The sequence below is a fragment of the Argopecten irradians genome, chromosome 4 (genome assembly GCF_041381155.1).
Source record: "Argopecten irradians isolate NY chromosome 4, Ai_NY, whole genome shotgun sequence".
Lineage (NCBI taxonomy): Eukaryota > Metazoa > Mollusca > Bivalvia > Pectinida > Pectinidae > Argopecten > Argopecten irradians.
This window is the reverse complement of record NC_091137.1, coordinates 8,026,560-8,135,911: the sequence shown is the minus strand read 5'-3', so window position 1 is coordinate 8,135,911 and position 109,352 is coordinate 8,026,560. Positions and strand designations below refer to the sequence as shown.

Here is a 109,352-nt window from a genome sequence, read left to right as displayed (position 1 = left end):
TTATCTGAGTAGATTCGGATGTTATTGAGTTCAGTTTATTAAGATACTTGAAGTGATGATGGGATCATTAGAAGATTCGTTATCTGAGTAGAGATTCGTTATCTGAGTTGTATTATTAAGATGGGTGATGGTCATTTTAGAAATTTCGTTATCTGAGTACTATTTTATTGAGTATTATTTATGGGATGGTCATATTAAGATGCGGGATTTCAGAAGATTCGTTTATCTGAGTAGATTCGTTATCTGATGGGGATGGCCCATGGACATTAGAAAATTCGTTATCTGAGTATTATTAAGATGGGGATGGTGTCATTAGAAGATTCGTTATCTGAGTATTATTAAGATGGTGATGGTCATTAGAAGATTCGTTATCTGAGTATTATTAAGATGGTGATGGTCATTATAATTTCTTTAAATCTTGAAAAGATTCGTTATCTGAGTATTATTAAACGATGGGGATGTCATTAGAAAGATTCGTTATCTGAGTATTATTAAGATTATTAAGATGGTCATGGTTCCATTAGAAAATTCGTTTTCTGAGTATTATTAAGATGGGGATGGTCATTTTTTATCGAAGATTCGATTATCCTCGAATATTTTTTAAGTGGTATTATGTTGGTGATTGGTCATTAGAAGATTCGGTAATCTGAGTATATATTTAAGATTGTTAGTGAGGTCAATAGAAGATTCGTGTATCTGGAGATGAATATTAAGGATGGGGATGGTCATTAGAAGATTCGTTTTCTGAGTATTATTAAAGATGGGGCATGGTCCTTCTAGAAAGATTCGTTATCAGAGTATTTATTTAAGTTGGGGGATGGTGTCATTAGAAGTTTCGTTATCTGAGTATTAATAAGAAAAAAATGGGGATGGTCATAGAGAGATTCTCGTATCTGCGTAATATTAAGATGGTGATGTCAGTAGAAGATTCGTTATCTAGTATTATTAAGATGTGGATGGTCATTAGAAATATTCGTTATCTGAGAATATTAGAGATGGGGATGTCATTAGAAGATTCGTTATCTGAGATATTTAATAAAGTAATCCCGGAGTGGCCATTAGTAAAGAGTAATCCCGGGACCGTAATGGTAGGTAAAGTAATCCGGGACCGTAATGGTAACAGAGTAGAAGATATCGTTATCAGAGTAAATTAAGATGGTAAACTAATGGTAATCCAGTAAAAATTCGTAATGTGAGTATTATTAAGATGGGGATGGTCATTAGAAGATTCATATAACTGAGTAGATTTTGTTATCTGAGTATTATAAGATCGAGTAATTGGACCGTAAAGTAACAGAGTAATCCCGTTATAATAATCGGAGATTCGTTATGGTGATTGTAATCCCGGGATTAAATGGAGGTAACAGAGTATGGACTTGGGAAAATTCGTTAACAGAGTAAGGCCTCAGTAATCCCTGGACCGTATTATGATGGTAACATTTTAGTAAATTCGGACCGTAATCTGAGTAGAACGTTATAAAATGAGTATTAAGAGGTAACATGGGACATTAGTAACAGAGTATCACTGGGAGAATTACGTTGTAACGAGCATTTATAGTCCCGGGACCGTCTGGATGGGGTAACAAAGTAAACGTTAATGTAGTATTATCGTAAGATGTATGTAGTGAGGTCATTAGAAGACCGTATTATCTGAAGAGTTATTAGTCATTATCTGAGGACTTTATTAGACGAGTTTTAGTAACCAAGTAATTAAGATGGGGATCATCATTACAAGTAGTAATTGAAGTACCAATGGTCAGGTTATCAGTGAGTATTATTAAGATGGGGATGGTCATTAGAAGATTCGTTATCTGAGTAATTTCGTTATCTGAGTATTATTAAGATGGGGATAGGGTTCATTTGGCTGTAAGATAGAAAAGGTCAGTTTTATTCATTTCGAAATTCGTAATTGAGAAATTCGTATGGAGTATTTGTATCCCGGGATGGTCGTAAAAATTCAAGAAGTTCGTTCCGTATTATCTAACAGAGTAGATTCGTTATCAGAGTTTTTTTAGTTAGATGGGAGGTCATTAGAAGTAATTACGTTATTATTATTAATTAATCTGTCACCGAAAATGACGTGATAATGGTGAAGAGATTAATGTTTCGTTATCTTAGTAGATTCGTTATCTGAGATTTATTATGAATGGGATGGTCAGTAAAGATTCGTTAATGCTGAGCTATTATTAAGAGGGGATGGTGCATTAGAAGATCGTTATCTGAGAAGATATCGTTATCTGAGTATTAATTAAGATGGGTGATGGTCATTAAGAAGATTCGTATTCTGGAGTATATTCGTATATCTGAGTATTATTAAGAAGGGGAAGGTCATTAGAAGATTCGTAATCACTGATATTTATTAAGATGGGGATGGTCATTAGAATTCGTTATCTGAAGAATTTTCGTATATCGTAGAGTAATATTAAGATGTGGTGCTGGAGTCATTCAGAAGAATCGTATATCAGAGTAGATACGTTATCTGAGTAAGTCTTAAGATGGTTGGATGGCCCATTAGAAGACTTCGTTATCTGAGTATGATTAAGATGTGGATGGTCATTAGAAATTCTGTATTATATCTGAGTAATTTCTTATCTGGGGATGGTCATTAAATGATTGGTTATGGAGGAGGTAAATAAAGATGGGGATGGTCAGTAGAAGATTCGATTTATCTGAGTAAGATTCGTGATTGAGTATTATTACGATGGGGATCAGGTCATTAGAAATTTCGTTATCTGGAGTAGATTCGTTATCCAGGAGTATTATATAAGATGGTGTAATGGACCATTAGAAGGATTCGTTATTCTGAGTAGATTCCCGTTATCTGATATTGTTAAGATGAGTGATGGTCCATTAGACAGATTCGTTATCTGAGCTCTTATTAAGATGTGAGATGGTCAATACTAGAAGATTTGGGGGTGAGCGTTATCTGAGTAATATTAATCTGATCCTATCCGAGAAGAGTATGATGTAGTCCTGACTAGGTGGTGGTAAGAGGCACCTCTTGGGGTTAACAGTTTCGGACTGACTGCTGTAACAGACAAGGGACAAGATCGCCCTGTTCTTCACCAAACTGCAAAAAACCCCGGCCGAGGTGTCTGGACAAAATAAAACAAAGTATAGTTTATAGTACCATATATATAGTTGGTTAAATAGTTGGTTTTTTGTAATTTGATAATATAGAAGTATATTGATGCCAGCATGAATATTTCCGACCCAGTAGTAGAATCAACTTCAGAGTACCAAATGACTAAATTACTTGTTTCATCTGTTGTCGCACACAAAACCTTTAGTGATATAACGTCAGTGATCATAACCTCTTGAATAATGAGGATGAGTTGTACTGCATTTGACGTATTTTGTCATACATTAAAAACCCGCCATAAGGCATCAACTTGAAAACTCCCAATATCACTTATTACATCACCTATGAAAAATAGCAAAAGCAGCTAGAAATTGCCATTGGACAATTTGACGGGCTTTTCACTAACAAGGAATTACGGTCAAGGTCAATCATATTAACAAAGCCGGTAGCTCTTTATCTAAGCATGCTACAGGTCTAATATCAGGTTTTAGGCCTTTAAGAACTTGGCAAGATATTTAAGTTTTTTTTGCCCATGTGATATAGAATGAAGGTCAAGGTCATTCATATTAAAAAGCACTTGGAAGTCCATTATATCAGCATGCTACAAGCTCAATATCTAGTCTCTAGACATTCCAGAACTTGACAAGACAAGAAGTTGATTAAATATTTAAGGTTATTTGGCCTATGTGACCCTCACTGAAAATCAAGGTCGTTCATTTCAACAGACATGGAAGCCCTGGTCAGCATGCCGCAGACCCAATATCAGGTCTCAAAACCTTCCAGAAATTCACAAGATGTCGTTTCAAGATTGAATTTTTTTTTTTGCCCCTGTGACCTTAAACGAAGATCAATGCCATTCATATTATATAAACTTGATAGTCATTTATATCTAGATCTTCACAAAAGGATGTTTCAAAATTTTACGTTTTCTCCCAATGTGACCTTTAACAAACTTGATAGTTTTTTTATCAGCAAGTTGCAGGCCTAATATTATGTATCTAGGCCTTCAGAACATCAAAAGAAGTTGTTTTTTTGCCTCACTTGACTTTATATACTATAGGTTAAGGTCGTTCATATTTATATATTTGGAAGCCAATTATGTAAGCATGCTACAAACGCAATAACAGGTCTCTGGAATTTACAGAACTTCAAAAGTAGTCGCTTCAGGGTTTTGGTTTTTTTGGCCTATGTGACCTTGAATGTAGATGAAGGTCAATCATAGTAACAAGCAACTCGGTTGCCAATTATATAAGCATTACATGCCCAACAGAAGATCTCTAGGACTTCCAAAATTGGAGAAGACATTTTTTATTGTTTTTTTTTTTTTATATAATTGCACTTTTAAACTTTGACCCTTATTTCCATCCGGAAGTTGACGTTTTACAGAAAAGCGTTACGTTAGTGTTGTCTTCTTTTTTTAATTTTACGTAACATATCCAACCCCTTAACGACATGCTGATAGATTTGACTAACATAAAAATGCTGCTGTCAAACCTTCAACTCATGTCATACACTTTGGTGACAGATTCAATAGCGTATCTCTTAGAGTTGAAAAACGGAAAAAAACAATAGGATTTTTCATCCACATATGAAAAGTCCTAAAACACACTTACCCGTGAGAGTGGAATCCGTGGTGGTAGGGATCTCAGAACGCACTGTAGTAGGTGTCATGACCGTAGTGACTGTTGTCGGATCGGTAGTAGTACCCTCTGTAGGACCAGTAGTAGTTGTTGGACCGGTAGTGGTACTCTCTGTAGGACCAGTAGTAGTTGTTGGACCGGTAGTTGTACTCTGTGTAGGACCAGTAGTAGTTGTTGGACCGGTAGTTGTACTCTCTGTAGGACCAGTAGTAGTTGTTGGACGGTAGCTGTACTCTGTGTAGGACCAGTAGTAGTTGTTGGACCGGTTGTGGTACTCTCTGTAGGACCAGTAGTAGTTGTTTGACCGGTAGTTGTACTCTGTGTAGGACCAGTAGTAGGTGTCAGACCGGTAGCTGTACTCTGTGTAGGACCAGTAGTAGTTGTTGGACCGGTTAGTTGTATTCTCTGTAGAACCAGTAGCAGTTGTTGGACCGGTAGTTGTACTCTGTGTAGGACCAGTAGTAGTTGTTGGACCGATGGTTGTACTCAGTGTAGGACCAGTAGTAGTTGTTGGACCGGTAGTGGTACTCTCTGTAGGACCAGTAGTAGTTGTTGGACTAGTAGTTGTACTCTGTGTAGGACCAGTAGTAGTTGTTGGACCGGTAGCTGTACTCAGTGTAGGACCAGTAGTAGTTGTTGGACCGGTAGTGGTACTCTCTGTAGGACCAGTAGTAGTTGTTGGACTAGTAGTTGTACTCTGTGTAGGACCAGTAGTAGTTGTTGGACCGGTAGCTGTACTCTGTGTAGGACCAGTAGTAGTTGTTGGACCGGTAGCTGTACTCTGTGTAGGACCAGTAGTAGTTGTTGGACCGGTAGTGGTACTCTCTGTAGGACCAGTAGTAGTTGTTGGACGGTAGTTGTACTCTGTGTAGGACCAGTAGTAGCTGTTGGACCCAGGTAGTTGTACTATCTGTAGGACCAGTAGTAGTTGTTGGACCGGTAGTTGTACTCTCTGTAGGACCAGTAGTAGTTTGTTGGACCGGTAGTTGTACTCTCTGTAGGACCAGTAGTAGTTATTGGACCGGTAGTGGTACTATCTGTAGGACCAGTAGTAGTTGTTATACCGGTAGTTGTAGTCTGTGTAGGACCAGTAGTGGTTGTTGGACCGGTAGTTGTACTCTGTGTAGGACCAGTAGTAGTTGTTGGACCGGTAGTTGTACTCTCTGTAGGACCAGTAGTGGTTGTTGGACCGGTAGTTGTAGTCTCATTGTAGGACCAGTAGTAGTTGTTGGACCTGTAGTTGTACTCACAGTAGGACCTGTAGTAGTTGTTGGACCGGTAGTTGTACTCTTTGTAGGACCGGTAGTAGTAGTTGTTGGACCGTAGTTGTACTCATCTGTAGGACCAGTAGTAGTTGTTTTACCGGTAGTTGTACTCTGTGTAGGACCAGTAGTAGTTGTTGGACCGGTAGTTGTACTCTCTGTAGGACCAGTAGTAGTTGTTGGACCGGTAGTTGTACTATCTGTAGGACAGTAGTAGTTGTTGGACCGGTAGTTGTACTCTGTGTAGGACCAGTAGTGTGTTGTTTGGACCGGTAGTTGTACTCTCTGTAGGACCAGTAGTAGTTGTTGGACCGGTAGTTGTACTCTGTGTAGGACCAGTAGTAGTTGTTGGACCGGTTTAGTTGTTACTCTGTGTAGGACCAGTAGTAGTTGTTGGACCGGTAGTTGTACTCTGTGTAGGACCAGTAGTAGTTGTTGGACCGGTAGTTGTACTCTGTGTAGGACCAGTAGTAGTTGTTGGACCGGTAGTTGTACTCTGTGTAGGACCAGTAGTAGTTGTTGGACCGGTAGTTGTACTCTCTGTAGGACCAGTAGTAGTTGTTGGACCGGTAGTTGTACTCTCTGTAGGACCAGTAGTAGTTGTTGGACCGGTAGTTGTACTCTGTGTAGGACCAGTAGTAGTTGTTGGACCGGTAGTTGTACTCTCTGTAGGACCAGTAGTAGTTGTTGGACCGGTAGTTGTACTCTGTGTAGGACCAGTAGTAGTTGTTGGACCGGTAGTTGTACTCTGTGTAGGACCAATAGTAGCTGTTGGACCGGTAGTTGTACTCTGTGTAGGACCAGTAGTAGTTGTTGGACCGGTAGTTGTACTCTGTGTAGGACCAGTAGTAGTTGTTGGGACCGGTAGTTGCACTCTGTGTAGGACCAGTAGTAGTAGTTGTTGGACCGGTAGTTGTACTCTCTGTAGGACCAGTAGTAGTTGTTGGACCGGTAGTTGTACTCTCTGTAGGACCAGTAGTAGTTGTTGGACCGGTTGTTGTACTCTGTGTAGGACCAGTAGTAGTTGTTGGACCGGTAGTTGTACTCTGTGTAGGACCAGTAGTAGTTGTTGGACCGGTAGTTGTACTCTCTGTAGGACCAGTAGTAGTTGTTGGACCGGTAGTTGTACTCTCTGTAGGACCAGTAGTAGTTGTTGGACCGGTAGTTGTACTCTGTGTAGGACCAGTAGTAGTTGTTGGACCGGTAGTTGTACTCTGTGTAGGACCAGTAGTAGTTGTTGGACCGGTAGTTGTACTCTGTGTAGGACCAGTAGTAGTTGTTGGACCGGTAGTTGTACTCTCTGTAGGACCAGTAGTAGTTGTTGGACCGGTAGTTGTACTCTGTGTAGGACCAGTAGTAGTTGTTGGACCGGTAGTTGTACTCTCTGTAGGACCAGTAGTAGTTGTTGGACCGGTAGTTGTTACTCTGTGTAGGACCAGTAGTAGTTGTTGGACCAGGTAGCTGTAGTACTCTCTGTAGGACCAGTAGTAGTTGTTGGACCGGTAGTTGTACTCTGTGTAGGACCAGTAGTAGTTGTTGGACCGGTAGTTGTACTCTCTGTAGGACCAGTAGTAGTTGTTGGACCGGTAGTTGTACTCTGTGTAGGACCAGTAGTAGTTGTTGTCAGGACCGGTAGTTGTACTCTGTGTAGGACCAGTTAGTAGTAGTTGTTGGACCGGTAGTTGTATTCTCTGTAGTAGGACCAGTAGTAGTTGTTGGACCGGTAGTTGTACTCTGTGTAGGACCAGTAGTAGTTGTTGGACCGGTAGTTGTACTCTGTGTAGGACCAGTAGTAGTTGTTGGACCGGTAGTTGTACTCTGTGTAGGACCAGTAGTAGTTGTTGGACCGGTAGTTGTACTCTGTGTAGGACCAGTAGTAGTTGTTGGACCGGTAGTTGTACTCTGTGTAGGACCAGTAGTAGTTGTTGGACCGGTAGTTGTACTCTGTGTAGGACCAGTAGTAGTTGTTGGACCGGTAGTTGTACTCTCTGTAGGACCAGTAGTAGTTGTTGGACCGGTAGTTGTACTCTGTGTAGGACCAGTAGTAGTTGTTGGACCGGTAGTTGTACTCTGTGTAGGACCAGTTGTAGTTGTTGGACCGGTAGTTGTACTCTGTGTAGGACCAGTAGTAGTTGTTGGACCGGTAGTTGTACTCTCTGTAGGACCAGTAGTAGCTGTTGGACCGGTAGTTGTACTCTGTGTAGGACCAGTAGTAGTTGTTGGACCGGTAGTTGTACTCTCTGTAGGACCAGTAGTAGTTGTTGGAACCGGTAGCTGTTGTACTCTGTGTAGGACCAGTAGTAGTTGTTGGACCGGTAGCTGTACTCTCTGTAGGACCAGTAGTAGTTGTTTAACCGGTAGTTTGTTACTCTGTGTAGGACCAGTAGTAGTTGTTGAACCGGTAGTTGTACTCTGTGTAGGACCTGTTGTAGTTGTTGGACCAGTAGTTGTACTCTCTGTAGGACCAGTATGTTGTTGTTGGACCGGTAGTTGTACTCTGTGTAGGACCAGTAGTAGTTGTTGGTCCGTAGTTGTACTCTCTGTAGGTCCAGTAGTAGTTGTTGGACCGGTAGTTGTACTCTCTGTAGGACCAGTAGTAGTTGTCTATGCAGGACCAGTAGTTTTTGTGGTAGTACATCTGTGTAGGACCAGTAGTAGTTGTTGGACCGGTAGTTAGTTGTACTCTGTGTAGGACCAAGTAGTAAGTTGTTGGGACCGGTAGTTGTACTCTGTGTAGGACCAGTAGTGGTTGTTGGACCGGTAGTTGTACTCTCTGTAGGACCAGTAGTAGTTGTTGGACCGGTAGTTGTACTCTGTGTAGGACCAGTAGTAGTTGTTGGACCGGTAGTTGTACTCTTGTAGGACCAGTAGTAGTTGTTGGACCAGTAGTTGTACTCTCCTGTAGGTCCAGTAGTGTAGTTGTTGGACCGGTAGTTGTACTCATGTGTAGGACCAGTAGTAGTTGTTGGACCAGTTGTACTCTTCTCTAGGACCAGTAGTAGTTGTTGGACCGGTAGTTGTACTCTCTGTAGGACCAGTAGTAGTTGTTGGACCGGTAGTTGTACTCTGTGTAGGACCAGTAGTAGTTGTTGGACCGGTAGTTGTACTCTCTGTAGGACCAGTAGTAGTTGTTGGACCGGTAGTTGTACTCTGTGTAGGACCAGTAGTAGTTGTTGGACCGGTAGTTGTACTCTGTGTAGGACCAGTAGTAGTTGTTGGACCGGTAGTTGTACTCTGTGTAGGACCAGTAGTAGTTGTTGGACCGGTAGTTGTACTCTGTGTAGGACCAGTAGTAGTTGTTGGACCGGTAGTTGTACTCTGTGTAGGACCAGTAGTAGTTGTTGGACCGGTAGTTGCACTCTGTGTAGGACCAGTTGTAGTTGTTGGACCGGTAGTTGCCACTCTGTGTAGGACCAGTTGTAGTTGTTGGACCGGTAGTTGCACTCTGTTGTAGGACCAGTTGTAGTTGTTGGACCGGTAGTGTTGTACTCTGTGTAGAACATGTAGGACCAGTAGTAGTAGGTTGTTGGACCGGTAGTTGTACTCTCTGTAGGACCAGAAGTAGTAGCTGTTGGACCGGTAGTGTACTCTGTTGAAAGGCTCTGCTGTAGTTGTTAGTGTGTTGGACCGGTTAGTTGTACTCTGTGTAGGACCAGTAGTAGTTGTTGGACCGGTAGTTGTACTCTGTGTAGGACCAGTAGTAGTTGTTGGACCGGTAGTTGTACTCTGTGTAGGACCAGTAGTAGTTGTTGGACCGGTAGTTGTACTCTGTGTAGGACCAGTAGTGGTTGTTGGACCGGTAGTTGTACTCTGTGTAGGACCAGTAGTAGTTGTTGGACCGGTAGTTGTACTCTCTGTAGGACCAGTAGTAGTTGTTGGACCGGTAGTTGTACTCTCTGTAGGACCAGTAGTAGTTGTTGGACCGGTAGTTGTACTCTCTGTAGGACCAGTAGTAGTTGTTGGACCGGTAGTTGTACTCTGTGTAGGACCAGTAGTAGTTGTTGGACCGGTAGTTGTACTCTGTGTAGGACCAGTAGTAGTTGTTGGACCGGTAGTTGTACTCTGTGTAGGACCAGTAGTAGTTGTTGGACCGGTAGTTGGTACTCTGTGTAGGACCAGTAGTAGTTGTTGGACCGGCTAAGTGAGTACTCTGTGTAGGACCAGTAGTAGTTGTTGGACCGGTAGTTGTACTCTTTGTAGGACCGGTAGTAGTTGTTTGACCGGTAGTGGTACTATCTGTAGGACCAGTAGTAGTTGTTGGACCGGTAGTTGTACTCTGTGTAGGACCAGTAGTAGTTGTTGGACCGGTAGTTGTACTCTGTGTAGGACCAGTAGTAGTTGTTGGACCGGTAGTTGTACTCTCTGTAGGACCAGTAGTAGTTGTTGTTGTTGAACCGGTAGTTAGCTGTACTCTGTGTAGGACCAGTAGTAAGTTGTTGGACCGGTAGTATGGTACAGTCAGTTAGTTGTTGTACATTTTCATAGTTGTATTTTACTTTAGTTGGTATGACATTTGTAAGATTAGTTGTTTACGGTAGTTGTACTCGTGTTGGACCAGTATGGTTGTTGAACAACCACTAGTAGTGGAATTCCTGCCAATTAGTATAAATTAACATACAAATAGGTTAGTTTGTCTGATGATGGTACATTTAGTAGGTGTTCACCGTATTGTATCTCTGTAGGACCAGTAGTGGTTGTTTGGTACATCTGTTAAAAGTTCCAATGTAACAGTCAGTAAGTAGTTTTGTTGTAGTTGTACATACTGTGTGTTACAGTAGTAGTTGTTGGACCTAGTACATAACTCTGTAGGACAGTAGTAGTTGTTATAACGTAGTAGTGTGAGGTACTGGTTGTGGGTACCGGTAGTTGTACTCTGTAAAAGAGTTTTTGGTCACATCACTTAGTCCAGTAAGTTGTATGGACCAGTGTAGTTGTTACCCCAAAATGTACTCTGGTAGGACAGTAGTAGTTTTTCTTTGTTTGACCGGTAGTACCTGTTGTTTTATGAGAAAAAGTCAGGACCAGTGTAGTTGTTGGTAACGGTAGTTGTAGTCTTTTTCTTGGACCAAAAATAGTAGTAGTGTTGGTACGGTTAGTTGTACTCTGTGTAAGGACAGTAGTTGTAGTTGTGTTTGAAGTACATGTCATTAGTGGTATCGGTAGTTTTGGAGGGTTTTTAGTTGGTACCTGTAGTAGTGGTAACAACAAAACTGTTTGTAAAAAAAAAAAAGTAAAACAAAAAAAGTAAACCGGTAGTTGTACTACTCTGAATACACCAGTAGTAGTTTTGGACCTGTAGTTGGTAAAGAATCCGGTGTTGCTGTAGTAGTTGTTGCAGATGGTTTTGTTGGTACATCTGTAGTAGTGGTAACACCGGCAGTACTGGTTGTTGTTGGTACATCTGTAGTAGTGGTAACACCGGCAGTACTGGTTGTTGTTGGTACATTCTGTAGTAGTGGTGGTAACACCGGCAGTACTGGTTGTTGTTGGTACATCTGTAGTAGTGGTAACACCGGCAGTACTGGTTGTTGTTGGTACATCTGTAGTAGTGGTAACACCGGCAGTACTGGTTGTTGTTGGAACATCTGTAGTAGTGGTAACACCGGCAGTACTGGTTGTTGTTGGTACATCTGTAGTAGTGGTAACACCGGCAGTACTGGTTGTTGTTGGTACATCTCTGTAGTAGTGGTAACCACCGGCAGTACTGGTTGTTGTTGGTACATCTGTAGTAGTGGTAACACCGGCAGTACTGGTTGTTGTTGGTACATCTGTAGTAGTGGTAACACCGGCAGTACTGGTTGTTGTTGGTACATCTGTAGTAGTGGTAACACCGGCAGTACTGGTTGTTGTTGGTACATCTGTAGTAGTGGTAACACCGGCAGTACTGGTTGTTGTTGGTACATCTGTAGTAGTGGTAACACCGGCAGTACTGGTTGTTGTTGGTACATCTGTAGTAGTGGTAACACCGGCAGTACTGGTTGTTGTTGGTACATCTGTAGTAGTGGTAACACCGGCAGTACTGGTTGTTGTTGGTACATCTGTAGTAGTGGTAACACCGGCAGTACTGGTTGTTGTTGGTACATCTGTAGTAGTGGTAACACCGGCAGTACTGGTTGTTGTTGGTACATCTGTAGTAGTGGTAACACCGGCAGTACTGGTTGTTGTTGGTACATCTGTAGTAGTGGTAACACCGGCAGTACTGGTTGTTGTTGGTACATCTGTAGTAGTGGTAACACCGGCAGTACTGGTTGTTGTTGGTACATCTGTAGTAGTGGTAACACCGGCAGTACGTGGTTGTTGTTGGTACATCTGTAGTAGTGGTAACACCGGCAGTACTGGTTGTTGTTGGTACATCTGTAGTAGTGGTAACACCGGCAGTACTGGTTGTTGTTTGGTACATCTGTAGTAGTGGTAACACCGGCAGTACTGGTTGTTTGTTGGTACATCTGTAGTAGTGGTAACACCGGCAGTACTGGTTGTTGTTGGTACATCTGTAGTAGTGGTAACACCGGCAGTACTGGTTGTTGTTGGTACATCTGTAGTAGTGGTAACACCGGCAGTACTGGTTGTTGTTGGTACATCTGTAGTAGTGGTAACACCGGCAGTACTGGTTGTTGTTGGTACATCTGTAGTAGTGGTAACACCGGCAGTACTGGTTGTTGGTACATCTGTAGTAGTGGTAACACGTAGTGTAGTGTTGTACATCGTAGTACACCGGCAGTACTGGTTGTTGTTGGTACATCTGTAGTAGTGGTAACACCGGCAGTACTGGTTGTTGTTGGTACATCTGTAGTAGTGGTAACACCGGCAGTACTGGTTGTTGTTGGTACATCTGTAGTAGTGGTAACACCGGCAGTACTGGTTGTTGTTGGTACATCTGTAGTAGTGGTAACACCGGCAGTACTGGTTGTTGTTGGTACATCTGTAGTAGTGGTAACACCGGCAGTACTGGTTGTTGTTGGTACATCTGTAGTAGTGGTAACACCGGCAGTACTGGTTGTTGTTGGTACATCTGTAGTAGTGGTAACACCGGCAGTACTGGTTGTTGTTGGTACATCTGTAGTAGTGGTAACACCGGCAGTACTTGTTGTTGTTGGTACATCTGTAGTAGTAGTGGTAACACCGGCAGTACTGGTTGTTGTTGGTACATCTGTAGTAGTGGTAACACCGGCAGTACTGGTTGTTGTTGGTACATCTGTAGTAGTAGTGGTAACACCGGCAGTACTGGTTGTTGTTGGTACATCTGTAGTAGTGGTAACACCGGCAGTACTGGTTGTTGTTGTTGGTACATCTGTAGTAGTGGTAACACCGGCAGTACTGGTTGTTGTTGGTACATCTGTAGTAGTGGTAACACCGGCAGTACTGGTTGTTGTTGTAACATCTGTAGTAGTGGTAACACCGGCAGTACTGGTTGTTGTTGGTACATCTGTAGTAGTGGTAACACACCTGGCAGTACTGGTTGTTGTTGGTACATCTGTAGTAGTGGTAACACCGGCAGTACTGGTTGTTGTTGTTGGTGTACATCTGTAGTGGTAACACCGGCAGTACTGGTTGTTGTTGGTACATCTGTAGTAGTGGTAACACCGGCAGTACTGGTTGTTGTTGGTACATCTGTAGTAGTGGTAACACACGGCAGTACTGGTTGTTGTTGGTACATCTGTAGTAGTGGTAACACCGGCAGTACTGGTTGTTGTTGGTACATCTGTAGTAGTGGTAACACCGGCAGTACTGGTTGTTGTGGTACATCTGTAGTATGTGGTAACACCGCAGTACTGGTTGTTGTTGGTACATCTGTAGTAGTGGTAACACCGGCAGTACTGGTTGTTGTTGGTACATCTGTAGTAGTGGTAACACCGGCAGTACTGGTTGTTGTTGGTACATCTGTAGTAGTGGTAACACCGGCAGTACTGGTTGTTGTTGGTACATCTGTAGTAGTGGTAACACCGGCAGTACTGGTTGTTGTTGGTACATCTGTAGTAGTGGTAACACCGGCAGTACTGGTTGTTGTTGGTAAATCTGTAGTAGTGGTAACACCGGCAGTACTGGTTGTTGTTGGTACATCTGTAGTAGTGGTAACACCGGCAGTACTGGTTGTTGTTGGTACATCTGTAGTAGTGGTAACACCGGCAGTACTGGTTGTTGTTGGTACATCTGTAGTAGTGGTAACACCGGCAGTACTGGTTGTTGTTGGTACATCTGTAGTAGTGGTTACACCGGCAGTACTGGTTGTTGTTGGTACATCTGTAGTAGTGGTAACACCGGCAGTACTGGTTGTTGTTGGTACATCTGTAGTAGTGGTAACACCGGCAGTACTGGTTGTTGTTGGTACATCTGTAGTAGTGGTAACACCGCATCTGTGTTGTTTGTACATCTGTAGTAGTGGTAACACCGCATACTGGTTGTTGTTGGTACATCTGTAGTAGTGGTAACACCGGCAGTACGTGGTTGTTGTTGGTACATCTGTAGTAGTGGTAACACCGGCAGTACTGGTTGTTGTTGGTACATCTGTAGTAGTGGTAACACCGGCAGTACTGGTTGTTGTTGGTAACATCTGTAGTAGTGGTAACACCGGCAGTACTGGTTGGTGGTTGTTGGTACATCTGTAGTAGTGGTAACACCGGCAGTACTGGTTGTTGTTGGTACATCTGTAGTAGTGGTAACACCGGCAGTACTGGTTGTTGTTGGTACATCTGTAGTAGTGGTAACACCGGCAGTACTGGTTGTTGTTGGTACATCTGTAGTAGTGGTAACACCGGCAGTACTGGTTGTTGTTGGTACATCTGTAGTAGTGGTAACACCGGCAGTACTGGTTGTTGTTGGTACATCTGTAGTAGTGGTAACACCGGCAGTATGGTTGTTGTTGGTACATCTGTAGTAGTGGTAACACCGGCAGTACTGGTTGTTGTTGGTACATCTGTAGTAGTGGTAACACCGGCAGTACTGATTGTTGTTGGTACATCTGTAGTAGTGGTAACACCGGCAGTACTGGTTGTTGTTGGTACATCTGTAGTAGTGGTAACACCGGCAGTACTGGTTGTTGTTTTTGATAAATCTGTAGTTGTGGTAACACCGGCAGTACTGGTTGTTGTTGGTACATCTGTAGTAGTGGTAACACCGGCAGTACTGGTTGTTGTTGGTACATCTGTAGTAGTGGTAACACCGGCAGTACTGGTTGTTGTTGGTACATCTGTAGTAGTGGTAACACCGGCAGTACTGGTTGTTGTTGGTACATCTGTAGTAGTGGTAACACCGGCAGTACTGGTTGTTGTTGGTACATCTGTAGTAGTGGTAACACCGGCAGTACTGGTTGTTGTTGGTACATCTGTAGTAGTGGTAACACCGGCAGTACTGGTTGTTGTTGGTACATCTGTAGTAGTGGTAACACCGGCAGTACTGGTTGTTGTTGGTACATCTGTAGTAGTGGTAACACCGGCAGTACTGGTTGTTGTTGGTACATCTGTAGTAGTGGTAACACCGGCAGTACTGGTTGTTGTTGGTACATCTGTAGTAGTGGTAACACCGGCAGTACTGGTTGTTGTTGGTACATCTGTAGTAGTGGTAACACCGGCAGTACTGGTTGTTGTTGGTACATCTGTAGTAGTGGTAACACCGGCAGTACTGGTTGTTGTTGGTACATCTGTAGTAGTGGTAACACCGGCAGTACTGGTTGTTGTTGGTACATCTGTAGTAGTGGTAACACCGGCAGTACTGGTTGTTGTTGGTACATCTGTAGTAGTGGTAACACCGGCAGTACTGGTTGTTGTTGGTACATCTGTAGTAGTGGTAACACCGGCAGTACTGGTTGTTGTTGGTACATCTGTAGTAGTGGTAACACCGGCAGTACTGGTTGTTGTTGGTACATCTGTAGTAGTGGTAACACCGGCAGTACTGGTTGTTGTTGGTACATCTGTAGTAGTGGTAACACCGGCAGTACTGGTTGTTGTTGGTACATCTGTAGTAGTGGTAACACCGGCAGTACTGGTTGTTGTTGGTACATCTGTAGTAGTGGTAACACCGGCAGTACTGGTTGTTGTTGGTACATCTGTAGTAGTGGTAACACCGGCAGTACTGGTTGTTGTTGGTACATCTGTAGTAGTGGTAACACCGGCAGTACTGGTTGTTGTTTGTACATCTGTAGTAGTGGTAACACCGGCAGTACTGGTTGTTGTTGGTACATCTGTAGTAGTGGTAACACCGGCAGTACTGGTTGTTGTTGGTACATCTGTAGTAGTGGTAACACCGGCAGTACTGGTTGTTTTTGGTACATCTGTAGTAGTGGTAACACCGGCAGTACTGGTTGTTGTTGGTACATCTGTAGTAGTGGTAACACCGGCAGTACTGGTTGTTGTTGGTACATCTGTAGTAGTGGTAACACCGGCAGTACTGGTTGTTGTTGGTACATCTGTAGTAGTGGTAACACCGGCAGTACTGGTTGTTGTTGGTACATCTGTAGTAGTGGTAACACCGGCAGTACGGTTGTTGTTGGTACATCTGTAGTAGTGGTAACACCGGCAGTACTGGTTGTTGTTGGTACATCTGTAGTATGGTAACACCGGCAGTACTGGTTGTTGTTGGTACATCTGTAGTAGTGGTAACACCGGCAGTACTGGTTGTTGTTGGTACATCTGTAGTAATGTGTAACACCGGCAGTACGTGGTTGTTGCTGGTACATCTGTAGTAGTGGTAACACCGGCAGTACTGGTTGTTGTTGGTACATCTGTAGTAGTGGTAACACCGGCAGTACTGGTTGTTGTTGGTACATCTGTAGTAGTGGTAACACCGGCAGTCGTGGTTGTTGTTGGTACATCTGTAGTAGTGGTAACACCGCAGTACTGGTTGTTGTTGGTACATCTGTAGTAGTGGTAACACCGGCAGTCGTGGTTGTTGTTGGTACATCTGTAGTAGTGGTAACACCGGCAGTCGTGGTTGTTGTTGGTACATCTGTAGTAGTGGTAACACCGGCAGTACTGGTTGTTGTTGGTACATCTGTAGTAGTGGTAACACCGGCAGAACTGGTTGTTGTCGGAACATCTGAAGTAGTGGTAACACCGGCAGTACTGGTTGTTGTTGGTACATCTGTAGTAGTGGTAACACCGGCAGTACTGTGGTTGTTGTTGGTACATCTGTAGTACTGGTTACACCTGCAGTAGTGGTTGTTGTTGGTACATTTGTAGAAGTGGTAACACCGGCAATACTTGTTGTTGTTGGTACATCTGTAGTAGTGGTAACACCGGTAGTACTGGTTGGTATTTGTACATCTGTAGTAGTGGTAACACCAGCAGTACTGGTTGGTATTTGTACATCTGTAGTAGTGGTAACACCTGCTGTACTGGTTGTTGTTGGTACATCTGTAGAAGTGGTAACACCGGCAGTAGTGGTTGTTGTTGGTACATCTGTAATAGTGGTAACACTGGCGGTCGTTATTGTTGTTTGAACATCTGTAATAGTGGTGACACCGGCAGTACTGGTTGTTGTTGGTACATCTGTAGTAGTGGTAACACCGGCAGTACTGGTTGTTGTTGGTACATCTGTAGTAGTGGTAACACCGACAGTACTGGTTGTTGTTGGTACATCTGTAGTAGTGGTAACACCTGCAGTACTGGTTGTTGTTGGTACATCTGTAGTAGTGGTAACATCGGCAGTACTGGTTGTTGTTGGTACATCGGTAGTAGTTGTAACACCGGCAGTACTGGTTGTTGTTGGTACATCTGTAGTAGTGGTACTAGTTGTACTATGTACTTCTGTAGTTGCATTTACCACTGCAGTAGGTGTTGTAGATGTCATTAACAAAGATGTTGTGACGGTTGACTGAGTTGTTAAAGCAATGAGGTTGGCTACAATTATCCATACTGTTATTGCCTTAACGGCCGTTTCCATATGTTGATGTACGTCCCTGCAACAAAAATAAACTGAATTATTGAAGTTAACAGATGAAGATGTTTTTATCTGGTACGCGTTAAATCTGAGTACATGTTTTGATTTATTAAGCTGTGACACTGAAATATTAGTCTTTGTCAATTGTAAGTAAATAATTTACAGACTATCTTCATAACGGGCTTTGACACTATTTACTAATTTTTGGGGTTTTGCTTTAATTTTTGGGATAGGACCGTTTATCAACGATAATTTATTACACAGTTCATGTCAACATAAGTAATGGAAACAATCGTAAAAGAAACAATTATCAAGTACATGAAAACTAATAAAATATTCAGCAAGAAACAATGTGGATTTCTTCAAGGAAGATCTGCCGTTTTGTAAATAATTCAAATAATCGACCAAGGATGGAAATCCATGATGAAGGAGGATGTATTGTGATTTCATGAAGCAAATGGCAACATCCTTCACGGCCGACTTGTCCATAAAATGAGCATGTACGGATTTACCGGTAAAATCACAACCTGGATTAAGGCCTTCCTTCTCCATCGCAAACAACGCGTAATAATAAATACGGACACATCATGCTGGAGAGCGGTAGGCAGTGATATTCCACAAGGATCCTCCATTGGACCAGTTCTATTTGTCTTGTCCATAAATGACCTCCCAAACATAACAAGTACAGAAACCAACACGTTCCTTTTTGCTTTGCGAATGAATCTGCAGTATTGCGAAGTTCTACAGCAAGACTTGCTGAAAGCACAATAGTAGCAAAAAAAAGTGGCTTCTGTTCTTCCTCACAAAGTAATGCTAATCAGCAAAAGCGATATTGACAACTTCACGTACAATCTAGATGATGGAAAGGAACTTCCCTATGCAGAACACGAGAAATATATTGGAGTCACCATTGACAATAATTTAACAGTTAATGTTCATAAATCTGAAAAAAGTCGACAAGGCCAACTCTATAATGGGGGTAATGAGGCGGACTATGGAATGCATGAATCTGACAACATTCACAGCCCTATATAAAGAAATAGTGAGACCACACTGAGAGTATGTTAAGCAGATCTCGAGCCCACATATCAGTAAACACATATAAGCTGTACAAAGAAGAGCTACCAAACTACTTCCTGGAATGGCGAATCGTTGTAACCTGAGAGACTGCAACGTCTGAAACTTCTGACATTGGCATATAGAAGAGCCAGATGAGATATGATAGAGCTATACAAAATAACAAATATGATCCCGTGATATCGACTTCCATAACAGCGAACCAGAAAAAACATTACCAGAGGACACAAAATATATATATATAAAGAGAACGCGCCTAAGTTTCCGAAGCATTCATCTCTTCGCCGAACCGTGGATATATGGAACAGCCTTCCATCGGAGGTTGTAACATCACCAACAGTCAGATCATTTGAACATAGACTTGACCGCCATTGGAAGCACCAACCTTTTATCTATAACCACTATGAATCCATCAAAGTCTCTCATACAGACCCGTAATTAGGATCGAACTCTTATGGAATTTATTATATAGATAATTTAAAACAGATAACGCATACAATTAACAATGTGAACACATAATTAATTTATCATATCCATGGTCTGATTTCTGTCCATCAGTGCAGCTATCTACAGAGAACTTGATAAATTATCAGAACTCGTGGAAGTAGTATTCTCAACAATTTATTGTACAAAGTGTGTATGTAATATTGCGCTATGTTACAACAAAGGAAATCCTCCAGTCCGAATAAAATCTGTGTATATGTGGTCATAATGATCACATTTTGGATATCCTCATTTTAATAGCGGATTCTCACAGAAGTTTGCAAACAAAACAATGTTACGAAATTTACATCAATGTTTTAAATCACTGTTTAGATTATTTGATAAATGAGATACATTGTTATGTACCCCGACGGTACTATTATTTTTTCTACTGATTATTTGTCTACATCAATTCAAACATCAATGTTTCTATTGATAACACTTTCTTTTAATTTCAAAAGGATATACTTAATTTTTCTTTGTTTTCATACTATATCTGGAATTCTGATTGGCCGATTTTTTTTTTTTTTTTTTTTTTTCATTTAGCATTGATGTACGGTGGCTGATTTATGCCATTTCGTCTTTTCGTCTTTTCGCCCCGAAAAAAACGAAAATTAAATATTTTAATTCTCGTCTTTTCGTCTTTTCGTCTTTTCGCCCCGAAAAGACGAAAATTAACAAATTTAAATTTGAAAAGACGAAAAGTCAAACACGAAAAGACGAAAGTGAAGCACGCTAATTAGCGCCTTTAATTTTCGTCTTTTCGCCTTCAAAAATCTCGTCTTTTCGTCACGAAAAGACGAAAATTAACAAACCTTAAATTTCGTCTTTTCGCCCCGAAAAAACGAAAATTAACAAATTTTAATTTTCGTCTTTTCGCCCCGAAAAGACGAAAATTAACAAACCTTAAATTTCGTCTTTTCGGCTTTTCGCTCCAAAAAATTACAAATTTCAGATATACTTTGTCATCTTTCATATACGACGGAGATTATAATGTAATTTCCACTGTACAATTATGATGAAGACCATGTCATGTATGTAGTCAAAATGTCTTTTCAAATAATATACAGTACATTGTACCTACTGATTTACTGTTATAATTAACTGTATTTTAACAAGTTCTTGGTACAAGTCCTTCCTTTAAACTCAAAGTCTTCACGAGTTGTCTTTCATAAAAATATTTTGTTAACAAGTTGATCCGTGGTTCAAACGCTTTCAAATATTACCCGCCGACAACTTTTTTTTTCAAGTTGTGTAGTGGAGGCAACTCCTGTAAGTACTATGTTTAGCATCTTAAGTTCATTATGTCCTAACATATACACGGCAATGTTTTGATAAGCGTAATTGTTAAATAAGGCGATTAGAACACAAAAAATAAGATATTAATGAATTTTAGAAAATGTATCAATCACGCCAAAAGATTTGCGGAATGATGAATCTGTTAGTGGCACGTGGCATATGCCACGTGTGAGAAATCTACGTAACTGCTGTAAACATACATGTTGACTTATGTTTTAAAACTTCAAATCTTAGTTATTGATGAAGATACTTGTAATACTATCAATTTAATAAATCGATTGTTATCATAAACTACTTTGATGCTTCCATATTGAACAATTAAGTCAATATTAAGATAAAAAGATTTCAAAATGACTTCCACACCCGACCGGAAGACGAAAAGACGAAAATTAAGGTTTGTTAATTTTCGTCTTTTCGGGGCGAAAAGACGAAAAGACGAAATTTAAGGTTTGTTAATTTTCGTCTTTTCGGGGCGAAAAGACGAAAAGACGAAATTTAAGGTTTGTTAATTTTCGTCTTTTCGGGGCGAAAAAACGAAAAGACGAGATTTTTGAAGGCGAAAAGACGAGAATAAAAATCGCTAATTAGCGTGTATCACTTTCGTCTTTTCGTGTTTGAGTTCGAAAAGACGAAAATTAGATTGGTTAAATTTCGTCTTTTTGGGGCGAAAAGACGAAAAGACGAAATTTAAGGTTTCTTAATTCTCGGCTTTTCGCCCGAAAAGACGAAATGGCACAAATCAGCCACCGTATTGATGTCACTATTTTTTCTTCGTTTTATCGGGCTATGAAAATCGGGGTTAACAAACAGTTTTTCAAAAGCAGTTTAGATTACATATTAATGTAAGAGTTATCTCCCCTGACCCGTCAGACGATTGACTTGTATACAGCCTTGACATTGAATACATAACCAGAAAAATACGATTTCATAAAGCGTAGAGCATTTACAGACCCTGGTATTTTTTCTTTTTAAAAACAGAAGCAGAAGGATTAATATGTTTCTTCAGTTTCAAAAGTTACTGACTTTCAACCAATAGAGTCATTGAAAAGTTTAAACTTCTTATTTTACGTCCCGAAAAAAATCCGTACCACTATGTCCTATATGGAATGAAGTACTGATTTCGCATGTACTTCAAGCAAAACAATTCATCTAAAATGTATGTTTATGTTAATTATACACATATATACACGATTAAGCATCAATAGTTTTTCAGATGTTTGGTATCGTTTATGCTCTGTCGGGGGTAGAGCATCTTGGAATAAGCGCGTTGTTGCTGAAGTATTTTCAGTGTCAAAGCTGAGATATTCTATAAAAATCAGTATCCGATATAATCTATTTAACTACATTGTACCTGTAAATCCAAAATGTCTGGGTACCAGTTCTACACGATGGATGCCAGATCAAGTTTCTGAATGCCCATCTATCGTCGGTGACCCACGGTTGATTGCACTACACTACGCTACACTTAATACGTGTAACGTAGTGTAGTGCACTCAACCGTGGGTCACCGACGATGACCCTCATCCAGCTGAGTAAATCTACAATTATAATTTTATTTCTTATTTATAAACAAATACGATATATCTTGTCAAAAGAGCCTGATTGCGATAGCCACAAACAAAAACAAGAGGCTCGTGGGCCTTAACGGTCACCTGATATTTGATACAAATTAGTTATGTCATTTACAAGCCAACTTATATCTTTTGTCCACAAGGTCCAATAATAATCATTAGTGCAAAGGGCAATAACTCCGTAAATTACCGTCAAATCAAGCTGATTTTCAAACGACTCCATACGACGACAAGTTAATGCTTAAATAGGCCAGTTTTATCAAATAACCCATCTATGAAATCGGTAGAGATTGTCACACTCATTGAACATTAATAGGAGATACTGCGTTAATCAACTCGGATTGTTTTGAGCACAGGGATCTGATAATTATTTAAAGTTTACATTATAATGAACCAAATAAAGTGTCATAAAATCATTTAAGACGTTTTAGGGGTCTCTGTAAAAAAAATGGTAAAAATTACACTCTACATAATACTACTGTAGGCTTGCTATTATTAGCGGGGACTTTAATTTCGCTACATTCGCGGGTCCATCCAAAATTGCGAAATGTAATCCCCCGCGAAACTTATCAAAATCATGGTTTCATGTATAATAGCCTGTCATAAGAATTGGACTTTCAAAGGCTAGACAAATGATTCACGAAAATAAACCCCGCGAATAAGTACACCACAGTAAATCTGACATTTTACATCCGCGAAATTTGACAACTATACAGTATATACGTATATAGTACTAGATTGTATGTAGAATATGATACCCCTAAAAGGTCTAAAACAGTCTTAGGACACTTAGGTGGGTCTATAATTATATAAACTGTTACTAATTCTCAGATCCCTGTGGTTTAGAGATACGAGACAGAAGATGTGAAATAAGCTCAGACATAATTCAGAAGTTTTCACTATATTGACGTAACGCCCAAACTATACGTTTCACCAAGATACGTTTCACATGGAGAAAATTTTTAAATAATAAAAGTTATGGATATTAGAGAAGAGACATCATGCTGATGGGAATACAACATTTCTATTTTTGCGGACTTTGGTTGTCATGGTTACACCAAGGCTTGGTGTCATACTTGATTCATGATGACGACGCAAGGACTCGTAATGTGTAGCATCATAGGACACCAGTCACACTTTGGAAGTAAATAAAAAGATGAATCAATAAACTGAAACAAGAAAAACTTCCCCTTTCACAATTCTTAGTTCAACCAAAGATTTGTTTTAATCTGTGGATGTACGATTAAAAGAATACATTTCAATAATATTCTATGCCAACATTGGAAGTCATTTTAGCAGAGCATTTTATCTCAATCTTCTGAAAGTTGAGCGTTGGAAATGATCGCAATGACGACTAAATCTTGGGTATTAGCGTTTTTGTTGGCTACCAAATGGATTCAATGTAACCTCGTGACATCACTGTATCAACAAAATTACTAAAATTACTACTTTCTCGGAGTTGCATTCATATGTCACGAAACTCGCGGTTTTCTTCAGACTAATATCAAAATGGCGGTATATCATAAAAGAAATTGTCATTAGACAATTTGAGTTGCTTTTCACTAACAACAAATTTCGGTCAAGGTCAATCACATTAACAAACATGGTACCCCTTTATCTCAACATGCTACAGAGTTAATATTAGGTCTCAGAATTTCACAAGAAGTCATTTGAAGATTTTATGATTTTTGGCCCTGTGAGTATAGGAGAAAAACCTGAAACTGTAGATTAGTCAAGATAATGGACTATGCGAGGCCTGAAGGGCCGAACATTGTTCATTATCTTGACTAATCTACAGTTTGAGGTGTTTCTTTTATTTAAAACATGGTACTCTGATGTACAGTATAAAGGTATTGACTAGGATTGAGGGCAACAGATGATTTGTTGAACCTGGAGATAAACTGTTACCCGAGGCCGTCAATAGCCAAAGTTATATTCAGGAAATTCTAAGACACCGGGAATCTGTAGTGTCAGCGGTTTGAAAAAAAAATAACAATCATATGTCCAGTATATGCATCCGGTAATGTTTTGTGAACCTAATGATAGTATAATAATAATTCTCTTTTGCTTATCTATATATTTTATTGTTTTACTGATTGATAAGAGGTCAAATAATTGATAACGTATAATAGTTTGTCGTTGGGAATATTCAAAAGCATGCTGCAGGCCTTATATTAGGCCTTTAGGCCTTCTAGAACTTCACCAGAAGTCATTTAAAGTTTTTAGGAGTTTTTTTGTCTATGGGACCTTGAATATCGGCCAAAGACAATCATATTAACAAACTTCATAGTCATTTATCTCAGCATGCTACAGGCCTAATACTAGGTCCTAGACCTTCTAGAACTTCACAAGAAATGATTTAAAGATGGTAGGAGTTTTTGCCCGTGTGACCTTGAATGAAGGTCAAGGTCATTCACAACTTGATAGCCATTTAACGTTTCCCCATATTGTAGGGCATGAGTTGAAGGCGTGACAGCAGCATTTTTATGTTGGTCAAAATTTAATATGGTCGCTATCCCAAACAGAAAGAACTTTGACAAGCCGTGAACGAGATATTGATATAAGTTTAAAACGGAAAAGAGGTAATAGCGGCCATATTGAATTTTTGACCGACATCAAAATGCTGCCGTCACGCCTTCAACTCATGCCCTATAATATGAAGAAACGTTAATTGCCATATCTCTTACCATTTCGGAGATCCTTTGTATACAACATTCTGTGCGGAAGAAGAATAAAAACAGAACAAAAACAATAGTTCTTTTTATTCATAGGTGAAAAAACCTAATAATTGTATAAGTTAAAAAACAAACTCGAAGCAAAATAGAAAAATACCAAGCCTCGGGATACACAGCATTTTGTGATCCTCGGGTTGGACATCCTTACATTTATACCCACACAACAAAGATGGTCATCCTCACCCGGATTGATAGCGGTAACTTGAATTGTATGGTCCATGGACATGGTTGATGTTTATAGTGCAAGTATAGAAGTCTTTAGTTTGACCAAATAATGATTCAGGACTCAGCAAACTCTACCTTTGTCGTATATAAGAAAGGACAACGATCCATTGAATTATTTGCAATTCCTTTATAATAACTTCCATATTGTACTGTTGACAGTTTCAATAATAGAAACTGTAAACAATTCTTTAAATCATATAAACAAGTATAATGAGCATGTCTTTCCCCTTAGTTTATGCGAAAATAATGTCGGATGATTCACTGAATAGCAGAGAAATTTTCTTGAAACTGAATCTTTGCATTATTTGGCAGAAAAATCTTGAAACTGACCCTTTGCATTATTTGACATAGAAATATTCTCGAAACTGACTTTTTTGCATTATTTTGCATACTGTGTATTTGTCCACGTTAAGGTAAGCGTGGCCTCAGACTTCAGGTAAATAACATATAATCGGTCGATGTCCTGAATGGTCTGCGGTCCTTGTAACCAGCTGGAGTTTGGCCATCATGCGCGGTTAAAGCACTTTCTCGGATACTTAGTGTAAAGTAGTGTTTCATGTCAGTGTTCGGTTTCGGTTTCACGATCTTGAAAGAGAATTGAAGTTAGCATAGCATTTTCTCTTTAAAATTGTCAATTATCTTCAGATATTATTCAGTCGATAGAATTTATTATTGTCTTGCGCACATGAATGTGGGGCCATGTTAAGTTGACATCGACATGTGTTTAGAAAGATTAATAAAATAAATGTCCAATGGATATGTAAACTCATCTTTTACGATGATAGCACGAGGGTAGCTGATAAAACACAGCTTTCATTCCGAATAGTTGTTCAAAACATACCCCGCCATAATATAAGTTAACCAGTATTTTGAAGAAAAACATGATTTTTTTCAAATTTGATATGAAGTGTAAACGTTTACATGAAATCAATAGTGGAAAAAATAAACTGATGTTTAACAAAAGGTGTTAGTGTTATTTCGGACTGAAGAAGGCCCTATAGTGGCTGTATATATTCCATAGAAATGATTTTAATTTTACTTTGAATTTATTTTGGCCTTTTATTGCGGATTATTAATATACTAGCTTTATACCGTTTTTTTCCTCATTATGAACAAAAGTTGAATATTGCTAATATTTTCCCCCAATTGTTCTGATAAGTGACCTTATACTTTGAATTCTTCACTTGCCCACTTTTTCCTCTCTATTATATCTATGACTAATTATAATGATTATCCATTTTAAAAATACTCATGAACCAATCCTGCGTGAGCATATTTGGCGTCCCGTGGCGGAAATATTGGGAGTAGTGATATGTCGACACTCCTTCCATTGAAGGCCAAACTGTTACTTTCTTCTCGCTCACCAATCCCTAAAATCTGTATAAGGTCACTGACGACCGTGTTATTATAAAAGTCATTGACTTGGTATTGGTCTAGAGACTGTGTATCACCCGCTTGTAAGATCCTGGTGACAGACCATGTCTTGTCTATAAATATAACCCTATTAATGATGTTCCCCGTTGAGTGTTATTACTGGCGAGAGAGATACTATTGGGGGTGGCGTAATCCCAGTGTGAATTAGCCGTCTCTAATACACTTTATATCACTAACTAGAACAGCTGGAAAACACTAAAAGACCACCTTATACGTCAAAGCAAAGATTTATATTCATAAATTTACATGACCGAATTTTGAATAATGCAATGCTATTTCTTTCCCGTGGTTCATAAATTAAATAAATCTATTGAAAATCTCTTTGTATTTAATACTTACTTTTGATGTTCGTTTTCAATATCGTATAAATGGGTGTTACTTTTGTCAAGCAATTTTATTGGCTTATACACTGTACATGTATCTATGTAATATGTCCGAAATTAATAAATGACGTCAGATAAAACGCCACTTTTGATTGGCTGCTACAGCAGCCTAGTCCCTACTACTGTATACCCCGCTGTGATCGTGAAAATGTGATACACGAAATATTAGAAATGATTGAATCATATATTGCTTTAATGACATATCGCTACAATTGAATAAAAGAAATGTTAAATATGATTGAATCATATATAGCTTTAAAGAAAGATCGCGACAATTTGATACACGAAATATTAGAAATGACTGAATTATATATAGCTTTGAAGATAGATCGCGAAAAATTAAAATCGCTAAAATTAAATTTTCTTGTTTTTAGACGAAATTGTAGATTTTTTGCGCACGTAAATATCCGGCTGTATGGTATTATATAATCTCATGACATTTGTCTCTTGAGAAAAACCAAGAAAGGACCATACGTCTTCAGTGAACGCCTTATTGTATCAACAAAATTGGTCCACTCAATTAACTATATTTACATGTTCTCTGCAACCCCCTCTGAAACACAGTTGGCGTTGTTCAGCGTATGAACTGCCATCCGTTTATTTTGACGAAATGAATATTTCCTATTTTCCAGTTGATTTTCATGCTCCCAATATAATTGCCAATTGAATGCATTCCAGTGCTTAAGTGGACTAATACAAACCCGTGACCTATACCATCACCTTAAAAATAGCTGATATAAGATTTTCATACCAAGGTTTAGGTACAGTATGGAAATTGTGTATCGCCTCAAATTATTTTCGGTATGACCTATTTAATTGTACTCCAACTTATCTTGTTCCGATTTATATCCTACAGTACAGACTCGCCAGTTGAATATTCGGTGATGTTACTTTGGCTTTGGCTGAACTTTAGCTGAACTTCGCATCGAAGGAAGCTAATAGTAGCCTGTGGAGATGCCGCTTGGTTATCTTGACTGGTTGTAGCTAGGGTTGTCCCTTAGTCTATACTTTTACTTTGAAAGTATCCAAATGTGTTTATGTTTATTCAGAAAGGCTACTAAATCTACGATGATAGTGGTATTTTTGTTTCATTACTAATCATGACATCAAAATTCTATGAGTTTATTCTAAAAATCTCCTTTAGGTGTTTTTACCCCTGAGTTAGACCCAGAGAATTAATAAGTTTGATATGTCAGAACTAATCTTACTACAAACAGAAACACGTCAAATGTGTACGTTACTGACATGGTATTTTTATTGAATTAACATCACCCATTTTAATATGATTAAGATAATCTCACGACGACCAACTATTCAATGTTTCACCTGAAAGTATCTATCCACCCAAACAGGCACCTGTGGAAGGGCGGGGCAAATATGGCCAGCTTAGCTCGTGGGCGTACTGATCAGCCGCGACTTACCTACGGCTCGATAGCTAGAACAGATGTTCATCAATTGAAATGTGTTTTGTTTGAATTTCAACTCCGTGTTGTAATAGGATGTAAGTCTGTATAAATATCCTCAAGTGGTGTAAATTGAAGATGTTTCTTTAAATGGGATGAATTGTTTGTTTTCAAAACATTCGTTGTACACTTTATTAGACAAAGTCGTGAAAACAGATTTCAGAGCCATTACAAGGAGCTCTAAATGATATTATAAATATTGTTGTATACTTAGCAATCTTATTTTAACGATTAACTGACTAATTATAACTAGCGCTATGATAATGTGGCATATTAACAAATTAAGCGCAATTTGAGCAAGTTTTGCTGGCACAAAAAAGTCAGAAATGAACTGATGAAATGATATTAATGCTAACCTATGGACATTTACAGTGTAAAAGACTTGATGTTCATTAGTCTAATGATGTACTTCGTGACGAATTAACTTTTATCCTATTTCTGGATTTCATGGCAAATTAACTGTTTATCAAATAAAATTCCATTTTGGATGTAATCTGTATGTGAAGAAACTCTGAATTCCTCTACATTTAACATATAAAGTAGATGATCGGTGAGGTACGGATTTCATGCTATAAACTCTTGCACTTTAAAATGATATTAACTATCGCAATGACGCTACAATTAATCTTAGTATCAATAAAATGTTTAAATATTCATTTTTCCATTGCCATACTGTTATTGCGTAGATTCAAGTGACACTATTTGGCGGGCTTTTCAGAACCTGCGCGATATGTGGTACGTCATCATGATAGTGCTATGTTACCATGGAAGTTTTATAACTATCACAAAGACTTTAGATTCGATAACACATTGACTGTTTATATCAAACAATAATACCACTGACAAGCAACAAAGCTACACTGTCTAAAAGAGGAACAAGTATTAAGACACAATTAATGTATAATACGATACAGTTACGAGGTGTGTTGACGAATTTTAACACACAGGGATTGAGGCTTGTTGTTCCTATACAAACAAGATTCGCACTAATGACACTTAGATCGGGTAATGTAAAGAGAAAATGCGTCCCCCTGACAACAACAGTAACGGGATGCACGTAACTAGATCTGACATCATTTAGAACGATCTGGTACACTAACCTGTTAGATTTAGATCGTGATAGCATTGATAGTATCGACAGTCAGATCAGTAACAGACACCAGACAGACGACCCTATATCGCCGTACAGGGGGGGGGGGGGGGGGGGGGGGGGCATGCAGCAAGTGTGTCATTATTTTCCATTATATTTTGTGATTTGTAAGAATTCAGTGCATGCTAGTTTGTAGATAACTAAATATACGACAAAAGATCTTGTCAAAATGTTTGTTTATGTCACACAGCTCATGTTTCCTGTTGTGTAAAACAAACTTAGGTTTTCTCGTTCCATGATCAATGTATAAAATGGTGATTAACATTATCAAAATAGATGTCTATTTTTCTTTGCATTCTATTCCCAATAAGATCTGTTCTGGTAAGGTTTCTAAAACTATTTCTCTGAAGTTGTTGCAAGTTGCCATATAGAAAGTATGTCAAAAATTAGACATCTATTGTTTTGAGAATTTTTATACACAAATTTAAGAACATTTTTAGTTATATCAAGATAATTCTTGCTTTCAATCTTTTTCAAGGTTTACTGAGATGAAAGTGATTAGCATTGAAGGTTGAAAATAATAACCTATTGGGTTTTAATTTTTACATTTTAGTAGAGAGAAAATTATTTGCATTTTAGCAAAAAATGCTTAGAAAATGTATGTGGACAAAATATCAAGCACACTGCCTCCTATTTCATGATGGTTTTAGAAAAAGTAACTTTTTTTCTTTTGAACTGCAATATTTTAGAAAAGGTGAATATCAGACCCTTTTCTGTGAAGCTTTGATTCTGCCAAAAATATAGGGGTTACATATACAGCTTGTCTAAACTAAAAGAATAGGTTGGCGGTGTGGTATTATTATTTTCTTAAAGAAAACATTGGTTTTGTCAATTTTGTGTATATTCATACTTATCAGACAACCGCCTTTCAAAATATTGCTTTAGTTTGTCGTGTGTGCGTTCAAAACAAAGAAATTCCGGTAAAATCACAATTTACTTCAAATAATCATCTCTGATTCATAACGGCTCAAATCCAAGCACACCACCATATTATTTATTACATTTTGAACTTTAGTATGGATTACTGTTTCCAAATATCTATGTTAAAAAACCAGTTAGTCATCAGAGCAGAGCTTTAAGTATTACTTCATTATTTACATACCTATATCCCACCGTCTCTCTCCCTTTCCTCTCTCCTTCTTCTCTACATCCTTCCTTCCTCTCCCAAAATAGAGACACCTATCACTCCTTTGTTAAATAGCTAATGCGTTATACTCTATTGTAATCCTTACATTGCAATATTTTGTTATTTATGTATTCAATTAAAAATGAAATACAGTTTAAACTATATAGATGGTGACGATAAAACTTCTATATTGCAGTAAATCATGTTTATAACGAACACACACATATCGAATTGATTGTTATAACGAAGTGATATTTATTCGCAGTCACGGCTCCTATAAGACGTGTAATAAGTGTATAACGAACGATACTTACAATTAAGTGGTTTCGTTGGACCTCAGAAGTTCATTATACTTGTGTTTTACTGTTACGATTTATCTAATAGGTTAAGTATCCTTGGAAAGACCCTTAGTTTTAAAGAATTAGCAAAAGCATAGCTACAATAACCTGATTATATGAAATGCTTTTATTTATACAGTATAGCTTGGATTTTAGACACTTCGAATAAGTTACAGATTAAAAAAAACGAAATTTAGCCACCACGAGATTGAAGCACTTTGTAGCATCTTATGATATAAATAGCTTGAGGTTAAGATGTCTCGACATATTACCACAAGCCCTCCACCTCTGGGTCGCGGATTCGAATCCCACGTGGAGCAGTTGCCATGTACTCACCGTGGTTTCAACGATTCAACGATTTTATATTACATCCAGACACATGATAATGTGTAACATGAGGGATATAACAAATACAAATGTATAGGCATGGGCAAGTTTATGTACATAACATTATTATATAGCAATTACTCTCAACATTTGTACATTACACATGTATGAAACACAAAGTATATTAATTTCATTCATGGTTAAAAAAACTAAATGATAAATGTAGAATATTTTGATTTTATAGTAGCATCATTATTACGATAATAGTAGAGGATTTTGTTTTATAAGAAAATGGGAGAGTCCATTTAGGACACTCTTATTACAAACCGATATCAAACCTAGTCGGTGGTATTTCTACGGGTATTCCGGCTTTCCCCCACCAACAAACCTGGCACGTTCTTACACGACACTGGCTGTTAATATGACATGAAACTAATGAACCCAAACCCAATTATGTGAATTAGGATAATACTATAATAATGAACACAACACCGTTGTGTTTCAGTCTCGCAAAGTAATTTCTATTTAAAACCAGCGTGAAATCTGTGCTTAAAAGCATTTAATTCCTCGCGGGTTTAAATGATCAAATATTCACTGAACATTATGCAATGTAATTTATTTTAAATTAAACAAACTGGGTTAAGAGGGCAGTTAAATGAAGGTAATATTGCACCTTTTTCTCAATGTTGTCGTTTTCCCACACAAAATAAATTAGCGGAGTCAATCCCGTCGCCACATCGCTATGCTTTCTGTGAAACCTGACCTATGAATGGACGACTTGTTTGATGGTCAAACAAAAGACTAACAAACCAGGACAACAAACAAACAAATAAACATGTAGTTAATTTATAAGGTTAGTTTTATTGTCCGTGCATCATCATCATCACTAAGAACACGTACTTAAGGAGTTGTTCACACGAAATGGGTGGTCGTTGTTCAAAATCAAACTCTTATAAATTAATAGTTGAATCGATGTCAGCATTAACTGCAAGATTGGATAGTGATTAGATAGTTTGTGATAATGACATCCCTTGTACTATTTAAACACAGGTATAGTCTACTTAAGAATAGCTGTGCCCATTTTGAATTGAGGAAAATCGGTAACGTCATTTACATGTGTCATTTGTATTAGGAAAATCGGTAACGTCATTTACATGGAATGCACTGTCATTTGTATTAGGAAAATCGGTAACGTCATTTACATGGAATGCACTGTCATTTGTATGAGGAAAATCGGTAACGTCATGGACATGGAATGCACTGTCATTTGTATTAGGAAAATCGGTAACGTCATTGACATGGAATGCACTGTCATTTGTATTAGGAAAATCGGTAACGTCATTTACATGGAATGCACTGTCATTTGTATTAGGAAAATCGGTAACGTCATTTATTAAGCATTGAACGTCTTTCAGTTGGCATTCATAGCCAATATGAATGCAAACTGGATAGAGGCAAAATTCCATGAAGCGCGCTAGCGCTTCATGTTGAATTTACCTCTGTCCAGTTTGCATTCTTATTGGCTATGGATGACTACTGAAAGACGTTCAATGCTTATATTTACATTTGGTGACGTTATCGTCATGGATGGAACAGCCATTTGAACAGCGGTCTTCCGTGATCGCTGGCACGACAATTGTGACGTCACAATGATAATGACGTCATAATAAGCGCTTGAAGTTCATGGTATGTATGACTGCCAACTGCGCTTGGTAAGGTTACATAGTGGGACTGCAGTGAAAATGTAAATATCATGGAATGCACTGTCATTTGTATAAGGAAAATCGGTAAACTCATTTAAATGGAATGCACTGTCATTTGTATTAGGAAAATCGGTAACGTCATGGACATGGAATGCACTGTCATTTGTATTAGGAAAATCGGTAACGTCATGGACATGGAATGCACTGTCATTTTTATTAGGAAAATCGGTAGCGTCATTGACATGGAATGCACTGTCATTTGTATTAGGAAAATCGGTAACGTCATGGACATGGAATGCACTGTCATTTGTATTAGGAAAATCGGTAACGTCATTGACATGGAATGCACTGTCATTTGTATTAGGAAAATCGGTAACGTCATTTACATGGAATACACTGTCATTTGTATTAGGAAAATCGGTAACGTCATGGACATGGAATGCACTGTCATTTGTATTATGAAAATCGGTAACGTCATGGACATGGAATGCACTGTCATTTGTATTAGGAAAATCGGTAACGTCATGGACATGGAATTCACTGTCATTTGTATTAGGAAAATCTGTAGCGTCATTGACATGGAATGCACTGTCATTTGTATTAGGAAAATCGGTAACGTCATGGACATGGAATGCACTGTCATTTGTATTAGGAAAATCGGTAACGTCATTGACATGGAATGCACTGTCATTTGTATTAGGAAAATCGGTAACGTCATTTACATGGAATGCACTGTCATTTGTATTAGTGATGATTAGGAAAGTGTAACATTCAATAGTTTCCTTTCTATAATAATAAAGATGGTCGCTTTGCAGGCTCTTAAATATAAAATCCACGGTTTACTAATTGAAACATTTTAACAAATTATTCTAAAACGTTTCAATTAAGCGCGCAATGCATATTAAAATTCTTAAACAAAGATACGGCTTAATTAAGTAAAAAAATTAACCTTGAGGCTATTTATGAGAAAGTACATCCTTAGTTCTTTATTAATAATGCATGTTGGGTTTTTTTTTTACACCGATTGGCATGATGCATTGTCGGAGAACACTTGATGTGTCTCTTTAATATATTGAATGGAAGTAGAGCGGAACTACAAAATGTACCATTACCATCTTATTTCCCTTGAATCTGCGCCTACATGTAGAAACGATTATATATAATGTTTTCAACAATTTAACATGTCTGGTATTTATCACGTGATCTACCTAATACTGGACTTGGATGCATCACTGTTTGATCCTCATCACATTAGCCTGCGGAATGTTAACCTTGCTCTAACAATGTATTATCTATTCGAGAGCTCCTCCGCGAAAATAGTTTAGAGATTTTCGCAAACACCATATCGTGATCCTATGAATGTTGCTGGTATATTGTATATTTCATGTGAAATGCTGCATAGATATGCTGCAGGTTGATTTTAATGCATAAATGATTTGAATAAACTATTATTACATAATGCATTATGAATAAAGTGTGTAAAATCGATACTTTACATAGACACGGATAGTTATAGATCTTTGACATTAAAACGAAATATTTGGATTCGTTTGATTGTTTTAACGTCGTGCTAACAGGTACAAGGAAAGGCGAAGTACCCGGAGAAAACCCCCCGGCCAGCAATCTGCTTCGATCTCGCGACCCAGAAGTGTAGGGCTTATGTTATAAGCAATATGTCGTGATAACAAAAAATTATAATTTATCTTATATAATTGAATAGGCCTATTATAATAATTATTCATCGAGACTAGTATTCAGTTCACCATATGTGATATTGTCCTTAAACAACTCAGAGAAGTGTTGTATAAAAGAAATGAGTACGACATGCGATAGATCTAGCTCATAAAAAATACTTTCTAATTTACAGCACAGCAAGCAATTCAATAAACGCCCATAATGAAGCTCTTAACTAAAACATAGGTGTTTATGCTGTTAGACATACCGTGTAAGTTTATTAATTAAATACCGCTATGTACCCGACACGTTTCTCATAAACAAGATTGTATAAAGGTGTTATTAGATCGTGACAAAGAAATGCCATTCACTGAACATAAATCAAAACAACCACACAGCAAGACTTTGTTAGTCGCCAATTTAAACTGTTCGTGAACATTTTAAAGGTTTCCAAATACACGTAATAAAACATATGCTTTCTCATATTGCATTATTCTAGATTTTAGTTTTATACATGTCGTCTGTGGCATGGCCTAGTGTATGTATTTTACACATTTCGTCTGTAGACAAGGCCTAGTGTATGTATTATACACATTTCGTCTGTAGAAAAGGCCTAGTGTATGTATTATACACATGTCGTCTGTACATAGACAAGGCCTAGTGTATGTATTTTACACATGTCGTCTGTAGACAAGGCCTAGTGTATGTATTGTACACATGTCGTCTGTAGACAAGGCCTAGTGTATGTATTTTACACATGTCGTCTGTAGACAAGGCCTAGTGTATGTATTTTACACATGTCGTCTGTAGACAAGGCCTAGTGTATGTATTATACACATGTCGTCTGCAGATAAGGCTAGTGTATGTATTGTTTACATGTCGTCTGCAGACAAGGCCTAGTGTATGTATTGTACACATGTCGTCTGCAGATAAGGCCTAGTGTATGTATTTTACACATGTCGTCTGTAGACAAGGCCTAGTGTATGTATTTTACACATGTCGTCTGCAGACATGTCGTCTGCAGACAAGGCCTAGTGTATGTATTTTACACATGTCGTCTGTAGACAAGGCCTAGTGTATGTATTTTACACATGTCGTCTGTAGACAAGGCCTAGTGTATGTATTTTACACATGTCGTCTGTAGACAAGGCCTAGTGTATGTATTATACACATGTCGTCTGTAGACAAGGCCTAGTGTATGTATTGTACACATGTCGTCTGTAGACAAGGCCTAGTGTATGTATTTTACACATGTCGTCTGTAGACAAGGCCTAGTGTATGTATTTTAACACATGTCGTCTGTAGACAAGGCCTAGTGTATGTATTTTACACATGTCGTCTGTAGACAAGGCCTAGTGTATGTATTTTACACATGTCGTCTGTAGACAAGGCCTAGTGTATGTATTTACACATGTCGTCTGTAGACAAGGCCTAGTGTATGTATTTTACACATGTCGTCTGTAGACAAGGCCTAGTGTATGTATTTTACACATGTCGTCTGTAGACAAGGCCTAGTGTATGTATTTTACACATGTCGTCTGTAGACAAGGCCTAGTGTATGTATTTTACACATGTCGTCTGTAGACAAGGCCTAGTGTATGTATTTTACACATGTCGTCTGTAGACAAGGCCTAGTGTATGTATTGTTACACATGTCGTCTGTAGACAAGGCCTAGTGTATGTATTTTTACACATGTCGTCTGTAGACAAGGCCTAGTGTATGTATTTTACACATGTCGTCTGTAGACAAGGCCTAGTGTATGTATTTTATACATGTCGTCTGTAGACAAGGCCTAGTGTATGTATTGTACACATGTCGTCTGTAGACAAGGCCTAGTGTATGTATTGTACACATGTCGTCTGTAGACAAGGCCTAGTGTATGTATTTTACACATGTCGTCTGTAGACAAGGCCTAGTGTATGTATTTTACACATGTCGTCTGTAGACAAGGCCTAGTGTATGTATTTTACACATGTCGTCTGTAGACAAGGCCTAGTGTATGTATTTTACACATGTCGTCTGTAGACAAGGCCTAGTGTATGTATTTTACACATGTCGTCTGTAGACAAGGCCTAGTGTATGTATTTTACACATGTCGTCTGTAGACAAGGCCTAGTGTATGTATTTTACACATGTCGTCTGTAGACAAGGCCTAGTGTATGTATTTTACACATGTCGTCTGTAGACAAGGCCTAGTGTATGTATTTTACACATGTCGTCTGTAGACAAGGCCTAGTGTATGTATTTTACACATGTCGTCTGTAGACAAGGCCTAGTGTATGTATTTTACACATGTCGTCTGTAGACAAGGCCTAGTGTATGTATTTTACACATGTCGTCTGTATAGACAAGGCCTAGTGTATGTATTTTACACATGTCGTCTGTAGACAAAGGCCTAGTGTATGTATTTTACACATGTCGTCTGTAGACAAGGCCTAGTGTATGTATTTTACACATGTCGTCTGTAGACAAGGCCTAGTGTATGTATTTTACACATGTCGTCTGTAGACAAGGCCTAGTGTATGTATTTTACACATGTCGTCTGTAGACAAGGCCTAGTGTATGTATTTTACACATTTCGTCTGTAGACAAGGCCTAGTGTATGTATTATACACATGTCGTCTGTAGACAAGGCCTAGTGTATGTATTTTACACATGTCGTCTGAGACATAGACAAGGCCTTGTGTATGTATTATACACATGTCGTCTGTAGACAAGGCCTAGTGTATGTATTTTACACATGTCGTCTGTAGACAAGGCCTAGTGTATGTATTTTACACATGTCGTCTGTAGACAAGGTCCCAGTGTATGTATTTACACATGTCGTCTGTAGACAAGGCCTAGTGTATGTATTTTACACATGTCGTCTGCAGACAAGGCCTAGTGTATGTATTTTACACATGTCGTCTGTAGACAAGGCCTAGTGTATGTATTTTACACATGTCGTCTGCAGACAAGGCCTAGTGTATGTATTTTACACATGTCGTCTGTAGACAAGGCCTAGTGTATGTATTTTACACATGTCGTCTGTAGACAAGGCCTAGTGTATGTATTTTACACATGTCGTCTGTAGACAAGGCCTAGTGTATGTATTTTACACATGTCGTCTGTAGACAAGGCCTAGTGTATGTATGTATTTTACACATGTCGTCTGTAGACAAGGCCTAGTGTATGTATTATACACATGTCGTCTGTAGACAAGGCCTAGTGTATGTATTTTACACATGTCGTCTGTAGACAAGGCCTAGTGTATGTATTTTACACATGTCGTCTGTAGACAAGGCCTAGTGTATGTATTTACACATGTCGTCTGTAGACAAGGCCTAGTGTATGTATTTTACACATGTCGTCTGTAGACAAGGCCTAGTGTATGTATTTTACACATGTCGTCTGTAGACAAGGCCTAGTGTATGTATTTTACACATGTCGTCTGTAGACAAGGCCTAGTGTATGTATTTGTCGTCTATGTATTATTACACATTCGTCTGCAGACAAGGCCTAGTGTATGTATTTTACACATGTCGTCTGTAGACAAGGCCTAGTGTATGTATTTTACACATGTCGTCTGTAGACAAGGCCTAGTGTATGTATGTATTTTACACATGTCGTCTGCAGACAAGGCCTAGTGTATGTATTATACACATGTCTGCAGACAACGCCTAGTGTATGTATTATACACATGTCGTCTGTAGACAAGGCCTAGTGTATGTATTTTACACATGTCGTCTGTAGACAAGGCCTAGTGTATGTATTTTACACATGTCGTCTGTAGACAAGGCCTAGTGTATGTATTTTACACATGTCGTCTGTAGACAAGGCCTAGTGTATGTATTGTACACATGTCGTATTATTAACACATGTCGTCTTTAGACAAGGCCTAGTGTATGTATTTTACACATGTCGTCTGTAGACAAGGCCTAGTGTATGTATTTTACACATGTCGTCTGTAGACAAGGCCTAGTGTATGTATTTTACACATGTCGTCTGTAGACAAGGCCTAGTGTATGTATTTTACACATGTCGTCTGTAGACAAGGCCTAGTGTATGTATTTTACACATGTCGTCTGTAGACAAGGCCTAGTGTATGTATTTTACACATGTCGTCTGTAGACAAGCCTAGTGTATGTATTATACACATGTCGTCTGTAGACAAGGCCTAGTGTATGTATTTTACACATGTCGTCTGTAGACAAGGCCTAGTGTATGTATTTTACACATGTCGTCTGTAGACAAGGCCTAGTGTATGTATTGTACACATGTCGTCTGTAGACAAGGCCTAGTGTATGTATTTTACACATGTCGTCTGTAGACAAGGCCTAGTGTATGTATTGTACACATGTCGTCTGTAGACAAGGCCTAGTGTATGTATTTTACACATGTCGTCTGTACATAGACAAGGCCTAGTGTATGTATTTTACACATGTCGTCTGCAGACAAGGCCTAGTGTATGTATTGTACACATGTCGTCTGTAGACAAGGCCTAGTGTATGTATTTTACACATGTCGTCTGTAGACAAGGCCTAGTGTATGTATTTTACACATGTCGTCTGTAGACAAGGCCTAGTGTATGTATTGTACACATGTCGTCTGTAGACAAGGCCTAGTGTATGTATTTTACACATGTCGTCTGTAGACAAGGCCTAGTGTATGTATTTTACACATGTCGTCTGTAGACAAGGCCTAGTGTATGTATTTTACACATGTCGTCTGTAGACAAGGCCTAGTGTATGTATTTTACACATGTCGTCTGTAGACAAGGCCTAGTGTATGTATTTTACACATGTCGTCTGTAGACAAGGCCTAGTGTATGTATTTTACACATGTCGTCTGTAGACAAGGCCTAGTGTATGTATTTTACACATGTCGTCTGTAGACAAGGCCTAGTGTATGTATTTTACACATGTCGTCTGTAGACAAGGCCTAGTGTATGTATTGTACACATGTCGTCTGTAGACAAGGCCTAGTGTATGTATTTTACACATGTCGTCTGTAGACAAGGCCTAGTGTATGTATTTTACACATGTCGTCGTTAGACAAGGCCTAGTGTATGTATTTTACACATGTCGTCTGTAGACAAGGCCTAGTGTATGTATTTTACACATGTCGTCTGTAGACAAGGCCTAGTGTATGTATTATACACATTTCGTCTGTAGACAAGGCCTAGTGTATGTATTATACACATGTCGTCTGTAGACAAGGCCTAGTGTATGTATTTTACACATGTCGTCTGTAGACAAGGCCTAGTGTATGTATTTTACACATGTCGTCTGTAGACAAGGCCTAGTGTATGTATTTTACACATGTCGTCTGTAGACAAGGCCTAGTGTATGTATTTTACACATGTCGTCTGTAGACAAGGCCTAGTGTATGTATTTTACACATGTCGTCTGTAGACAAAGGCCTAGTGTATGTATTTTACACATGTCGTCTGTAGACAAGGCCTAGTGTATGTATTTTACACATGTCGTCTGCAGACAAGGCCTAGTGTATGTATTTTACACATGTCGTCTGTAGACAAGGCCTAGTGTATGTATTTTACACATGTCGTCTGTAGACAAGGCCTAGTGTATGTATTTTACACATGTCGTCTGTAGACAAGGCCTAGTGTATGTATTTACACATGTCGTCTGTAGACAAGGCCTAGTGTATGTATTTTACACATGTCGTTCTGTAGACAAGGCCTAGTGTATGTATTTTATACACATGTCGTCTGTAGACAAGGCCTAGTGTATGTATTGTACACATGTCGTCTGCAGACAAGGCCTAGTGTATGTATTGTACACATGTCGTCTGCAGACAAGGCCTAGTGTATGTATTTTACACATGTCGTCTGTAGACAAGGCCTAGTGTATGTATTTTACACATGTCGTCTGCAGACAAGGCCTAGTGTATGTATTTTACACATGTCGTCTGTAGACAAGGCCTAGTGTATGTATTTTACACATGTCGTCTGTAGACAAGGCCTAGTGTATGTATTTTACACATGTCGTCTGTAGACAAGGCCTAGTGTATGTATTTTACACATGTCGTCTGTACATAGACAAGGCCTAGTGTATGTATTTTACACATGTCGTCTGTAGACAAGGCCTAGTGTATGTATTTTACACATGTCGTCTGTAGACAAGGCCTTGTGTATGTATTTACACATGTCGTCTGTAGACAAGGCCTTGAGTGTATGTATTTTACACATGTCGTCTGCAGACAAGGCCTTATGTATGTATTTTACGTCGTGTAGACAAGGCCTAGTGTATGTATTTTACACATGTCGTCTGTAGACAAGGCCTAGTGTATGTATTTTACACATGTCGTCTGTAGACAAGGCCTAGTGTATGTATTTTACACATGTCGTCTGTAGACAAGGCCTAGTGTATGTATTTTACACATGTCGTCTGCAGACAAGGCCTAGTGTATGTATTTATACACATGTCGTCTGTAGACAAGGCTAGTGTATGTATTTTACACATGTCGTCTGTAGACAAGGCCTAGTGTATGTATTTACACATGTCGTCGTAGAAGATCAAGGCCTAGTGTATTGTATTATACACATGTCGTCTGTAGACAAGGCCTAGTGTATGTATTTTACACATGTCGTCTGTAGACAAGGCCTAGTGTATGTATTTTACACATTCGTCTGTAGAAAAGGCCTTGTGTATGTATTTTACACATTTCGTCTGTAGACAAGGCCTAGTGTATGTATTTTACACATGTCGTCTGTTAGACAAGGCCTAGTGTATGTATTTATACACATGTCGTCTGTAGACAAAGGCCTAGTGTATGTATTTTACACATGTCGTCTGTAGACAAGGCCTAGTGTATGTATTGTACACATGTCGTCTGTAGACAAGGCCATAGTGTATGTATTTTTACACATGTCGTCTGTAGAACAAGGCCTAGTGTATGTATTTTACACACATGTCGTCTGTCAGACAAGGCCTAGTGTATGTATTTTACACATGTCGTCTGTAGACAAGGCCTAGTGTATGTATTTTACACATGTCGTCTGTAGACAAGGCCTAGTGTAATGTGTATTTGTACACATGTCGTGTAAATGTAATTTACTGTAGACAAGGCCTAGTGTATGTATTTTTACACATGTCGTCTGTAGACAAGGCCTAGTGTATGTATTTTACACATGTCGTCTGTAGACAAGGCCTAGTGTATGTATTTTACACATGTCGTCTGTAGACAAGGCCTAGTGTATGTATTTTACACATGTCGTCTGTAGACAAGGCCTAGTGTATGTATTTTACACATGTCGTCTGTAGACAAGGCCTAGTGTATGTATTATACACATGTCGTCTGTAGACAAGGCCTAGTGTATGTATTTTACACATGTCGTCTGTAGACAAGGCCTAGTGTATGTATTTTACACATGTCGTCTGTAGACAAGGCCTAGTGTATGTATTTTAGGTACACATGTCGTCTGTAGAGTCAAGGCCTAGTGTATGTATGTATTTCGTCTACAGACAAGGCATGTCGTCTGTAGACAAGGCCTAGTGTATGTATTATACACATGTCGTCTGTAGACAAGGCCTAGTGTATGTATTTTACACATGTCGTCTGTAGACAAGGCCTAGTGTATGTATTTTACACATGTCGTCTGCAGATAAGGCCTAGTGTATGTATTATACACATGTCGTCTGTAGACAAGGCCTAGTGTATGTATTGTACACATGTCGTCTGTAGACAAGGCCTAGTGTATGTATTTTACACATGTCGTCTGCAGACAAGGCCTAGTGTATGTATTTTACACATGTCGTCTGTAGACAAGGCCTAGTGTATGTATTTTACACATGTCGTCTGTAGACAAGGCCTAGTGTATGTATTTTACACATGTCGTCTGTAGACAAGGCCTAGTGTATGTATTTTACACATGTCGTCTGTAGACAAGGCCTAGTGTATGTATTTTACACATGTCGTCTGTAAGGACAAGCCTAGTGTATGTATTTTACACATGTCGTCTGTGACAAGGCTCTAGTGTATGTATTTTACACATGTCGTCTGTAGACAAGGCCTAGTGTATGTATTTTACACATGTCGTCTGTAGACAAGGCCTAGTGTATGTATTTTACACATGTCGTCTGTAGACAAGGCCTAGTGTATGTATTGTACACATGTCGTCTGTAGACAAGGCCTAGTGTATGTATTTTACACATGTCGCCTGTACAGGCAATGTCGTCTGCAGACAAGGCCTAGTGTATGTATTATAACATCATGTCGTCTTGATAGTACAAGGCTAGTGTGTGTAATTGTACACATGTCGACTGCCGACAAGGCCACATGTAGTGTATGTATTTTACACATTGTCGTCTGTACATAGACAAGGCCTAGTGTATGTATTTTACACATGTCGTCCTGTAGACAAGGCCTAGTGTATGTATTTTACACATGTTTGTCTGTAGACAAGGCCTAGTGTATGTATTTTTACACATTGTCGTCTGTAGACAAGGCCTAGTGTATGTATTTTACACATGCGTCGTCCTGTAGACAAGGCCCTAGTAGTATTTATTATTACTAGAGTCTGGTCGTAGTGTAGAAAAGGCCTGTATGTATTAACACAGATGTCGTCTGTACACTGAGACAAGGCCTAGTGTATGTATTTTTACACATGTCGTCTGTACATACAGACAAGGCCTAGTGTATGTACAACACATGTCGTCTGCAGACATGGATCGTCTGCAGACAAGGCCTTGTGTATGTATTTAATACACATGTCGTCTGTAGACAAGGCCTAGTGTATGTATTGTACACATGGTCGTCTGCAGACAAGGCCTTGTGTATGTATTTTTACACATGTCGTCTGTAGACAAAGGCCTAGTGTATGTATTTTACACATGTTGTCTGTAGACAAAGGCCTAGTGTAGTATTATTATACACATGTCGTCTGTAGACAAATGGCCTAGTGTATGTATTATACACATGTCGTCTGCAGAAGACAAGGCCTAGTGTAGTGTATTGTATTTTACACATGTCGTCTGCAGACAAGGCCTAGTGTAATGTATTTTACACATGTCGTCTGTAGACAAGGCCTAGTGTATATATTTTAAACACATGTCATCTAGACATAGGCCTAGTGTATGTATTAGTACACATGTCGTCTGTAGACAGGAACAAGTATTTTAAGTCAATAGGCCTAGTGTATGTATTATACACATGTCGTCTGTTTAGGATAAGGCCTAGTGTATGTATTTTACACATGTCCGTCTGCAGGGTAGACAAGGCCTAGTGTATGTAATGTACACATTGTCGTCGTGTAGACAAGGCCTAGTGTATGTATTGTACACATGTCGTCTGTTGACGAAGGCCTAGTGTAGGAAATGTATTTTACACATAGTCGTCTGCAGATAAGGCCTAGTGTATGTATTTTACACATGTCGTCCGTAGACAAGGCCTAGTGATATGTATTTACACATGTCGTCTGACAGACAAGGCCTAGTGTATGTATTTACACATGTCGTCTGTACGACAAGGCCTAGTGTATGGAATTTACACATGCTCGTCTGTACAGACAATGCCTATAAGTGTATGTATTTTACACATGTCGTCTGTAGACAAAGGCCTAGTGTATGTATTATACACATGTCCGTCTGCAGACAATGCCTAGTGTATGTATTGGTTTATATGTACGTGCGTCTGCAGACAAGGCTACTAGTGTATGTATTTGTACACATGTCGTCTGTAAGACAAGGCCTAGTGTATGTATTTTACACCATGTCCGTCTGAACACAAGGCCTCATGTGAATGATTTGTACACATGTCGTCTGTAGACAAGGCCTTGTGGTGTATGTATTTGAACACATGTCGTCTGTAAGACAAGGCCTAGTGTAATGTAATTTGTACACATGTCGTCTGTAGACAACAGGCCTAGTGTATGTATTTCAAACATTGTCGTCTTTTGACACAGGCTAGTTGCATGTATTTTACACATGTGCGTCTGCAGACAAGGCCTAGTGTATGTATTTTTACACATGTCGTCTTGTAGACAAGGCCTAGTGTATGTATTATACACATGTCGTGTGTAGACAAGGCCTAGTGTATGTATTTTTTACACATGTCGTCTGTAGACAAGGCCTAGTGTTTTTGTATTTTACACATGTCGTCTGTAGACAAGGCCTTAGTGTATGTATTGTTACACATGTCGTCTGTAGACAAGGCCTAGTGTAATGTATTTTACACATGTCGTCTGTAAACAAGGCCTAGTGTATGTATTGTACACATGTCGTCTGTAGACAAGGTCCTAGTGTATGTTTTTACACATGTCGTCTGTAGACATTAGGCCTAGTGTATGTATGTTTACACATGTTCGTCTGCAGACAAGGCCTAGTGTATGTATTTGTACACATGTCGTCTGCAGATAAGGCCTAGTGTATGTATTTTTACACATGTCGTCTGTTAGACAAGGCCTAGTGTTATGTATTTTACACATGTCGTCTGTAGACAAGGCCTAGTGTATGTATTTTAACACATGTCGTCTGTAGACTAAGGCCTAGTGTATGTATTATTTCACATGTAGTCTGTAGACAATGCATAGTCGTATGTATTGTACACACATCGTTGTCTGTAGACAAGGGGCCTAGTGTATATATTTTACACATGTCGTCTGTAGACAAGGCCTAGTGTATGTATTGTACACATGTCGTCTTTCGACAAGGCCTAGTGTATGTATTTTACACATGTCGTCTGTAGACAAGGCCTAGTGTATGTATTGTACACATGTCGTCTGTAGACAAGGCCTAGTGTATGTATTTTTACACATGTCGTCTGTTAGACAAGGCCCTAGTGTATGTATTGTTAAACATGTCGTCTGTAGACAAGGCCTAGTGTGTATGTATTTTACACATGTCGTCTGTAGACAAGGCCTAGTGTATGTATTATACACATGTCGTCTGCAGATAAGGCCTAGTGTATGTATTGTACACATGTCGTCTGTAGACAAGGCCTAGTGTATGTATTTTACACATGTCGTCTGCAGACAAGGCCTAGTGTATGAATTTTACACATGTCGTCTGTAGACAAGGCCTTGTGTATGTATTTGATACATGTCGTCTGTAGACAAGGCCTAGTGTATGTATTGTACACATGTCGTCTGCAGATAAGGCCTAGTGTATGTATTATACACATGTCGTCTGTAGACAAGGCCTAGTGCATGTATTTTTACACATGTCATGTCTGTAGACAAGGCCTAGTGTATGTATTTTACACATTCATGTCGTCTGTGCAGACAACGCCTTAGTGTATGTATTTTACACATGTCCGTCTGTAGACAAGGCCATGTGTATATATTTTACACATGTCGTCTGTAAACAAGCCTAGTGTATGTAATTGTACACATTTCGTCCTACGAAGGCCTAGTGTATTGTATTTTTACACATGTCGTTACTGTAGACAAGGCCTAGTGTATGGTATTGTACACATGTCGTCTGTAGACAAGGCCTAGTGTATGAATTATATACATGTCGTCTGCAGACAAGGCCTAGTGTATTGTATTATACACATGTCGTCTGCAGATAAGGCCTAGTGTATGTTATTTATTTTTTGGTTTTACTATGTCGTTCTGCAGACAAGGCACTAGTGTATGTATTGTACACATCATCGTCTGGCAGATAAGGGCCTAGTGTATGTATTTTTACACATGTCGTCTGTAGACAAGGCCTAGTGTATGTATTTTACACATGTCGTCTGTAGAAAAACAAGGCCTAGTGTATGTCCTTTTACACATGTGATCGTCTGTATCATACAGACAAGGCCTAGTTTATGTATTTTACACATGTCGTCTGTAGACAAGGTGCCGCACCTAGTGTTATGTATTTGTAACACATGTCGTCTGTAGACAATAGCCTAGTGTAATGTTATTTTACACATGTCGTCTGTAGACAAGGCCTATAGTGTATGTATTGTACAACATGTCGTCTTGTAGACAAGGCCTAGTGTATGTATTTTACACATGTACGTCTGTAGACAAGGCCTAGTGTATGTATTTTACACATGTTGTCTGTAGACAAGGCCGAGTGTATGTATTTACACATGTCGTCCTGTAGACAAGGCCTAGTGTATGTAATTTTAACACATGTCGTTCTGTTAGACAAGGCCTAGTGTATGTATTTTTACACATGTCGTCTGTAGACAAGGCCTAGTTGTATGTATTTTTAAAACATGTCGTCTGTAGACAAGGCCTAGTGTATGTATTTTAACACATGTCGTCCGTTCGTAGACAAGGCATAGTGTATGTATTCGTACACATTGTCGTCTGAAGACAAGGCCTAGTGTTTTATGTATTTTACACATGTTCCGTCTGTAGACAAGGCCTAGTGTATGTATTTTTACAACATGTCGTACTGTAGACAAGGCCTAGTGTATGTATTTTACACATTCTTCGTCTGTAGACAAGGCCTAGTGTATGTATTATACACTTGGTCGTCTGTAGAAAAGGCCTAGTGTATGTATTGTATACACATGTCGTCTGTAGACGCATGCCTAGTGTATGTTATTTGTACACATGGTCGTCTGTAGACAAGCCAGTGTGTATGTATTGTTACCACATGTCGTCTGTACGACAAGGCCTTAGTGTATGTCATTTTACACATGTCGTCTTGTAGACAAGGGCCTAGTGTATGTATTGTACACATGTCGTCTGTAGACAAGGCCCATAGCTGTGTGTCATTTTACACATGTTGTTTGCAGACAAGACCTAGTGTATGAATTGTACACATTTCGTCTGTGGACAAGGCCTAAGTGTATAGATTTTACACATGTCGTCTGAGTTGACTAAGGCATCTAGTGCTTATGTATTTATACTACATGGTTGCCGTATGTACAACTAAGGCCTACGTGTAATGTATTTTAACACATGTCGTCTGTAGACAAGGCCTAGTGTAAGTGTATTTTTACACATGTCCGTCTGGTAGATATACACATGTCGTCTAGTTGGACAAGTTTATGTATTATTTTACACTATGTCGTCTGCAGATAAGGCCCTAGTGTATGTATTTACACATGTCGTCTGTAGACAAGCGCCTAGTGTATGTACTTTACACATGTCCGTCTGTAGAAACAAAGCCTAGTGTAGGTATTATACAAATGTCGTTCGTTAGACAAGGCCTAGTGTATGTATATACACATGTCGTCTGTAGACAAGGCCTAGTGTATGTATTATTTACACATGTCGTTCTGCAGATAGGTCCTTAGTGTTATGTATTGTTTACACAGTTCGTCTGTCAGACAGGCCTAGTGTCATGTATTGTACACATGTCGTCTGCAGATACAGGCCTTTAATATTTATGTAGGCCTAGTGTATATTTTACACATGTATCTAGTAGCACAGGAATCATGTAGTGTATTGTATTTTACACATTGTCAGCTCTGCATCGGCGTCTGACGCTTGTGAAGGAATTTTTACCACATGTCGTCTGTAGACAAGGCCTGGTGTATGTATTTGATACATGACGTCTGTTAGACAAGGCCGGAGGTATGTATTTATACTCATGTCGTCTGCTAGACAAGGCGTACTAGTGTATGTATTATGTAATTTCAACAGAAGGGCGTCTGTAGTACAAGGTCCTAGTGCATGTATTTTACACATGTCGTCGATCTGTAGACAAGGCCTATGTACCAACTTGACTATACAAGGCCGTATCCCAGTTTACACATTGTCTGTAGAACAGGATATAATTTGCGACGCTTCTCTTCATCCTAGTGCAGTGAATTCATTCATACACATGTGAAACGGGCCGCGGATGTTTACACATGTGAGTTGTCACGAATGTGTTCCAGTCCCTGTTGTATGAACCTAGTACAACGACAGGGCGTGCTTACGGCCTAGTGTACGAATTGCCGAATGTCTGTGAACGTTACCAATGATCAATCCCTGGAGTATTTTACACATCTCGTAATAAAGGAAAATCACGAAGTTTAGCCTCAGTTGTCCTAAGTGTGTTTTTTACCATGTATATCAGGCCTTGTGATTTCATATGACTGCATTGTAGGTCTGTTACAAATGAGCAAGGCCTTGATTTTTGACGGAGATGTATTTTCGCGAATTTCATCCAAAACTTTAGCGGTTTCAACAGCCTGTTTTTTATCAGCGCCTCTAGTGTTGCAGATGTAAGCGTAACATGTATTTATGTCGTCTGTATCTAAACAGTGATGTATTCACATCATCATACATATCACTCAGGGCCTAATGGGCACCATTTTCAAATTTCATTTGACTGGGAAACAACTCTGGCCACAAATCATGTTTGGCCTTGTATTTTACATCAATGTTTTTCAATCTCGTGCTCTAAATGGTTAACTTTGTGACAAGGCCTAGTCATGTATTCATAGTATCATACATACGTTTTTAGACAACTAATATTTTTGTAGACATGCACTTTATCAATTTTCAGAACTTGCATTTTCATTATAAACGTGTATATACAAGTCGTCTGTTATGCCTATTAATTTATTACAAAAATGAAACATATGCTTCATAACTATCGAAGATTCCGACGATATCCCTTCATACTTTGTACTTTCATAAGTTTCTTATATATTAGATGTAGATTTTCGCAAATTAATTGGACTTTGATTTTTTTTTTGCCAGTAGAATACATGTGATATACATGGCTGGTTTTATTGATAATAATTTATCCCACCTTAATATTCAAACACATCTACAATAAGGACAATTTTATAGTATATTGTCGTTTTACACATACGTTAGCTATTTCATGTGACTTTGACCATGACTTCTTGGCAAAAATGAAAAGTTAATTACAATTATGTTATTTATAGTTTTACAACACCAAAGTTGTACAATAATATATTTTCGCTTGCATAAACGTTGAATTTTAATTTAGCTGTTATATTACCTGTTAAAATACCAGTGTCACAGAGCGTGACGGAATTTTCAACCTCACGCGCCTTAGTATTCACGAGTCACGTTCGATGTATCATATATATCATACAAGAATCATACTTTTGCTCTTAACAGCACTCGCAAAAAGGGCCAACTATGTTCATCGATGGCATGCTTCAGTGATAAAGCAATATAAACAGAGCAAGAGTTCCACTATACAAGAAGACACAACACGAATATACCGCAATCTCCCAAAACACACACCCGCATTTTATATGCGCGACACACCACATGCATGTGAGGCTATCCTTACATGACCCTGACTCTTAATAGGACGTTAATGTCATCAAACAAACACACTTAATCATGATTAGAACATTGATCTAGTACAACACGCTTTATTACAAATTGTTTAGTTGGACGAATATTGTTCCATCCCAAATGGACCCACATAAATATGTTCAGTACCAACCCGTCATTGCCTTTAATATTTTCCTAGATTTATATTTTTAAGGGTAGTTGACAAATACGCGTGCTCTTCCGAAACATATGATCCAGGTATTGTTGTGCGTTTTTAGGTATCACCATGCGTTATTCAATATATTTGTAGTTGCTATTATTTATAACTATTACATATTTGGTTCATGATGAGCTGAATTTCTGTGATTATCTCGCAGGTTTTCTCATACCTAATGTCTCTGGTATACCATGTGTAAAAACTTGTTGTCGACCAATGCTGTCGGCCACCAACTCCTGAACGCGTACCAAGCCATGATTAGCAGGGCGTCATTTAGGCAATCAAGTCAAACTCACAACCATAAACGTATTTAATCAGTAGACTGATAAGTTGAAGAAGATACCCACTTACGTTTGCTCAGCGACCAAATCATGTGTAGAAAGCTCATAGAAAAAGGGGGTTTTATATTCGGAACTCATAACCAGTATTCGATAAAAAGATGTATTTATAGACTATGATCAGCATGATGTGCCTCGGCCGTTGAACAGCCCCCAAAATCTTCCTGACACGGCGACCTCTTAAGTCCTAACTAACAGGACGCCGTTAGGAAGAGGAAAGCAATTTTAAAAGAATAGAAAAACAACGACAACTAATAAAACCAAATATATATGTTTAGACATATAAAAAGGAGCACCAATGCAAATGTTGTATTTTAAATAAACAAAATGTTGATAAACATCTGCTGTATTTACCATCGTAAATTATTGACTAGAATCTATATAATGTATTCATAAGACTGTTTTGTTGAAAATATTTTTAAAATTAAGCAATAAAACATCTGATCTTTAAATGACAACCCGACTGACATAAATGCTTTGATGAAGTATACAGAAGCGACTGAGTCATTTCATACTCTGGTATCCGCCATTGGCCATACCTCACGTGGGGATAAATATTGAACGTCGTTATGGAAACCTCCACCACAGAGTAATGGTTCAGCGGGGTTAATTCGGCAACTCCCAGAAACCGATTCTATTTATGCAAATTTCTGATTCAATGATTACTCATGAACACATTATAAATAACAAAACCTAATGGTTAATATCTTTATACAAACTGGAAGCATTTAATGAGGTACATTACCACTATTTTAACTTTATACATCTGTGTGTTTTCTATCACTGATCTCAAGCATGACATTGCATAATTGTTCATTTTATGGTCTTGATCAACTCATGAATGATATATTTACGAAATAAAAGAAATGTAAGACATTTAAATTGTGATTCTACACCACAGTTTATGCGTGTTTAAATGTTAAGGTATTCTATGTATCCAACACTATGCCTCATTAATCCCTTACATCAAAGCAAACAAAGGGGAAAGTTTTGGAAGAATAACGTTATTGACGTGTCCATTATAACATGAATCAATGCTTATATTACGACTATGAAATTGTTGAAAATCAGTGTTATGGTTGAAGCTATATCAATTCAAGGTTAATAACAGGAGAAATAAGATTAAGGGTCAGAGATGCTATTATATATTTTATTTTATCATACATAAAATATTTATTTTTGTTATAACTTGTTTGGCTAAATACAATTCCCGATACTGTATATGATACTGTTTTAGTAACCCTTTTATACACTGTTTATGTCTCCAATAGTTACCATCATCGCGATTTGTAATGTACCAAGGATATGTGTAGTCACTATGTTTACTGTAGCCGATCCAGAAACTGTGAGGGTAAGGCTCAATGTCGCCTGTAAAATCGATATCTATATCTTGCATATACAAACGAATATATTCTATTATTTAAGTTTTTTTTATCTTTCTTCCACAAACCTAAATTTAAACATCCCATATTAGTCATGGCGGCACGGCGTTCTTCGATGAGTTAGATAGAACATATCTACTATAGCAGTTTTCTGCATTATTTGAGTCTGCATATGCTTTTTATGTGATGGGTTCACCTGATCACGTGAGTTTTGTCCAGGCACACCGGTTTCCTCCCACGCGCACATACATGCCTACATTCGGGCTTTCGAAAGTGATTTATGTAAGATATATTTTCGCCATTGACATGAATAGATAAAGTTGATATTTTTTAAATAATTTCCTCTGAAATGCGATGTTTCATCTGAGGATGAACCACGCCTAGATACCTCTGGATGATTTGATTATAGCTTGGCTTCTTTTACTGTTCTATCCTTTTAATGCATTAAGTGTTACATGTTTTGTTAAGACAATTGAATATATGTTTATATATAAATAATTATGTAATGACTGGCTTAGACACGACGATACCATATGATACATTCGTCTATATTCAGATTAAATGCTTGGATGATGCCAGACATAGGATTTTACCTGATAGATATTAGATTACCAAGCTATCGTCTGCTATCATTTGATGTTAATTATGCGTTACATTTGTAAAGGAATATCATTAAACATAATTGCCAGTACACAACATACATGTACAGTCATTCATGTTATTAATATAGTATCCTGATTTTTAATAAAAACAAAAACAAAAAAACATGGTCATGATTACTCAACACAAACGGTATATAATAACATCTCTGACCCCTAATCTTATTTCTCCTGTTATTAACCTTGGACGGCTTACGTAATTTGTTGGACAGGCCAGAATGAAAATAATACGTGATTATATAGATGTATACAATTGCACTAATATATTGTATATATGTCATATATTTTTGAAACTTTATTTTTACCATTGTTCTGTTCTTCACTAATGTATGTTTCAATGTAAGATCATATCAGGTTTTGTTATTTGTGTACGACCTGTGTACCGTAAAATTCTCAAATTTGATTTCATTTCATGGAGTAACCACCTCTTTAATTTTTCATAATTTTATTTAGCTAATTTACGAATCCGGTGATCTTTTGATTTGCTAATGTTACAGGATTACTAACGTATTAATTAGCGTCTGTTGTAAAAGACGTGGGTGTGATTCATCATGTGATTTTCGGGGTGAGACTTCAATATAAATATTCAGCTTGCTTGCCAATCCTACATAGGCTTGCTATAAAATATTTAACAAATACGTGCTTGAAAAAGAAAATTATTAATCGAAGTATATACATACGTTATTCTGTACATACATCAAAGGTAACGCCTGTTAATTACATAATTGTCATTTTTTAAACTTTGACTTTGTTTTACAGAGCTGCCGTCATATCCTGTTTATGTTACTTTGTGATATCTATATATCGTGTACAATACAGTGGTGATATGTGACTTTGTTTTACAGAGCTGCCGTCATATCCTGTCTATGTTACTTTGTGATATCTATATATCCTGTACAATACAGTGGTGATATGTGACTTTGTTTTACAGAGCTGCCGTCATATCCTGTTTATGTTACTTTGTGATATCTATATATCGTGTACAATACAGTGGTGATATGTGACTTTGTTTTACAGAGCTGCCTTCATATCCTGTTTATGTTGCTTTGTGATATCTATATATCGTGTACAATACAGTGGAGATATGTGACTTTGTTTTACAGAGCTGCCGTCATATCCTGTTTATGTTGCTTTGTGATATCTATATATCGTGTACAATACAGTGGAGATATGTGACTTTGTTTTACAGAGCTGCCGTCATATCCTGTTTATGTTACTTTGTGATATCTATATATCGTGTACAATACAGTGGTGATATGTGACTTTGTTTTACAGAGCTGCCGTCATATCCTGTTTATGTTACTTTGTGATATCTATATATCGTGTACAATACAGTGGTGATATGTGACTTTGTTTTACAGAGCTGCCGTCATATCCTGTTTATGTTACTTTGTGATATTATATATCGTGTACAATACAGTGGTGATATGTGACTTTGTTTTACAGAGCTGCCGTCATATCCTGTTTATGTTACTTTGTGATATCTATATATATCGTGTACAATACAGTGGTGATATGTGACTTTGTTTTACAGAGCTGCCGTCATATCCTGTTTATGTTACTTTGTGATATCTATATATCGTGTACAATACAGTGGTGATATGTGACTTTGTTTTACAGAGCTGCCTTCATATCCTGTTTATGTTACTTTGTGATATCTATATATCGTGTACAATACAGTGGTGATATGTGACTTTGTTTTACAGAGCTGCCGTCATATCCTGTTTATGTTACTTTGTGATATCTATATATCGTGTACAATACAGTGGTGATATGTGACTTTGTTTTACAGAGCTGCCGTCATATCCTGTTTATGTTACTTTGTGATATCTATATATCGTGTACAATACAGTGGTGATATGTGACTTTGTTTTACAGAGCTGCCGTCATATCCTGTCTATGTTACTTTGTGATATCTATATATCCTGTACAATACAGTGGTGATATGTGACTTTGTTTTACAGAGCTGCCGTCATATCCTGTCTATGTTGCTTTGTGATATCTATATATCGTGTACAATACAGTGGTGATATGTGACTTTGTTTTACAGAGCTGCCGTCATATCCTGTTTATGTTACTTTGTGATATCTATATATCGTGTACAATACAGTGGTGATATGTGACTTTGTTTTACAGAGCTGCCGTCATATCCTGTTTATGTTACTTTGTGATATCTATATATCGTGTACAATACAGTGGTGATATGTGACTTTGTTTTACAGAGCTGCCGTCATATCCTGTTTATGTTACTTTGTGATATCTATATATCGTGTACAATACAGTGGTGATATGTGACTTTGTTTTACAGAGCTGCCGTCATATCCTGTCTATGTTGCTTTGTGATATCTATATATCGTGTACAATACAGTGGTGATATGTGACTTTCTTTTACAGAGCTGCCGTCATATCCTGTTTATGTTACTTTGTGATATCTATATATCGTGTACAATACAGTGGTGATATGTGACTTTGTTTTACAGAGCTGCCGTCATATCCTGTTTATGTTACTTTGTGATATCTATATATCGTGTACAATACAGTGGTGATATGTGACTTTGTTTTACAGAGCTGCCGTCATATCCTGTTTATGTTGCTTTGTGATATCTATATATCGTGTACAATACAGTGGTGATATGTGACTTTGTTTTACAGAGCTGCCGTCATATCCTGTTTATGTTACTTTGTGATATCTATATATCGTGTACAATACAGTGGTGATATGTGACTTTGTTTTACAGAGCTGCCTTCATATCCTGTTTATGTTACTTTGTGATATCTATATATCGTGTACAATACAGTGGTGATATGTGACTTTGTTTTACAGAGCTGCCGTCATATCCTGTTTATGTTGCTTTGTGATATCTATATATCGTGTACAATACAGTGGAGATATGTGACTTTGTTTTACAGAGCTGCCGTCATATCCTGTTTATGTTACTTTGTGATATCTATATATCGTGTACAATACAGTGGTGATATGTGACTTTGTTTTACAGAGCTGCCGTCATATCCTGTTTATGTTGCTTTGTGATATCTATATATCGTGTACAATACAGTGGTGATATGTGACTTTGTTTTACAGAGCTGCCGTCATATCCTGTTTATGTTACTTTGTGATATATCTATATATCGTGTACAATACAGTGGAGATATGTGACTTTGTTTTACAGAGCTGCCGTCATATCCTGTTTATGTTACTTTGTGATATCTATATATCGTGTACAATACAGTGGAGATATGTGACTTTGTTTTACAGAGCTGCCGTCATATCCTGTCTATGTTACTTTGTGATATCTATATATCGTGTACAATACAGTGGTGATATGTGACTTTGTTTTACAGAGCTGCCGTCATATCCTGTTTATGTTGCTTTGTGATATCTATATATCGTGTACAATACAGTGGAGATATGTGACTTTGTTTTACAGAGCTGCCGTCATATCCTGTTTATGTTACTTTGTGATATCTATATATCCTGTACAATACAGTGGAGTAGTGGAGATATGTGACGTTGTTTTCATCATTAATTTAGGATCCAATTTTCATGGATTAGTTTTGGTCTGACCCTTCGATATATTTAATGTGGTTATTTAGTTAGGAATAAATGTTGATGAAGTTTTGACCTATTTGACATTGATGTCAAAGGTCAAACAACTTTCTCAACTTAAATCCAGAATGACGAAAACTACATTTTGCCGCAACTCACTTTCTAAGATAAGTTGCATTGCTTGATGGCTTATTTGCATGATAGTTTGATCGGCAGAACCAGCAACAAGGTCAAAAGGTCGGACATCTTCATTGTATAATGTATAGTGTATATTTTATATTGATCTTGACCATGTGTAAGACGAGCTGCTAAGCTCAACATGCAATCAAGTTTAAATAAAGTCTATTATTATTATTATTATCTAAATCACTTTAATGGTTTAAAGCGGAAAGCAATACAAGTCAATTAAACGTAAAATCTTATCGTTTTATATGAAAATATCGTGACCTTACCATCTGATGGTAAAGTTATGTGGTGCCATACCTGGGCAAAACTTTTGACATGGTAATTATTCTTCAGTTTTCTATTGGTAATCATCAGGTTTGATGAATAAAATCATTTAAACGGACAGCCATACATGTATAATACCATAAAAATATAATACCATATAAACATTAGAAGTTATGTACTGTAAAATTTGGATCGAAACAAACATAAAGAAATCACTTTACAATTCTACTTGTATATTCTTGATATAATTTTAAGATGTATTTAGTATATTAACATTGGTGGTCCTGGATGGGCATTAACTGATTATTTAAATGAAAAATATTAAACACAAATCAAATAACCGATGCATATAGTTTTGTGGTTACAGAAGATATATGATAGTCAAGGAGATTATAAGGCGCGGAATGAACTATTGATATCTAATATGATTGGTTTGGTAACCAAAGTACATCAGACAAAACATCGTTCACGGAGTGTCATACATTCTAGATACATCCTCCATGTGTTTTAGAATGGATATGACGGTATACACTTACCAACATTCCTTTAAATATCTTAATTCACTTCAATAAAACACTCATTTAACACACAATCATATCTTATGAAGTGAGTCTGTTTATAAAATAGTCGGTCGATTGCACAAGTAAAATCAGCCAATTCAATGATCCAGCGATGTGTAAGTATATACAAACGATGGGCGTATCTGTGTTTGTATGTGGTTTAACAAAACGTCGTCACAATGAGGTCATTCTGGCCCATTACATGGTACGGTGACCCGGCATAATGCGGTCAGCTACCGGCGGGTTCTTTCTCAATAGCTGTGTGTACTATACTATATGGGATGAGGACAGATCGGTAGAGCACCCGTTATAGGCTCATTATAAAGTCAGAGAGGACTTTCATTCACTTCGATACATACATACAGATCTTAAATTAGTGACCATAACTTTTATAAAAAAAAGTTTTTATTTGTGCGAACCTTGACGAGCTTCATAGAACTCGGAACAAGATAAAAGAATGTTTGATTGTAAAGCAGGTCATTTACGCGAGGATGACATTTTCTCAATCTCTAGGTTTTGACCCATGCACTGACAAATACCGTTTGGACTGCGGAAAAATTCCCATTTTTAATGTTTACGATCAATACTACCTATGGAAGAAGCGATTTGTCGAATACGTAGCCAATACATCTCTGTGTTTGAATACAAAATTACGTCTTATCTCACGAAATAGTATATGTCATTACTACATGTTTTAAGTCCGTCTTGAAAATTAAATGATACTAAAAGTTTGAAGAGGCTTTGGGTGTTGGGTTATGTTGACATTTTAAAGCGTCGATGGCTATTCGCAGTGAAATCTATACATGTACTGAGAAGGTGATAGCTTTTTTCAGAGCAATACCACCATTGTTTGACGTGTTAAGGCGTTAATACAAATGATGATTCCACACAGGTTTTATATGGATATGTGAAAACGACGTGTATTTCCGCACGGTGATAGTTTAGCTAATCGGCGATCTTCCATAATTCTTTTTTTACAACATAACAAAATCGTAAATTATGTAAGCTAGTTTATGCTTTCCTTTTATTTTATTTTTTCCGCATTCAGATCTTGGAACATTAAATTTTGATGTGAGCATTTTCATTTTGGGCCTTTTTTGTGTTTGATGTCATTTTGACAGTTTCAGGTCATGAGGAATTTACGTACCAGAAGAAAACAGTAGAACGAAGGTCCAAAAATCTCGAATCAAACAGCCACGACGGTTACTACATCACCATTCGTGGAGAGAACAGAGAATACAAGTGTAGGGTTTAGTTTCTTCAAATCTGATGTACAGATTGGGGAAATTTACGTAATTTATCATCTTACACAATCGAAAGCAATATGGATTATTTGTCAATGACTCCAATCCATTTAGTTTTTGTTCAATTTTAGAAACCATCCATGCACATTTCAATGATATACAGATTTAAGATCTTCTTAATTATCTCTACAGCCGTTTATCTCTATTTTTGTTTTGATTTGTGTATAAAAATAAATCAATATCAAAAGATAAATTAAGATATAAAATAATTTCTATGAATTCGAAGCCTACCTTAATGACTAAAAGCATATAATTGTATTGATATTTTTTTTAATTTTTCATAAAAAATGCATGTGTAACGGAACTTTTGGAGGGCAGAATATATTTCTAATACCAAATCGGGGATTTTTCAGGGTCGCTTTCCCATCAATTTTATTTTCATTAACTATCTTCCTTTGTTGCACTTTGCATCATATCTTGTTTTCTTGATGTGGAACAAAATATACCCTCTTTGATAATTATGTTGTCATTTTTTAATTGGTAAACAAATGGAGAAAAAATAACAATATATTATCTGTGTTCCTGTGTAGTTGTTAATGATATCTGTCTACATGTTGTGACCCCGAGGTTCTGTCAGCTATACACTATAACGTCCACCAGGGTGGGTGGGTGTCAACTCTGACTGTCCTTCATTAACTGTTCTTCCCAAATCTCGCTTCCGGCTTTTTAAAATGATAAATACCACTTAAAGTCGGGGTATTTATTGTAGGGATTGGTGTTTCTGTCTGTCTGTCTGTCTCCTTTTTATACTTTGTAGCAAGATCAGTTGTGTGTGTCTTTAAACAAACATCACGATTACGTATATCATAAAATGAAAATAGTAAATATATCCGCTCAGTGTACACACTTTGGTAGTCTAAGATCAATATTTGAATTTAATTAAACGAGTTTTCCGATAAAGTTTGATTTTCTTTTGATGAGTAACCGCATCATTGTGTAATTTTAACAAATAACAATTTGTATAAGAAGTTATCTTGAATTGGAAAGGTAAATATCGCACTGCCTCGCCTTTGGACACTGATCAGCATGCCGCCACGAAGACTGAATGGTGACGTCGTACCACAGTCAACATCCCTTCATTTTGGGGTCGTGGTATTGAGCCCTACGTTTACCAGTTTTACATATTCGTAGGTCGGTGGGTTTTTATCATGGTACTTACAAAACATGCAATACTAGTAGAATTGTACGAAATTAGTTTAACCAAACTATTGACCAACCGAAAACAAAAACCTAATGCTGATAAAGAGATTTGGTTAGTTAAATAGATTAACGTCCTATCAACACACAGGTTTCCCGTGTATGTGATATGTTATGCGTGTGTGAAGTGTGTGTGTGTTGTTTGTGTGAAGTGTGTGTGTGTTGTTTGTGTGAAGTGGGTGTGTGTTGTTTGTTTGAAGTGTTGGTCTGTTGTGCGTGTGAAGTGTGTGTGTGTTGTTTGTATGAAGTGTGTGTGTGTTGTTTGTGTGAAGTGTGTGTGTGTTGCTTGTGTGATGTGCGGCTGTGTTGTTTGTGTGAAGTGGGTGTGTGTTGTTTGTGTGAAGTGTGTGTGTGTTGTTTGTGTGAAGTGTGTGTGTGTTGTTTGTGTGAAGTGGGTGTGTGTTGTTTGTGTGAAGTGTGTGTGTGTTGTTTGTGTGAAGTGTGTGTGTGTTGTTTGTGTGAAGTGTGTGTGTGTTGTTTGTGTGAAGTGGGTGTGTGTTGTTTGTTTGAAGCGTGTGTGTGTTGTTTGTGTGAAGTGGGTGTGTGTTGTTTGTATGAAGTGTGTGTGTGTTGTTTGTGTGAAGTGGATGTGTTGTTTGTGTGAAGTGGATGTGTTGCTTGTGTGATGTGCGGCTGTGTTGTTTGTGTGAAGTGGGTGTGTTGCTTGTGTGAAGTGCGTGTGTGTTGTTTGTGTGAAGTGTTGGTGTGTGTTTCTTGTGTGAAGTGGGTGTGTGTTTTTTTGTGTAAAGTGGTGTGTGTTGCTTGTGTGAAGTGTGGGTATTTTGTGTGTGTGAAGTGTGGGTGTGTTATTTGTGTGAAGTGAGTGTGTTGTTTGTGTGAAGTGGGTGTGTGTTGTTTGTGTAAAGTGTTGGTGTGTTGTTTGTGTGAAATTTGTGTGTTGTTTGTGTGAAGTGTGGGTGTTTTGTTTGTGTGTTGTTTGTGTGAAGTGTGTGAGTGTTGTTTGTGTGAAATGTTGGTGTGTGTTGCTTATGTGAAGTGGGTTTGTGTTGCTTTTGTGAAGTGTTGTGTGTTGCTTGTGTGAAGTGGGTGTGTGTTGTTTGTGTAAAGTGGTGTGTGTTGCTTGTGTGAAGTGTGGGTATTTTGTGTGTGTGAAGTGTGTGTATGTTGTTTGTGTGAAGTGGATGTGTGTTGTTTGTGTGAAGTGTAGGTGTGTGTGGTTTGTGTGAAGTGGATGTGTGTTGTTTGTGTGAAGTGTAGGTGTGTGTTGCTTGTGTGAAGTGGGTGTGTATTGTTTGTTTCAAGTGGGTGTGTGTTGATTGTGTGTAGTGGGTGCGCGTTGCTTATGTGAAGAGTGGGTGTGTTGTTTGTGTGAAGTGTGGGAGTGTTGTGCGTGTGAAGCGCGTTGAAGTGCGTGTGTAGAGAACTAAGGTATGTTCGTTTTGTACCTCTTAGTAATAGTAGAAATATCGCCGTTTTATAGGGATATTTCACTGATGCATTTCACCGAAGACGTCAAACAAGGTCACATTATACTGACAACGGGCAAACCATTCGTCTAACTCCCTTAATGCTGAGCGCTAAGCAGAAGCAAGAACTACCATATTTATAGACTATTGTGTCTCGGCCAAGGAACAGAATCCAGAGTATTACTTACATGGGCGAGCGCTCAACTATTGGCCAATATCCTTTGGACGGCCGTAACGTATTTATGCGTAATTATGCATTTGCCCTTTTTCATGCACCCTTTTGGAGCCCCACTGAGACCCTTGAAAACTAAATACGAGTTTTTTGAAAAGGAGATGTTCATCACTATATAACATGTCAATATCGATTCGGTCAATGCATTAGTGACGCCACAAATCACCTTTGAATGTGCCCAAATAAGTCAAAAATTGAGGTCTGAAATCCGGATTTTAGTGTGTGCCCGGAAACCTGTCGTTGTGAGCTTAATTATCAAGATACAGATATGCAGATGGTCTTAAACGATAGAAAAGATTTCAAAGTAAGAGAAAATAGAGAGAAAGGGAAAAGAAAGGGGGAAATAGCACCGATTTCAAAAAAAAACAAAAAAAACAAAAAAAAACAAGTCCCACGCGCAGGTTTCTGCCTCCCATGACCCGTGCGTGGTGATCTCGAGGGGCTTCTGGTGACTGTTTTTGCTTGTTTGCAGAATTTATTATTGTGAAAATGGCATCAAACCGTCATCTAGATGCAAACTGCTTTCATAAATGGTATTTGTTATAACCTACTATCAAAATTGAGTCAGGTTCGAATCTTGGCGGCCGTCGAAAGGATATAGGACGAATAGAATAAATAATATCCCGTAAGTCGTTTTCACGATATCATGCATTAGGATCAGCGATACAAATTATTAAGCCCTAGATTTAGTTCGTAGAAAGTTTAGCGTTTTGTGGAAGTATTTTCTATTAGTAGCGATGCACATCGTACGTAATACTATCTATGTCGTGACTGAATGAAATGAAATATTGAGAAAAAATGATATCTTGAAGAAAAAAAACCCAGGAGACTGATAAGCAAATTGCTCATATCAGTAATATTCTCTTATCTGAATGTAAAAAAGAGAGGATAGAAAATAACAAAAACGAGATACACAATGTTAACTGTTTCAAATGATTCCCGCTACACATACAACCGTAAAAGAGAGGATAGAAAATAACAAAAACGAGATACACAATGTTAACTGTTTCAAATGATTCCCGCTACACATACAACCGTAAAAGCTTAGCAGTGGTCAACCCTGTCAACAGTGTTGCTAAAATATTAAGGAATGCCTCAGTGAGATAACTCTATAAATCGCCTTTAATCAATCGCACACCAGGAAAAAGAAACATAAATACCAAACTGTCTTATTAAACTTATACACACCCATCTTTAAATGTCCAATGATCTTAATGTTTGAGGAATTAACTCAATGTCGTAGCCACCAGTGTCGCGGGAGGTAGCCTCGATATGCTACCATCAACATAGGCAAAGAACAACGATATTGCTAAACATATAGTATAATGAAAAAAATCCCTTAACCAACCAAATATGGACCAAGTGTTACAGCAGAGTTAGAAGTTTTAGGTTTATTCACGGGGAAACCCATCGAAGTGTAAGTAATGTTCGAATTTTCATATTAATCACTAAAGTACATTGATGATAATTCAAACATGTACATGTAAGTAATAAATAGCATCTGGCACGCTTGACTACCTCTCACAGAGTTAACATACATGTAGTTAGATTTTTTTTCCGATAAGGTCATAATAACCTATTTAAACATCCTTCAAAATGTAATTGATTAGCTTACAAAGCGTTTTTTTTAATATCAAATTGTGTATTTATTTATGAAATTTGTCACGTTAATTGATTTTTTAGGTGCTGATCAAAGCTGGTGATAGATTTGTATATTCATACCACAAGGCCAAATTCATGCTAGACTCATAGTGAAATACGTAGATCCATGTTTTCTCCACGAGAATAAACTGACCAAGGTACTGTATTCCTTTTTGTGACCCCACATTTATCGTCCGTTGTCACATCTTACTTTATTTGACAATTGATATCGATTAAATTTTATAAATACAATAAGATTTGTATTTGTCTATATTGAATCGACTCATGATTTGAATGATATTTCCATGTCTTAGTTAACGATACTTATTATTCGCGCCGGCAGTCATGATGTACTTTAGCGTACGGTAATTGTTGTGTCTATATTTGCATAAAAAAGTCAATCCGTCTTATCATGACGTGTGCTTTTATTAGCATGTCTAATATTGTATGATTTAACATTTTTTTTTCACAGTTTTTGTCATTTGTAGATGTTATCATATGAAGCAATACTACTGGAAAAAAAAGTTTCAATGGGAAGTTCAGAATCACTCTAAGTAAAATGTATTTATCTTGGTGGTGGTTTAGTTCAGATTATTATGCCACAAACCCTGCAACGTGTTCGTGGTGATAAATGGTTAAACATCGTTAAGATATTTTTCTTTTTCAGTTTTGATAATATCTTGAAAAAATCTCAAGTCAATTATTTCACTTGTCAAGATATGTTTGCGTGTGTATATTATAGAGGAGATTTATAGATAGCGTCACGAAAGCTTTGTGCAAGGCTAACAATAACACGTTTTAATCCTAACGGTGGCAAAGACAAATTCTGATTTTTAGACCTCATTTTAACTTATCAAAGTTGTTATAGTAGTGAAGAATTATTCATTAATTATAGCATCTGACACGTGTAGATCTGTTACAAAAATAGGATTTTTTTTTATCTTTTTTAAAATCGACGGGGTTTTCTCTTTTATTCATTTTTTATCGGGACACACCCAGTTGATTTCCTTTAAGCTGAATACAAGTTTCAACTACATAACGGATGAGAATATTTATTTTATACAAATATATATTTGCATTTAGATACTTTGCTATAGGCTAGAGGGCCGCTTCATTGATGTTTGTTATAATATATGCAGCATGTCGAACCGAATGCTGAATGCTAGCTTTACACTACCCAATTTTAATGCATATCATTTACATAAAAGGTTGCGGAAGTTTGGCTTTTGACATTCAGTATATGTACCTTTTTTACTTAACACACCCATACACAAATTAAAATTCGCGTGTGAACCTGTCAGAATGTATTGTAGGTGGTATATATTCTAACTGAATACGTAAACTCGGGCGTATTTGTTCACTAATAATGGAAGGTACTCAAAGAAACCGTCAGACATAATATTGAAGCTGTCATTGTTGTAATTCTTGTTGTTATTCTTTTTTATTGTAATCTTTCGCTCGTAAACCTCAGAAAAGTCATATTTTGTGTAATCAATTGACCAAAATGATTTTGAATTGACGTTTGTCATGATTTAAGCGCATGACGACATAATATATAATTGTCCTAACGAGGTCCCTTTTTGTCTTCTCTACCGAGAAATTTCTTCTGATATCAACTCAGGTCAACAAATGAATATGCGTGATTAAAACAGATAATCTGTCTAAAAAGCACAGCTCGCTGAAATTTTTGTTCTCTCTGTATTTTGGTTTTAAAGCCCATTATCAATCAAACAGAAGACAGATGTTATCAATACAGAAATGTAGATGTAAACGTAACTTTCGACATTTTCAGTGTTTTACTAAAATTGACGACTTTTTCCATATCGAACAAGCATTGCTTCAGTGTTTAAATCACTGAAATATATCAATAAAACATACCGTAACGTTCAGTCCATAACGCAATTTTGGTATTTGCTATGTCATAACACGGGGATTTCACGATCCCAATACGGCGGCCTGGGTAAAGTACAATTTAGCCCTGATTCATTTCCGGTGTTTGAGACGTCATCTTTTAAAGTGAATTTTGTGACGTCAGAATCACTGGAAGGTGGGTTTAATCGGCGGTAAATGATACTTTACCCATGTCGTTTTGGTATCCCGAAACCGTCACATTGTTGAGTGTTTAATTCCCTGATCAATCTGCTGCCTCTGTATATGACGGACTTGTCATTTATATTTGAAGTGCAGTCGATGAGACATTGGATGCTTACTTTTCAGGAACACCTGAATCAGTTTAGCTATGTTGTTATTTCGTGTCCTTGTTCAGTATTATTCATTCCGTGTCACAACAGATCGTGTAATAGACGTGCTGACAGTGAAACAGACCCCAGGGATGTTTATACTCGGACATTGATACAGACATACAGTCGGTTATCATTGGAAATGAACAATGGTATTCAATATCATCTTCAGTCCCATATATTACACACCGCCATGTAAGCGACAATCTGTCGATCTAATTACTGACTGTAGCGAACGTTTAATTATTCGGGATAATACTACCAGTTTAATCTATCATGAATATATACGTATGTTAGCTGTTTTCTTTAACAGACTACCATTTGAGTCTTGATTGGACAATCATTGTTGACGCTGCCCTGCGGATTGGGCGTAAAACTATGACCGTACATGGCATGATTATAAAAGATATCCTAATTTGATATCTGATATTCTAGGTTATGCCTAAAGTACAGACTTTCACCTTCTCCATCACACTATCTCGCCGATTTTAGGAATGATTTTGATTTTCTTCTTTGAGTCCTACCTAGTGGTACGAATACAAGGAGCATGAACCATGCAAGTCTATCCATCTAAACGGCCATACATACACATGTCTGTATACAGTAAGATCAGTCCCTAATGAAATAATTGATAATAATAAATAAACGACTATTGTTGTGTTAATAACCGCCCTATCTGTTGGAAGGTAAATGCAATAAAAACACATATCAAATGGGACACCCTAGAAACACCACCAATAACAGACAATAAACATATGTTGCCTCTGTTGAAGTTTATTCCGTTTTATGTGCAAATGTAAGTATATGTATATATAGTGTCTAAGTAAGCCATCATTGGCTGGACATGTCTTACATTTGATATAGTTTTACTTTTATGAAATGTTTTTACATATAGGTTGTAAGATGTTTGACACTTTAATAAAACAATTGAATTGAATTGATTTATTTTACCTCGACTAACATCTTTGTTTGAGTACAGATTGTGCTGTATCATAACTCTTTAAAGCGTAACGGTAACTGTCGATGACTCAAAACAATAAATAGCGGCTTACAGGTGTAATGAGATCCGCCTATGGAAATATCAAACGGCCAAGTCACACTCCTCTAAAATAAACCAACGAAACTAGTTCGTTTAAAGTTCAATTTAAGCCAATGATCAAATAATTAATTTGAAACCATGACTTTGTGTTGTGTTGGACAGACCTCCAAGGTAAGAGTATCGTGTAGACAAACGGGTAAAGTTTTACTTAATGACCTAATACATTTCTACAGTGGGACAGATGATGTTTGACATTCTATAACTTCATGTCCTGCCAGTGGCTAGCTAATTAAGCACTAGCACACGATCAATGTCTGGTGGAAGCCGTTACTAGAATGAAGACCATCAATGACCCATTGTTAAAGTATTTTTCAGATTAAGAACAAAAGTTTACTGAATAAAGATTTCTAATGTTACTATGTGTTTAGTACATACTGCAAAAACCAGCTGTCTTTTTGAGCGCGATTTACCTTCGCGAATTTCGCGATCCAACTGAGTTTGCGAATGGTTATTCCCATGAATTAATAATTACTAAATATATTGTACGGAAATTCTAATAAATTTGAAACTGATCGCGAACTTTTAAAGCCGCGAAAGAAAGCTGTTAAAAAAGCTGGTTAACAGTACACAGGAAATATTTCTTCACGCGATTTTCACGTGAACCGGGGGCAAAAAGTGAATTTCACGTGAAAAATTTCATGTGAAAAATGACGTGAAGAAATATTGCTTGTGTTTGTAAATATCATAAGGAGATCATAAATTTTTATCTTTATATTCGGAACAGTGTATCTTTGACGATCTCATTACATCTGTCGACATAATAACAACTGATGTAAATAAAGATATGTATCAAGAGACATGATATACAAAGATTTGTGAATCACCGCCTTTCAAAGAGCTTTATCAAATGTGAAAGAGACCCCATACACATAAACGTCTAACTGAGAGGTGTAATACCGACTCGGTGTGACAGCCTCCTGGATATCTTAGTTAACTCGTGAAAGTCCAGTAAGTGTAAACTGTGTGGACCTGATTCAGACCTGGTGTGATGTGACCTATTCCGGGCATCTGTCACAGTTAACATACCCCCTCCCCAACTCCTCTCCACGCACGTTGTCCGTGTTAGTTGATTATCCTGCATTAGATATCTACATCTTCTATATGTTAATGACCACTGCCATCCTAACCAATCTACCAGCCTATATAGCATGTATAGCCTGGTGTTAAGAATTATTATAGTTAGTGAACTTTACCTATAGGAGTTCATGGTCGTTCAGCATGTTCAATACTCTTGTTCAATAGCTTTTAATTAATTACAAAATTTATGAGCAATGATTCATTAGCATACAACTGTAAAACACTTGGATTTGCAAAAAGATACCGTTAAAAATGTAACCCCACTGGTGTCTTTCGAATCGCACACATTGATCACGTAATGATACAACTTTGTTATATATATCGAAATTACAATGTAATATTTAATTATATATGATAAAAGATGCCGTATTGATGCCATTGGGTTCTTATCTAATTAGTAAAGCTTCATATCAGTTATACAGGACATTTGGAAACGAGTACTAACCATTTGGAAAGTAGAAATAGCTACCCCAAACTCATACATAAGTGACCACTAACGGCTTCCTTATCACAATGCTAGGAGTAGATTGATGAGAGTGACTGTGCACCGAACAGAAAAAGTCTCTACGACCATATATGGTCGATTATAACCGTACAGTCTTAAAACCTGCATTCATCGGGCGCTACTATTTTACTCAGTATCGTAGCAATCGACCAGCCCATCAATGCTGTCATTCCAACACAATGACTGACCACCATAACTAAAATCGTATCATTGTAAAACACGGATAAAACAGTTTTGGGAAATGTACTGTTAACAAGTTGTAAGTGGCTTAATTAAGGTAAGCAGGTCTCTATATGTCACACCTGTACGAGTGTTAGTGGACACCTTTAGTAACACCAGTAAACTGGTACAAAAGTGACCAAGTCTAAAACAGAATGGACGTTTATTGTGTGAGAGAGAAGCCGGGGTTCACACATACAAAAACTACCAACAACCGTCTACTGATCTACTTAACCACTTCGTCAATTTTTGTAATTTTCCTTGGCCTATAGGGTAATAAAAATGTTATACTAATGCCATGGTATAAAACGATGGAAGCTAATTAATATTTCTTCATAAATAAGATATATGAAGTTATCAACATCTGTCATACGACACGAACATTGACCACTTCGGGAAATAATGTTTTATCAATATGAAGATAAATCTGAGCAAACCAATGGGTCCCAGCGCGTGGATGCAAACGGAGTCTATGTCGTGCAAGCATTCAGCTTCCGGCCTCTTTGCGTTTAATGCAAATACCCCGACGACGCGCTAGCATAGAAATTAACCTATATTACATATGGATTTTAAATCATCGAAGTATAAACAACAGGAGCGTAGAGCCAACTGAAAACTATTGTTAATAATACAATATACATTGTACATGTCTCCATCATTCTTATTGTTTGCAAATATTTTTTAACAACTCGATCTGGAGAAAACTGGTCTGCAAATTAATACACATTCTTGACCACCGATACGCATTCAGTCGAAACTATACGATAATGTTAAATGTCGGTTATACTTTAGACCAATTATTTTAAATAGAGAATGTGCTGAAGGCAACGTTTTCGCGTATTAATGTCAAGGCTTGTAAGATTCGGCAGGGTATCGCTACATTCATGTAAATACTGATATTTATTTCTCACTCTGTTTTATAATCAAATTGGTTGGCCAGAGTTCCATTAGAGTCTATCCTAGACCACTCATTGTCATTAGTCCGTTAGATATCGATTTCCAAGTTTTCTCATTTTTATTTTCTAATTTATTGTGAACAATACCTATTTGCGTATTGGATATCACAGAAAAAACATGCTTGTTTAATAAATACATCAGAAAACAAATTAATGATTTATTCTATCACAGAAATCATGGTTAATTTCTTGGCGCACTCGTGTCACCAGAGCCGTCATGTTTTAGCCACCAAATTGTGTGCCTTTAGGTTTTATCCAAAAATAATAAATGCAGAATTAAAGATAGTGTTGCATTTGTTTCTTGATAAACGTCATGTACTACCGACGTGACCATCTACTGCATGGACACTTTTGATAAATTAATGCATGTGTCTTTATCGTTTGAGTAAAATCACGATTAAACATGATAAAGAAATATTGCTAAAACGTTTATATCAAATGTTGTATTACTTACCTCGGAATTTCCGAGATCCCAACTTTAATTGTTCATATAGTTTCCAAAACGAAATATATTGGTTTAGTTACAAAACCAATACTCCAAATTGTTATCCGAAAGGTTCACACTTAATTCCTGTGATTTTCGGTGTAATGAAGTAAAATTATTGATACCTCAGAAGGTTATTTCACTTCATGCATTGCTGTTTACGTGAAGACTTTTGTAACGAATTCGCTCACAACCAAAGAATTCTTTGTAACTAATGTTTTATATAAATTTATATAACACACTGTCTTCACGGCGAAAATATATCATCCACTTCTATTATTTTTCTTTTTGTGTAAAATCCACTTAAAATGATATACATGTAAATTAATCCACCCGATTACTCCAATTTCCTCTGTGTACAAGTCATCCGGGCGATTATGTAAAATTATATACACCGACTCACGAAGTGCGAAATCTACTTGCTTTTCGAAAGTATACGAAAATTGAACTACGAATCTATACATTGAACCGGAAGCACTAGTGCGCGGTATGTGACCCGCATCTGGGAAGTGCGCATGCTCATTGGACATTTCATTGATCTCGTTCAGTGGTTAGCGAAATCTGTTGATGCGTGGTTAAATATATTTAAACACAATGTGGATTTAATCAGATGGTATCGGACACGGTAAACGTAGAGTTGGTATAACGTAAATGGAAGTGAAAATTGTGAACTTTAAATTTGATTATATGTGGTGAACCTGCTGCTAGTTGTTAGGTCACACACGTTCAGGTCTATCGGTCGCATGTACCCACTTCATTTTGTTGCTATAAAGGAGGCGTAGGTAGCTTTCTGTAATATAGGTATCTAGAAGTATCTAATGGACACTTTTACGTCGAAAGTTAATTAAATAATTCGTAATCCTTTTGAAACTTTAGTAAAAAAAATACGGAAAACAAGAAACGAAACCATACCGAGGTGACTAGTGAATAATCGTATACACCGTACAGTAGGAGATCAGTTACACCCTGTATATACTGGCAACTGTGTCATGTACTTTACCTATCTACATATTTAAATATAGTTAAATGTATGTATTAGAACCATTAAAACTATATTCTTTCAGTGGCATTGCTATTTGATGACAGAAATATGTACCGAACCCCGTTGACTTATTCAACTGAAATTTACATTTTTTTTGCATATTTTGCCAAAATTTACAAAAAAAAAACAAAAACAAAAAAAAAACAGTTGTACCTAAGGTGAGGCCTGATGCATACACACTTATTATCAACTTACTAATTTATGTTCATTATCTTAAAGTACACAAGAAGTGATACATACACAGTATCACTAGTGTAGACAGGTTCTAAAGCCTTAAGGAAGGCGTCCTTTGTATGCAATGTGTTGCGTGTGTGAATGTGTATGTTCTAAGGAGGTGTGATATGTTCGTGTTTTGTCCCCTTGCGATAGCGGGTCACTGGATCGTGCCGCCGACGACACCTTACAAGCACACCCCAACCCCGTTCACATTATACTGACAACGGGCAAACGAAGAATGCTAGTTACATACATTACAGTGATATTTGAGGTAAATATCACGCGATTAACTGAGCCAACTCGCATTCACTCTCACAAATAAAAGCGACAATGATCCTAAAGGAGACTTGTGCAAGACTAACCTACCGATCGGTGACGTTTATGACATCACTAGTACGTAAACAGACTCTAATAACTGCAAACAAATGTATTCCGGATATGTTTTATATTCTACAAAATTACTCCTGATTTCATTGCATCCAACATATAAAGTTAGTTTTTGAAATAATTCTTGAAAATATAGTTGCGTAAGAAACGGCGTATTGTTAATATGTTCATTTAACACTCAATAGAGTCCGGATTCCTTTGCATGGAATATCCGGATTATGTCGTTTTGGAAATTACACATTCGGAAATCTACAGCCACAAACAGGAAATCCTTCACTCAGCACCACAGTCATAACACTGATGCTGTACCAGGAACAGGAGTTTGACATCCTGCATATACACATATATAAAAAAACGGGAACAGAGAAATAAATACTCCCAATCACAACAGATCAAGGAATGAGTTTTGTCATATGCATGTCTTGGACCGGAGCTGTGGATGATGGAATCCGGGATTGTATGTTAACGGTTAAAAATTTGAATCATAAATAAAAACATAGGACAATTTAGGGACAATGTTATCATTTCGCCCAGTTAAATCGATATATTTACATTTGCTTGTCACTTCTACTATATAAACTAACCAAGGTTAAGTGGAAAATATGACGGTATAACTGACACCCAAAACATGACCATTTTGACGTCACTAATGTTGACGTAGTGACGTCAGATGATCACCGTCAAAATGGCTGTTCCATCTTGTGAATGAAATCGTCGTTGATAAACGGCTTGTCTAGCTTAAACAATGTTAATGCAGATACCATAAAATGAATTGATAATGTAAATATAAGCAAGCGCGCTTTGTGAAGATTATCTGCAAAGCTCTGGCATCTTTTTATTGACCATAGATGCCATAGGACGATAGTAATTTGTAATCCAGGGCCCAGTTCTTCAAGTTCAAAAGATGATTAGGCTTATCACAGTTTAACGATAATTTTCAAATCAAGATAAAATAATTTCTGGTGATACAAATTTCACAAAAATTTACAAGAATCTTAAGAGCTCTATTCTCTGTTTACTTGCTGAGTTTAACGAAGATATAATGACAAATGTTGCAATAAATGAGAAAGGAAAACTTCACTACTCATGTGATTAAGATTCATGCTTTGAACAACGTTTAGTAGCACATCAGAGTACGTATTTTTACTTTTGTTATCCTGTTATTTCATTCACCCCCAGGGAGGAGACACGTTATCTTGGTGTTTCATTTACAGATAAGCATTTTTTTATCTGTATATATTGATGTACTTTTTATATCATACCAATTTATTAACATTAAAATCTCGCCCGTGATTTATTAAAGGGAGAAACGAACGAGGCTTGTTCAAATGTTCATGTTTATGAAACAGCTTATAACCAATTATCCATAATTGGTGTCATAAGTTGTGGTGTTATATCCTATATCGGTTATTCTCCACACTACATCTAATTAAGGTAGCTTCATACTTTTGGTAAAACACATGCCTTTTTTTCTAACATGTCTTATTTTCTTGCTCTTGGACTTTGGATTGACTCGACATAACAACACTTTGTTGGGACCATGTCAGGATCCTATAAGACATGTTCTAGCCAAACCCCAAAGGTAGAACTTGAGGAGAAGTTGAAAACGTATTTTCAAGATGGCGGCAGACAACATAAATGCTAAATTAAAACCAAAAAGCAAAAAAAAAAAAAAAAAAAAAAAAAAAAGAAAATGTTTTAGATGCTTCAGACTCCTTAATATCGATAGTAATTTAACTCACCTCGGTGTTTGGTTATGAAATCCTCTTTTCTTTCTTTTGAATTTCTAGAAAACGCACCAACGTATCCAGAACCTACCCTGCCTACTGTATATATCCCACATATTTCTCATGATTATCGTAAAATACTGAATACTGAGAAATTAACAATTTCACAAGATATTTATATGTAAAAACGGTTAGACTCTTATAATGAAATGAAATGCAAAGGCAAAAAAAACCCCTGAGAAATGAATAATTCCTAAATGTTTACTTAACTTACATGTGCTCAAAAATCTATTCCTTAGATATACATTTTAACACACACGAGAACTTATTGGGATTTTTCCTTGAAAGCCGGAAGTGAAAGGTATAAGGTTTCCTAAAGTCTGAAAAGAGTAAATTTCAACAACTATACCATATTTACTTATTTATTACTGACATCTGATATATGCACTGTGTTTACTAAAGGAAGGGTTTTCATGTATGGGTGCTTTATAAACATTTCGACCAAGGCATCTGTTTATAAATGGCAATGATGGGCGTGATTTTATACCTTAGGTGGAGTATACTATGATGCATGAAGATAGTTACAGTTTTTATTTGTCAATCGACTTGAATTCAATATCACCAGGATATCTTATATCACACCGGATTTATTATATAATAACGATGAATCATAGTCGAGTATCTGCAAACATCGCCCCACATCATCCAACCATCAATTGCCATAGGTAGGAGTAAGACACAAGCATTGAACAAGTTAAAAAATAATCAGCATTCCACAGCTAACCAATTCAATACTCCTGTCTCATTGGAAAATGTTGATTTCAAAGGAACATTGTAATATCAATGATGAAATAATAAACAAAGCACTCTAGTGACAAAAAGTGTTTCCACGAAAATGGTGGCGAATCGCCAACTCTGTGATGAATACAACATGATACAGATTTAATCACATCCCTTAGAGAGGTGTGAATGTCTTACCTCCTGTTCACATCCATTTCTAACTATTGATGAGGATTTAATATCACTGCGGATCACCACGACCTGTCATGCATTATCATCACGGAGACATAAGAAAGTCTCTATATCCTGACCCAATTTACATTTAGTTTAATCTGAATCACTTATTAAATAAGTATTGAATTTAAAAAAAAAAAAACCTGAAAAAATCCAAATATCACAGCTAAAGAATATAGGTTGATCCATCCAAAAAGTTATGTAGTAAAATTCGTCAGCAAAAAAATTTAATTTTTCTTTTCATTATTATCAATTTATTTTCAAAACGAAGTCAATATTTATAGTTCTTTTTTAATTTATTTTTTATTCATTTTCAAAAGTTTTGTACATACAAAGACAATACAACATATATGAAAGATGTATGTTGGAGTTAATTAAGTTAATACAAAAGTAGTCATGTATACTCATAATATACATCAATCAATGGACAACACATTTACACTAACAAACTCACTGATAATTTATAGAGGATAAGTTCTCAAACATTGATATTTTAAGGTAATATACATTGTTAAGTATCAGAGAGATGCAGGACACACATACATACATACAAGGTACCTCTGTCAAACCCAGGTCAAATATTTATTTTACAAGTTTTTATTGGTTTTTGCATATGTTTTTAATGTTTTAAAATTTAAAATTGGAGCCAAAGTTGTATTTCTGTTAAGACCTGTTGTTTATTTTTTATGTTACTATTGGTTATTAAAATTTTATGAGCTTTCAGTTCAAATTTGATGTGGTTTTTTAAACTAATTAGACAAAGATCTGCTTCAAGACATTTACAGTTATAAATATATTGTTTTGTTAAAAGTAAGATTAAGTTGTCTAAATCAAAATGTGAATATTTATTGTTAACTTTCTTGCCAAATATAAATTCTTGTTTACTGAATCTAAGTCCTAGATTTTTTGTAATAATTGCTATTCTCAGTTGTTTTATCAGATTTGATGTTTTATCACAGTCCCATAGTATGTGTGTTATGGTTTCGGGAGAAGTTTTACAAAATATACATATGTTATTATCCGCTTTACCTATTCTTAGTAAAAATGTCTTAGTAGTCAGTCAATATTTATAGTTGTTAAGTATATGAAGTCTTTAACCTTGAGTAATGCCCAGATTGCACTTCGCTATGAGACCAATATATGGATCTATAAGGGAGCTTCTCATCCCGTACCCGTACCTACTAATGCTGAGAAATTTACGCATGCTTTTAGATATGGTGTATCAAGATAATTTAATATCATTTAATGCCAACTTAGAAACCAAGCAAGTCAATACATTTCAGATCTATATAGATTTCATCTTATTAATTATGATGTTCATGCGGTATGCATGAAGTATGCGGTATTTTTCTTTTTTGATATTTTCACTCGATATTGATCCATCAGAACACAACATTTACAGTAAAAATATCGGTTGGGCGGGAATCGCATTTTTAAATTTCAAATATAATATTACGTGCATGCCTCTAAGATAAATTTTTAATTGTTGGATCATACATGTGTTGTATTATGTTGTCTTAGATATTATTTTCCCTCGAAATTCGTGTCGTATGTGTGGAACTAGATCAGTAAGGCTGATTATGACATGTACTTGTGTTATATTAGACCCAGGACGTACACAGGCAATGGATATTATTTTCCCTCGAAATTCGTGTCGTATGTGTGGAACTAGATCAGTAAGCGTGATAATCGCGGCTGATTATGACATGTACTTGTGTTATATTAGACCCAGGACGTACACAGGCAATGGATATTATTTTCCCTCGAAATTCGTGTCGTATGTGTGGAACTAGATCAGTAAGCGTGATAATCGCGGCTGATTATGACATGTACTTGTGTTATATTAGACCAAGGACGTACACAGGCAATATGTCTTCAGGTAAATTTGACCTGAAAAAATCTTGACCTGAAATTGACCTGAAATTCACATGAAATTCACCTGAAATTGAGGTCACTTTCACATGAAGATTTTTTCAGGTCAATTTCAGGTGAAATCTTCATGTGAATTCAGGTCAATTTCATAGGAATTTCAGGTCAATTTCAGGTCAAGATTTTGACCTGAAATGACTTTTTTGCTCTTTTCAGGTAAATTTGACCTGAAAAATATCACCTGAAATTGACCTGAAATTGACCTGAATTTACCTGAAGACATATTGCCTTTGTAATTATGCAATAAATAGGAGATTCCTTGTTTATTGATCAATAACAGCTATATTTCATCTTGTGAGGTGGAAACTTTGCACCCTCCACTCAATGAAGTATAATTGTTACTTATTAAAAACAATAAATATCCTATATGTATCTATTTGTTAACATCAGAGTGCAATCAGCTTAGCCATGATCGAAATTCTGCCATGTGACTAAGTGCATTCTGAAATACACTGTACGTTTGGTAAGTGTTCAGAAGTAAATATATTACTTATATTAGTTAAGTATGTATTCTTCTGAGGTTTCAGTACCGTTGAAGTCTCGTTTCGACAAAGATCAAAGAAGTTATGAGATTTTCAAATACAATTTATCAATATCTGTAGCAAGTTGCCAGTTGCAAATTTTGTGAAACTTTCTAGTTCTAACTTTAGCAGATTTTTTTATACGGGGATTTTAAGAAATAGCCCATTTGGCGGCCATTGTGAAATTGTGTCTTTTTTCGCTTCAAGTAGAGCCACAGTTTTTACCATTTTTTACTGAAATTGTTATTACTTAAATCATCACTGCACCAGCATTTTTAGCTCTATTGAGCTAATTTTTGCTGTACATCTTTACTTGGTTCGTGATAATTAAAATATTGAGCATTAATGTATGAAATGATTCACTTTTTTCACTTTATTTTTACATTTAATGGTAATTTGAGCACTTTTAATTTTTTACTCTAAAATACTGAAAAATAACAAATATTCAAGTGGGGCAAAAAAGTAAGCACACGGACCCCCCATTTTTCTGCCTGATTATGAAAGAACAACCCTTTTCCTATGGATATGCCAAATATTAGCAAAAGTTTAATACCAGAACTTTTTCTATAAAGGGTTAGATTTGGCAAAAATGGCTGAAAATGGTGCATTTTGTAGCTCAAAATTAAGGGATAGGGGTAGCATATCTTGTTATTCTGAGAAAAAATATTAGTCTTTTTGATCAAAACTGGTATATTTTAAAAGAAGACTACTGGAAAATAAATTCTACAACATAAATACATATCAAACACCTCATTAGGGAATTATGGCTTTAATAACTTGTGTATATGGTCAAAACGGCAAAATTCCCATAGAATCCAATATTTTGTCAACCAGGTATCTTTCAGTGACAGTAGCTCAAAAACGAGCACACGGACATAAGTTTTTTCTTTAATTTTCTTTCATGATATGAACTCCTCTTTCCAAAAATCTATATGAGAAAAAAAAGTTTAATACAAGAAAATTTTGACTTCTCAGAGGAGTACATCCTTAAAGGGACAATTCACTCAGGCTAATTCTTTTACATAACCAAGAAGCAAAATATGGCATAAATGTATTGTTCTACATTTCTTATGAAACATATAACATAAAATATTGACAAATTCCACGTCATTGTTTAGTATTTTAATTAATATCGTTGAAATATCAAATCGTTGATCAATACGATTTAGCAGGTACAATATGGACGCTGTGCCCATACCTGAGCCAAAGTCACGCACGTTAAACAAATAAACTACATAACCACTGAGAAGGTGATAAAATGATTTTTAGGCAAGACAATTCACCTAATAAGGTAAACACACTACTGTCAGAGCGATTTGAGCAGTTCTAGCCAAAAGTTGCATTACTCTACGAGTATGGGACAGGGTTCGGCATACAAGAAGTTCGACCACAATGTGTAATGGCGGACAGCGAGCGACTTTGAACATCTACACACATTTCACAACCATGGGCTTTTCAGGCATATCACAGTGAAACCGACTGATCTAATTTCCATAAGAACTGGGGGTTTTTCCGATATATGTACAAATTTTAATGCTCTCTTAGACTGAATTGTCCCTGTAATGGTTAAATGATATTTTAAGCTCTATTTGTTGTAAATATGCTTCTTCTGTTTATTTCACTGTAACATGTAAAATGGAAATGTATGTAAACATTTGAAGATGACGTACATGTAGGTAGGTTTGCCCACTATCGGAAGTTATTTTTTTAATTTGAAATATTTTCTTTATAACTGCACGATCAAATAATTGGCATTAATAAAAGGAGCATAGTTTTGTTACACTGTAGATACAATTAATGACGTAATCATTGAGAAATAGTTATTGCTGAGTGTGGTGTATATGGTTTTAAAGTTACTAACAACAGTTATTATACCACACTTTTATTTTTTAGTGTTCTGATTGGATCATACGTGATCACATGACATTGAATAACTTAGATATTTCAACGACAGTGGAAGGTCGGGAAAATAACCTCTTGGAAGCTCCGGACGTGACCGTAAGTGGACGTCTAAAACTTCAACGAATAATGACAAAAGTGTCGCTTAAAAATAATACACAAAATATAGCGTAGTCATTAATGTCTTATGCCATGGTGTAAGGACATGATGTTGGTATGTCATTGCCAGCAGTCGGACGGATTTATCATCGCTGTTGGCAAATATCTTTATGAGTTGCTTTTACCAGAGATTTAGATAGCTTGTTGATGCTGAAATGAACAATTCATAGATTCATTTTGATTTTGTTCGGTATAATAATATATGTCCCTATGTGGCGGGATATATCTAGAATTGTCTCCCTCTAGAAATTAACTAATTATCCAATCATCCCCACTGAGGGACATAATTGTACGTTGTAAATACATACCATCGTCATCTGTGTATTGTATTACCAAAAGGGATTTTTGTTTGTTGCTGCTTTGTTTTCGGTTTATAATATATAATTATATCAGACTGTTTTTCAGTTTTATTTGTATACTTTGGATAAAACATGTCTCGATTTTTGTGCACATTAAATATAATTTGATTTCAGCAAGGCATGTTTTATTAATGCCTCGACGCTGAGATCCCAAAATAACTTTTGTAACACATGCTTTATATCCCAACTCAATATTTCATGTTAAAACACTTTGTCAAACTTTTTTTTAGATTTAAGTAAAATTATTTTTTCTACGTTAAGTAAATATCGAGTGTAATACTATGTAGTACTTTGCTCTTGGAAAGACTTTTAAGGTAAACTAGAAGAAGGCAAAAAAGTAAAACGGGTAAAACTTTAATACTACATATAAGTTATTAATAAAGAAACTAAAATATTTAAAACAAATATAAGAAAATATCACGAGAGAGGATGGCTATTCAAAACAAAAATATGGTGTTTCACATTACACGTAGGTGATATTGATAAAGCGATGATATACTTTAGTATACATTATGTATAGAATATGAAGAATACCATATATTTGAACGCGTTACATTTAGAGATTAATACATTTTGATGGCATACCCGTTATTAGATCCGAGGGTCCAGATATCATTTCTCGAGGACTAATAAAGAGCGTGGTACAATGTATCTAAATTACCATGTCATAACATTGTATGATATTCTTTGTTTTTATTATAATATTAACCTTATATAATATTTTAGGATCCTGCCTCAAGTTTATTTGCCACGTTGAATACATGCTCATGATGTCAAATAATTGATATTTGTATTTGTGTGTCCTCATACGCTGTTATTGTGGCCAAACAAAATCGACTTTACTAATTGCAGCGACATGTTTATTTGTACGCTATATATAGTGATTGGATTTCGCTTTTATGTTAACCATGCTTGTATGGAGCAATTCCTCTAAGAATATATTCATCTTTTTGAAAGTAACGTAATTATTCAATAAAAGTGGGTCAAAAGTGGGAGGAGCTTACTAATTGAACAGCGAATGATGACTCTTTACGTAAGGTAGAATTATTCATCCGCGACGACAAAAAAGTTCAATATTTTTGTGTAAAAAAACCATGATAAACAAAGTTAATTTCAGAGATAATTTTATTTAATCAAATCAGAACTTTAAACATATATCCAATTTTGCTAAAATTTAATATGTAGCGTAATAGAATCTAACATAAAGTGTTTGTACTCGGCCGCATGTGTGAACTCGGTGACCGTTATTGTGCAGCGAGGCGAAGCTGACGCACGCTTACACACTGGAGCTCGAGTTTGCCGAAGTTGTCAAAACACCAATGTTCAAGTAGCTAAATGTGTTTGAGATTGTCGTCGGACTTATATATCATCCTTGGGAGCCATGTAATTATACCCATCGCCATCGATAGATGGAATAACTTCACTTGTGTTCGATGGATACAATGTAATTGTGGTGACGCGTAGCTGTCAAAACGTGGATTACTTGCAGTGCATGTTTTATAATACACATGATTAAATTCTCAAAGAAAAAAGACAGGAAGATATGTTTATAACTAACCTCTGTCAGAAGGTCTCACGCCCGTCCATCCCAAAGACTCGATCGTAGGACGAACACAGACACAGAGGTAATGTTTACATTTGACATCCATCATTTTTAACAAAAATGAAAGCACTGCACGTCGCCCGTCGGGATATTTTTTTCTCGTTTCTTTATACAATTGTTAATTTTAAAAATATTTGGATCATATACAAATATAAAACATATATGTATTGTTTACATTTTTCCAAAATTCTATGAAAACAACAATATACATGTAATGATGCGTCAAAATGTAAACAAAGCCATTTTTTCAAAAGTAGTCCCTTTACGTTGCATAGAACATTTTCATACGCAAGTTCAAAGTTCAATGTTACCATGCAGTTATGGTAAACAAAATCGGCTAGTACTTGCGTATAGTGAACAAGCCTAGCAAGAGTAAATATAACCATATGACAAGACGCTATATGACCACAGGACCAGACGCAACATTACCACAGGACCAGTCGCTATATAACCTCAGGACCAGACGCAACATTATCACAGGACCAGACGCTATATGACCACAGGACCAGAAGCTATATGACCGCGGGACCAGACGCCATATGACCACAGGACCAGACGCAACATTACCACAGGACCAGACGCTATATGACCACAGGACCAGACGCTGTATGACCACAGGACCAGACGCTATATGACCACGGGACCAGACGCCATATGACTACTGGACCAGGCGCTATATAACCTCAGGACTAGACGCTATATAACCTCAGGACTAGACGCAATATAACCATAGGACTAGGCGCTATATGACCACATGACCAGACGCTGTATGACCACAGGACCAGACGCTATATAGTGGGGGAGGAGAAGTAGGTTCCCATGTACCCCTCTGGCAGTTTTTCGAAACATGTTTTTTTAGGACCGGTATGATGTCTAGTTTCATTTTATGCCTGTTGCCATTGACAACTAATGTCCCATGGGGGTCATATGGCGGCCATCTTTGATTTCAGGTATCAAAAATGGCCAAAATGACACATTCGCATATATGCGCATAGATAGAGAACCAGACAACATTAAAAGACAAATAAACACATTTTTTGATATGATTGAAACATGCTGAATACGATTAAATCATAATAATGACGTTACGTCTTCTTATTTTTGTGAAATGACGGGAAAACAATGAAATTTTCAGCTTTTTTCCCTAAAAAATCGATAAATGTCATAGTTTTTATCACAAGTAAAAAAATTGATGGACAAATCACCTTGTAACAGTCATTTCGAATTGGACCAACCCAGGAGATTGGTTCTGAACACCTAGCAAATGCCCTCGAAGATTGGGAGATTTAGCTGTCTTTCTGTCACAACCGGCTTGCGGCGCCTGGGAAGAGTATCCGCCAGAACATTCAATCTGTCTGGAAGACTAAGAGAGTCAACACAGAATCGAAGAACACGAATAGTGAGGGCACAAAGGACGTGGGACTTTGCCCCCACCCTTTCCTTCCAGATACGCGACAACTGTAGAGTTGTCTGTAGTCACACAAACCACCTTGGAATGTAGAATCCAGACCACTCCCCGACTGGCAATGGCCGTCGAGGTAAGCCCCTTCCCAACCTGTCATTTGTCATCGCTCCAACGATTCCTAGACTTGGTGGAGTATGAGTGAATCGTCGAAATAGATATGTACATTTATTTTCCTGGAGTGATGAAAACCTACGCCAACCTGCAGCAGTTTGATGAAAACCAAAGTGACAGTCGTGATACCGAAAGGATTTAGTTTTGTGGTAATGAGCTGTGCTATACCATCGTGTCTTCAGGACAAAAAAAACAAGGATAATAATTCGAACACAGTGGTACGTTTCGTTCTGGCACCAGCCGAAAATTTATATTTCCAGTTGTTCACTAAAAGAGTGGATTATTACGGTTCTAACCACGTTCTAGTTGTAATTGGGGCCGGGATGGCTGATTGTTATGATGTCTCGACATATAACCACAATCCCTCCACCTCTGGGTAGCTTGTTCGAATTTACAGGGGCAGTTGCCAGGTATTGACTGCTGGCGGTGTTTTTTCTCCGGGAACTCCGTCTTTCCTCCACCAATAAACCTGGCACATCCTTACATGACCATGGCTGTTAAAAATGTAATTGTAGTTTGGAACTGTCTGAATCATAGATCAGGAAATATGTAATTTATGTAATAATAATAATGAGATTTTTTTCTCTATGAGTAGTGTTGGGAGGGGGGATGTCCACGATTCTTCTGCTAAAAACATAAAATCCTTTTAAAATACACATATGTTTACACAAGCGTAAGTGCAATTCGAAATGACTGGTACAAGTGGTTTTGTCCATCAATTGTTTTACTCGATTTACTCGATTTTTAGGGAAAAAAACCTGACAATTTCATTGTTTTCACGTCATTTTACAAAAAAATGAGAAGACGTAACATCATTATTATGATTTAATCGTATTCAGCATGCTTCAATCATATCAAAATATGTGTTTATTTGCCTCTGAATGTTGTCTGCTTCTCTATCTATGCGCATATATGCGAATGTGTCATTTTGACAATTTTTTGTGATTTTTATGGGGGTTTCCCTCTCTTTTTCCGACCTCATTGATGCGATCTGTCTTTTTATAGTATACACATGTTTACATAAGGGTTGGTTCAATTCGAAATGACTGTTACAAGGTGATTTGTCCATCAATTTTTTTTACTTGTGATAAAAATTATGACATTTATCGATTTTTAGAGAAAAAAAGCTGAAAATTTCATTGTTTTCCCGTCATTTCACAAAAATAAGAAGACGTAACGTCATTATTATGATTTAATCGTATTCAGCATGTTTGAATCATATCAAAAACTGTGTTTATTTGTCTCTGAATGTTGTCTAGTTCTCTATCGATGCACATATATGCGAATGTGTCTCGTTGGCCAGTTTTTGATAGATTTTTATGGGGGGTCCCTCTCTTTTTCCGACCTCATTGATGCGATCTGTCTTTTTATAGTACACACATGTTTACATAAGGGTTGGTTCAATTCGAAATGACTGTTACAAGGTGATTTGTCCATCAATTTTTTGCTTGTGGTAAAAACTGTGACATTTATCGATTTTTTAGGGAAAAAGCTGAAAATTTCATTGTTTTCTCGTTATTTCACAAAAATAAGAAGACGTAACGTCATTATTATGATTTAATCGTATTCAGCATGTTTCAATCATATCAAAATATGTGTTTATTTGTCTTTTAATGTTGTCTGGTTCTCTATCTATGCGCATATATGCGAATGTGTCATTTTGGCCATTTTTGATACCTGAAATCCAAGATGGCCGCCATATGACCCCCATGGGACAGTAGTTGTCAATGGCAACAAGCATAAAATGAAACTATACATCATACCGGTCAAACATGTTTCGAAAAACTGCCAGAGGGGTACATGGGAACCTACTTCTCCTCCCCCACTAATATAACCTCACTAATATAACCTCAGGACTAGACGCAATATAACCGCTGGACTAGACGCTGTATGATCAAAGGAACAGACGCTATATTACCACAGGACCAGACGCTATATAACCATAGGACTAGACGCTTTATAACCACTACGCTATATGACTACAGGACCAGACGCTATATGACCACAGGACCAGACGCTATATGACAACAGGACCAGACGCTATATGGCCACAGGACTAGACGTTATATGACCAAAGAAACAGACGCTATATGACCACAGGAAAAAACGCTATATAACCTCAGGGCTAGACGTTATGTGACCAGAGGACCAGACGCTACATATGACCACAGGACTAGACGCTATATGACTACAGGACTAGACGTTATATATGACCACAGGACCAGACGCTATATTGCTACAGGACTAGACGCTATATGACCACAAATCCAGAAGCTATATGACCACAGAACAAGACATGACCACAGGATCAGACGCTATATGGCCACAAGACTAGGCGCTATATGACCACATGACCAGACGCTATATGACCACAGGACCAGACGCTATATGACCACAGGACCAGACGCTATATGACCACCGGACTAGACGCAATACAACCACAGGACCAGACGCTATATGATCTCAGGACCAGACGCTATATGATCACAGGACTAGACGATATATGACCACAAGACCAGACGATATATGACCACAGAACTAGACGATATATTATCACAAGTCAATACGCTATATGACCACAGGACCAGACGCTATATGACAACAGGACCAGACGCAATACAACCACAGGACCAGACGCTATATGACCTCAGGACCAGACGCTATATAACCTCAGGACTAGACGCTATTTGACCACTGGAACAGACGCTATACCTACAGGACCAGACGCTATATGACTACAGGACCAGATGCAATATGACCACAGGACCAGACGCTATATGACCACAGGACTAGACGCTATTTGACCACTGGAACAGACGCTATATGACTACAGGACTAGGCGCTATATGACTACAGGACCAGAGGCTATATGACCACTGGAACAGACGCTATATGACTACAGGACTAGGCCCTATATGACTACATGACTAGGCGCTATATGACTGCAGCACCAGACGCTATATGACCACCGGACTAGACGCTATATGACTACAGGACTAGACGCTATATGACCACAGGACCAGACGCTATATGACAACAGGACCAGACGCAATACAACCACAGGACCAGACGCTATATGACCACAGGACCAGACGTTATATGGCCACAGAACCAGACGCTATATAACCTCAGGACCAGACGCTATAAGACCAAAGGACTAGACGATATATGACCACAGGACCAGACGCTATAAAACCACAGGACTAGACGTTATTTGACCACAGGACTAGACGCTATATGACCACAGGACTAGGCGCTATATGACCACAGGACCAGACGCTATAGAACCTCAGGGCCAGACGTTATTTGACTAGCGGAACAGACACTATATGACTACAGGAACAGACGCTATACGCTATATGACTACAAGAACAGACGCTGTATGACCACAGGACCAGACGCTATATGACCACAGGACTAGGCGCTATATGACCACAGGACCAGACGCTATATAACCTCAGGACTAGACGCTATTTGACCACTGGAACAGATGCTATATGCCTACAGGACCAGACGCTATATAACCTCAGGACTAGACGCTATTTGACCACTGGAACAGACGCTATACCTAAAGGACCAGACGCTATTTGACTACAGGACCAGATGCAATATGACCACAGGACTAGACGCTATATAACTACAGGACCAGACGCTATATGACCACAAGACCAGACGCTATTTGACAACTGGAACAGACGCTATATGACTGCAGGATGACTGCAGGACTAGGCGTTACTACATGACTAGCGTATATGACTACAGCAGCATACGCTAGACAGCAAGTATATGACCAGACTAGACTACATGACTAGGACAGACGCTATATGACTACAGCACCAGACGCTATATGACCACAGGACAAGACGCTATATGACTACATGACTAGGCGCTATATGACTACAGCACCAGACGCTATATGACCACAGGACTAGACGCTATATGACTACAGGACTAGACGCTATATGAACACAGGACCAGACTCTATATAACCACATGACTAGACGCTATACGACCACAGAAACAGACGCTATAGGACCACATGACCATACGCTATGTGACCACAGCACCAGACGCTATATGACCACAGCACTAGACACTATGACCTCGATGACCAAATTAATAACCTATTTCGTAAATGGGTTATAAAACTCCATTCATCCGCTCATAACACCCAACAAAGTCTGGAGTTGTAAGTTCACGGGCTATTCCCTGGTGGCTTGTAGAGGCCAATAGGAATCGTCAAACCGTGACCTTCGCAATGTACATGACCTGACCTGAAGCTATGTCGTCAGACGCGGGATGATCGGTCAAATTAACCATGCATTCGTCATATTGGCTGCGACCACCCATGCTTTCCCGAATGTCCTTTCAAATTCATTGATTCTGTTGCCACATCTGTCCTGGCGCAGATAAATGATATGAAAAGAATGTCTAAAGCATAATTAGGTATATGTGTAGTATGTTTTACTTGGGCGTAAGGAAAAATTCAATGCCGAAAAGTTAAGCTTTTAAACTACAATAGAACCTCCCTTATTCAAACTAAATGTCACAATTAAAAGTATTCGGGGTAACGCAGGGAATGAAGAGAAACAACTGTTTTTAAAATGTTTACTGTAACACAATTTAATGGCCCAATATACGTAGCTTTTTATTTATTTAGTTTGTTTTGTAATCACAAGTATAAACAATGATCGAACATTGTATCCAATGTCCTAGAATTAAGATGAAAGACGTCTATTATGACATTATTTCGTGCATATAAACCTATGACATTCATACCTGCCATCTTGAAACAGTCGCCAATACATTGCGGTTTGTATTTATTGTGGGTCACATTGATTATTTTTATTTCTATTTTTTTCTATTTATTTTTCGAACAGTAACAACTTACCATTTAAGTTTTAACATTTAAAACAGTCTGAACATTTTATGCAGAGTATACGAGGAAATTGTCTTATGTTTATGATTACAAAAAAAACCTGAAAAGTTACGTATATTGGGCCTTTAATGCGATTTTTTAAGTACGGTGTCAGGAAGGGCCCGTTCAGTGGTAACTGTTATATTTAAATTAACAGCAGTATTTATTTACAGAGTAATACAATGCAAGATTATCTTCGAGGTAGAGCGTAACATCGTTCAGTAAAAGGTTTATATAACGACGTTTAACTGCGGTTGATATAATCAACTTATGTATTTATTAATTGTCAATAAATGAATGAAATAGCTTTGATCTTGATGTTTATATTTGTTGGTATTTAAATATTTGATTGATTTGTTAATCCATTTACTAACACAGTTGTTCCTTGAGGTATGACAGCCGATCAAGTTCGACGTATTAACCGTCATGTAGATGTCAGTTTAAAACGTTCTCACCGGTATAGCGATGTCAAACCGCACATTAAGTCACTGCAGTCAGCGACGCGACTGAAAAGATTAACTACATATCATTGAAAATAAATCTGCAGGGGTTTGGGTGTGTCTCGGTAGCGTCTTAGCGCTGAAAGCAATGTTAAGTCACTGCCGAATCGACCGTGGTTTCTCATCGAATAGGCCTAAAGCTTCAATCGAATGGGCTATATTAATAAATGGAAATAAAATCGGTGATTGAATGTAAATGATTTTAGATATGGTGATAGTAAACAACCTTGTGTAAGATGACATGCGCATGTTATCTTCGCTCAATTTGTTAAATATTCAAACATAGATATTTTCGTTAAGATTTCGTATGAGTTTATTATTTATGAGCTTGCTTTATGTTTTGTGATTTTATCATACATTGATATATAATATATACACTTACATGATACTGCAAATACTAAATGTTTTCGCCCAAATGTGGTTCGATTGCTGATCCCCCCCCCCCCCCCCCACACAAAGCCAATGGAACGGCTCATTAACGCTGAAATAAATCTACATTTATAGGAAATGAACATGTGTGATAACATATTCATTATCGTAATAGGCATCGCATATTTTTGATTTGCATTTAAACAGAGTAGTATTATGTACATTTAGTATGACTGGCAGTAAGCACCATCTACTAACAACTTTAATCTACCTCAGACAAGGCTCGATTTATAAAGAGAAAAATTGGTCCCACTTCATTTAAATGATAAAAAAACTCAAAGATCTTTTACATTTGGAAAAACAAATTTTAATTTTAGAATTCATGAAACCTGAAAACAAAAAATATCTTCAATAAAACATATCCTATTTATAGTAACAGAGACAGAAACTTAATTAGTAGTTCACGTGTATACTAGCGATTTCCTCTGCACTATATGTCAGGTGGTGTGAGAGTTTGTTTCCTTTGATTTCAAACCTGTATTAAATGTTTGTAAACATGTTTAAACTGATAAGCCTAATGGCTTAAAGTAATTAAGAACGTTTATAAAACAGACGGCGTAGCGTAAATCTGTCGTGAAGTATTACATTCTAGTAACATCTTAATGTAGTCACTTGGTATATAAATATAAAATTTATCGTCAAATATCACCAATAAAGAAACAGATGTATATTTTCCCTCTCAATTTTCTTGTAATAACGTCCTTATTTTGGACGTCCAATATGTGATATTTATGTAACCACTTCTATTTTTTTTTTTTTTTTTTTTTTGTAATTCTTTTTCTTGATGTTTTGTGTAAACTCTTCATTTATGGAGGAATAAAATCAAAGAAAGAAAGAAGATGTAGTCACTTTATGATATATCAATAAAATAATTTTTTTTCGTTCCAGATGATTGTTCAATACAAAAGAGAGGAAAAAATAAGACATACAATAATGATATCTATGTGCATTTTTCTGCATATAATTATAGATTTTTGTTAAAGATGCTTTCATCATTTGAACAATAATGAGTGTTTAATCATGTAGATTTTTATGTCTAATTAACACAAAAAATAATATAAAATGATTTATTTTGCCATTGGGTCATGCGCAATCAGTACTTCATTCCATTTAGGATATAGTGCCACGGAATTTTTTCGGGATGCAATCAATTTTTTCTATATTTTTAATTTGAAGTAAAATTAGAAGTTCAAATTTTTCAACGGTGGTAATGGTGTAAAGTAAGTAACTTTTGTAACTGAAGAAAAATACTAAATCGTCTGCTGTTGTTTTTGATAGTAAAAAATATCATTTGTCAGCGGTGGAGCATCTTTAAGATTCAGATAAACACATTTACGTAAACGTAATCGTATGAAATAAAGATAAACAAAGAATTCAGCGTTTTCAGAAACGCACTCGTTCAGACATTGCAGAGCCAATGCTCGGAATACTACGAATTGGTGCGGAGATAGACAAAAAGAAACTTTTTTTTCTCCATACGCTTATTGCCTTGCCACTAAAAACTTTAACAAAGCAGTTATTTTTGTCTATCTTGATAATTCATTTGTACAAACTGGATTTATACCCGATATTTTTAAGATTTTAAAAGATTATAATCTTCAAAATCATTTGATTAGATATGTCAAGACAGCACAATTTCCCTCCACAATTATGTGGAAAAGACTGGTAAATTCGTCGATATATTACTATGAAAATATGCTACTAAGGGACCGAATGCTTGCGGACGGAGATTTTCTTCGCTTCCAATATATATATATTGTATGTACAATTCATCACATATACTGTGGAAAATACCTTGCACGCATACAACACGATATATTACCAAAATGTTAACTTATATTCCAACATGGAATGAGGAAGTGTGTAAAAACTGCGAGGAACTGTATAAAGATCCTATTCTCCATTTCACAACTAAGTGCCACTTTTGAAAAGGGGACAGAATTAATTTTATTATAAAGGTTCTCGCGACATATGGACCCGAATTATGTTCGTATATTGATAATCTTTCACAACATTTTCTGAGAATACTACTTGGAATGGATTGTAAAGCATTCAAGAAAAAGCTGCAGTCACAGGAAGAATGCGAACTTTTCTTAAATGACAGCGCAGAAGTTTTAAACTCTAATTAGAGAATACCAGTACCAAACTACCAGATAAACATAATTAACATGTAATGTAAGATACAAGCATTGTAAAATGTTTTGAAATTTCTTTGGTTTTGTAAATCTCATCTTTGAGGAATAAAAGAATTGATTGATTGATTGATTGATGCTTATTTTGTTCGTTTGCTAGATGTTTTACATAAATAAAGATTTTGTTAATTTACGAAAATCACTTATGTTGTTGCAACATAACAATTATATTAAGTTGCACATAGGCGGGTACAAACCGTTTGACATATTTCTTTATAATAGTCTGATAATCAGTGATAATTGCTCTTCTTCCACATCTAGAGTGCAACTAGGATATACTCTTTGATCTCTAGTAATACTTAATATATGTTTCGGTAAACCATGATATATATCAAATGAATGTAAAAGAAATCTACAACATTGATAAAGGTGTGCAATCAATCCCTCTAAGTTACCGTAGTAGCGGTAGTACCAGACTAAAATTCAATAATTCACGTGCAATATTTATTCACATGAATTTCACGTGTTCACGTGAAGGTCCTTTTACTAAAATTTCACGCGAAATTCATGTGAAAGTCATGTGAAAATTTTCACGTGAAATTAACTTTTTTACTCTGGTTCACGTGAAATTTATATGAAGACATATTGCCTGTGTATTGATGACTATGTTCTGATATTAAGATATTTTATGTGTTACATATGCGTCTTTGACATCAATTATACATGTGTAAGAATAACGACTTTGTTTATATAAAATGGGCAAAAATTAATAATGCTATACACTTTAATTCATAGACTACGATAGATACCCATGCTGATGAAATTCTTATGTGCCCAGCAGCTGTTTTTCATATGCACTATGAATTAAACAAATATGTAGTATAATTCCTTATTTCTTCTACAGGAAGGGCGACTTCAGGTGAAAGTGTACATTAATTATCACATATCATGGGAATCCGTGTCAGAGAAGTATCTCCAAACTTATCGCACCTTAGACCAGCCTATTCGGGGCGTCCTTATACTTGGCAATTATTTGAAGTTTTGTCGAAATCTGTTGACTTAGAAATACTATATATTGTAACAGTAACCTTTCCGGTGACCTTTTAGGACTGCGAAACTTATCCGGGGTAGTTATTCTTCATCATGTGATAAACATGGAAACCATAGCAGCAATATCGTATTAAAATGCGCCAATAACCCGCTAAAATCAAACATTTTTTTAGTTCTTTTTTGGTTTTTTAATGTATATGATGTTCAGGTTAAGAATAAATGAGATAAAAATCTAATTTAAAATGAGGAGAAAGCCTAGAACAACGTCCTCTTTATTAACCTAAAAGGGGAAAACAAAGAAACGCTTTTATAAATATTGATAATTTAATTTCACACAAGTTAATGCAGTCACTGTTCGTTATTTTTCATTGTATGTATATTTCATGAATTTATCTTTCAACTAGTCATCTTTGATTTGTGTTTTTTATCTTTTATAGAATACATATTGTAGTTGCACACAGAAAGAAAATAAGCTACCATGTTCCAGGATAATATTTTCATAATTTATCATTACTTTAATTTGGTGAAAGTAGTGTTTATTCACTAAAACTAAACGTAAATCCTTTAACCTCAACCCCTACCAAGCAGCAAGCTACGCGGCAGTACACTTGAAATCCCGTGATCATTCCAACAAAATACATTAATTGGGTCTGGTGAAACATAGTTCACAGTAATGTACTCAAATACATACATGTTAGTAATACACTGAAATTTAGACTGACAGACAGGAGACCTTAAAATTGGACTATTGGCATCAATGTGTAAGAAAGGAGTGGTCAAATTTTGTGTCCAGTAGACCAGAACAGTTGGCCGGTCAAACCACTTACACCATGCCATTGTTAATGGCCTTTGGTGGCAGTATTCTCTCACGCCCCACCCTAGCTGTTCGGCTAATTAACACTAGTACAGTACCAATATCACAATGTACCTCCTCACGTTTCGGTCAGACCAAAATTGTAAACAATCTTAGCTGAACCTACATGCCCGAAGGTCCTCGGAATGAAAAGAGCGATTTAAATAAGATGTTTTCTCTTAATTTATTGTGATCCTGAGATAATTGTACACGTATTTAATGTTATGTTATAGCAAAATCACTTTACATGCATTCGTATGTTCGTGAAACTCAGGAACTGGTAACAATACCTTGCCGAATAACTCGGTGTATATGAAATAAATATACAATTACGACTTATAATCAATGACTCAGTGTCAAAACCAAAACAGTCGCATTCCGCTCAAAATAACAAATACATCAGTTTTTTTTTCCAATAAAACAAAGAAAACTTCACAACATATGGCAGTCGATTATCGATATCGATATGACGATGGTGACATGACATTTCGCCCTTGGTCTGTTGTGCATCCGTCCTTCCGTCCGTCGTAAACTATTCTTACATATTATCATTCTTTCTCATAATGCACCGAAAGAATTAATTTCCTTATGTATTTTCCCTTGGGGTCTCACTGTTAACATATGGTGAGTGATCAGAGTACACAGGGCCGATAGTCAGCTATCTTAAATTCTGACAATGGAAGTACTTTCGCTTTTTGTTAAAGATGCTCAACCGCTGACAAATGGTATTTTTTCATTATCAAAAACAGGACCAGACGTTTAAGTATTTTTCTTCACTAACAAAAATTACTTAATTTACATTATTACCTTCTAATTTTACTTCAAGTTAAAAATATGAAAAACAATTTATTGCATCCCGAAAAAATTCTCTGGCTCTTTATCCTATATGGAATGAATTACTGATTGCGCATGTATCAAAGGCGAAACAAATTATTTTATATTATTTTTGTGTTAGTTTGGCATATGTACACGATTTTACACCAATTATTGTTCAAATGATGAATTTCATTTATGCTCTGTCGGCGATGGAGCATCTTTATAAGTGCTGAAGGGATTCCCTATTCCTAGTTGTGTATGTTTCTTTTTGATGGGAATCAAGGAAAGTATTCTTCTTGGAGTTTGGTAACTTTGATAAGTTTGTTACCGTTATTTTTAAGACTGAAAAAATGATTAACAGAGGGTCATTTTTATCTTAAAAATGAAGTACAGAAGATTTTGTTTTCAAATACTATATGTAGGATTAAGTAAGGTCATAATTGTAATACTACATTTTAGGATTCAACAGAATATATTATAACCAATCTGACACAATTTTAACAACAGGACTTTGTTTCTGCTATTTCGCAGAAACAAATCGAGGAATCTCTTCCATCATTGCAAGTATATCTACACTTGTACTTAGTGTAAGTTCTGAGTTATATATCTTCCTTTATCTGTAATGGAGAACCAAGCATATATATATGTACATGTATGTATCTGTCGTAGGGCTCTGAAACATTGTTTTTTAATATCTATGTATAGACTCACTTTGTTGACAAATATTTTGATGAAAAGTAAATAAGAAAAAAAGAAAACAGGTCTTGATTCATTTGACTAAGAAAGGTATATCAATAATGGCGTCGAATTTTGTCTGATATCTGTTGATTTTTTAAATAGAAGTCTTATTCTTCAACCTTGCTGTACACATGTAAACAAAACGATTCATTTGAAAAACCATGCTTTGTATTTACTTATTTACCATTATTTTGTGGATACTGTTCGTGCGTTCCATTTACATATTCGTACTAGTTGTACCGGCACCGATTAATGGAAGGCGTTGGGATTTTTTTCATGATGGCGGCACACATATGACAGATACGCTTCGAATATAGAAGCCAAGTATTTTCTTTTTTTTTAAACAATAAAATGGACATAAAAGTAATACCAAAATAGTTTCAGCATACATTGAAACAAATATTCATGTACTGTAATTTCATTAGATATAAGTACTTTATGTCTTGTTTTAACAAAGAAAATATTTCGTTGTTTCGAGTCCGTTACTTGGATCCAAGTGATGCGCTTCTGAAAACGAACCACTTGCACCTGTACAGCGTTCCATTTGCGATTCAGCAGACCTGCAGATGGAACCTATGCCCCTATATAGTCAACGGGAGGGGAGTTGCGTTCAAATTAGGTAATCGCAATGACATATGAATACAAACGCAGTGCAGGCTCGGACTACATCTAGTTCACGACTCGATAAGATTGTGCGTCATAAGTTGACGGATTTTAAAATAACAATAAAGAGTTGTTTTTTATTAGATCCAATTAAATATGTATTTGACATCAAAACAAAAGAGGTGTCCAAGCATTGTAACGGTAATAAACAACAAAATGAATCGCTGGTCGGGGCTACAACTGGGGGGCTTTCCTCAGGAATGTTCGGGAAATTGCATAGTTACGTCAGTATATGTGTGTACTGTCACTCATCTCACCTAAATATGAGCGTCTAAGCGAACGATCGGTAAACAGGTCATGTACAGGATTCCAGAAAATTAAAAAAAATACAGATAGCCCATACGAAACCGTATCATCAGCTTTACCCCCCGTCTTTGCATTCAAAATAGGCCTTTACACACTGCAAACACTTGTATATCCTCCGTACTATAAAATAAAAAGTAATTACTATGAAGAATTAAGTGTATATCGCGTTCGTAGTGACAAACATTCAGTAGCTCAACGGTCATACCATCAATATATAGGCTATATCACAGTAACTTTCCTCGATTGAAAATCAAATATGGCGGCTCACTCCACTTCGAATCGCATCACTACCGCACTACATACCGGTAGTCGTTCCGCCTCGGTTATCGATTTTTATTAATAATTTTTATTGGAAGTAGACATTATTGATATATAAGAAATTAAAAACAGAGACCATCTTTTAAAAGTAATTGAAAGCTGTCATTGTTATATTTCAAACCAAACTGCAGCTATAACATTCAACAATAGGAACTATATCTTCCGTCATCCTGACTACCGTAGTTGCCCAGCTTAGCAACCAACATCGTTTTAAATTTGATCACGAACATATAAAAATGAACTTTTTTATGTAAATATAAAGATTGAACAGTGTTTTGATTGTGTTAAAGGTGGTATGAACGCAATGGGATACAGACATATTCAATGTAGCGCGTTACCTTTTTTGGAATTATTTATTTTACATAATGTAATTTGTCCAATCCACCAGAAGCTATAAAACAAAATTGAGTTGTACAATGTATTTACATGTCTTTAGTAAACATGTGTTCTACTATACGCTTCACTTGTAGAAGATACTGAGCGCAGTCTACAGGGGAAAAACCTCTACAAAGTGAAGTACTTGAGTCCTATCACAGATAGCATCGCTAAGCATTTCTTCAGGTTTAATTAAGTTTTAAGGGCGTTTTCGGTAAACAAGCTATAGAAAAGGATTAGGTCTGATGAGGTCCGGGGCTTTCATCGTCATCTTGTTTTGATGATCTGTTTGGTAATGAGTAAACATGAACTAAATGTACATGAATAATTTGTTGAAATGAAACATTGAATATTTAATAAGGAGAAAGCAGCATGATGTAAGCTAGTTTTTAAGATGTTATCAACTGACTATTACCCTGTATGTTGGTGGAAATTAAAATTATTTTGTTGATGAGAAAATGAATCTTTCAGCACAGGTGCAAGAAACAATTTGGAAGGAGAAGTTTCTTTTTGATAAAATAGGGATAGCGATAATTTTACATATTTATTAATGATATATGTCAAATAATTTCCAAATCTCCTCGATGTCTTGTCTTTATTTAAATTAAATATAAGATTTGGTTTATCTATTGCAACACAACAGTGTAAGTAGAAGTTTTACTGTTCTGTAAGTAGAAGTTTTACTGTTCTGTAAGTAGAAGTTTTACTGTTCTGTAAGTAGAAGTTTTACTGTTCTGTAAGTAGAAGTTTTACTGTTCTGTAAGTAGAAGTTTTACTGTTCTGTAAGTAGAAGTTTTACTGTTCTGTAAGTAGAAGTTTTACTGTTCTTTGAGATGCCATTGAGTATTTATGATGTTACAGATACATACTGATGTCATAGTTACTGATTACATCATAGAGCAACTATGATATTATGTATACTACATGCATCTGTGGTAGGGAGGGCGCCAATATTGATAAAGCCCATGCTTTTTCCAGTGCATGTCTCGGGGACAAACTCAAAATACACATTCAAGTTTCAAATCCACTTTATTAGTTGATTTAAGAAAATGGTAGAGTGATACATGTATATAGTATGATTTTTTTCTTCAAATTACCTCCCCTTCTTTGTTGTTAGAAAGAAAAAATAATCGAAAAGTACCTTTCAGGGAAATTGGCAGTTTCTGACTACTCGGTGATAATAAAGAAACACAATAACCGGATATATATCATTTTGTTCGTCACGTCATGTTCTATCAAAGACACTATATTTTCAGTGATTTACAAAATATCAACTTTATTTATTTTACATCGAATACGAAACAAGTTATATAATGAATACAAATTACTTTCAATGGCCCGGATAAAAGCACATGAGGAGTCTTATAGTAGGAGTGGAGTACCCTGAGGAAACCTAGTGATCGGGCAGACGACCCCTTACCTTTTCACGTCCATGCTGAGGATCGAAGACCGGCCAGCTAGGTGAAAGGTGGCATAACACCTACATCACCCTATCACCCAATTTGTGTTTTCGATAAGCTTAGAGTTGCTCATATTCCACTGACACTATCGGTTTTATGCACAATGCTGATAGCAAGGTAAGTTATTTTTCTCCATTTGGTTTGATTATTTGACCGTCCTATTAATAGCCATGGTCACTTATGAAGATAATGGAGGAATTAAAAGCAAAAGACCGAGTACATGTATTTGGAAAACAATCACCGACCAGTGGTCAGCATCTGGCAACTGCCCCACATGGAATTCAAACTCGTAACTCAGAGTTATATTGTATCTGTAGCTGCTTTGCTTGGATGAAGGGCTGAATTTGTTCAAATGGATGACCTTTACTACCATTAAAGTTCATGCATAGTCAAGAATCAAAATGTTTAAATGACTTATTTTAAGGGTCCTTTTCGCAAGTATCTTCATTTCATCCGCAACACTCCTTAAGGTGTCGGCCACTAGAAGGGCTTGTCTCACTGTCAATTTGATAGTGTGGGTAGCATTGTAGTGTGGGTAGCTTGGTGGTGTGGGTAGTTTGGTAGTGTGGGTAGCTTGGTGGTGTGGGTATATTGGTAGTGTGGGTAGCTTTGTAGTGTTGATAGCTTGGTAGTGTGGGTACATTGGTAGTGTGGGAAGCTTGGTAGTGTGGGTACAAGGGTAGTGTGAGTACATTGGTATTGTGGGTAGTGTGGGTCCATTGGTAGGTTGGGTAGCTTAGTAGTGTGGGTACATTGGTAGTGTGGGTAGCTTGGTAGTGTGGGTAGCTTGGTAGTTTGGGTAGCTTTGTAGTGTTGATAGCTTGGTAGTGTGGGAAGCTTGGTAGTGTGGGTACATTGGTAGTGTGGGAAGCTTGGTAGTGTGGGTAGCTTGGTAGTGTGGGAAGCTTGGTAGTGTGGGTAGCTTGGTAGTGTGGGTAGCTTGGAAGTGTGGGAAGCTTGGTAGTATGGGTACACGTAGCTTGGTAGTGAGGGTAGCTTGGTAGTGTGGGTAGCTTGGTAGTGTGGGTAGCTTGGTAGTGTGGGTAGCTTGGTAGTGTGGGTACATTGGTAGTGTGGGAAGCTTGGTGGTGTGGGTAGCTTGGTAGTGTGGGAAGCTTGGTAGTGTGGGTACATTGGTAGTGTGGGTAACTTGGTAGTGTGGGAAGCTTGGTAGTGTGGGTAGCTTGGTAGTGTGGGTAGCTTGGTAGTGTGGGTAGCTTGGAAGTGTGGGAAGCTTGGTAGTATGGGTAGCTTGGTAGTGAGGGTAGCTTGGTAGTGTGGGTAGCTTGGTAGTGTGGGTAGCTTGGTAGTGTGGGTAGCTTGGTAGTGTGGGTAGCTTGGTAGTATGTGTACATTGGTAGTGTGGGAAGCTTGGTGGTGTGGGTAGCTTGGTAGTGTGGGAAGCTTGGTAGTGTGGGAAGCTTGGTAGTGTGGGAAGCTTGGTAGTGTGGGTAGCTTGGTAGTGTGGGAAGCTTGGAAGTGTGGGTAGCTTAGAGTGTGGGTACATTGGTAGTGTGGGTAGCTTGGTAGTGTGGGTAGCTTGGTGGTGTGGGTAGCTTGGTAGTGTGGGTAGCTTGGTAGTGTTGGTAGCTTGGTAGTGTGGGTAGCTTGGGTAGCTTGGTAATGTGGGTAGCTTGGTAGTGTGGGTAGCTTGTTAGTGTGGGTAGCTTGGGTAGCTTTGTAGTGTGGGTAGCTTGGTAGTGTGGGTAGCTTAGAGTGTGGGTAGCTTGGTAGTGTGGGTAGCTTGGTAGTGTGGGAAGCTTGGTAGTGTGGGAAGCTTGGTAGTGTGGGTAGCTTAGAGTGTGGGTACATTGGAAGTGTGGGTAGCTTGGTGGTGTGGGTAGCTTGGTGGTGTGGGTAGCTTGGTGGTGTGGGTAGCTTGGTGGTGTGGGCAGCTTGGTAGTGTAAGAAGCTTGGTAGTGTGGGTAACTTGGTAGTGTGGGTAGCTTGGTAGTGTGGGTAGCTTGGTAGTGTGGGTAGCTTGGTAGTGTGGGTAGCTTGGTAGTGTGGATAGCTTCGTAGTGTGGGTAGCTTCGTAGTGTTGGAAGCTTGGTAGTGTGGGTAGCTTGGGAGTGTGGGAAGCTTGTGTGGGAAGCTTGGTGGTGTGGGTACTTGATAGTGTGGATAGCTTGGTAGTGTTGGTAGCTTGGTAGTGTGGGTAGCTTGGGTAGCTTGGTGATGTGGGTAGCTTGGTAGTGTGGGTAGCTTGGTAGTGTGGGTAGCTTGGGTAGCTTGGTGATGTGGGTAGCTTGATAGTGTGGGTAGCTTGGTAGTGTGGGTAGCTTGGTGGTGTGGGTAATTGGTGGTGTGGGTAGCTTGGTAGTGTATGAAGCTTGGTAGTGTGGGTAGTTTGGTAGTGTGGGTAGCTTGGTAGTGTGGCTAGCTTGGTAGTGTTGGTAGCTTGTTGGTGTGGGTAGCTTGGTGGTGTGGTTAGCTTGGGCTTGGTGGTGTCGGTAGCTTGGTAGCGTAGGAAGCTTGGTAGTATGGGTAGCTTGGTAGTATGGGTAGCTTGGTAGTGTTGGTAGCCTGGTAGTTTGGGTAGCTTGGTAGTGTGGGTAGCTTCGTAGTGTGGGTAGGTAGTGTGGGAAGCTTCGTAGTGTTGGAAGCTTGGTAGTGTGGGTAGCTTGGTAGTGTGGGTAGCTTGGTAGTGTGGGTAGCTTGTGTGGGAAGCTTGGTGGTGTGGGTACTTGATATTGTGGATAGCTTGGTAATGTGGGTAGCTTGGTAGTGTGGGTACATTGGTGGTAGTGTGGGTAGCTCGGTAGTGTGAGTACATTGGTAGTGTTGCTAGCTTGGTAGTGTGGGTAGCTTGGTAGTGTGGGTAGCTTGGTAGTGTGGGTAGCTTGATAGTGTGGGAAACTTGGTAATGTGGGTAGCTTGATAGTGTGGGTAGCTTGGTAATGTGGGTAGCTTGATAGTGTGGGTATCTTGGTAGTGTTGGTAGCTTGGCAGTGTGGGTAGCTTGGTAGTGTGGGTAGCTTGGTAGTGTGGGTACATCGGTAGTGTTGGTAGCTTGGTAGTGTGGGTAGCTTGACAGTGTGGGAATCTTGGTAATGTGGGTAGCTTGATAGTGTGGGTAGCTTGGTAATGTGGGTAGCCTGATAGTGTGGGTAGCTTGGTTGTGTGGGTAGCTTGGTAGTGTGGTTAGCTTGGTAGTGTTGGTAGCTTGGTAGTGTGGGTACATTGGTAGTGTGGGTAGCCTGGTAGTGTGGGTAGCTTGGGAGTGTGGGTAGCTTGGTAGTGTGGGTAGCTTGGTAGTGTGGGTACTTGATAGTGTGGATAGCATGGTAGTGTTGGTAGCTTGGTAGTGTTGGTAGCTTGGTAGTGTGGGTACATTGGTAGTGTGGGTAGCTTGGTAGAGCTGATAGCTTGGTAGTGTGGGTAGCTTGGTAGTGTGGGTAGCTTGATAGTGTGGGAAACTTGGTAATGTGGGTAGCTTGATAGTGTGGGTAGCTTGGTAATGTGGGTAGCTTGATAGTGTGGGTATCTTGGTAGTGTTGGTAGCTTGGCAGTGTGGGTAGCTTGGTAGTGTGGGTAGCTTGGTAGTGTGGGTACATTGGTAGTGTTGGTAGCTTGGTAGTGTGGGTAGCTTGATAGTGTGGGAATCTTGGTAATGTGGGTAGCTTGATAGTGTGGGTAGCTTGGTAATGTGGGTAGCCTGATAGTGTGGGTAGCTTGGTTGTGTGGGTAGCTTGGTAGTGTGGTTAGCTTGGTAGTGTTGGTAGCTTGGTAGTGTGGGTACATTGGTAGTGTATGGGTAGCCTGGTAGTGTGGGTAGCTTGGGAGTGTGGGTAGCTTGGTAGTGTGGGTAGCTTGGTAGTGTGGGTACTTGGTAGTGTGGGTAGCATGGTAGTGTTGGTAGCTTGGTAGTGTTGGTAGCTTGGTAGTGTGGGTACATTGGTAGTGTGGGTATCTTGGTAGTGTGGATAGCTAAGTAGTGTGGGTAGCTTGGTAACGTGTGTAGCTTGGTGGTGTCGGTAGCTTGGTAATGTGGGTAGCTTGGTAGTGTGGGTAGCTTGGTGGTGTGGGAAGCTGTCATAAGAAGGGACAATTTTGTGTTTGCTTGTGGTTCTATTGTTTGGCATCATATTACATGGATGTCTATTTAAAGATGATCTTATGGAATTCGGATATGGTCTAAACGCTATCGAATCATCGCTTTCTTGCACCATCGACTTCTACACGATGATATGATAAAGAGACAGTATTGTGCGAAGAATGTAAACCTCTGAAAAGTCTAAGCTTTACTGTATAAAAATATTTTTCACATGTAAAGTTTTGGAAAATGGAGATCACGCGTTGTTCTTTCTAAATCGTGCAGAAAAATGGCAAGAATGGGGTCCATATGTTACCTTTTTTGTCACATTTAAATATTTGTAATTTTTCAATATTTTGGAGTAAAAAATTAAAGAGTCCAAATAAGCTTGACTGTAACAATTAAAGTGACAATTGTGTTTCCCAAATAAATACCTAATATTTCAATAACAATTAACACAGATTTAAAGTACAATTTAGCTCAATTTCGCTAAAAATGCCGTCGCAGTGATCTTTTAAGTAAAACAATTGAAGCAATACATGTTAAAATCTTACTCTACTCAATGTTAACAATAGCACCTTTTCAAAATGGCTGCAAAAAGGGTCATTTCTTTAAATCCTTGCATATGTTTTTACAAATAATAGAAGTCTATTTCTTCTCAAAATTTGCAAATGGCAACACCTATATATTGATCAATTTTATTTAAAAATCCCACACTTCAATGATCTGGGTTGATACGAGACTTCATCAAGCAAGATTGAATCCTTAGAGGTGCGGATTCTTTACAAGTCCTTGTGTTAAATCAGATTGTTCCCTAGTAACCGATGGTCAGCACTTTTAATAAAGAATTACTACTCTGATGGTATTCACATAAAATAGCAAACATATGTTTCAAGAGAGCTTAAATAAATCTCAAGTATTGCACCAAATAGCCATGCGGTAATTTCCATTAACATTTTACGTAATTTGACTGAAATGTATGAAGATTTACTCCGATCTTGAAATTAATATGGCGGTTTTAAAATTACCACGATTATGGCATAAACGGTGTGTAAGAAGCAACGTACTAGTGGGAGCTCTGAACATGGAAAGAAAACTGTTTTAATTTGGAAAAAAATATTTCAGACGTTAAGTTTGGTAGAAACTAAGTGTAGTACTCGGATTCAATTAGAGAATAGGGATATTTTCCCCAAGGATAACATTACTTAGAGGCTTGTTGAGTGGTTTACCGACCAACTAACTTTCTGAAACGGCTTTTGTTTTTTTAATGGGAATGTGAAATGAGATTGACAATTTTGTAGAATCGCCAAAGTTAATAACTTAACGTCAATACTACACCTATCATCATGTAGCAATTTAATCAAAATAAACGAAATGTTAAAAAAAAACAAAAACAAAAAACAAAAAAAAACAAAAAAAACCACTATATATCATAAATATTTGTGCTGTGTATTGTTGATTGTTTGGTTTCGAGCCGTTGATAATGGATTAATTTTGCAGGACACAAAACAAAAATTTCGATTGGCTTGTACTAGCTTCTTGTATTGTTCATTTGAATTTGGTTTTCATATCATAAATAAACAAAATAGTGGCACATTGGTTAGAAAGTAAATTTACGTTTACTGGTATTGCTAATCCAATAAAGACATTGCATATTATGTCCGTAGATGTCAATCCATCAATAAGTCCACAGTTTCCCACGTTTTGTTCACTATTTGGAAATCCAACTTTGAAATATGTAATGAATGTCCGGTGGTGGACCGTCTTGTCCGTTTGGTCGTTGGGAGTCCAACTGGGGTTCCAATATCAAAAAGGCGTTTTTATGCAGTCCAGTTTGGCTGGTAACTCCGGATGTAAGATTAATTACATGTACATAACAATTAAAAGACTTGACAATAGCGTAAGCGCTTTGATATAAAAAGACAGCTTTCCAAGCCAATGAATGACACAATCGCCTCAGGTAGATATCGACAATATTTTCACTGCTAACATTAGCAGGGAAACTTGTGTTGTCACCTCATCTTAGGCCACCAGTATAAATTGTCCTGAGTGTTATTGTTTTAAATAACTTTTGTGTTTGTGTTTAGGAAAGGTAGTGGGCTTTTAACTCATCTTGTGAATCGAATGGTAGAACATTCATAAAACGTCATCCACAAATGAAAGAGCAAAAACACGAGCTTCAGCTGGTATTTTTCAAAATTTAAAAATAAATGAACTGATGAGAGTTTAGATAAACATGATAATGAATAGTCACGCAGAGGGAAATTGTTTAAACTTAACGCTATGTTTAACTATGGTAATCAAATATTTCTAGTGGCATTCAGGGAGAACTAATATTTTATATTTTTGATAAGCAACTACGTATACGTACACCAGATATAAATGCGTAATATTTCAAAGGAGGTTGAATTGACCAATGAGAGTCACCGTTGGTGTCTACAAACTCGGGTGTGTAAACATAAAGGATGATCAACGACTAAGGAGTTTATCACATGCTTTATTCATTGTAGCAACATATTTTGCATTCCCGCCCTGTGTAATTGGGCCAAATTCACGTGACCCATATCAGACCACCGGTCGGAAATACATATCACGTGCAACGTAACTGACCGGCGATCAAACACACATATCCCTCCGCGCAATTGTTAGGAACACACACACAGTTGTCAATATAAAGAAATGACATCTCAGATGCCGATGACACGTGCATATAGTATGCATATGTTTCACTAAGAAATTAATTCGAGCGCAGCCTAGCGATGGAAATTATACAATGAGAAGTAATTTAGTCTTTATGATATCTTTATTCATTTCCTTAGAAGTTAAACATGTTTTAGGTAAACAAGCTATAGAAAAAGATTAGGACTGATAAGGCTTTCGTCGTAATCCTGTTTTGATGATTTGCTTGGGGCGGCACAGAGGTCATACGAAAATACATTTATAATGCAGGGTGAACATCATTTTCAACCTAAAATGAATTCTTTTTATGTAAGACGAAAGATATTTTATTTTGTGTAGTATGAATTTTTGTTCTTTTACTTTCTCATGTAAAAGAAAAAATATTTCATCCTAGATTAAAAATATCTTTTCGTCTTACATCAACAAAATACATTTCATCCGATGTAAAAGATATTTTTCGTCTGACATAAAAAAATATTTTTCATCCCAAATAAAATATTTCTTGCCTTACACAAAATGTAAATGAAAAAGAAACGAAAAACGTAAAAAAAATCTCACCCAATATAAAACACATTTTTCGTCTGACATAAAGATATTTTTGTCTGACATAAAAATATTTTGCATCCCACTTAAAAATGTTTCTTGTCCTACACAAAGTGTGAATGAAAAAGAAAAAACGTAAAAGAAAAAAATAACACTACATGTACGTATATAAAGATATGTTTTATCTTACATTAAAAATGTATCGTGTCATATCTGGGTCTCCATGAAAGCTGGGTCCACGTCCCGAGACTGGGTGCACTGGTCTCTTGCGGATGCACACCACTTTTGGAGGTGTGATGTGCGCCGCGTGATATCAGTGTAGCTGAAGCCTTTCACAGTAGCTCCAATTTGAGCCAACCTGTTTGCCGTGGGTTGCATCTCGTATCCGGGGGAAGAAGGTCCTGGTGGTTGAATAGGTTTTGCTCTTTTTTCTTCCTTTTTTTACTGCTACACACTACTTTGGCTTCAGACTCCGGTTAGACGAGAGGTAATATGGGCCCTGTATTATCAATCGGCTGGTCATGCCGAGCCCTTGGTTCGTAGATTTCCAAGAAGGCGGTGGCTTAGGGTCAACCGTGAGTTTAATTTGGATTGTCTTGATTCTGATCGAGCTTGCGGGTGTACAATCTTGCGAGCGTGCTGTCGCAAGCTTGATTTGAATTATGTTTGTTCGAAATATCCTTCCGAGTATACTATATGTGTAACCCTGGCACTTTGACACTGGATATCCATGTCATCATGAGTGTCCCCCTGTTGGGCTCCGAGGTGGGTGGGGGCACAGCTGGCGAATAGTATAACCTCTTAAAGATGGCTTTCCAAAACAAACAAAATGAACTACATCCAAAATCTCCCCAAAAGGAATCAACCACAAATCAACAAACAAAAAGCGGTACAACAAACACATTCCCACAGTTTCTGGTCATGTCCTCTGCACAGAGCGGCAAGACCACTGCAGGTTTATCACCCTTAATATTGCGAAAGGGCATCAAAGGCATTGCCGGCGATGTCAAATCTGTTAAGCCTTTGGGATCGGGTGATCTCCTAATAGAGGTTTTCCGCAAGCAACAAGCGGAGAACCTCCTTGGAACCACCAGTTTTGCCGGCCTCACTGTGTGTGTAAAACCACACTCATCATTGAATTGCAGCAAGGGGGTAATCAGGTGCCCAGCCTTGCGAAATGACAATGAGGCCGACATACTGTCATACTTCCAAGAGGAGTGCATTCCGGTCACTTACGTGAAGAGAATCATGAGCAGAAAGAGTGGGAACTTGGTCCCAACACACACTTTCATATTGACGTCCGCAACACCAACGTTACCGCAGAGCGTAACTGTTGGTTACCAGCGTTATGCTGTTACCGTCTACATTCCAAATCCATTGAGGTGCCGTAACTGCCAGAGGTACGGCCATCATGAGAACAATTGTAGACGGAAAATGGTATGTCAGTACTGTGGCCGTGAAGGTCACGATGAAAAAGACGAATGTGACATTGTCAACCGTCACTGCGTCAATTGCGGGGGTGACCATGATGCGTCTGCTCGCACCTGTCCTGCCTGGACTCGGGAGAGGGAGATATTACGGGTCAAATATACCCAAGGTGTCTCTTTCCCCGAGGCTAGGAGGATAGTCAAGCGTTCAGACCTGAATGTGGCAACCTATGCTCAGATCACCCGCGCAAAGACGCCTGTTGACAGTGTCACCGTTAAACATGCGTCGGTCCAGGCCTTGGTTGACAAGCCTAACTGGGACAATGATGTCCCAGATATGGCTGATGCTAAGACCTGCAAAATAATCATGGGGGACCCGAACAGGTTCAAGTCTGGTCCATCTAAGCCACAACACAAACCACAACAAAAACCACAACAAAAACCACCTGGAGCTAAAACGCCAATCCCACCGGCGTCTCCAGGACTTACACAACACCAAACACCGAACATTAGAAAAAAAGTTATCGCCGCTCGTCATAGACGTGCTGTATCTTCACCGTCTATTGACGTTAAAAACTCCCTGAGAAAGCCAAGCGACCAGCAAATACACCACCGCAGGAGCAACGCCAGACAAAAACCACCAAGGTAAAGCTGGCGAGGCTCCCTGCACTAAACAACAAACCCAGTAAGGGATCAGATGACCCTATCCTTGGACGGAACATCTATGATGTTCTATCGGACGACAGCGAGTTTGGTGACAACACATTTATCGCCACCAAACAACCTATTTCAAGTAGTCCTGTCGGTCCGACAAACTATCCTCAGGGACCAACATAGAGACAAACACTATCATACAAGGGAACATACGCGGATTTAAAGCGAACATAGAAGAATTGAAACATCTTATACAAACAAAAAACCCATCCATATTCTGCCTTCAAGAAATAATGCTGAAAGACACCATCAATCTCAGACAATTTTCACTATACACAAAAACTCCAACAACAGGTGGCCGCCCATCAGGTGGTGTGGCGGTGGCGGTGCATAAAAACGTTCCTCACAGACACATTCAGCTAAATACCACCTTACAAGCTGTTGCTATAAGCGCAACTCTTCACCGAAAAATAACAATCTGTTCTATATACTTACCTCCAAATACTCCATTTAGTTGTGATGAACTGAGTAACATCGTATCACAACTACCAGTGCCATATATTATCATGGGTGAATTTAACGGTCATAATAGCCTCTGGGGCTCCCCAGGTACTTATGATAGAGGTAGACGTATCGAAGAGTTTATTGATAAAAACAGCTTGTGTCTTTATAACACCAATGCCCCAACATATTTACACCCTGCCTCTGGCTCGCTTACCCACATTGATCTATCGTTATGCCATCCATCAATTCTTCTGGATTATGATTGGAGGGTCAACGATGATCTCTGTGGAAGCGATCACTTTCCAATTATATTAAAAAACATAGGGTCACCAAAACTTGAGGAGCCGATTCCTCGTTGGAATTTACATAAGGCGGATTGGGCTCAGTTTAAAACCTTATGGCCAAGGAGCTCATCGAGGATAATTTTTTGAACCTTGATGACCCCATTAAAATTTTCACAGAAGCGCTCACTTCTATCGCTACAAAAACCATACCAAAATCCGTGCCAAAACATACAAAGTTCCTTCTCTCAAATGATTCATTTATCAATAGATCTGGTAGAAATGCAGCTCTGAGGCGGTACTTGGCTTCGCCAACCGTCTCAAACTACAACAATTTTAAAATATGGAGAGCTAAAGCTCGAGGGTCTATTAAGTCCGACAAGAAAAGTACTTGGAAAGAGTACGTTTCAAAAATTAACTCCAATACATCTTCGAAGAAAGTTTGGGAAATGATTGGCAAAATTAGTGGGAAAAGAAAAACTACACCATCCTCCCTCCTCATTAACAAAAATAAAATCTTTTCTACTAAATCCGAAATAGCCGACGCCTTTGCTAAAAATTTCGTTGAACATTCATCGGTCAAAAATCATTCCAAAAAATTCCAAAAATTTAAAAAAGAGAAGGAAAAGAGACGTCTAAATTTTAAATCCTCCAATACTGAAAGTTACAATAGGCCTTTCGAGATACCAGAATTGCTCGAGTCCCTTGAGAAATCAAGGGACTCGGCAGCTGGACCAGACGAAATTCCATATATGTTTTTAAAACAATTACCAGAATCTTCACTAAAATGTCTTTTAACTATATTTAACCAAGTGTACTCTTCTGGCAAAATTCCCGAGTCTTGGAAGGAATCTACTATTATACCCCTTCCGAAGCCCGGGAAAGATGCTACTGATGCCAATAACTATCGTCCTATTTCATTGACGAGTTGTATTTGTAAAACTCTAGAACGTATGATAAATACTAGATTAGTTTGGTTCCTGGAATCAAACAATATTTTAAGTCCTTTGCAAAGCGGCTTTAGAAACCGCAGGGGAACGGTAGACCACTTAGTTAGACTAGAAACATTTATACGAGAAGCATTTGCCAAAAAAGAACATCTTGTGGCCGTATTCTTTGACCTTGAAAAGGCATACGACACAACTTGGCAATATGGAATCATGAACGATCTTCATGATATCGGTATACGTGGTAATTTGCCAAAGTTTATTTCAAATTTTTTATCTGACAGGCATTTCAAAGTTCGAACGGGTTCAACTTATTCAGAAACACAAAAACAGGAGATGGGTGTCCCTCAGGGTGGTATCCTGTCTGTCACACTTTTTGGCTTAAAAATTAACCAAATGTCTTGGTCAATCTACAGAAGGGTCTCTATTTGTGGATGATTTCTTGATCTGTTACAGATCAAAAAACATGCACACTATAGAACGACAACTACAACAATGTTTAGGCAAATTACAAAATTGGGCTGACGAAAATGGCTTTAGATTTTCAAGATCAAAAACTGTCTGCATGCATTTCTGTCAAAAACGAAAACCACACAACGATCCAGACCTCACACTCAATGGAATTAAAATTCCAGTAGTTGAACAAACTAAATTTCTTGGATTAATAATTGATTCGAAACTGTCCTTTGTTCCACACATAAAACACCTGAAGGATAAGTGCTCGAAGGCGCTGAACATTCTACGTGTTCTGTCCCATTCTGATTGGGGTGCAGACCGTGAAATGCTTCTGCGTATCTACCGGGCACTTATTGGATCAAAACTTGACTACGGCTCGATTGTCTATGGATCGGCTCGCAGCTCCTATCTACAGATGCTTGACCCTATCCAGAATCAGGGACTGCGTCTGGCACTTGGAGCTTTTCGAACAACACCTGTGAAGAGTCTCCATGTGGAAGCTAATGAGCCATCTCTAGACGATCGACGAAAGAATTATCCTTACAGTATGCTGCCCAACTGAAATCCAATCCCAAAAACCCCGCATTCGATCTTGTATTTAATCCACAACACCAGGACATATTCAGACAAAATCAAAATCAACATTTGGCATCAGAATTTCAAAGTTTTTGCAGGAACTAAATATAAATTTCGACGCCATTGACGAGTACACCATATCGGATGTACCACCATGGCTCATTCAAACACCTGATATCAATTTATCTTTGCATGAGAGGGCAAAGTCCAGTGCATTACCCGAAGAACATAAATCCTCCTTTCGGGAGTGCATCAGAGCTTTCCCTGATCATGTTAAGATCTACACTGACGGCTCAAAAGATGGTGATAAAGTTGCGGCAGCATGCTGTACATCTAATCACTGTTCCTCTATCCGACTTCCAGATGTTGCCTCCATTTTCTCTGCGGAAGCTTGTGCTATCGGTCTGGCTCTTGACCACATCGAAGAACACCGCATTGAAAAGGCAATCATCTGTTCAGACTCTCTTTTGGTTCTTCAGGCTTTGAAATCAAGATGTCCTAGAAATACTCTAATCCAAAATCTTTTAATCCGAACATTTCGATTATCTTCTAAAACTCAAATTACTTATCTCTGGATTCCCAGTCATGTGGGTATAAAGGGGAATGAACAGGCTGACAAAGCAGCTAAGACTGCTCTTCGCCTAGCACAAACAGATTTTCAGAACTACCATACACCGACATCAAACCTTCAATTCAGTCAGCCATCAAACACCATTGGCAACAAAGGTGGTCTACCGAAACA

The 109,352-nt window shown here is 37.7% G+C and overlaps 3 protein-coding genes across 3 annotated transcripts; all 3 read right to left on the bottom strand.

Moving 5' to 3' along the window:
• Positions 1 to 9,615: 9,615 nt before the first annotated feature.
• Positions 9,616 to 96,481, bottom strand: LOC138322080 (mucin-21-like). Its single transcript, XM_069266136.1, has 5 exons — positions 96,468 to 96,481; positions 17,576 to 17,877; positions 16,953 to 17,467; positions 11,250 to 11,479; positions 9,616 to 10,396 (listed from the first exon to the last, which is right to left on the bottom strand). Exons 1-5 carry the CDS (start codon positions 96,479 to 96,481, stop codon positions 9,616 to 9,618), a joined length of 1,842 nt encoding a protein of 613 aa, XP_069122237.1.
• Positions 96,482 to 97,243: 762 nt separating this feature from the next.
• LOC138322079 (uncharacterized) lies at positions 97,244 to 98,014 on the bottom strand. Its single transcript, XM_069266135.1, has one exon. The coding sequence runs from the start codon at positions 98,012 to 98,014 to the stop codon at positions 97,244 to 97,246; it is 771 nt and encodes a 256-aa protein (XP_069122236.1).
• Positions 98,015 to 98,302: 288 nt separating this feature from the next.
• On the bottom strand, positions 98,303 to 100,546 carry LOC138322078 (adhesive plaque matrix protein-like). Its single transcript, XM_069266133.1, has one exon. The coding sequence runs from the start codon at positions 100,544 to 100,546 to the stop codon at positions 98,303 to 98,305; it is 2,244 nt and encodes a 747-aa protein (XP_069122234.1).
• Between the last annotated feature and the right edge of the window lie 8,806 nt (positions 100,547 to 109,352).

Bases quoted from the DNA above. Each gene is read 5' to 3' on its own strand.
- LOC138322080 (XM_069266136.1), bottom strand. The intron at 17,468-17,575 runs GTGTTACCACTA...CCACTACTACAG, and splicing joins AACAACAACCAGTACTGCAG to ATGTACCAACAACAACCAGT. The intron at 10,397-11,249 runs GTAGTACAACTA...GGTCCTACACAG, and splicing joins CTACTACTGGTGTATTCAGA to AGTACAGCTAACTACCGGTT.
- LOC138322079 (XM_069266135.1), bottom strand. From the start codon at position 98,014: ATGTACCCACACTCTAAGCTACCCACACTTCCAAGCTTCCCACACTAC.
- LOC138322078 (XM_069266133.1), bottom strand. From the start codon at position 100,546: ATGACAGCTTCCCACACCACCAAGCTACCCACACTACCAAGCTACCCA.